The sequence below is a fragment of the Euleptes europaea genome, chromosome 13 (assembly GCF_029931775.1).
Source record: "Euleptes europaea isolate rEulEur1 chromosome 13, rEulEur1.hap1, whole genome shotgun sequence".
Taxonomy (NCBI): Eukaryota; Metazoa; Chordata; class Lepidosauria; order Squamata; family Sphaerodactylidae; genus Euleptes; species Euleptes europaea.
The window spans coordinates 20683984-20805018 of NC_079324.1; the positions used below are offsets into that span (position 1 = coordinate 20683984).

Consider the following 121035-nt stretch of genomic DNA (forward strand, 5'->3'; position numbering starts at 1 on the left):
TTTTGACGCTCGCTCAAAGCTGCTTTTTAAAATCCGCTCTTTAAAATGACTATTCACGGTCCCCATGCAAGAGGAGAAAATCAAATTCCACACACACACACCCCACTCTCCTTCTCCTTCATTTGCACAGCTATTCGCAATGTTTGTTTGCATAGCTAAGCCGGGGCTGTGATTCTTCATGCTTCCTTCAGTAAATGCTTCGATGCGGGGGTGGAGCAAATACAAAAGGCCGCATAAAGGGGCCGTTAAGAAATGCGAAGCAGGTATGCACCAGCTTCGCAGTGATGGCTGGAATGACAGTTCAGCATGAAGAAATAAAAAAATACGCGGGGCATTTCAGCCTGGAATGTGCTGCTAATTACCAAGCATAAATGGCCCTGGACTTGATGGACCTTGGTCTGATCCAGTATGGCCTTTCTTATGTTCTTGTAACTGTACAGTCCTATGCAGAGTTACTGTAATCTAAGCCCACTGATATCAGTGGGCTTGGTGGTGGTAGAAAGTGCTGTCAAGTCACAGCTGACTTATGGCGACCCCGTAGGGTTTTCAAGGCAAGAGACATCCGGAGATGGTTTGTCATTGCCTGCCTCCATGTGGACTGAGAGAGTTCTGAGAGAACTGTGACTGGCCCAAGGCCACCCAGCAGGCTTCATGTGGAGGAGTGGGGAATAGAACCGGGTTCTCCAAATTAGAGTCCGCTGCTGTTAACCACTACACCACACTAGCTCTCAATGGGCTTAGACTGGAATAATTGTGTTTAGAATTATCAGTCACTTCATCTAGCCAGTTAAAAAAAAATAATATTGTTCTTTCTTAAGTCCTTTCAAACCTTACCTACTTATTACAAATTTTAAAAAGCTGCAGTCAGGCAACAGCCATCTTGGAAGAAGCATCCCCTCGGTGCTTGCTGCACTCACTATACACACATCACCTGAAAGCCAAGTATGCTCTCTCTTTCATGTGTTCATATACCCATGTGCAGCTTTAAACAAATGAAAGCTCAGTCATGTAAGGTTTCTGTAATCGTCACTCTAGTACACATGGAAACAGCATCTTGTTGCCAGTCTAGCCACTCCTAGATACATTATTTGTATTCCCACGACAGTAGGGAGAACACATTCTGCAGCACCGCAAAATGGGTGCCATGGAGAACCATTTGGAGTCCAAGGACAGAGTACAACAGCCCGCCCTCCTTCCAGCATGCACCCCCCAATTCAGCATGTATGGAAGAAACAGGACATTAGCACTCAAAATCCCCACTGTACAGGGGACTGAGCCCAGCTCTAATCTGGAGAACCAGGTTTGATTTCTCCACTCCTCCACATGAGCGGTGGACGCTAATCTGGTGAACCGTGTTGGTTTCCCCCCTCCTACACATGAAGCCAGCTGGGTGACCTTGGGCTAGTCACAGCTGTCTTAGAGCTCTCTCAGCCCCACCTACCTCACAGGGTGTCTGTTGTGGGGAGGGGAAAGGAAGGTGATTGTAAGCCGATTTGATTCTTCCTTAAGTGGTAGAGAAAGTCAGCATATAAAAACCAACTCTTGTTCTTCTTCCCAATCTTGCCTATACCACAGGGTGCCACTGACAAGCGGTGTTGTTGCTGGAGGAACACTCCAAGACGGACCGACACATGAAGCTGCCTAATTCCCAGTGAGGCTCTTGTTCCATTCAGCTCTATCCCAGCTGGTAGTGTTGTATTCTTAGGCAGAGAAAGACCTCGCTCAATACCTGTTTTTCAGTGGTGGCTAGGATTGACAGCCAGCATGGCGTAGTGGTTAAGAGTGGCGGACTCTAATCTGGAGAATGGGGTTCAATTCCCCACTCCTCCACATGAAGCCAGCTGGGTGACCTTGGGCTAGTCAGTTTTCTGAACCCTCTCAGCCCCACCCCACAGGTGCCTGTTGTGGGGGGAGAGGAAGGGAAGAAGATTGTAAGCAGGTTTGATTCTCCTTAAAAGGTAGAGGAAGTTGGCATATAAAAACCAACTCTTCTTCTTCTCTGGGAGGCAGACCCTCCCACTAGGACTGAAAAAAGCACCAGCGACACCACCACAACTGGGAAGGCCTGGTCTCCACCTTTTCCATCACCTTTTCCATCACACAACTCCTCTTTTAATAAAACTCAGAAAAACAAAACACACGAAACCACCATTAAAACAACACTTACCAACCTGGGTTGTAAGCCACTCTAAGCCACAAAATCGGATATCCTATCTATTAAAAGAAACAGCTAAAATCCTCTTCTCAGTTACAGCATCCCTTAACCTATAACGTCCCACAACTACTTTCCACAAATTGGGTTTTCTTATGGGGAGGAGAGTAGGCAGAAGGTTGGGATGATGCTGAATCCCTTGGTAGAATCGGTTTATCCACTCCAAACCACACAAATAAATAGTTTAAGGTTTTTGTGTTAAGGCTTACTACTTGAGTCTGCCTTGTGCGCCTTCAGAGTCTACCCATGAACCGGCTAATTTCATCCGTTTACAAGTGCTAAAAGCAGGCAACGGAATCTGGCCTATACCTGTCATTTAAAGAATGCATGCAAAGAGTACACAAACTGAAAAACTGTAGCAGATGCCAACAGCTGGGCTCAAACCACTCTTTTTAATCTTGGTGCACAGCTTAGCAGGCTGTCTTCTAGCTTGAAAAGCTTTGTGGGACCATTTCCAAGGGAATTTTAGAAGAATGCCACTTGCGTGCCAACACCAACGAGCCCTTGCTAGGTAGGCAGAACAAACGAGTATACGAAGATGTGGGAGGGAAGCATACACCAAAGCAGAACCTTTAGGGAAACACGGACAGGAGGAGGCTATTTTATCTGCTCTGACCTGCCACCAAGACAAGAAACACAGCCCACTTTGTTCTTTTCTGGCTGTAAACATGTTTATGATTTTCTGTACCCACCCTTAGCCCCCAGCATTCATCAGTAGGATGAGGATCATAGGTGGGCTGATAAAAAATTTCAGTCAGACACAGAACATCCTGAAAAAGTATACCAAGTGACCTGGCATAGGAAAATGAAGCTGTCCCCTCATGGAGGGAACGGCACGGTCAGTGCACAAACCCTTCAGGATCAGAGCAGGTATTAAACAAAGGAAAATTTGTCAGGATTTCTGAGCTTACCTCCCTCCTTCATAATACTAGAATGCGGGATCACCTGCGAAATCTGGGTGAGAGATTTAAAACAGATAAAAGGAAGTATTTCTTCACACAACACATGTAGAACACCCTGCCCCAGGAGCCATCTTGGAAGGCTTTAAGAGGGGAGTGGACTTGTTCACGGAGGAGAGGGCTATTCATGGCTACTAGTAAAAATGGATACTAGTCATGATGCATACCTATTATCTCCCAGATCAGATGAGCATGCCTATGATATTAGGTGCTGTGAAACACAGGCAGGATAATGCTGCTGCGGTCGTTTTGCTTGTGGGTTTCCTAAAGGCACCTGGTTGGCCACTGTGTGAACAGACTGCTGGACTTGATGGGCCTTGATCTGATCCAGCATGGCCTTTCTTATGTACTTATGAGCAGGCAATTGGATCAAAATTCTTTCATCCCCAGCCCCAAGGTTGCATAGAAAAGCTTTGCCTTCAAGTCACCCTGAAATGCCTTGGACTCTCGTAGGGGACATCATACATTACATTGTAAAAGTTTGTTGCATTGCTGACCCTCTTGAAAACTGCCTTAAGGTTATGGCGTCAAGCTGTCACTCAATCTAGTCAAACTCCATCGTCCTGGAGGACAAAACTGGGATGTGACTGAGTGAGGTGCTTACAATTAGGAGATTCTGATGTGCTCTCACACAAGTGTGCAGATACACTTGAGAAAACAGAAGTAGATGTAAGCTTAGCTAAGTAAGTCAGGAAGTCATGTCTTGCGTTCAGCATCACCATGCAGTTCTCTGGAAAGAAACAGGGCAACTTTTCAGATGCTGTAACCAACTTCTCATGGTTTTACTTCCAAGGGGCTGGGAATGAATCCATTCTCAGGGACAGAGGTGACTACCCCAGATCTGGCATGAGCAATTAACAGCGGAAGCAGCATTTAGAATCAAGATTTTGACAAGGCCAGAAAGGCTGTTTCTCCTGGCTGGGGTGGCAGCACCAACATCTGACAAGAGTCCCTAATTAGGCTTGATAGGTTGCAGCTCCCCAACCATGCATGCATCTTCAAAATGCACTATAATGAAGGAGTCATGAGGTTCCTGCAGTCCTCCCTTGGCCTTTTCTCTATTCACCTCCGCAGCCCTCCTGGCAGGATTCCTCTTTGGCTCGCAGCAGGTGGGAGAGAAGACAGGATAAAAGGATCAGGTGAGAAATGGATGAAAGGTCCCTCACAGTTACTTCGCCCCCTGCTATCATCAGGGAATTGAAGGTATGCACACATTTTTGAGCTGCCAGCTGGGAATGGTCTCTTCAGCTGAGCAACTAAGGCCTACATCTCACAAAACCACAGAAGAAGCAATAAAGTCAGTTTCTGGGGCACACAGCAAGTAGGGATTCACATGATACAAAGAAAGCAGGACTCATCCATGCAAACCCCTCCCCCTGCTCACAGAAAGCTAGCATGTCAGGGAAAAGGGTAGCCCCATACATACAAGCTTTCTGCATGCAGGGATTTGTTTTATCAGGTGAGCCCCTACCTGCAGTCACACAGTTCAGATCAAGGTTTACTAACTCACCTTCTGTTTTGCCTGGCATGCCACGAATGCCCAGAGAACCTGCGCATTGCACAAGAAGTCCTTACAGAGCTGATAGCTCAAAGTGACTTAGAAAAGTCAAACAGGCACACGGGCTGCTGAGGCAGGAAACAAAACCCTACAGCCAAGCCACAAAGAACCATAGCCATCTGATCTGGGGGAGCATTCAAGTAGTGGGGCTTGAACGATTTCCCTTCTGTACTAGTTACAAGCAATTAGGAGACCTCAGCAAGCCACCCACTAGCAACCATCCCTTTTGGTACTTTGGTTTTCCAAGTGGCTCCAGCTGCACCCCCTTTCAAATCCTCAGCTCCTGATTTATTCATGGCATTAGGAATGCAAAACACAAGCACGAGGAAGTAGGCCAACATGAGAAGCAAGAGAACTGGAATGCACAGCAGTTCATTCCTTCCAGCAGGGAAAAGGAGCCCCCACCCCTGAAATGATTAACTCCTTTAACATCGAGGGAGCACATTGGAAAGGTAAGTGCAAACTAGAGGTAAAGCTCCCCAATAATTTAAAGTAAGATGACAGTGAAGCACCCTTTTCCTTCCCACAAAAATACTAATTAGCAGATGGGGAGAAGTTTGGCTTAATTCTGCCTGGAGGCATTTACACTTCCAGATGTATTATTGACACCTTGAACACAGGAAAAACCATCCTATAAGGCAGGGGTCCCCAATCTTTTTGAGCCTGCAGACATATTTGGAATTCTGGCACGGTACGGTGGGCGCAACAGAACGGCTGCAACAGGAGGTGGAGCAAGCCACAAAGTGATTGCCACAGCTTAACTTCAGCAACAGTGTAGATTGTGCTGTGGTGGCAGCTGCTGCCAAAGCAATATTTTAAAAAATCCGCACAGCCAGTGAAATAGCCAATAGTCAAACAGAAGCCTTGCCAGGCAAAAGCCCCACCCACTTCCTAAAAACACTTGGCAGCGCCAGAAAACATGTTGGCGGGCACCATGGCGCCCACCGGCCCCATGTTGGGGACCCCTGTTATAAGGGAAGGAGGAGTCCGACCCTACATCCACTGCTGCTTCACATCCTCTACAAAACCTGCCACAACAATAGGAAATACGCAACAGCAACGTTCGCTGGTATCCTCAGCCCCGTATCTTAGCCGCTACCTCCGAAATGACAGCCGTTTCAGGATCTAGTTATGCAATGACAAACTGGCCGATATATGGAGTAGCATCACTACACTATAAAAGCCTTCATGCTTTCCAGCAACAGAACGCGGTTTTGAAATGAACAGCTGCTGGTGCCTTTCCTGATTGCAGTATAATGAACCCCCCAAATTAAACACTAGGAGACGAGGAACGTTAACAAAAACAGCATCTGCGCACGGTTTCCAGCGATGCTCACTGGGCTGTCAGCGATTATGTGTGGGTGAAAGCTCAAGCTTTGATTATAGTGGTTCATGGTCCTCATCGATCCAGAACAGGCTGAAGCTTACCTTACGGCTTTGCTCAACTTTGCTGCTCCCTCTTGCCAAAATCCCAATCCAGGTGCCAAGGAAGACCAGAACATGCCATGTGCAATAATCCAAACCAACAGGCTGAGCAAATGTGACCATCAGAGGAAAGATAATGTTTCATTACTTTATTTTGAACCATCTATTGGAAATTAATAGAAATCAGAAAAAAGGAGGGAGGCAAGGTATGACAACATCCAGGAAAGGAGGGCGGGAAGAGAACATGGAGGGCAAGAGGGAGACAAACACTCCACTTCGACGAGTGCTGGGATCTTTGCAACACTGCCAGCAGTTTGAAGCATCTCCATCATGATAACTGAAAGCACATTTTTAACAGAAAGACAGTATTCTCTGCAATGTGAATTCTCTAGCAGACACCAGTTTTGTCCCTTTTGCATGTGCACAGTTCTGCAAAAACCACAGTACAGAAGACTCAGCTTCACAGAAAAATGGCAACATAAATATAAGAACAGGGTTCATTTAGGCAGCTGTAAATTTGAGACTGGAGCCCCATTCCTGTGTTTGATACCTGCCAGCCTGATCAGCGGACTGCTTCAGCCGTCACTGATGGCTACGGCAAATGAGGACCAGCACAAGCTATGAAATCCTCGTGGCCATTTCCGTCACTTACTACAGGGATGTTGCAGGAGCAGGAAATGCAACCGCATCAAGCCAAGGGTAGGAAAAGACAATGTCAGCACACAATTTCCAGTACCAGATTTCCAAGCCTTGTTCTTCAGCAGAAGAAGGAAATATGGTTCTTTCCAACAGTAACAAGGAAGGGTTCTGCAGGGGCCACGATAAGAAACAAACTGATAAGAAGGCTTTCCTCAGATCCCATTGCCAATCACACCCTGAAAGGAAAAGCTAGTTGGGAATAGATTAAAAGACACACAAAGAGAGAAGTAATCAGGTTTTGCAGGTATACTTTGCAGAGTATAACACACACACAAAAACTGCAATTCACCTCATCTGTCCAGTACAAAAGCAAGAGAACACATAAATTACTAAGTACACCGTGTTCTATAAATATCTGCTATACATTTATATACATAGCTATAAGCACAGAAGAAAAATGTCAGCCATCTTGACAGCCCCAGGGGGCTTTGTGACATCAATCAAGCGTGCATTTCAGCACTACTAAGGTGTTCCAGCTGGCCACCATGCCAGCCATGTTAGTGAGGTCAAACAGTTTCTCAACCCTGAGAATTCTTATGAATCTGCTGGCTTCCCCCTCACCCCTGTCTCAGTTCATTACTGAAAACCTTTTTCTTTCTCCCCCTTTGGGGAAAGAGAAAATCAGCGGTCATTGGACTGCCACGGCTTCCATCTTAAGTGCGAATGTTTTCATGTAGCCATTTCCCAGGAGATGGAAGGCTCAGCTTTGCCAGAACCTCTAAGACAGCCAGTCCGGCAACTACTGCTCTCCTATCCTCAGGTAGTTGATTAGGATGCCAGTACCTCTTCTCCAAAATAGTCCAATAGCATCCCATATTTGAGCTTGGGCAGCCATAAGCGTCTGTAAGAAAAACCAGTCAAGCAACCGTTCGCTCGCTCGTTTGTGTCTGCGAGGACTGGGAAGGGCGGTGAATGCTACTTTTGATGAAGAGTTTCAGGCCGTGTAATTCTTGGGCGTAGAGATATTCCTGGTACCACTCCCATCTCCTCCCCTGCAGATAAAAAAAAAATCAGTTGTATCATATACAGCACCTGAACTAAGCCCATCTACATTGCAAGGGTCTCAGTGCGCCCACTGAATTAGACTGCAGCACAAACCCGTCCGGGGGTGGGGTGGGGGGAGGAGGAGGAAGAAGAGTTGGTTTTTATATGCCGATTTTCTCTACCACTTAAGGGAGAATCAAACTGGCTTACAATCACCTTCCCTTCCCCACAACAGACACCCTGTGAGATAGGTGGGACTGAGAGAGCTCTAATAGAGCTGTGACTAGCCCAAGGTCACCCAGCTGGCTTCTTGTGTAGGAGTGGGGAAACAAATCCAGTTCACCAGATTAGCCTCCACCGTTCACGTGGAGGAGTGGAGAGTCAAACCTGGTTCTCCAGATCAGAGTCCACCGCTCCAAACCAGCGCTCTTAAGCACTACACCACACTGGCTCCTTTCCATGAGCTGCACTTAACCACTTCAATTGGTATTTAACAAGGTGCTTCTCTTTCTAGTGGAGGAAAGTTTGTACAAAGACAGCTCACACCTTCCACGAGTAACTGTGAAAAAGAACTCTTATCGCTACCGTGAAAAAGAAGGGAGGAGGGGAGCGCTGGGACTGCGAAGCTAGGGAGAAGCCCCGACACAAAGCTTTTACTGCAGGTTGGCAACATGCCCCCGCAAAGCATGCCAGCGTGCCAACTGGCTGACTTTGAAAGTTTACCATTCTAATCGATACTGGAAACCAAGCAGCAGGGACTTAATTAGGATTCTCTAGCAGCCAAGGGAATGACTGCATTTGTCTCAAGGCTGCGTTTGCCGGCCAAGAATGTCAGAAGTCTGGGCCAGTGGAGCCTGAACTTACGGCAGGCTGAATATCCCCCACCCCCAACAGTGCAGCACCAGCTGTTCTCCGTTACAGAGTTCTCTTAAGGAGAACACATGCTGTGGATGCTTCTCAGCAGGAGGGCACAGAGAAGATGCAGGTTCTTCGCCATCACAGCTGAACAACTCTGCCCTCTTCACACGCCATCACTCTTTTCGGGGACGCTAAGTTTCTCTCTTCTGGACGCAACAGGCTTCTTGACAAGCTAGCTCTGACTGAAAGTTAGCTTCCTTCCCGAGGAGGCTATTTTACCTGAATTAATTGGAAGTTTGGGGTTCTGTCTTCTGGTTCTGCCTGGAGTGGGAAGAATAATGAGCTGTTAGAAAGGAGGTTCTTCAAAGCCTTATCAAGATTGAATTTTGACCAAAGCCAGCAATTCAACAGATACATTAGAACTGGACGCTGGAAGTTAGGCTAGCTGGAGCTAGCATATCCCTACTGAAGTATCAAATCCCTTTGTGGACACCACTAAATGAAGCATTCTGGATTCTTATGGGGGGAAAACAGAGGGTTTCCTGTGTCTCAGAGGCACTGTGAAGACTGACTGATGTGATTGAGATTTTTTTTCCCCTAGCACCCCCACTCCCACCTACCCAAAACTAACATTTTGTGTCTGTGGTTGAATTAACTTGTGCTTTCAGAAACATAATTCAGTTCACTTTCGGCTCAACGTGTAAATTCATAGAAAAGAAACTAAGCCAGCAATGTGACCTGAGGAAAAATGGTTGACAGCCCTTTGGCAGTCTGCTATGCTTTTGCTGCAGGACAGCACCCTCTGGTGAACCGAGCTGCAAAATTCTAGCCTAGTATGTTTGCCAAAGGCAATCATCAAAAAAGGGTACAGCCTACAGGTGAGCCCTCCAGGACCAGAACATGTCTGCTTGCCACTGCAGCAACTCACATCACTGTCAGGTCCAGTTTCTTTGGGGGCTCCTGTGCCTTTAAAAGCCCCCAAAAGAAAGTGCTTCCCCTGGGTGCAATTTTTTCCTTCTATGCAATGTTTGGAGGTACAACCGCCCCCCTGGGATCTAGGCCTGGCATTCTTGATGTGGGCTTAAGTGCTATTTCATTTGCTGGGCAGTATTTCAGCAGCTGGATTCGCTGGTAAGAGATAACAATTTTACAAAAACTGGGTCAGAAATAAACCAAAGGCAGAAATTCTTGAACTGTACGCAGCAAACCCAAAGGGAAAAGGAGTGCATTATAGTGGCAATGAGACTGAACTATAAATCAGAAATCCCTGGTGTGAATCTCAGTTCTGCCACAAATTCACTAAGTGATCTCAGGACAAGCCGTTCTCTAACATTCTATTCCCTCCTACACTATACACAATTTCAGGAAGCCCACCCTGAGGCAGGGGCTCAAACACTGAAATATAAAAGGACATGAATAAGAAGAGTAGGTTTTTATATGCTGACATTCTCTACCACTTAAGAATCAAACTGGCTTACAATCCCCTTCCCCCTCCCCACAAGACACCCTGTGAGGTAAGTGGGGCTGAGAGCGTGTGACTAGCCCAAGGTCACCCAGCTGGCTTCTTGTGTAGGAGCGGGGAAACAAATCCAGTTCATCAGATTAGCCTCCATCGCTCATGTGGAAGTGGGGAATCAAACCCAGTTCTCCAGATCAGAGTCCACTGCTCCAAACCACCGCTCTTAACCATTGCACAACGCCTTTGAGTAGCATAGTATTTAAAAAATACCTTTGGGGTTACATGCTTGGAAAACCAGAAAGGGAAGTGGTTAAAGGCCATCCTCCTACAGCCATGAAGCTCCCTTGGACGACCTTGGGCCAATAACTTTCTCAGCCTAACCGACCTCACAGAGTTGGGAAGGTAAAATGGAGGTGGAAGAGCCATGTATGCCACCCCCTGAACACCTTAGTGGAAGAAGAATAGTTTGTTTTATATGCCGACTTTCTCTACCACTTAAGGGAGAATCAAACTGGCTTACAATCATCTTCCCTTCCCCACAACAGACACCCTGTGAGATAGGTGGGACTGAGAGAGCTCTAATAGAGCTGTGACTAGCCCAAGGTCACCCAGCTGGCTTTTTGTGTAGGAGTGGGGAAACAAATCCAGTTCACCAGATTAGCCTCCGCCGCTTATGTGGAGGAGTGGGGGAATCAAACCCAGTTCTCCAGTTCAGAGCCCACCATTCAAACCACTGCTCTTAACCACTATACCACGCTGGGTCTCTGGAAGGGCAAATAAAAATCAAGCAAATAGATAATGCTTCTCCTTACCTCCTGTAGAAAGAGCATAGCATAGCCCGTCAGGGCAGGGTGATACACAATGTTGAAGCTCTTCCTGTATCCTTTCACTCTGGTCCTCTGCAGCACTTCTGGGTCCATGCGAATACCCTGAGGGTGGAAGTCCTTCTGGAACACGTTCGAGGTCCACAGACACCCAACCATGGCCGTAATGTACTGGTTGTACGCTTTGCAAGTCTGGCTGCTGAACTCGAACTGTAACACTGTCTGATAGGACATGGCAAAACAGGATCTCATAAGCATTTCAGCCATGTCAGCTTCCTTTCATCCCTGGCTAGCTTAGTATTGCGCCAACACGGCCCTGCTATTTGCAGAATAGTGCAGCAGACCTCTGCATTGTCAAGCTTGCAGTAAGAGGCCAAGAAAGGGGAGCGGTGGATGAAGGTGAGCACGTTACGTCTGCACCTCAACCAGATACAGAAGCCTCTAAAACAAGTTCAATCACCAATCAGGATTAGAGAGGTGGAAGGGCCGTGGCTCAGTGGTAGAGCATCTGCTTGGCATGCAGAAGGTCCCAAGATCAATCCCTGGCATCTCCAGTTGAAAGGACCAGGCAAGTAGCCGATGTGAAAGACCTCTGCCTGAGACCCTGGAGAGCTGCTGCCGGACTGAGTAGACAATACTGACTTTGATGGGCCAAGGGTCTGATTCAGTATAAGGCAGCTTCATGTGTTCATGTGATCCTAACAACCCACAGGGGGCTCCTTCCCAGCAGCTCATCATCAGGTTGACACACAGCACCATCAGCTTTGCAGAGGTGCCTCCGTGTTGTCTGAGATGTGCATGGGGGCTCCTTAGGTTGCTTGCTGTTGATGAGAGCAACGAAACTGCTGGGAGAGGACAACATGAAGCTGGCAGCCAACCCCTAATATTATTTGTTCTCCCAACACACCAGAGCAGGGGTGGGGAACCTTTTTCCTGCCAAGGGACATTTGCACATTTATAATATCATTCGGGGGCCATACCAGGTGTAGATCTCCCGGTGTTGGGGGGAGAGGCTAGGGTTGCCAGGTCTCCGGCCACCACCTGGAGGTTGGCAACCCCAGGGGAGGCCACGCAGAGAAGTCCTGGAGGGCTCCTCCGGTCCTCCCCCCCCCCAGACTCCTGTGGTACTTTGGTTCAATTAAGAATAAAAGCAGACTTTTTTGGTTTGCCATCAAGTCATAGATGACTCATTGCAACCCCACAGGGTTTTGAAGGCAAGAGGCAAACAGAGGTGGTTTGCAATGGTCTGCCTCTGCATAGCGACTCTGGTATTCTTTAGCGACTCTGGTAATCCTTGGTGGTCTCCCATCTAAATACTAATCAAGGCTCATCCTGTTTAGCTTCTGAGATCTGGCGAGATCAGGCTAGCCTGGGGCTATCCAGATCAGAGTGGAACACAGATATGCAGCGCAAAATTGGATCTAAAAATGAAGTTTTTAGGAAGGCAAAATAAGACTGTTAGGCAACTCCAAACATAAACCAGTGAGGGTGGGGTGGGGGAAATAAATATTTGGGACTCTGAAGATAATGAAGCAGCCCCTTTACAGAGGGTGAGAATGTTTGAGAACATGACACACACGAAAATAATGTTTGAAAGATAGGCAGTGAAAAATCCACTGCTGAAAAGAAAGATTCTGGTCTCTACTGACAGACAGGAAACAATAGACATCTTTGCTCCAGTTCTAACATAGGGCATGAAGCGTCTCCTGACTTGTCGTACCTTTTTAGCCTGTTGATTTTGTTTTGCAGTTATCAAGTTGGTTCGGTACCTGAAGTGAGAATGAAAGAAGAAAGAGAATATCAGGTATGTTCTGAACTACAAAGCAGTGTGTGCTCAGACCAGTCATGGCTCTCCTAGAGTTGGCAGCTCTCTCTCACTCGTCTCCTGTTCTCAGAGTTATAAAGGGACCCCAAAGCAGCATCTATCTTCCCCCGTATTCTTTGGTATAATTCCTTACATTAACATTTAGAAAATCCCCATGTTTTCCTTCTCTGCTTTCTGGCAAAGCAGACCACAGGAGCTATGCAAGACAGCCCCAATCCTCCGATAGCAAATGTGCTATATTCTCTTTGGAATAAAAAGTGCATCAGCAGGAGTTCAAGAGGGTGACTTTTCACAACTCAGAAGCAGCTGTTGCTCAGGAGAAGGATGGCAGCACTTGAGAGAGTGCTTATTTTAGTCTGCAATTGTGCCTGAGCTCAAGGAGGCTGCCGCAACACAGGAGCCGTATGCATCTTGGACAGAGGTGGAACATGACCTTGAGCAGTGGCGGCAGCAGCCTCTCAGCCTTTAACTACAGAAAACGGAAGTCACCAGAAGTAATGGATCTCGACAGATGCTCAGCATAATAAAGCACTAGTTTCAGTGGATCTCTCAGAGTGCTCCTTTCCACATTACGGTAATTAGTTGCAGCTTCCTCAGAGAGAAAGCCACACAAAGCCCTATGCCAGCTGTCAGCAATTGGCGGTTTCTCCTATCAGATGCAATCACTAGAACCAACCAACTTTGCCAGGAAGAACAGCATTCCATTACATAACAGGCCCTGCAGAGAACTGACTACTGTTTGTAATCAAAACTGACCTCTAAGAGCTTAGACCTCTGTTGGCTACTGATGAGCAGAGCCACCCCAACTACAAACCATCAACAGAGCCTCTGGGCTAGACAGCCTGTTACTCCAGAAGCTCAAACGATTTGTAAGAATTCCCCCAGTGCAATACAGTGTTTATACTGTTGAAGAATTGAGCTTTAATGGCCAGGGATGCTTAACAGCCCAAATGGGAAACTCACAGTGCAAGAACTTTCTTCTCACCTCTATTACTCTTACCCTCATTGCATTTTTAATTTCTACATCAAGAATAATCCAATAAAAATTGTATAGTTATCCTGTTGGCCAAATTTAGCTCAAATCCCAGATTCATGTCTCAGTGATTTGGCTACAGCCCTTTGCCCCATGTGTGTCTGTGTGTGCATGCAGACAGGTTTAAAAGGAGTTCTCCTGTTTCCATGGTGCAAAGTAATGAATTTCCCAGCTTCTCAGAATTGCTCCCATGAGTTACTTTCTAACACAGATGCTCTGTTTTAAAATGAATACTTATAGCACTCTGGCATCAGTTTTCACTAGGCATTTACAGCGAGGAAGAGAAATCTGAATTCAAATTCTGAATCAGCAGTTCATGTAATGGTAAAAGTCCTCCTATGTGCGTGACTGGGAGAAATGCTTCCTCTAGCAAACAGAAATAACTCTGGACTAACATAACAAACCAAGGATCGTGGCTACAGGCACCCCCATTTCTACCTAGGCAAAGGGAATCCAGAGAATCAAAACACCATGAAAACCAGAGATTGCCTTGTCAGCCAGCAAGGGAAGGGGGGGTAAGAGGATGTTCCACCTGCAGACCTCAATTTGTAAACGGTGATTGATCTGGGAGGGTCAGAGAGAAATTCCCCTCAGCCCAGGATTCCACACTAGATCTGTAACTTAACATTGACCTCACCACAACAAATAGGCTATGTTCTGTACATGCATCAGTAGAAGCATGATCCCTTCCCAGAGGAACAAAACGCAAAGGGGGGGGGGGAAAGACTAGATGCTGCAGATTAGCGGCAGGGGAGGCTAAACTAACACTAGGTAATCCTGAAGAGGTCAAACAATTGTAATCCAGATGAGGCTTTGAAGGAAGAAAAAACAATATTCCCAGCACAAGGAGCATCAGGACAGAAAAGGGAACTGTCCCTTCTTTCCAATACCTGTACATAATGTAGCAGAGATGGTCCAGATTGACAGAATCCATGCTAAGCAGTGCTGTATAGAAGATTCCAGCTGGAGGCATCACAATCAAGGGGAAGTTATATGCCAGATACACGTCACTCACCTGTAAACAGGAAATACCATCAGATAAGCTTTTGGGTTCAGCACTCAGTCCTGAGAACCACAGCTACACAGGGGGGCTCATTTTTCTTTAGCCCCTGGTTAAAACTGGGTCCCGGAGTTCACTACTGTACTATGTCAATGGGCAATGTAAGATAAACTTGGCATTTCTCTTCTGCCTGTTCTGTGGCAGATTGGAGAAGAATTCTGCAGACACCTTGGAAGCCAGATATTCCCTAGCTACTACCCCAAGAATATATGAAGAGGGTGTAGGGAAAACTAAGGGAATGTCAGCAAGAAGTTCAACTGATAGAATATACTTTTGAAGACTTCCATATCTTAAAAAAGAGGGGGTGGTCTCTGCTATTCCAAGACCCCCCCCTCAGTCCCACATTTATTTGTATTTCAGCTAAAGTCTCAGAGCCTTTATAAGAAGAAGAAGAGTTGGTTTTTATATGCCAACTTTCTCTACCACTTAAGGAAGAATCAAACTGGCTTACAATCACCTTCCCTTCCCCTCCCCACAACCGACACCCTGTGAGGTAGGTGGGGCTGAGAGAGCTCTAAGGGAGCTGTGACTAGCCTAAGGTCACCCAGCTAGCTTCATGTGGAGGAGTGGGGAAACCAACCCGGTTCACCAGATTTAAGCAGAGGCTGAACAAGCACTTGTCAGGGATGCTCTAGGGTGATCCTGCATTGAGCAGGGGGTTGGACTAGATGGCCTGTATGGCCCGTTCCAACTCTGTGATTCTAAGATTAGCGTCCGCTGCTCACGTGGAGGAGTTGGGAATCAAACCCAGTTCTCCAGATTAGACTCCACAGCTCCAAACCACCGCTCTTAACCACTACCCCACGCTGGCCTTCTGCCAAGGACAGTGGACCTAGACATACAGAACCACCTTGCAGCATGAACAGCTTACATACTATCTCATAGAAATCCAGGATGAAGTGCATCAAGAAAGCGGAGTTGTTCTCCAAATGCAGGGCGACAGTCGAGATCCAGCCAACAAAATGGATGAGATCTGCCACGGAGCTAACCAAGTCAGAAAGGGTGGTGTTCCTGCGGTAGGGAAAGACACAGACAGACGTTAGTAGGAGAGGCCTGTATTGATACTGAGTATAACAGGTCTACCAGGGTGCCGGGGGGAGGAATCAACTTACAAAAGAATCAACTTACAAGAGATGTGACTTGGTTGCTGTGCCAGTCTGCCAGATGTGCCAATTCAGCCAGTTCAGTAACAGCTCCCTCAGGCTTTCAAGAACACTACACTATGGAAAGAGAGAGAAACGAAACGACCCATGGGTCAGCTTTTTTTTTTGCAGACCTGGCGAAGATGTCACTGTTTATATCATTAAGATGGCATCAAGAAGCTAGGGAAGAGTTTCTCCAAGCCCAGGATAGCAGCTGAGACAGCTATATGAACTCTACAGGGTACTTCATTAGACTGCAGTAGCAGCATAAGCCTCAGGAGGTAAAAGATAAAAAGATGACAGTCGTGGGAAACCTGAATTCCTTAATTCTGGCATAGTACAGCATATAAAATGTTGCCTATTTTATACAAACACAAAGAATTCCAATTAAGAGAGACGAAGCAACTGCGCTCCCTTTTTATGATCCTGCCAAGGCAAATAAGAGGATTTGTATATGCAATTTCCATGTCTCTAGCTGTGCACATAGTAAAAAGTAGACACTTCAAGTGATATTACTCTCTGTGCTCCACTTTTCAGACAGCATAAGGCAGGTTCGCCCACAAACAGCCAATTTACACACAGGAAAAGAAACCCATCTGTGAGTGTGATGTGCTTTGCAGTCTTTTTTAGCAATTCCCCACAACACATACCATGTTGTTTTGCACAAAGAGCAACCAGCAATCTAATACTGTTGCCCCCAGTGATCACTGGACTCTTCAGTATCTCGGGCAAGCATCTCTCTGAGCCATGAAGACCTTTGCACACATCTCCCCCCCCCCACCACCACATTCCAACTCCCAATGGACTGGGGATAAAATGGGGTGCCTTGTATGTGCCACATCACAGTCTCACTGGCTCCTCTCCCTCCATTACCTTAAAATAAAGGGACGATGTGAAAAAGAGCTGTGCCAGGGGCTTGAAGAGATAAGACTTCATTTCTGAAAAGAAGGACAAAAGAAACCGTGACTGTGAAGCAAGGCTGTCTAAACCGCAAAGAAAATCAGGATTAGCCCACGTCACATACCTGAGAAAGTGCTGAGAGGGATCCAGCTCACCAGCTGCAGGACCTGTGACCGACAGGAGCAGCCGTCCCAGAACGGGAGGCTCCTGTACAAGAATTCCTCGCAGGAGGAGAAGCCCTCCTGAAAGAGCAGAGTTGAGACTGTCAAGAGGTTTCTTGTAAGCCAGCCTCCTTTCGTGCCCCCACCCTCACACCACTTTCCCAGAGCTAAGATGACAGATGAGGTTTTGTGGCTCTCATTAAGCAACAGGATGAGTGGCAGCTCCATCAGGGCTGCTGCATATGCCGTGCTAAAGAGAGGCAAGGTTTTCGCCAGGGATTGGCAAGAGTTCCTAACCACCCAAGAGGTCACGTACTGAACCGATATTTCCAAAGTAAGCCCTGCAACAATAAAGACATTTGATGCCCAAGTTGGTAGCAATTTGCTACCATTCAATAGCACCCCTAACTATTTTCCCCTGTGGTGGTCTGCTGCACACGGCACTAAGTGGTAGGGCTGGCCCTGGGTTAAGCTGATCTTGAATAGCTTCTCCTGAGCCTGGGAGTGACACTTGAAAAGCAAGCCTACAAAACAGGGTTATTTTATTTCAATAATATGGATTATCAGAAAGTTCACTGTTTAGCCAAGGCCTGGAGAAGATACAGGGAAACTGGAAGAAGAAAACATTGAAACTCTCATCTTTGGTTGCTGGAAGCTCTACCCAAGACCCCTTCCCCCAAGACCCAAGTCTCCATTAGATGCCATATATACATTTCAACAGCTGGTCTTAAATCACATAGGATATCGTTTAAAAGGGAGCAGACAATGCGTAATGCTATATTTTTCTGTGGCATACTCATTATTGCTGGCCTTTGACAGAGAGCTTAGCTTACAAAGGGTGCTGATGGTAATAAAAGGTCCAAATACCACTCCACAAGGAGTGACAGTGAAATATACTTATGAGCATCACCTGCAAAAAACACTCTGCTTCCAAGATTTTCCTCAAGAAGTCCTTGAATTCCAGTTCAAACTGCTGGTTCTCAACTTTATGCCAAGGGCATTCTGAATCATAAGAAGAAATAAATAATGCTCAAATACCTTCTTTACAAATACTCCTTCCCCATTTCATTTACAAAAATTATTCTGCTGCCAAGAAGCTTGAACAAAACCTGGGCCCAGTTCTCAGAGATGGTAAGTCCATGTCCTGGCTGAGCCACAGACATTGGGGGCTCACATGACTGAATTCTTTCCTGTGGGACAGGAGGGGAAGATACCTACTTGTTGCATAATAGGGAGAAGGCTAAGCTAAAACCTCCAAGATGCCAGTTTTCTATGTGGAAGATTTTTCCCCCTATAGAGAAGCATTCCATCACGTTAGCCCTGTGCGAACACAGTGATCTCTCTCAGGAAAAGTCTCAAGCGTAGTTCCATCTTGGCAACAGAGGCACCTGTCCATAGACACATAGTCGAACAATCAGTTTCTGTACCTTCTCTGAGCGTCTGGCCCATCCAGTAGTACATCCTTCGATAGACAGAGTCATCAGAAACACAGTTAACGTAGTGGAGCAAAAGAGGGTTTGCCAGCACGGAGCCTATCCGGGAAGGAAGCTGCAACAGACACCGGGAAAACAAGCTGGTCAGAAAGACACATACGTGGCTGCTCCCGGAGAGCCAGCGTTACTGCATGTCTCTGTACCTCAACAAAGGAGCAATACGAGAGATTGTGGTTAGTGTCCTTTTGTTTGTATTTATGTTAGTGTGAGATTATATTTGTTTTGAAATTTGATGTCAGCTGCTTTGGGCCCCATTAAACAGAAGAGTGGGATACAAATATTTTGAATAAGTAAATAACAGGTTGGGACAATGCTTGTGTGTACAAGGCCAAGGTTTGACTAAAAGGACAAAGGCTGAAACACACCACTTCAAAAGCATACCTACTCACCAGATTTTTATTTATATAGAATGACAAAGCGGACATGTTCTGACAGAATGATTTTGCACAAGTACTGTAGAGTATATATTAGTGTATAGTATATAGGGTATAGTATATAGGGTATAGGGTATAGTATATAGGGTATAGTATATAGGGTATAGTATATAGGGTATAGTATATAGGGTATAGTGTTGTACAACAGGAATCTGGTAACCTTCCTGTTTCCAGGAGAACCCAACTGCTTCAGATAATTTCATTCAGCATGGCCAGCATACAAACTCAGAAATATCTTGAACTATCTCAAATCAGAGAAGTCCCCAAACTAATCCCCTGCAATTAAAAGCATAAAGATAACTACTATTTCACCAAAATACACAACAACTGGTTTCTGAATAAATTTGGAGTGAAACCTCCCTATGGGATCTATGACACACTCAAATGACTCTGAAGTTATTTGTTAAGAGTGCCCTGTCCTCATTGGGTAGTGAAATCAGATACCGTATATACTCGCGTATAAGCCGAGTTTTCCAGCCGAAAAAAAGGCTGAGAAAACCCAACTTGGCTTATACGCGGGTCGGTAGGTGGAGGGCGACGCCACCTGCCCGCGCGCCTTCTCTGCAGGCCAGGAGCGGCCCGCGGGGCCCCCTGGGTGCAGGGAGGGGGCCGCCACCACCTGCCCGCGGCCTTCTCTGCAGGTGGGAGGCGCAGATCTGTTCCCCCCCCCCCGCCTGGCTTCATGGAAGCCCCGTGAAGCCGGGCGGGGGTCTTTAAACAGATCTGTGCCTCCCACCAGGTGGGAGGCACAGATCTGTTTAAAGAGCCCCCTGCGTGCCTTCACGGGGCTTCCCTGAAGGTGCGTGGGGGGCTCTTTAAACAGATCTGCGCCTCCCAGCTGGGAGGCTGGGAGGCCCCGCGGGCCGCTCCTGGCCCGCAGGGAAGGCGACCAGGCAAGCGGCGGCGGCCCGGTAAGGTAAGCCTGCGGGGTGGGGGGAAGGGCCTCCTTTCCCACCCTCGGCTTATACGCGGGTGCCTAATTTCCCCCCATTTTTGGGGTGAAATTAGGCACCTCGGCTTATACTCGGGTCGGCTTATACCCGAGTATATACGGTACTTTTGTGCCATGTTATCATTTGTCATTCTATCAGAACCAGCAAACTATGGTTTGCTGCAAACCGGAAAATATGTAACTTGACCACACAGAGAGAAAAGGGGAGTGAGCAAGCACAAGGACCCCGCTGGTTTGTTTATGCAGTGGCAAACTACTGTTTTCCCAAATATAATTTCACATATCTTAAATGTTACATGGGAATCACTGACAAATATTTTTGATCATTTTACAAATAGGCCCTAGCTGAGTCATAAAAACAAAGAGATTTTTAAAAGCATAACTGGGGCTCAACGCACTGTTCTAATTTAATTGTGTTTACCCCTTGAAGATTTGTTTTGGATCACTTACTTCTAAACAGTGGATGTTTTCCAGAAGCTGGGGGAATGTCTGCAGCTGCTCCACGGGGAAGGTATCACCGTGGCCAATGAGATCAATAGGGCCGGTCCTTTGGTTCGCAGGCAAACAGTTGGAGTGGGAACTGCATGCAGGCACGACCAACTTGGTATTCCATTTCTGTAGAGAAAAGAGGAAGAGGCCAAAAGTAAGCCTTCCACAGCTACACCGGCAAGATTGTGCCTGCTCTACTTTGCAAGGAGGATCAGATATTGGATTGGGTCCAGTGGAAGAGTTCACGGAAAGGGCTGATGGAGTGACTCTTTCCCCGTCTTCCCTAAGCCGCCCAGGAGTCCTCTTTGAGGACTTGGAGACAAGCAAAATGCTAAACAGGATGGGGTATTGCAGCAATGGGTGGGAATTGGGTAAAATTGCCAGCTCTCATCCATCTGAGGCTTGCATCAATGGAGAAAAGTAGTTTTACCTTATTTCCCTGTTGTTGCTATAGCACCCCATCCTGTGGCACATTTTTCCTGTGAGGCTCTCCCACTCCTCAGAGGAGTTTCAGGACACATGGCAGGATGTTTGGGCAAGGCAGGGAAAGGTCTGCTCTGCTAACTGTTTCTACGTTTCCACCCCCATTCAACAGAATCTATTAGCATCACCTCACTCCAATCCCATTGCCATACTTTCCCACTCCTTTTCTAAAGAAGCTGTATCACAACTACGCAAACTTTTAAAAACAGTTCTTAGAGCTTTGTAATGTGTATTCCCTGGCAGAAGATTTGCAGAGTTTATATTTTGTCCTAGGGGTGTGTGTGTCTAAATAAGTAAAATGCAAACAAGAGTCCAGAGCAATTATCCCCGACTGATCCCAATGCTATAATTCAAAGCTAAGCAGGTGTGGATTTGATCAGTGAGGGGATAAAAAGACTCCATTGTAGGCTTCTCTGAGGTTTTCTACAAAGAATATAAGAAAGAGGTTTTCACAAGTTTACTACCTATCAGGACATGTTTTCAACACTCCACCAAAAGAATCCCCATCTATAGCAGTAATTTTTAAGGATATACTAGCATTTTTTGAGGCATCAGTTGTACTGGGCCTCACTATCACCTACACAATAGGAAGTGTCCCTCAAATATCTTTGAGCACGTGTCACTCTGAACTCCACTAAGCAGCCTTGGATAATTGTCCAAGGAATTCCAGGGTATCCAGGAGCACTTTGAAAATATGCCAAATAAGAATTCCTCCATCCATGGTAACTGTGGTGCTTTCTCCAGTTCAGCATCAAACTTGTCATCTCTTTTGCTCTCAGTCTGACCGCACACAGCTAGACGCACAACTTCTTTACATACTGTTAAATAGAGTGGAGATGTGCAAAAACCAAAAAGGGACAGAAGACTAGAACACTGGAGACAGAAACTCTGTACCCATTTAGCAAATAAAACATGCAAAACCAGTAAGACGTCCATGAGAGAAGGATAAACTGGGGGGCGGGAACAGAAGCATACACAGAACTAAATAAAAACCTGCCCCAAAGAGACAAGCGAGGATGGGAGGAGGTATGAACATCTGTCTCACATACTATTACTGGTGCTAAAACATAAGACAAGTAGTTTTAATAGGAAGTACTGGAAAGAGTGCAGACCAGACACAGTTTCTTGCTTTGTATCTGATATTGACTGTAAACAGGACATGAAGATTGGCAGATGCAGCCATAATCCAATAAATGGACTCAAGCAATCACCAGCAACTCACCCTCTTCCGGGACTGGGGACAAGCTGTGTCTATTAGATTTGGCGGGGATGCAAGTGGTGCCCCATGGAGTCGCCGCTTTATGTTGCCGATGGCCATTTTCCACAGGTTCTCCGAGTTCTTGAATTGCACCTAAAAAAACCCAAAAAGTGATAGAGGGTACCTTTACCCAAATGGGAGCTCCACTCTATAGTTTTTTCCTATCGTAACAGCAGGAGCCGCCAATGGACCCAGTGAGTGGGTTAACAGGACTTCCCATACATGGTTTGCAATGATTAAGATCTGGCGTCAGGCTGTAAGAATGCCCAGCAGAAAGGTGTGAGGAACAGTTGACCCACTCCAGTGCCTCTACTATGCACCACCACTTGCAGATTCCTGGTTTCATATCTAGCCGGAGTGGAAGAACGCCTGATGCTGCTCTAATTCACCCATGCAGCATCTCTACTATCACCACACCTTTTTGGCCCAGCAGTAACAAAGGCCACACCTGTCTGAGATAACAAAGGTGCACATAAAAAGGTTCACATGAGAGGATACACATTATGTAGAAGATTGCATGTTTGCCCTTTTCAAATAGAAGGAGGAGGAAGAGTTGGTTTTTATATGCCGACTTCCTCTACCACTTAAGAATCAAACTAGCTTACAATCACCTTCCCTTCCCCACAACAGGAACCCTATGAGGTAGGTGAGGGTGAGGAAGTGTGACTAGCCCAAGGTCACCCAGCTGGCTTCATGAGTAGGAATCCTTGGCAACATGGCCAGTCTGCATGTATGCTGGTTTAGTATAAGGAGCAATAAACGCTGGTGAACATCGATGCGTGCCATTTGATTTCAATGGTTTTAATTTGATCTGGACACATCCTCCTGGTAGGACCCCAGCTAGTCAACTTTTTAGATGCCTGGAGTTGGTTTTGTCTTATAATTCCTCAACTACGCCACTCTGTCTCATTCTAAGGATTCCAATTTGAATTCAGTTTTTCTTGTTTTTTTTAAAAAAAACCTCAGACTTTACTCAACCTACTGCAACAGAAAGCACTACCTGAATTTATTCACTTTGGGCACTTTTTAACTTCCCTCGGAACAGAGGAATGACTTAAAGTTTAAAGTATTCAGAGGCCACAAAGGAGGTATCTGGAGCAGCATGTAACATTAGCAAGCACCTGCTCAGCACAGACCAAGCAACTCTCAAACTAACTTATAATATGAGCCTCCTATATAAGCAGCCAATCATCCACACCTTCCTAAGGCTAACTCAAAACACAATTTTACAATCATATTTTAGGTAGATATTGCAATAATTAGATGACAACCTTGATTTTTTTTAAAAAAAATTGTTAATCTATAATATGCAAAAAAAAAAAAAATGCATATTGACAGCTACAAGCACCTAAGGTACACAAACACATTTCTTCCTACAGAAAAACAATCTAGCCATTGCTGAATTCTGATGCAGATCAAAAACCTTACCCCCAACTATCCCGTTCCTCACCTTTGTGTTTGTGGGCAAAGTCACAGAGACCATCTCAGGACAGAAGTTCTTGTACAACGATAGCAGAGCCTGCAGAGGTGGTTCTGCTCCCTGGTTGGAAACAGGAGAAGAATAAGATGTTGTACCCGGATCATGCCAAAACAGAACAGTCAACAAACTTCCTGAAAAACCACTTCATTTGGTGCTACAGATCTCTCTAAGTAGTACCCCACAGTGACCTCTCCAGAGGGAAACAACAGCATTACTTGCAAAAAAATTAAAAAAGAGGAGCAGCACTGAGATGAAAACTTGAGAGGCATCTCACTTCATCTCTTGCCTATATATATGCTGTACATTGCTACCTATGCAATGAAGGTGACACAATGTCTTAGGTGAATTCAGCCACTGGACAGCAACTAGACCAAGCTTCATGCCACACAAAAGTAGACAAAACTGGCCAGTAACACGGGTTGATCACAGGAATTATTAAAAGACCGTCCTCTCAAAATAAGTTTCAAGTCACTCACAATCTTGGCCTGCAGGTCTAGGAGTCTTCTCACACGAAAAGGCTTCACTGGGGAAGAAAAGAAAACCAGTGACCTTCTGCAGGCAGACTGGTAAAGAGAACTACAATACAAGGTAAAGCAGCAGATCAAACATAGGGATAACATGTGGAAGTAGGGCCACATTCTTTTGCCCTCTGTGTCACTGCGCCAAGCTGAAACAGCTAAACTAGGGGTGTCAAACATAAGACCTGCTGGCCTTGAGAGTTCTTATCTGGCCTGCGAGCCAGCCGAGGCAGCCACCCCCCACACACTTTCGATCTGGGCTGGCGAGGCATGGCCCGGCCAAGTAACATTTATATCTGTCCCTCGTAACAATTGAGTTTGACACCCCTGAGCTAAACACTCCTCAAAACTCATCTTTTCCATGAAGCACAACCCCTTATTTAGAAAACATCCATAATGCCTATCCAGACCTTTTGGAGGCGACTCACAACAATTAAACCAAACCAAGCAGACAATAAAAACATGGCAAATAATACCAATATAAACATAACAACACACAGGAATTTAAAAAACCATGCCAATAAAAGCCAGAGCATAAAAAACACATAACGGAGCAGTCTAAAACAATGTTGATGAAACAGTACTTTGGCTAGAAGCAGACCATAAAAGTAAAAAAAAAAAAAGGGGGGGGGAAATGGAATACCATAGTTTGAAGGCTGGGTAGAAAGAAATTTTTGTACTGGTGCCCAAAGTAAAGTAGGCACCAGGCGAGCCTCAAGGGGGAGAGAATTCCAAAGGTTCTCACCCCTTGAATAAACCAGAGCTCTTCAAAGTAGCCATTGAGTCAATGACTCAGGAATCTGGTTAGTGCCGTAAAGTCTAGCTATTTATTTATTTAATTTATATCCCACCCTCTATCCCGGTCAAGGCCGGGTAACACCACCAACACACACAGAAATACGATAAAAACATTCAAATCCATACAATATTAATTTTTAAAGCCAACCATTTTCAGTTAAAATCAGTTTAAAAACAAAACAGATGGTGCTCAGATTTGGCTCACAGGATCTTGGCCAACTCGGAAAGGGCAGCCAGGCTCCCCCACTTGAATGGCAAGAAGGTGTGTGTGGGGGGAGACAGGGAGGCGAGCTCTGATGGAAAACCGCTGCTGCCCTCAACCACAGACCTGGTGGAACATCTCAGTCATACAGGCCCTGCGGAACTGGGTAAGGTCCCGCAGTGCCCTGGTCTCATCTGAGAGAGAGTTCCACTAGGCCAGGGCCAAAAAAGCCCTGGCACTGGTTGAGGACAGCCGGACACTTCTCGAGCCAGGGATCACCAAGCTTTTGATCCAAGTACTCTTCCCACCCTGTCTATCGGGGGTGTGGGGGACGATGACAACACAGAAAATGGTGAAAGTGAGGATTTTGAAGCTGCACTAGGCCAATAGGCAGGAAAAAAAGCAAGAGCTCCAATATAACTGTGTGTGAGGGTCTCTGTCTTTGTGTCTCTGCTTTCCATCACCTGCGGTGTTATCAGTGAACTCGTAAAAGCAGTTCACACCTTCTGGTCTCAGGCGCCAGGCCTGATGGCCCATGTATCTTCCCCCCCGCTGTTCTTCCTGCCAGTACTCCCTCAGGCCGGTGCGGCCTTGGAAGTGTGATAGCCGCACCAGACTTCCTGGGATCCGTCTGATGTTTTGTATTATGCCAAGCTTGTAACTTCCCATAACAATAAGTGTGAACCCCAGTGCCCCAGTGCCCTGGAGTCAATATATTCTGTAAACCCGTATAGCCCCTCACTTGCAACTTTCTACCTGTGCCTGTCTCATCTCCTGAAGGCTTCAATAAATCTATTGTTTCTGTATCAACGTCTGAGCAACTGATTTGGAGAAGCAAACTCAGAGAGGGGGATCTCTCACATTAAGTTGCAAGTCCTTGCCTCTCGGACTGCAGCTGTACCGCTTTGGACAGAATGTCAGCCGACGAGGACACCACCCCTAACCCCGATGCCCCCAAGGAACCGGACGAGCCGGAGAAGCCGGACCCGAAGGAGGAGGGAGCCAAGCCAAAGAAACCGAAGGGTAGCGCACCCGACCAAGATCGGGACGGACGTCCCCGGGGGCTTACTTATTGGCTGGACTCTCCCAAGGGCTGGTCGCTCTCGCGGACTGCGGCGAAGGATCGCCGGTTGGCCTTCCCCAGCACGGGACTCGAAGGGGACCCGGCCCGCAAAGAGGCCCTCATGGAGGAAGAACGAAAGCAGTGGCAGGAAGACCGCCGGGCTGTGCAGGAGCAGATGGAGATCATGCAACGCGTAATGGGTGAGATGGCCACGACCCTAGATGCGCTGACGTTGCAACCTCCAGCCGGTGCTCCCCCAGACGGGGCGCCGGTAGTTCCGCCCGCAACCCCTGCCCCCCCCGCCCGTCGGGACCTGAAAGTCACGTATGACGGGTCGGGAGACCAGTTGACCTTTTTTATGGTCCAAGTAGACATTTTTATGCGGGAACAAGGCCGAACCTTCGTTTCTGAGGAGTCCCGGGTGCAGTACGTGGCTTCCTTACTGCAAGGGGAGGCGGCTGCCTGGATGGTGTTGCAGTATGAACTCCGCTCGCCGGTGCTGCGAACCCTGGACGAGTTCATGGTAGCACTCCGAAACCGTTTTGAGGACCCGACTCTGGGTGAGCGGGCTAAAGCCTCCCTGATGCAACTGCGCCAAGGGACTAAGTCGGTGGCGCAGTATGCAAGTGAGTTCCAGTCACTGGCTAGCCGAATTCTGGACTGGAGTGAAGCTACCTTGGTACAATGTTTCAGGGAGGGTCTCAACCCAGACCTCCAACATTGGGCCTTCATGCAAGGGAACCCCCCGGATGTGGAAGGTTGGGTTCGCCATGCTGCTGACATCGAGAATCGCAAACAACTCCTGAACTTGTCCAAGCAACGGCTTGGGCGAGACCCCAGGCCCCGAGGTGACCGTGGCCGGGAACTCCGGCAAGGGGGTGGCGGGGGTCTCTCGGCCGCGGAACGCCGCAAGCGGTTCGAGGCCGGCGTCTGCCTGATCTGCGGGGGAAAGGGTCACTTTGCATCGCAATGCCCCTCTCGCTCAGGCCGTCCGACCCCCCCCCGCCAAACCCAGGCCGAGCCGACGAAACCGGCCGCCGACAGCCAGCCTCGCCGCAGAAGTGGACCACTGAGCCGGCGCTCCGGCGCACCCTCCGCTCTCCACGCGCGCCCCCAGGATGGGGCATCCGACTCTACGGTCCCATCGGGGTCCCGGATTACAAATACCGTCTTTGATTCGGACGGCTCCCCGGAAGCCACCACCCCGTCCCCCTCTTCCAGCGAGGAGGAAGAGTGGGAACAGCCGGCAAAAAACGCCGTCGGTCTGCTGTAGAGGGGGCTCCGCAGCAGACCGTCCCTATCGTTGTGCAAGGAGCTCCACCGATGGTAAGCGCCCAAGAGGACAATGTATTTGTGCGTGTTCATCTGTCCCTACCCAAAGGGGGTCCCCCGTTAGAGGTCCCCGCGTTGGTCGACTCGGGGTGTGCCCGCACCATGATAAATGAGGAAACTGCCAAGAAGTTGGGTGTCCGGCGCAAGCGGCTTCCGGGACCCCTCCGTTTTTCCCAAATGGACGGGAGTGACTTTAAACGGGGCCCTGTGACCCACAGAACTGCAGCCGTGATTATGTCCGTGGGGGAACATTGGGAACGGTTGTATTTCACCATCGCCCCTATTGTAACCCCTGTGGTGTTAGGGATGAACTGGTTAAGGGGACACAATCCCTCCATTGATTGGGTTAAACGGGTGCTTTCCTTCCCCGAAAACCCCTGTGGGTTGCATGACAAGGAACGGGTACTCAGAACTCCAGCCGCCGCACTGGTAGGGTCCCCCGCCCCAGTCTCTCCTCAATTACCCTCTGAGTACTCGCAGTTTACTGATGTTTTCGATGTTAGAGAGTGCGACGAACTGCCTCCCCACAGAGAAACGGACTGTGCCATCGAGATTGTAGGGGAAGGCAAACTGTCTAAGGGAAAGGTTTACCCCATGAGCCCTAGTGAAAAGACTGTATTGCGAGATTATCTGGATGTCAATCTGGCGAGGGGTTTCATACGCCCCTCCAAGGCTCCTTATTCAGCCCCAGCTTTCTTTGTAAAGAAAAAGACGGGAGATTTAAGACTGTGTATTGACTTTCGCAGACTGAACGCAGTCACCCAGTCTAATGCTTACCCCCTCCCTCTTATTCCTGACCTTCTAGCACAATTAAAGGAGGGCCGAATTTTCACCAAACTGGACTTGGTAGAAGCCTACCACCGCATTCGCATCAAAGAAGGAGACGAACCCAAAACGGCCTTTTCCAGTTGTTTTGGGATGTTTGAGTACCTGGTCATGCCGTTCGGACTTTCGGGGGCTCCGAGTGTCTTTATGCAATTAATTAATGAAGTTTTGCATGATTTACTGTTTCGGGGGGTGGTGGTATTTCTCGATGACATTCTTATTTACTCTGAGACCATGGAAGAACATGTGCGCCTAGTGCGAGAAGTGCTCCAGCGGCTGCGGGAGCACAAACTGTATGCTAAGGTGTCCAAGTGTGAATTCCACCAACCTTCTATTACATTTCTGGGGTATGTGATTTCCCACCAAGGGTTGGAAATGGACCCCGCCAAGGTCCAGGCGGTGCGGGACTGGGAAACCCCCACTACCCGCCGCCAACTTCAACAGTTTTTGGGGTTTGCCAACTTTTACCGGAATTTCATTCCCAACTTTGCCCAAGTTGCGCTTCCCCTCACTGCCCTGTTGCGTACCAAGGACAGGGGGGCTAGCGCCGCACTCCCCTCAGCCCGTCTGCAATGGTCTCCCCAGTGCCAGCAAGCTTTTGAACGTTTAAAGCTACTTTTTTCATCCGAACCCGTTTTGGCTCACCCGGATTGCACCAAGCCCTTCGTGGTGCAGGTGGATGCCTCGGATGTAGCCATGGGCGGGGCCCTATTGCAGAGGGATGAGGGGGGACGGTTGAGGCCATGCGCCTACTTCTCCAAGAAGTTTTCCCAGTCCGAAATCAACTGGGCCATTTGGGAGAAGGAGGCAGCAGCGGTCAAACATGCCCTTACCATATGGAGACACTTCTTAGAGGGGGCCGAGCTGCCGTTCGAAGTGTGCACAGATCACAAGAATCTCGAGGCTCTCAAGGGAGCTAGAAAACTCAATGCCAAACAAATTCGGTGGGCCCAATTTTTTGCAAAATTCCGGTTCACCCTCAAACATGTCCCTGGCAAAGAAAATGCCCTAGCTGATGCTTTGTCACGACTTCCCCAGTATCGCAACGATTTCGATCGCCCCGTCGACTCCCTGTTCACTCCCGAACAGCGAGGGGAAGTCCCTGGCTTGGCCGTCACCACCCGATCCCAAGCCCGCCAACCGGAGACCCCCCCTACGCTCAAAGGTATCCCGGAAGCATTCCAACAGCGACTCCGGGACGCCTCCTTACAGGAGGAGGAGCACCATCTCCTCCCCACTGGCTTGGAACGAACCAACACTTGGTGGGTGCAAGGGGGGAAACTATATGTCCCATCTTCCCTTCGCAAAGAAGTATTGGGACTTGTACATGGGGCCAGGCTAGCGGGTCATTTTGGTTTCATAAAAACGCTTCACCTGGTTCGAAGGCAATTCTGGTGGCCCGGTATGAGATCTGATGTAGAGTTGTATGTGCGCAGCTGCCCCACCTGCGCCACAGCCAAGAAACGGATGGGAAAACCCCCGGGGCTTCTCAAACCGCTTGAGAACCCCTCCCGTCCCTGGGAAGTCATCGCCATGGATTTTATCACCGACCTACCTCCAAGTCGGGGGAAAACGGTTCTCTGGGTTATCACAGACCTCTTTTCCAAACAGGTTCATTTCGTTCCATGTGCAGGTCTTCCTTCAGCCCAGGGCTTAGCTAAACTGTTCATCACGCACGTCCTCAGGCTACACTCGATCCCGAGGAAGGTCCTCTCCGACCGGGGGGTCCAGTTTGTTGCCAAATTCTGGCGGGCTTTCCTAAAGTTAATGGGAGTGGAGGAACAGGGCCTTTCTTCCGCCTATCACCCCCAAACGGATGGTCAAACGGAACGAGTAAATGCGGTAGTAGAATGTTATTTGCGTTGCTATGTAAATTTCCACCAGGACGACTGGGTCGACCTGCTGCCATTTGCCGAATATGCGTACAACAATGCGCCTCATTCCTCTACCGGCTTTAGTCCCTTCCAAGTTATATACGGGACGGATTTTGGCCCTTTCGGTTCTGCCCCCGTCTCGCCAGAGCTCCAGTCTACCCCTGATCTTCAGGAGTGGATTCAGGTGGTTAAATCCACCTGGCCATGGTTGCTCAAAAATCTGGAAAGGGCAAAAAGCAAGTACAAGGAACAAGCAGACAAACACCGGTCTCCGGGATGGGAACTCAAGGTGGGGGAGCAAGTCTATCTGTCCACCAAAAACCTCCGCTCTCTTCGCCCCTGCAAAAAACTGAGCGACCGTTATGTTGGACCTTTCCCCATTACCAGAGTAATCAACGAGGTTACCGTGGAACTGAGTCTCCCTAAGACTCTCAAGGGGGTTCATCCAGTCTTCCATATAAGCCTCCTCAAACCTTATGTAGCAGCTCCCCAGTTCCACCCCCCTCCCGCTCATGAGATTCCTACCGTAGTAGGAGGGGATACCCATTTGGAAATATCCAAGGTTTTAGATTCCAAATGGAAGAAAGGGAAACTGTTTTACTTTGTTCGCTGGAAAAACCTTGGCTCCGCTCATGACGAATGGGTGGCCGCACCCCACATGGCAGCTCCTCGCTTGGTCCGAGAATTCCACCTCGCTTATCCCGATAAGCCTCGTCCTCTCGGAGGGGGGCCTTAAGGGGGGCAGAATGTGAGGGTCTCTGTCTTTGTGTCTCTGCTTTCCATCACCTGCGGTGTTATCAGTGAACTCGTAAAAGCAGTTCACACCTTCTGGTCTCAGGCGCCAGGCCTGATGGCCCATGTATCTTCCCCCCCGCTGTTCTTCCTGCCAGTACTCCCTCAGGCCGGTGCGGCCTTGGAAGTGTGATAGCCGCACCAGACTTCCTGGGATCCGTCTGATGTTTTGTATTATGCCAAGCTTGTAACTTCCCATAACAATAAGTGTGAACCCCAGTGCCCCAGTGCCCTGGAGTCAATATATTCTGTAAACCCGTATAGCCCCTCACTTGCAACTTTCTACCTGTGCCTGTCTCATCTCCTGAAGGCTTCAATAAATCTATTGTTTCTGTATCAACGTCTGAGCAACTGATTTGGAGAAGCAAACTCAGAGAGGGGGATCTCTCACACTGTGCTTTGTAGAACAGGTATGACAGTCAGAGAGGTCCTCCTGTGGCAGGGGATTTCAAGCTGCCTAATTTAAATAAGCTGTACTGTCCAAGGAGTAAACTGCTTCTGAGACACCCTCCTTTGACAGAGCATGAACACACTGCCACCACCTTTCCCCACATCTATTTCTCTCCCTGCCCCTTGTCTCCTGTGCTGCTTTTAAGCTGTCACTTGGTGAACAGCTGGTCTTACAATATAAAGCGCTGTGTGCATTGACAGAGCCACACATATCAAGGACAAATGCACCACTTCTGGGCAACCGAATGGACCTTTTGAAGGTAATCCAAGTCAACCAAATGGGTCCATAAATAACCACTAGCTTAATCAAACGATTAGTTCCTTCGACAGAAAGCTGATGGAGGAAGTAAAGAAACCCAAGATCATCCCTTTTATAAGCACGTAACGTGCCATGTGAATCCAGGAAAGATTTCTTACCATTCTTTTTTCTAGTCAGCAAATACAACACATGACAAGCAAAGGGAAACTGCAAACAATAAAAACATTAACAAAGTATTAATACAAAGAATGAGTTTAGCAAATGTAGTACTCCCCACCCCATACCATAAAGGTGTACTTTAATTCAGTTGTTCAGTTTGGGTTTTTAAAAACTGATTTATTAAAAGACAAATACATTTCCTGCAAAGATCTTACAGGGGTTTGAAAAACACATGGCCAGATTTCATCCTTATAATTCCAGATTATTATTTTTAAAGTCCATTGCTCAAGAAATGTGTCTGTTAAATTATTATGACATAAATATTGTTTATAATGTTAGCCTAAATAAATTATCTTTCACACCTTGTACAACTACTGTGAGACAATGGGAAATTGTGTACATTTCCAATAAGCATATCTATACCTCCTATAATTTATAAATTCAACATCATTTTCAAAGGCCGTACCCTGAACCAAATTCATAAGGTAACTTAATGACTTTGGGTCCTAGGGGTGGATTTCATATCCTATAATTTAGCACAATCATTTAAATACTTAATTTCTGGACATCTACTCACTCCCAGAAAACAGATTGCATTTTCAAGTTGGTCATCTCTGCATATTTGGATTGTAATCTTATACATAAATGATATAATGGAACTATTTAAGACCATCAAGACAGATACTACACCACTTATCAGAGTGCAGAAATTCTTTCAAAAACCACATACTGTCCATTTGTATCTTACCAGTTTCTCATCTTGTAGGAAGGTGAAGAAGAATCCATAGAGGGCATTAACCTGTTCCTTTTGATCAATGAAGTCAAACATTGCAATTAGCCATTTTAAAAAGAGCACCTATGGGTAGGGGCAAAAAAACAGCAGAGACAATACAATTAATCAGTTACAGATTGCAAACCCATGGCCAAATACATGTCTGTCTGACCAGGCTAGTGACCAGTCTGGGAGTCACTAGGTATTGAAGGCCACCTTGTCCAGTAGAAGAAGGGACCTTTGCTCTCAAACATCTAGACTGTGCTGAGACACTGTCTCTTGTGCAAAGAGGGAGAAGTGCAGAACACTAGGCCTGATGAATGAATAAACTCCACCTTGGATTATAGGTTGAGTGATACTGAGAACTGCAGAAGCAGGGACAAGTTGATGGACTGCAGCATAGAAGCAAGGAGGTGGACAGGGTTCAGCAGACAGCTGAGGGAGAAGAAGGGCCATGGCTCAGTGGCAGAGCATCTGCTTGGCATGCAGAAGGTCCCAGGTTCAGTCCCCAGCATCTCCAGTTAAAGGGACTAGGCAAGTAGGTGATGTGAAAGACCTCTACCTGAGACCATGGAGAGACGCTGTCGGTCTGAGTAGACAATACTGACTTTGATGGACCAAGGGTCTGATTTAGTATAAGGCAGCTTCGTGTGGCTATCCACAGTATCACTGCTAAAAGACAAGGTATCACCAACATGTTACCTGGGTGGCACGAGAACATTTGTCGACACAGAGCCAAGACACAGCTGAAATGACAGAATCTTCCATTATCGCTGATGTGGGAACCAAGTTCTTCAACAGTCGTGTGTTTACCACTTCAGCTGGAAAACATCAAGGCATGATGCTTAAAGCTCCAGAATCACCCTCACTACTGCTCATCTATCACAAGCTAATAAGGGCTTGGTAGGGACTTGTCAATGCCAATGTTCAAGCACTTTTCAATGCCAAAAGGTGGGAGAAAGATGAGATCAACAAACTATTATTTACCAAACTTGCCACTCAGAGCTATGTTCAACAATATGTCAAGTTCTTCTGGTGCCAAGCCTCTCTCTTGGGCAATCTTTTCCACAGTCTCCAAGTGTTTCTGCAGAACTTCATTTTTTGGAGGAATGCGATCTTTAGCTAGAAAGAAGTCAAGATATGCAGGGATTAAAATACACTTTAATAACCATCTTCACGAACAGTCTCTCGGAGCACATGCATGATGGCTCGCTTTACCTGCATTCTTCCAGTGTTTTCCAGTGTGTACCTGCAGCTTCTGATATAAAAATATCCCCCCACAAACCAGCCAGTCCATCAGCAAAGCAGCCATCCCAAGGTTCCATGGCATCTGTACTCATCCCCATTTCAGTCACCTTTTGTTCCTTATTATTTGTTTCAGGCATGTAGGTATGAATAATGTTTCCTTGGGAATGCAAAGGTTCACCAGAACTAGATCGTGCCACTCAAAAACACTATATAAAAAGATATTTGGAGAGCCAGCATGGTGTAGTGGTTAAGAGTGGTGGTTAAGAGTGAGCGGTGAACTCTGCTCTGGAGAACCAGGTTTGATTCCCCACTCCTCCACATGAGCGGCAGAGGCTAATCTGGTGAACTGGATTTTTTTCCACACTCTTACACATGGAGCCAGCTGGGTGACCTTGGGCAAGTCACAGCTTTTAGAGCTCTTTCAGCCCCACCTATCTCACAGGGTGTCTGTTGTGGGGAGGGGAAGGTGATTGTAAGCCAGTTTGATTCTTTCTTAAGTGGTAGAAAAAGTCGGCATATAAAAATCAACTCCTTGGCAAATTTCTGGTAATTTATTCAAACTTTTTCACAGTACTTTAAAGACATGCTTGTCTTGCTCTGTTTTTGGGGTGAATTTTGTTCTTCGCTATTGGATTTAACAGTTTAAATATTTGTAATAGGGCATAATATATAGCTAAAATATACTGGACCAAGGCTGCTTTGTAAGTAGCACTGCCTGCCTGACTACTCTCTATCTGTGCAACTTGCAAATGCTTCATCACATAAGGAACTACATCTCTCTCTTAATTAGGGCAACTTTACACGGTCAGCTTCCTTGTATAATATGCATCTTAGAGAAGTGGGTTGTATGAAGCAAGAGAAGGCTACAGAAAGACAGCTGGGAATGAAAAGGTTCACCAGAGATAGATCATCCACACAAAAACACTATATAAAATGATATTTGGAGTAGACAGCTTATTTCCTGGGCAAGAGTACTTCAGTGGATTAGATCTGATTGCTACAGTGTCCCGCAGAAAAACTAAAAGATGTGCAACAACATAGGTGCCATTAGCTGGGTATGAGCTGTATAAAAGGATTGTGCCAAAAAGCAACCTTTCAACTCTGTTTGAAAACTCAGCCATAAATATATTCAGCATTTGCAAAACACCCATCAATTGGAGAAGCAGGAAACAGACAGATTATATTGCAAGGACTTCTGAGGGGAGGATCTGATGTGTAAATTTCCCATGAAGTTCGTGGTGCAAAAGGCCAGACCGACCACTGAGTTTGGCCCCCATTGCAATGCTGTACAGCACTTTATATAATTTATTTATTTAAAACATTTTTATGCTGCCTTTCCACCCAATCAAAATTTACAAGGTGGCGAATATAAAAACATTTAAACAATTAAAATACAGTTAAGATAAAATTCAACTAAAACACATGAACAAACAACACTAGGAGGGCCAATAACCATTATTGGGGGAATAACATATGAAACAGAAAAGTCTTCACCTGCTGGTGAAAGACACCATTAAGAGGGAGAGAGACTAATCTCCCTGGGGAAGGAGTTCCAAAGTTTTGGTGACACAATCAAGAAGGCTCTTTCTTGGGTTGCCATCCATCTAGCTTCAGATGGTGGGGGAAACCAAAGCAGGGTCTCCGAGTAGGAATGGAGTGAGCGAACAGGTTTGTAAGGGAGAAAGTAGTCCTTAAGGTATGTCGGTCCCAGGCCTTACAAGGCTTTCAAGGCTCCCTTATGAGTCAGTGGGTGCCCCTGTCTGTACAGCCCTATCCTATGTTGTGTTCTCTGTCATGCCAAAGAATAAAGGAACATTAAGAAGTTATTGTCGAAGGCTTTCACGGTCAGAGTTCATTGGTTCTTGTAGGTTATCCGGGCTGTGTAACCGTGGTCTTGGAATTTTCTTTCCTGACGTTTCGCCAGCAACTGTGGCAGGCATCTTCAGAGTAGTAACACTGAAGGACAGTGTCTCTCAGTGTCAAGGGTGTAGGAAGAGTAATATATAGTCAGAAAGGGGTTGGGTTTGAGCTGAGTATTGTCCTGCAAAAGTATTGTCCTGTAAGTATCAAGATAATGTGCTAATGAGGGTATGGTATGTTAATATGGAACCATTGTATCCTGAAGTGATCTGTTAATGTGTGTAATCCAAAACTAATCTGTATGGCTATTGTTGAATGTTGTCTTTGTCTGGAGGTTTTTCAGGGCAGGAAGCCAAGCCTTATTCATTCTTAAACTCTCCTCTTTTCTGTTAAAGTTGTGCTGATGTTTATGAATTTCAATGGCTTCTCTGTGCAATCTGACAAAATAGTTGGTAGAATTGTCCAGTCTTTCAGTGTCTTGGAATAAGACCCTGTGTCCTGTTTGTGTCAGTCCATGTTCAGCCACTGCTGATTTCTCAGGTTGGCCAAGTCTGCAGTATCTTTCATGTTCTTTTATCCTTGTTTGTATGCTGCGTTTTGTGGTCCCGATGTAAAGTTTACATCGGGATGTAAAGTTTACATCGGGACCACAAAACGCAGCATACAAACAAGGATAAAAGAACATGAAAGATACTGCAGACTTGGCCAACCTGAGAAATCAGCAGTGGCTGAACATGGACTGACACAAACAGGACACAGGGTCTTATTCCAAGAGACTGAAAGACTGGACAATTCTACCAACTATTTTGTCAGATTGCACAGAGAAGCCATTGAAATTCATAAACATCAGCACAACTTTAACAGAAAAGAGGAGAGTTTAAGAATGAATAAGGCTTGGCTTCCTGCCCTGAAAAACCTCCAGACAAAGACAACATTCAACAATAGCCATACAGATTAGTTTTGGATTACACACATTAACAGATCACTTCAGGATACAATGGTTCCATATTAACATACCATACCCTCATTAGCACATTATCTTGATACTTACAGGACAATACTTTTGCAGGACAATACTCAGCTCAAACCCAACCCCTTTCTGACTATATATTACTCTTCCTACACCCTTGACACTGAGAGACACTGTCCTTCAGTGTTACTACTCTGAAGATGCCTGCCACAGTTGCTGGCGAAACGTCAGGAAAGAAAATTCCAAGACCACGGTTACACAGCCCGGATAACCTACAAGAATTAAGAAGTTATTTTGAATAGAGATGCAGACAAAGAAATTATTCACTTAGTGTCTTTGGTAAGGTAAGAGGGTGTATGTTCACAAAAACTACAAATAACCCTAAGTTCAGAGGTATTGTTAATAAATAAAGACTAGTCTTTAAAAGAGGGAAACAGAGAGAATGGGAATGAACTTCCAAGGAGCAAATAAAAATGAATGCCCCAGTCAAATTCCAGTCATCTAGTTCACATTTGACTAACTGAGGCAAATCATGGTTGAGGCTGCGCATTTTAAACACACATCCCACTGCAAACAGTACTGTGAAGTACAGTCCAAAAGGAGAGGTGTAATATTTTAATAAATTAATAATATAATACCACTACCTAGCACATTTGCAAACACATCAAATTTCCATTCAAAGCTCCTAGATCTAGCAGGCAATAAACATTATAGATCTTGTTTATAAATGTGGATCCCCTTTAGCCTGAGTGGGACATGAGTGCTTTACCCTATTTCTGGTCTTACCTTCCTTTAAATAGCTCAGAGCTTCCTCAAGCGGATCTTGCCTGTGATCAACATCTTCAGTGGCAGTTTGCTCTTCATCCCGGCTAGGTTTCCACCCATTTTTGTGACCAGTCGCCTGCACGGCATTTGCTTTCCATGCAGAAAGATCAGTTTGTTTGCGACAACTATGTGTCAAAGCTTGCTTGGGAGTCTTGGCAGTGACGCCTCTCTTCATCCCGTCTGATTCCAAACAAAGGGCAAGTCTAGTTATTCTCATAAGGCAGTGTTTCCCTTCTCACCAGTAAATCAAAGACTGGTTTCCAAAAGGACAGCTAAAAGCATCTGTAAGAGGAAAAAAATTTTTTGAGCAATTTGACAAATCCAATGATTTAGCAATACCATAACGCAGAACTCAAAGACAATAACAGAGTCACTGTATTATGGCACAGAGATTAAAAGAGATGGACAGCACAGGGAAATCCATGTTCAAATCCCTGCTTGCCATGAAACTCACCAAATGACCTTGGGCTAGTCATTTTCTTCCAGCCCAACCTAACTCGCAGAGTTGCTGCGAGGATAAAAGGAAGAGGAAAGAAGAAGAAAAGTTGGTTTTAATATACGCTGACTTTCTCTACCACTTAAGGGAGACTCAAACCGGCTTACAATCACCTTCCCTTCCCCTCCCCACAACAGACACCCTATGAGGTAGGTGGGTCTGAGAGAGAGTGACTAGCCCAAGGTCACCCAGCTAGCTTCGCGTGTAGGAATTGGGAAACAAATCCAGTTCACCAGATTAGCCTCCGCCGCTCATGTGGAGGAGTGGGGAATCAAACCCGGTTCTCCAGACTCCACCACTCCAAACCACTGCTCTTAACCACTACACCACGCTGGCTCACATATACCACCCTGAGCACCTTAGAAAGCTGGATTTAAAAAAGTAATAAATAGGACACCACCACCAATATTTTATAATTTTACTTGTAATTTAATTGCTTAAATGCTTTAATGTTTTTTGTTTGCTGTCTCCTTGTGGATCCTGGGCCTGTGAAAAGATGGCATGGAAGTGTTTTGAACTTAAATTTCCTACAGGAAAGTAAAAAAAAAACATCCCCCCCCCAAGTCGGGTACGTGTGAAACCTGAAGGATGGAGAAGGTGTTGTCTATCAGTCCAGAGAAAGGTACCATACGCAAGTTGCATCTGTACAAGTCGCTAACCCGTGAGATTGGTGATCTCCTCAGGAGATCAGGGCATCAGCTTTTCGGCCGGGGCTTTTGCTTTCCCTCAGGTCACACCTCGCCTTAAGGCGACACCCAACCTTGGGCTAGTCACAGTTCTCTCCGAACTCTCTCAGCCCCACCTACCTCACAAGCTATCTGTTGTGGGGAGGGGAAGGCGACTGTAAGCCGCTTTGGGACTCCTTAAAGGTAGAGAAAAGCGGGGTATAAAAACCCAACTTTTCTTCCTCGCCCTCACTAGCTTTTCCTTTCAACGCAGGCTGCCTTTTTCTCCCTCCCATTATCATTATTGAAAGCGTTTAAAACCCTCCCACCAACCTTCGGCTCCCCCTAGCCAGCAACAACAACAACGAAATAATAACAGTCCCTGTTATTATCGTTATTGACAGACCTACCTTTCTTTTCTCGCTATCAAAACAATCCTCCTCCAGCTCTCCTAACCGCTCTCAATTTCAAAATTTCTCGCGCGCAGGCGCAATGTTAAAAGCAGTCGCCAGAGCGGGGCGAAAGGGCCCTTGATTGGCTGGATCCTCTTGTCTCTAGCGTCACTGATTCAGGCTGCGCACGCGCAGAAATCTTACACCCCCGTCGCTTCGAAGCTAATGTAATGGGGCGCCGGTACTAGAAGTGGGCGGGGTTGTTACTATGGAGTCGTTCGGGTATAAGGCCGTAGCGGAAGGGGAGTCGAGCATGCGCACAGCGGGTAGGAGAAAGGGCCGGGGAGGGGGGAGAGGGTCCTTTCTCTCCGTCAGAGCAACGTCATTCATCAAAAGGCAAAATGTTAACATTATTGCATTATTAATAGAAATAATCACAAATGTGAATCACTCATAACCCACAGTGCATTTTTAAAGTCATTTATTTATTTATTTTTCAAATTTGTAGCCCGCCCTCATCCCCAGCAAGCCAGGTTCAGGGCGGGTAACAACCGCTAAAATACATAAAATCCTCAATATCATTGAAGCAGCAACAACCTCAAACTTCTCTGTGTGTGTGTTAAGTGCCGTCAAGTCGCTTCCGACTCATGGCGACCCTATGAATGAAAGTCCTCCAAAATGTCCTGTCTTTGACAGCCTTGCTCAGATCTTGCAAATTGAAGGCTGTGGCTTCCTTGATTGAGTCAGTCCATCTCTTGTTGGGTCTTCCTCTTTTCCTGCTGCCCTCAACTTTTCCTAGCATGACTGTCTTTTCCAGTGATTCTTGTCGTCTCATGACGTGACCAAAGTACAACAGCCTCAGTTTAGTCATTTTAGTTTCTAGGGTCAGTTCAGGCTTGATTTGATCTATAACCCACTGATTTGTTTTTTTGGCAGTCCATGGAATCTGTAACACTCTCCTCCAACACCACATTTCAAAGGAATCTATTTTCTTCCTATCAGCTTTCTTCACTGTCCAGCTTTCACACCCATACATAGTAATAGGGAATACGATGGCATGAATTAATCTAGTCTTGGTGGCCAGTGACACATCCTTACACTTCAAAATATTTTCTAGCTCCTTCATGGCTGCCCTTCCCAGTCTCAGTCTCCTTCTGATTTCTCAAACTTCTAAAACCTCAAAAACATCAGTAAAACATAATACAATCATAAAATAGGCGCCTTTCCTTCTTCCTTTATACCTGACAGCGATAACTCAAAACTGTCGAGGCTTTTGAGTGGTGCTTTATGGCTAAGGATGTAATACTGTGTATTTTTACATGGGAGTAAATCCTATTGCACACGGTGGGGCTTATCCTCCCCCCTCCAGGAGAGGCAATTTTCCTAGGACTGCACAGAAACAGATCTGAAGGAGGTCCCGAGTTAGCAATCTTGCCTCAGCCTTCAAGTATAGCCTCAGTCATACACACAACCAGCAACACACACCCTTTACATTAGTGCCATAACAATAGTGCTGTGCTTTACAGGCTGGTAGCAGCAAAAGCAACAAAAAACCTTTCAGCATCTTGAAAGCAAAATGCATTTATTGTGGCTTAAGCCATAACAAGCTACTTCGCAGGCCTGTTGTATGAATTATGAGATAATGAATTGTAAAGTGCTTTGGCCATGGTAAAATGAGCCAGCATGGTGTAGTGGTTAAGAGTGGTGGTTTGGAGAAGTGGACTCTGATCCGGAGAACCGGGTTTGCTTCCTCACTCCTCCACATGTGGCGGACACTAATCTGGTGAACTGGATTTGTTTCCCCACTCATACACACGAAGCCAGCTACGTGACCTTGAGCTAGTCACAGCTCTCTTAGAGCTCTCTCAGCCCCACCTACCTCACAGGGTGTCTGTTGTGGAGAGGGGAAGAGAAGGTGGTTGTAAGCCGGATTGAGTCTTCCTTAAATGGTAGAGAAAGTCAGCATATAAAAACTAATTCTTCTTCATTATTATATTGAGAAATATTTTTAAACCTTGCAGTGACAAGATGTTTGATAGAAACCGTTTTGTTCTTGGAGTCAGGTTCAGTGTTTTTTTCAGCCCATATACGCTCTTGTACTGGTTCCTCGGGAGTTTTGTAGCGGCACAAGTGGTTTTCGATTGGTTTTGTGACCCTGGTTTGAGTGATAACCAGTCGTCTGTACATGCACTGAGTCCCTTCAGTACACTGGACAGCAGTTAATCTAGCCGCGCTTCTGGAGAACTGTGCAATTCAGAACTTGGTCTGATGCCCAGACCTTCTATCTTAACGGAACTCTGACTGACAAGGAATTCCTGCATGATGAAGAAATGAAGCTGCCTTATATTAAATCAGAGCTTTGGTTCATTAAAATCACTACTGGCTCCTCATACTGGCAGCAGCTCTCCAGGGTCTCAGGGGAAGGTCTTTCACATCACCTACCCCCTCATCCTTTCAAGTGGAGGTGCCAGGGATTGAATCTGGGACTTTTTGCAGTGCCAGGCAGATGCTCTACCACTGAGCTCTGGCCCTTTCCCACATGTTGGCTCAGGAACCCCTGTATATTGAAGAGGGGTGTTCACAGAAGGCCCATAGCCAAGGATAAACTAAGACCGTGGTTCTCAACCTTTTTTTGTTCCATTCCCCCCTTTCACCATTGTTCTGAATAGAATTCCCCCTTCCCAAAATAGTCATAAACTTTATTGACTGTCGCAGATTAAATTGAAAACAAACTAGAATTTGACAGATTGTACATAATCTACAGGACATCACACTTTGCTGAATAGTGGTCCCAATTCCCTCCCCCCGATCCCTAAAGTTCCCCCTGGGTGGAATTTCCCCCTTGTTGAGAACCCATGAACTAAGAGCATATCCCCCTTATCAAAGTGTATCCCAGTGGAACGTGCTGTTGATCTCTCCCACCACCCATACACACATCTTCCTTTGTTAATCTGCTGAACACATGAAATTGTCTAACCCCATTGGTCCATATTTTTGGTTATGACAAGATGCGGCCCTTCTGGAGTTCAGGCAGAGAATGGTCTCTGGAGTTCTCTGGAAATGTCTGAAATCCATTGGACTAGATCAGAAGGTTGGAGCCTTTGATATAGGAGTTTTGGGTGCACAATAAGAGCCTCTTCATTTTCAGGAGCACACTGAAGGGGTTTTTTTAAGCACTCAACATGTAAATGTGAAGTACAGCAAGGAGACATTTTGAATACATTAGTATCACACAATTTCACTCATCAGAGAACTAGGACTGGAAGCAGCTCTGTCTCATACTACTAGAATGCAGGGTCATCTGCTGAAGCTGGAGGGTGAGAGATTCAAAACAGATAAAAGGAAGTATTTCTTCACATAACGCATAGTTAAATTGTGGAAGTCCCTGCCCCAGGATGTGGTGATGGCTGTCAACTTGGAAGGCTTTAAGAGGGGAGTAGTTATTTTCATGGAGGAGAGGGCTATACATGGCTACTAGTGAAAATGGAGACTAGTCATGATGCATATCTATTCTCTCCAGGATCAGAGGAGCATGCCCATTATATTAGGTGCTTTGGAACTCAGGCAGGACAACGCTGCCACAGTTGTCTTGTTTGTGGGCTTCCTAGAGGCACCTGGTTGGCCACTGTGTGAACAGACTGCTGGACTTGATGGACCTTGGTCTGATCCAGCATGGCTTTTGTTATGTTCTTAAGTGTACCCAGTAGAACACTGAGTTGTATAATGTCTGAAATGGCCCTTATGTACGTTGCCGATGAAACAGCGACAGATCCACTATACTCTTCTTAGGATTACACTGTTAGGCTCATTCAGTTGTATCCAACCAGCTTTTGTGGTCCCCTTAAGCCATCAAAAGACTGTGCTGTGGGATCATGAGACCAGCATTTACAAATACCATGTGTGACGGGAGCAGTAGTAAGGAGGTGCATTGGGTAGGATTAACTGAAAGAACTGGCAGGACCAACCCATTGTGCATAGAAACTCATACTTTTCCTTTCCAGAAGTGAAAGAAAATATAAGTTCTCGAATATTCTTGTCTGTGTGACCTCAAGAAGTTTGCTACTCCACAGCTCCACATAAATTACTATTGTTCACAGAGCCTCTTCTACCATTTTGATACACAGTCTTAAGCATTATACTCTAGATGTTTTCCAGCACACTGTACTCACCTTTATTTGGAAACTTGTACTTGGGCCTTGCCCTGACCTGGATGGTCCAGGCTAGCCTGATCTTGTAAGATCTCGGAAGCTAAGCAGGGTCAGCCTTGATTAGTCTTTGGATGGGAGACCACCATGGAAGTCCAGTGTGTTGGCACAGAGGCAGGCAATGGCAAACCACCTCTGAATGTCTCTTGCCTTGAAAACCCTACAGGATCACCATAAGTCGGCTACAACTTGATGGCACTTTCCACCCCCATTTGGGCCTGAGCCAGTTAGTTATTATGGATAACATCTGGATCTAGATAACATCTTAGCCAGAATTCACTTCAACCGTGGTGGCTTAAGGGACCAAACTATGGTTTGATGCTATATGAACAAATCCCCATGCTGTCAGGCTCCCCTTTTACCCTCTCCTTGTGTGCTCAAGGTCTGCCTTGACTTTCAGTCTAAAAGCCAGACTATAAACAAAGCAAATAAGTAAATAGTTAGTAGACACTATTTTAGTGCAAGCCCTAGTTGTCCATTACCGGTATATCTGAACTGGCAAACTATGGTTTCTATTTACCCTCCAGAACAGGATCATAAAACAGTTTCAAAACATGGTTTGAAATTCCAGTATGAAGGATTTCATACAGTATAAACTCTACCTTGCCAGCTCAGATGAAATGACAAACAAGAGACCCAGTGTGGCATCATGGTTGGAGTGTCAGACTAGGAGCTGGGAGACCCAGGTTCAAATCCCCACTCTGCCCTGGAAACTTGGTGGGATACCTTGGGCCAGTCACACACTCTCAGCCTAATCTACCTCACAGGATTGTTCTTGTAAAGATAAAATGGCAGAGGGGAAAATGTTGTAAGCCATTTTGAAAAAGAAGAAGAGTTGGTTTTTATATGCCAACTTTCTTTACCTTTTAAGGAGAATCAAACCAGCTTACAATCCCCTTCCCTTCCTCTCCCCACAACAGTCACCCTGTGAAGTAGGTAAAGCTGAAAGAGTTCGAAGAGAACTGTGACTAGCCCCAGGTCACCCAGCTGGCCTCATGTGTAGGAGTGAGGAAACCTACCCAGTTCATCAGATTAGAGTCCGCCTGTCATGTGGAGGAGTGGAGAATCAAACCCGGTTCACCAGATTAGAGTCCACCGCTCATGCGGAGGAGTGAGGAAACCAACCTGGTTCACCAGACTAGAGTCTGCCACTCATGCGGAGGAGTGGGGAATCAAACTCAGTTCTCCAGATGAGAGTCCACCTCTCTTAACCACTACACCAGGCTGGGTTTCCACTGGGGAGGAAAGCAAGGTATAAATAGCTAGATAAATGAGTTTGTGCAACAGAAATCACTGAGTGAAAGAAGGAGAAGGAGGAGAGGGAGCTGGCAACTGCTGGAGTCTTCACGTTGTACTAGGCCTTTGAACCGTCTTGGAGAATTCACAGTCCAGGTTTGAGGAGCTCCTCTCCTGGATCACTTTCTCTGTCATCCACGGATAAACAAACATGTCAATGACAGCAAACGGGACTTCGTAGACAGAATAACAGAACGTTTCACAAATATGACCCGCACCGTGACTCATACAACCCAACAATCTATAAGGCAGCTTTTCCTCCAAATTTCCAAAAGTTTATTGTTATAAATTAAAAAAGAGGGAGGGAGGGAGGATGTCGACCAGACAATACCAAGAAAGGCAAGACATTAAAAAAAGAAAAGAAAACATCCCCCCCCCCCCCGTGACTGTTTCCCCCTCTGCTTCTGTTCCCCTTCCAAGTGCAGCACTAAGAGAACTGAAGCAGCTTCTGAACAGGGACTTCATTCTGCTCAAGCTCATCAGATTGACAAGTGCAGTGGGAAAAGGAGGTTGTCCTTCGCTTCAAGCCCTCACCCACCTGGCCACGGTAGCCTGTCGCTCTTTCAAGTCTCAGCAACTGCATGGCAGAAAAACCCTTTTATTTGTAGGCAGGCAATTGAGCGGTCTCTGATCTTTTTGGCAGCAGCACAGACAGGTGTTTGGGGTAATCAACAGGGTTTATTATGGGGAGTACAGCATTTAGGGGGTGGGGAAATCTCTTGCTGAGAGAGGTGGGTGGGACACACCGCTTGGCTCATTGTGAAGCAGGACAGAAAGTTCGTTTGGGGGGGGGGGGAGAGTTCATCCCTCTAGCGCTAGATGCTTGGCAAAGAGGAGAGGAGGATCGGAGAAGTGAGCAAACCACAGGATTCAGGCCCCTGCACTCCTTTTTGCCCTTGAAGAATACAAGCTGACGCAGAGGTGGCACAGCTTAAGCAGTTTAGCCATCTGCCTCACGCACACGTACACACACACGCTCAACACAAGAAACACTGATTCTCTGGATTCAGATAGTTAAACCATGTCTACATGTGTAGGGGGGTACAGGAGAGAGCAGCTCTAGAGGGTTGGTGTGTAGAACCCAAGTTCCTGGTTAGCCTGCAAACTAAGTGTTCCCCCCCACCCCCATGCTCCAAATTGCAACCCTTTACAAAACCAAGAAAAAGAAAAGAAATGCCAATCTTTTTTTAGGTGTTTGGGGGAGAGAGAGCTGCTGGGAGGGTCCGTGTCCCTCGGAGGGCCCCCACTAGGACACCTTGATTTTGCCCTTCTCTGGAGCCGCCTCTGCAAGAAGGGGCTGCTCCTCGCCGTTCACCGAGAGGGTCCTCTTCTCCGGCAGCGGCTCCTCCGGCTGGCGGGCGATCAGCAGGCGGCAGGTCAGCAGGATTCCAAAGACCAGGGCGTGGGCGTAGCGTTTTAGAGGGTCGCCCACCAGCTGGTGGAAGAAGAGCACAGCCAGGACCAGCAGCAGCAGCACAAAGTTGGCCACGTCCTTGGGGCGCCCAGGAACCAGCGTCATGACGATGCCGCTGGCCACCTCCAGGGTGCCGATGCTCTTGCGGAGCATGATGGAGCTGACCCCCATCTTCTTCAGCATGGGCAGGGCACGGACGTAGCTCTTGTAGGCTCGTTTCTGCAATGAGAACAGCAACAGGAAAGGAAAGGTTGAAGGAGCTGGGTATGTTTAGTCTGAAGAGGAGAAGACTGAGAGGTGATATGATAACCATCTTCAAGTACTTGAAGAGCTGTCATATAGAGGATGGTGCCGAGTTGTTTTCTGTTGCCCCATAAGGTCGGACCAGAACCAACGGGTTGAAATTAAATCAAAAGAGTTTCCGTTAGGAAGAATTTTCTAACAGTTAGAGCAGTTCCTCAGTGGAATGGACTTCCTTGGGAGGTGGTAAGTGTTCCTTCCCTGGAGGTTTTTAAGCAGAGGCTAGATGGCCATCTGTCAGCATTGCTGATTCTGTGACCTTAGGCAGATCATGAGAGGGAGGGCATCTTGGCCATCTTCTGGGCATGGAGTAGGGGTCACTGGTGGTGTGTGTGGGAGGTAGTTGTGAATTTCCTGCAGGGTCCAGGGGGTTGGACTAGATGATCCTGGTGGTCCCTTCCAACTCTATGATTCTATGAACAGGAGGGCGTTCAGTGTCAGCAGGCGTCTGAGACCTAGTGCATTTCACACTCGAGTACCGCATGCCCTTGAAGGACGTGCTATGCTGGAAGTCAGTTTTGTTCATATTGAAATAAAATCACCTGGGTGGAGAGGAGCTATCAGTAACAGAGGTGATGTTGGGGAGGGGCTATGGCTCAGTGGTAGAGCATCTGCTTGGCATGCAGAAGGGCCCAGGTTCAATCCCCGGTATCTCCAGTTAAAGGGACTAGGCAAGTAGATGATGTGAAAGACCTCTGCATGAGACCCTGGAGAGCCACTGCCAGTCTGAGTAGACAATACTGACTTTGATGGACCAGGGATCTGATTCAGTATAAGGCAGCTTCATATGTTCATATGTTCTCCCACCTCGGATGCTATTTCCCACCATAAGGTTGAAAGGTCATCAGGTATACCATATACCGATACAGGGACTGTCATCACAGATTCGGCTGCTCCGCAACAGTCAGCCCTAGGGTATCCAACTCTGGGTTGGGAAATACCTGGAGATTTGGGGGATGGAGCCTGAGGAGGGTGGGGTTTGGGGAGGGGAGGCACCTTAACAATGTCATACACTCCACCCTCCAAAGCAGCCATTTTCTCCAAGGGAACTGATCTCTACTGTCTGTAAATCAGTTGTAATAGAGGGAGATCTCCAGGCCCCATCTGGAGGTTGGCAACCCTAGCCAGCCCCATGAACCCATGAATTCTGCCTTATGCTGGCCTCTTCCACACAGCAATGGGGCTCTTGTTGCTTCTGTGAACGAAGAGACATTTGCAGTGATAACAGGATATTCACGTGGTGGGTTTCCCTTTCTTTTGCCCCAGCCCCCAGTACCTGCCATTTCCCCTGTCAACAGAGGTCTTCTCCCCATTAATTTGTAACTGACATACCTTATAGTTACATGCTAATTGCCAATTAAGAACTCCTTCCCCCAAAAGCCCTCCTGCTTTAAGGGGGTGGTGACCACTGGGGGACTGGGGCAACAAAAATAGCACCATTGTTGGTTGGACCAGGGAAGATCTGCATTTTCCCATCCACACGGCCTCCACCCTGGCCTTACTGTAGTCTTTCCAAAAACACTGTGTAGTAAAGCGGATTTAGGAAAGATTGCAGCAAAGCTGGGGGAAAGTTGGAAGGTGCCTGAATGCAGCACATGCTTTGCAAAAAGCAGGGGAAGAAATGCTTCCCATTAACAGCCAAGGCAGACCAAACCATAGGTTGCCCAACAGACTTGGACCAATTTGTCCTGTCCCTTTAACAGAGGCTTAATGTATGGAAACGGGGCAACTGAAGCTTTTCACGGGCGGGCGTGGCAGTAAATAGCACCACTTGGTACATAACATCCCATTAAGCTTCTATTAATAGATGGGTTTTTTCCCCCTCCAGGCAGCTGGCAACTCTACCAAAACAGTGGTGTGGAAGTGACCACTGAGTCGCACCCTTCATCTATCAAGATCAGTACTGTCTCCTCTGATTGGTAGTGGCTGTCCAGGATCCTAGGTCCCTGACTATCTGATCCTTTTTTAAAAAGTGGAGATGCCAGGGATTGAACCTGGGATTTTCTGCACACAAAGCAGATTCTCTACTTCTGAGTTCCAGCCCACCTTGTCTTCTGATTGCTAAAATCACTGAATGCTGAGGAGCTACTAAGAAGTGTTCTGAATATTTAGGGAAATATTTGCTACAGTTTTTAAAACCCCACTCTTCCAATAAGGATCTCAGGTTGGCATATCTGGTCTCTCCTCATTTTGCCCTTGCAACAGCCTGTGAGGTAAGCTGAGCTAAATTGAAGAGACAGTAACTGGCCCCAGGTCACCCACAGTTCCATCATAAGTAGAGTCACACCCTTCTAACTCCATTAAACCCAATTAGCTTAGAAAGGTGTGACTGTACTTAGGATGGCACCACAGGTGAAGTTAATGGCTGGACAGGGGAAATTAAACCCGTGTTAGTCTTATTCCTAGACATTCTAACCATTACACTGTACTGCTCTCATTCTATAAATACTAAATCTGCAATCTCCTGAAATTACTTCTGAACACACAGATATAGGACTGAGTTGTGTTCTTATTAGAGTTATCCATCTATTTCGCATTTTAGTGGTAAATGCAATAGCACTAACAGATCATCAACAAAGTATTTGAACACAACTGTGACTTCCATTGTTCATTGGAATCCTTGGTTATTTTACCAAAAGCACACATCAGCTCTCCTGTTAAGGAACACAACATATACTCATTCTGTTTCTCATGTGTACAGGGTTGCCAACTGCCTGAAGAAAAAGTGTCCTGTCCCTTTAAGAGAGACTCATTAGGCTGTTATTTACCAGGCAAGCCTCTTTTAAAGGGACAGGACATTTTTCTCCAGACTTGCTAGCAAATCTAAGTGGTGGTGGACTGGCTTTGCTCCTTCTGCTTTGCAAAGTTTGTTTTGCCTTTCTTGATGAACTGCATCCCATTACTCTCAGCAGCAAATATTTAAAAAGTTGTCAGCAGCAAGTATTTAAAAAAGTTGTCAGCCTTCTGATGCCCAGGAAGCCATGCCCTTTGATTAGAAGTCCTGCCTGCTAGTTCCAGACATGAGGAGGACAGACTAGTTGTGCATCTTGCTGGACAGTCTGCTAATGGGTAGGGATGGCAAATTATTCCAATGAAAAAAAGCAATTTGGGGGTTGGAAGAAATACCAAGAGAGGAGTGGAGTAAAAGGAAAGAGAACAAAGCAAAATAAAGTTTATGTTACATGAATTAAGTTATTGAACGTATCTGCAAAGGGTCATTTAGAAGTAACTGAAAGCTGAGGGATGAAAGCTATGGTCCACTTTTTTGAGATAGTAATTTATTGTTACTGCCATTGGCCAGCATTTTTTTGCGATATTATTGAAACCAAAATCAAAGAGAAGCCCAACGGCACTTTTAAGACTAATAAGATTTCAGCATAAGCTTTCACAAGTCAGAGCCACATGTATGAACTAGCAGATATATTTATAGTTAATGTTACAAGCAACAGACAAGTGGGAGTGGAGAGATGTTGTAAAGAGAGGCCAGTTTGAAACAACAACCAATTTGAGAGAAATCAGTCCATCCAGAGTGGACGAGGACCACTCCCGACTATAGATAGCCAGGCAAATTAGGATAAACAAAAATCTAATCTAATCAAGGTAGATGCAGCATTCCCCTCTGGAATGTTTATTGAAACCAGACTTCTAGAATGCTGTAGAATAAGGCCATGAACAAGAGTGGGCTTGTTTCAAAAACACTACATCTTTAAAAAACGAGAACACAGGAAAATACCAAACCGTGGCATCCCAGAGAATCACCCCTGCTAGTAATAGAGCCCTGACCTGGATGGCCAGGCTAGCCTGATCTCGTCAGATCTCAGAAGCTAAGCAGGGTCAGCCCTGGTTAGTATTTGGATGGGAGACCACCAAGGAATACCAGGGTTGCTGTGCAGAGGAAGGCACTGGCAAACCACCTCTGTTAGTCTCTTGCCATGAAAACCCCAAAAAAGGGGTTGCCATAAGTCGGCTGTGACTTGACGGCACTTTACACACACACACACAGTAACACTGAGGCACATTGAAATAAAACTACAGTGGCAACAGAAAAGGGGCTTTGCTAGATGAGGATGTTAAAACCAGCCGAGGCTCTTTCGGTCAGCTGCGCTTTCTCTTTACACCTCCCAACCAGGCCTCCCGGCAGGCAGCTTACCAATGAACAGAACTACTACAATTCATTCATCTGCCATCCAAGGCTGCGGCGAGGAGAGTATATCAGGAGTAATACAGAACGTGCTGGAAACGTCCAGCCAGGGTTTAGCCTCAAACAACAATCCCCGCAAATCCAGAAAGAAAACCCTCAAATGGCCGAGGGGCTGTTGGGTTCCAGTTGCCCACGGAGCTCACCAGCAGATCTTGTGGGGCCAGGGCAGGAAAAGGTGCAAAACACCACGGCTACTGGGAGAGAGACTGCAGTTCCTCAGCCAGGAATCCCTGGCTGCCAGAGAGAATCCAAAGGTGTCATTTTTCCAGAATCTTCTCCGGCGGGGGCAGAGTACATATTACCCAATAGGGCCGGAGACATTTTTAGTGCTCCAAATGACCCTTTCCATAAAGATAATTAAATAATTAACAATAATTGGCTAATAGTATCTCCAAATTGGCTATCTGAGTCGGTCCACTTCGGAGAACCTGACACTGCTGGCCCTGCCCTCGGAAGGAGAGCCACCCTACATCATCTTTGAGGCATGCCTTTGGGGTCCTTGCTCCCCAATTGCGGAAAGAATGGAAGATATGGGGATCCTTGCTGTGGCCGGGGACATCTCGTCTAAAGCAAGGATTTCTTATGCTTGTGCACAGCTCTCTCCATCTCGTATTTTTCTCCTTCTTCCCTTCTTTTGCTTTCAATCATTGTGGTGGTGGGGGGGAGAGGCGATAGGGGGGAATAGAAAACCAGAGGGGTTTAACCATTGACGGACAGCAAAGAGGAGCTTAGCAGCAAGGGGGTGAGATTTGGGCTTCCCTGCCAACCCAAGATGCTGTCCGTGGTACCCACTCCCCCACGCCAGCCTTGGCACATGCACCGCTGCCGTCTCCGGCCTGGGCTGGTGCGGCTTGCGGAGAGAGACGCATCATGGAAGGTTTTGCATTGGATTTGTCACTCTATAGATGCACATTTCCCCCTCTGAATTCTCAAAACTCTGCATGGCGGCTTATTGTTGAGTTTGGAGGCTATGGATGGGGGGAAAGTGCATCTAAAGAGTGGCAAATCCAATGCAAAACCTTCCATGAATAAATGGCCGCAGGCAGCCCCGGGGAACGCCAAGTTCCAGCTCCAGCTGCCAAGATGTCTCCCACCCCGGCTGAGCCACTCACCATTTCGTTGTAAGCATCTTTGCTGAGCCGAGGGGTCAGTTTGATGGTCCCCATGAAGACAAAGAAGAGCCCCAGGGCGACCGAGAGGGCCACGATGGTGATTGTCCTGGGAGAGGCCATGGGGGTCACCGGGCTGCTCTGGCACCTGGGCTGGGCCGGCAGCGGTCAGTCACCATGGAAGGGGATCAGCAGAGGGAGGCTGCAGAAGCAGAGAAGATGTCAGAGCTGGAGCCTGCCTCCCCTGCTCCGCAGCAGCTGGGTCCTAACGTCCTTCTGGCTCACTGACAGTGAGATGCTAGCTGCAGAAGAGCAGAGGGAGAGAGAGAGAGGTTACAGAGGGAAAGGGAGGATTGATGGGGGGAGGGGACTCTTCCCAAAATTCATTTCTGCCCTTGACCTCAAGAGGAAAATTGTACAACCGTTATGCACACACATACACTGTCGCGCACACACTAAATAAAACAGAGGTTCAGTGGCACCTTAACGACTAACATTTGTTCCCAGTAGAAAAGAGTAGAGTCCAGCAGCACCTGAAAGACTAGCAACATTTCTGGCAGGGTAGGAGCTTTTGTGAGCCACAGCTCACTTCTTCAGAGAAAGGAAAGGAAAGGAAAGGAAAGGAAAGGAAAGGAAAGGAAAGGAAAGGAAAGGAAAGGAAAGGAAGAAAGAAAGAAAGAAAGAAAGAAAGAAAGAAAGAAAGAAAGAAAGAAAGAAAGAAAGAAAGAAAGAAAGAAAGGAAGGAAGGAAGGAAGGAAGGAAGGAAGGAAGGAAGGAAGGAAGGAAGGAAGGAAGGAAGGAAGGAAGGAAGGAAGGAGAAAAAGAAAGAAAGAAAGAAAGGAAGGAAGGAAGGAAGGAAGGAAGGAGAAAAAGAAAGAAAGAAAGAAAGAAAGAAAGAAAGAAAGAAAGAAAGAAAGAAAGAAAGAAAGAAAGAAAGAAAGAAAGCTCATGCCCTGCCAGAAATTTTGTTAGTCTTTAAGGTCCTAAGGTAGCCTCATGGAGCAGAGTGGTAAGTTGCAGTACTGCAGTCCAAGCTCTGCTCACCACCCAAGTTCGATCCCTACGGAAGTTGGTTTCAGGTAGCCGGCTCAAGGTTGACTCAGCCTTCCATCCTTCCGACCCCGCGTTCTAGTATTATGAGAGAAAAGCTTCTCCCTGTCCCCTCTCTCCAATGAGACACCGTTTAGGATAAGTATAGAGTTTAAGTTTTAGAGGACTGCACGTTTATGCCATTTCTTTTTATCCTTGCCCAGACTGATACTTGTTCAGATCACGTGTTATGTTTTGTGCTTATTAACGTTTATTACATTTGGTGTGCCTGAAGTCTGAACTCTGTACCCTGACTGAGCCTTGTTCAGTCCTGCTTACCAAAGAGTGGTTAAGGGGAGAGGGGCAGCAGTTGAGCTTGGCAACCCTCACTTGCAAAGGCATGAGAGTATTAGTATGAGCGCGGAATGGGGCATGCAGCAAACAGGCAGAGGATTTAAATGGCAATGTGGTAAAAAGTGCTAGAAGTACTAATCCTTTTAGCAAGAGATACTCTCCCAGACTAGTTGGTGGCAGCAGACAGTATATAGAGAGAAGTTGGCAACCTAGGAGTGGAAGGGAAGGCGTGCCTCGCTGGGCAGAGACCCAGACAGCAGAGGAACTTCTGAACACCTGAACAGGTCTTGCAAGCCGTTTTCTGACAAGAGGTAACAAAAATTTTTAAAGGAGACCTCAGGTTTCCTAGATGGGGCTTGAAGCAAGAGAGGGTGAGAGACCACTGATACTTGTACCCAACTCTTGGCTCAAAACACAAGGGTCACACAGGGAGCAGTCCTAAAACAGGTCTACTCAGAAGTAAATCCATTGATATTCAGTGGGGCTTACTCCCAGGACAATGTCCTCGGGATTGCAGCCACAATCGACTAAGAAGGCTGCCAAAAGGCCTAATGTCAGAATAAGTACGAATGGGTTATGTGTTTTAAATTAACAAAGCTTTAAAGCATAAGAAACTGTAAAACATTCTATTAAAGCCAAATGCATTTTGGCCACAAGGCCTTCCTCAGTGGTACAAATTATTAACATACACAATATAAAGTAGAACTATTTAAAATACAATGTTTCTGAAAGGGAGGGCATCTTGGCCATCTTCTGAGCCTAGAGTAGGGGTCACTGGGGGCGTGGGGGGGAGTTGTGAACTTCCTGCATTGTGCAGGGGGTTGGACTAGATGATGTAACCCACCCTGAGCCTGCTTCAGCCGGGTAGGGCGGACTATAAATCACAAAATAAATAAACAAATAAATAAATAAATGACCCTGGTGATCCCTTCCAACTCTATGATTCTATCACACTTCAGGAAACATTTGTTTAGATATTTGTAACCTGCTTTTCTCCCCAATGGGGACCCAAAGCAGCTTTGCAACTTTGGTCATCTATGCATGGGCACTTTCACTCACATTTGCCCCCGGTCTGTCTCGGTTGTTCCTTGAAGTTATGCATGAGTTTTCCGTCCATTAGAGGTGACCTCGCTGCCAGCCCTCACAAATCCCGGGACTTCCCGTTCCTCTGTTTACCCGACTGTTCCCTCTCCCGAGCTCAGCCCAGGTGAAATCCCCGTGCATAAGGCAAAGCGTGGACATGCAAGCTTGGTTTCTCTCACAGTCAGTTACAAAGCAGGATGTAAAGAGGCAGGGATTCAAATGCTTCCTGCTTCCTCGGAGCTCTTCCTGAGCAGAAGAAAGTCTTTTTACAAATGAGGCTTGGATTTCTACCCACCCTTCCTTTCAGATTGCTGTTTTTTGTTCTTAAAATGCTTTTTTATGTGGCAACTGGGTTTGGGGGGGGGATTTTCTCTCACAGTAAGCATTACAAAGTAAGCCAATTACAAAGCAGCATTTAAAGGGGCAGGGTCTTGATTTGAGCTTAGAGACTGCTGATGCAAAGATTCCCAACAGGAAAGTGTGGGTCCAGCAAGCAACGAACCTCAGGTACAACTCCCATGCATAAATTACCGTTGCTTTCCACTCCTCCTTTTTATCCTTGTAAGAACCAACCTGTGAGGGAGGAGAGGCTGAGAGTGACGGGCCCAAGGTCACCCAGCAAGCATCCATGGCAGAATGAGGATTTGAACCCGCTCTCCTGGATCCTAGCCCAGCATGCTGGCTGTCCAGACGTCCGTCATTTTCCCAGCCCCAGAAAGCCGTTTCACCTTTCAGTCCCTGCCATTCTGCTCGAGGTCATTCAGCCGCTAACACAAGGCACCCAAATCCCTCAGCAATAGAAGAAGAAGAGTTGGTTTTTACATGCCGATTTTCTCTACCAGGGAGACTCAAACCGGCTTACAATCGCCTTCCCTTCCTCTCCCCACAACACACACCCTGTGAGGTAGGTGGGGCTGAGAGCTGCAACTTGCCCAAGGTCACCCAGCTGGCTTCATTTTTATGGAGGAGTGGAGAAACAAATCCAGTTCACCAGATTAGCCTCCACCGCTCATGTGGAGGAGTGGGGAATCAAACCCGGTTCTCCAGATCAGACTCCAATAATCTGTCACACTGTGCAAGAGCTTGGAGAAGAAGGAAAAAGTCCCCTTTTTAAAGCAGCAATGGTAATGCCCTGACCTGGACAGTCTAGGCTGGCCCGATCTTGTCAGATCTCCAAAGCTAAGCAGGGTTGTCCCTGGCTAGCATTTGGATGGGAGTCCTCCAAGGAATACCAGAGTCATGATGAAGAAAAAGAGTTGGCTTTTATATGCCGGCTTTCTCTCCCTTTAAAGGAGCATCAAACCAGCTTACAATCGCCTTCTCTTCCTCTCCCCGCAACAGGCACCTTGTGAGGTAGGTGAGGCTGAGAGAGCTCTAAGAGAACTGTGACTAGCCCAAGGTCACCCAGCTGGCTTCATGTGGAGGAGTGGGGAAACAAATCCAGTTCACCAGATTAGAGCCCACTGCTCATGCGGAGGAGTGGGGAATCGAACTCATGTGGAGGAGTGGGGAATCTCCAGATTAGTCTGCCGCTCTTAACCACCACACCACGCTGATGCAGAGGCAGGGGATGGCAAACCGCCTCTGAATGTCTCTTGCCTTGAAAACTCGATGGGGTTGCCATGAGTCGGCTGTGACTTAACAGCACATTCCACCACCACCAAAGTTAATGATATAACCCAAGCACTGAGCCCCAGAATGCTTACAGCACAATTTGTGCAGACCTCAGAGACTTGCTCTAGGTGTATAATTGCAGAGGTAATGAATGCTCTAAAATGCCGTATAAACGCAAAACACTTATTATTATGGCAGAGTATTGTTACAACGAATCCCTAAGAGCGGTTGAAGAAAGCAATGACATTGACATACAGCCTAGCAACCCCGATCCTCCATAACCAATTAATCCTTGAAGGCCAAAAAACTGACACGTGTTTTTTTTTTAAACAAGATACTCTCCAATACATTGACTCATGTTCTGCACACAGCCTAGGGTTGCCAGCTCCAGCTTGGGAAATACCTGTAGATTTGGGGGGTGGAACCTGGGGAGGGCAGGGTTTGGAGAGGGGAGGGCCTTTAATGCCATAGAGTTAAATTGCCAAAGCTGCCATTTTCTCCAGGGGAACTGATCTCTGTCGCCGAGGTCAGTTGTAATAGCGGGAGATCTCCAGCTACCACCTGGAGGTTGGCAACCCCAACATAGCCCCAGCACATTTAGGCTCCCATCCAGATCACTGTGATCTGTACAGTCCCTTATATCTTTTACTTGGAACTAGGCCTGTTGATTTCAATGGGACTTATGAGTTAGTGTATTGGGAGTAAAGTGCGTATGATTAGGAAAATATAGAGCAGGAATCATTAAAACAAATTATCAATGTTTACAGCAAGTTCTGGAAAATTTGAAAACAAACTTTGCCCTCAGTTGGCAATATGGAACTCACGAAAGGTTGACTTAAAATACATACAAATCTGACCCACCCACTTCATTCTCAAGCCTCCCTATAAAAAGACGAATGGCACCTTTAAAAAGGGCAAAAGCTTGTGACAAACTATCCATGGTAGTGCAAAATAATATTTTTACACCTAAATATTTTTTACACCTGAATATTTATAAACATCCTTGGCCCAGATGCAGGACGTGCTCTGCCTTTTTAATCAGATCTGGAAGATTTTAATAACCAAATGTAGGCTTCTTTGATTTGCACATCAGGGCTTGATTCGCTTTGATTCGACAAGTGGTACGTTTACATTGGTCCAAAAGGACCAATCAAATGCGGGATGATTTCATCTGTAGATCATCATCTAAGCGGTTGGCATTGGATGGAAGCCGACAATCAGAAAGGCATGGCTGAGTAGCACAGAGCGTGTCCAAGCAACAGAAGCAAGCCTACCCCTGCGAAACGGACAGGAATGGATGTATAGGCAAAGCGGACAGACAAATTGCCTCCTGGTTATTCACATTGAAAACTGTGACACCATCTGAAGGAGAGACACGAGAATCATGCAGGCAGAAACATTCTAGCAGAAACAACTTAGTTTTATTTTTACAAAAAAGCGGATGGAAAATAAAATAAGTTCAACAGTTCAATATCTGTCCTAGCAATTTCATCAAGGGATGCAGCTTTTTCTCTCCAGCTGTTCCATGAATGCTGGAAGGGCAATCAACGGGCCAAAAGCAGGACCAGCTCACAATGGGATGTGTGAGGAAAGAGATCTACTGGAACAGCCAAGGCAGGTGCAAAGGCCTCTCCTCTCAGCTTCTTCCCAGAATCCGGTGGGCAACAAAACCTATGCAGACAACAAAGGCGACACTTAATACCAATATAGTGCAGAAACAGATGTTGTGCTGTTTATTAAAGAGCTCTTATATCCCTCTTTGCAATGCCTTACAGCTACACATGACAAACAGCATGGTATAATGCTGCTGCAGTTGTCTTGTTTGCGGGCTTCCTAGAGGCACCTGGTCAGCCACTGTGTGAACAGACTGCTGGACTTGATGGACCTTGGTCTTATCCAGCACGGATCTGATGCTACTTTCGGACTAGAATCTTTGAGACCCCCAGAATCCCCGCTCTGCCATGGAAGCTTGCAGGATGACCTTGGACAAGAAGAAAAACCATGCAATATTTTTTCTTAGGACAAAACAAATTGACGCAAAACATACTGCAAGCTTTCAAGCTCACCAGTCTCCCTGTCTCAGCATAACCTACCTCGCAGGGATGTTGTGTGGATAAAATGGAGAAGAATGTCATACACGTTGGGTCCTCATTGGCAAGGCAAGCATGGTACAAAAAAAGTAAACAATTCATCACATTTTTACCCTACCCTTTCTCCAAGGAGCTGAAGGTAGTTCTTGTTTTCTTATTTTATCTTTACAACAACCACCCTGCGAGGTAGGTTAGGCTGAAGGAGAGTGACTGGCTCAAGATCAACGTATGGGGATTTGAAACAGCGTCTTCCAAGGTCTAGTTGGATATTCTAACCGTTAACACCACACTGGGTCTCCTTAGGCACAGCTGTACCACTGAGAACCAATGTGACCCTCGGCGGAGGGTAAAAATAAAGAACCTGGAGGCATCTTAAAGACATATAGTGGTATGGAATTTATTGGTCCACAGAAGCTTATATCACATAAATCTGTTATTCTTTAGAGTGCCACAAGGCTCTGTTTGTGGTGTGATAGATTAATGTACGTACCACTCTAGAACTGGTACCAGATTTATACATGAGAGAGATGAAGTCCCAGAGCAAATTCTCTGAATTGCTCCCCTCAAGCTTATTTCCCATTGTCAAAAACAAAGACTGGACAGCCAGAAGGCCATGTTAAGTATTGTACAATGTCTGGCATGCTAAATTTTCCTTTTTAATACCTTATTCGTGGCTTTTAATTAAGATGATGTTACTATTAAGGAATATTTCCTATTTTGCTGGCTATTCTGGATTGAAAACAGAATACATGGGATATTGTGTTGAATGAGAAAGTTCAGTCAGGAGGATCTGTGAGGGAAAGTGGTACAAAGGTGGCAACCTGAGAAATGGTCTGCTTGGTGGTGGCACCAAAACTTTGGAACTCCCTCTTCGGGAAGATTTGCCGGTCTTCCTCTACCGTTGTCTTCCGCCAGCAGGTGAAGAACGTTTGGCATTCCTTTAATAACTTTTATTAGCCCTCCTCCCCGTTTGTGTGTTTACATGTTAATGTGTCTATATTTTATTTGTTTAAAATATTAAATGTTTTTAATGGTTGGAGACCCTGAATTGGGTGGAAAGCTGGCACAGGAATGTATATATTTATAGAGAGAGCAAGACTACTTTTTCGTAAACAATAGGCGTGCTAGAATTTAGACAGGGAAAAGGAGAAATTCAACAGCAACTGCAGTCATTTTTCATCCTTTTAGACCTGCTATGGAAGAAACTCAGCCCATCAAAATAAACTAATGGGGGACGGGGGACAGAACACCCTGGGAATTCTGACATAACTGAAAGTATGCACTAGAACAGATAATCTTTCACAGATTTTTCACAGACTGGGTCTGGGTTACCAGATCCAACTTTCAGACCATCAACCTCAGCTACTGGGAACTAATATCCCATGCATGCAAGGCCCCGACTCGGATAGGGGCCACGGCATAGGTGAAGAAAGGGCTTAAGCCTTCACTATGCACCATTTTCCTGACCTGAAATGGCCTGGGGGGGTGTCGTTTGTCTTATTGGGGGACTGTACGCCTATTGATGGGCTACCCATGCAGCTCCTCCAAATGTACAAATAGCACCCCTTAGGGACCTTTTGGAGAGCCCCGTGGTGCAGAGTGGTAAACTGAAGTACTGCAATCAAAAGCTCTGCTCACCACCTGAGTTCGATCCCCACAGAAGTCGGTTTCAGGTAGCCGGCTCAAGGTTGACTCAGCCTTCCATACTTCCAAGGTCGGTCAAATGAGTACCCAGCTTGCTGGGGGTAAAGTGTAGACGACTGGAGAAGGCCATGGCAAACCACCCCGTAAACATAGTCTGTCTAGTAAATGTTGGGATGTGACGTCACCCCATGGGTCAGGAATGACCTGGTGCTTGCACAGGGAACTACAGTACCTTTATCTTTAGGGTCCTTTGGGGTAGGGAAAAGGGTCCAGAGGAAGGCTGACGCCCCTTCACTCTGCCGCAATACAATCCTGATCCAAATTGGGGCTCGCACACTTGGGAAATAAGTTCCCCCAGTAGCAAGATGAATGGTCATGGAAAGTTGGGTTGGGGATCCTAGACCCAACACGTGAAAAATCGTCCTGTCTAGTTTGGCCTTAAGGAAGCCGCGCTTGGGAAAGGTAGGATGGATGCCTGTGTCAACAACCTATCCAGCAAGGGAATATTGGGAGGAACATCAGAGTTGTGATTTTTTTTTTCACTTCCTGTGTGAGCTCTTGGCTCTTACCCTTGTGGCCTTAGACGAGCTATCCCACTGGATCCCAAACCAGCCCCTAACGATGAATCCAAGATATAGTTGGTTTATTTTTCAAATCTAAATTGTATTTCTTGCTATTATTGTAAGCTGTTTTGGGTCCCTTTGGGTAGAAAACCGGGGAATAAATATTTGTCAGTAAAAAAAATATCCTAAGCATATTCCATAGATTTGCTGAGCAATTTCCCTGTAGGCATTAGCACATGTGCTTGCATTTACAGAAAGACAATCCAAGGGCCTCACTCAAGGAAATTTCTCGTGGCTTCTCCTTCAGGCTTGCAAGAAACATACACCAGTCTTCGGATGGCCTCACAGTTTCGAATGGCTCTCACCACGCGGTAATCTGGAAAAGGAAGGACAAAAAAACCATACACACACTCTAGATGTTTACAAGAGGAGACCTACAAGACTTGCAGGGAAGTCCCCTCCTCCCCTCCCCAGGGACCTGCTATATTCTCAGGGGAGGGGGAATCTCATCTGCCCTCTCCTCCCTGCTCTGCCTGCCCCCATCCTGCTGCTCTGCCCATACACCTGGCACTCCACCGTGGTGTAGTGGTTAAGAGCGGTGGTTTGGAGTGGTGGACTCAGATCTGGAGAACCGGGTTTGATTCCCCACTCCTCCCCATGAGCGGAGGAGGCTGATCTGGTGAACTGGATTTGTTTCCCCACTCCTCCACATGAAACCAGCTCTCTCAGCCCCACCTACCTCACAGGGTGTTTGTTGTGGGGAGAGGAGGGGAAGGTAAGGTGAATGGAAGCCTGTTTGATTCTTCCTTAAGTGGTAGAGAAAACTGGCATATAAAAACCAGCTCTTCTTCCTCCTCCCCACTGCTTGACAGGGAGTGACAGCGGGAAGGGTGGCGGTTCCCAGCCTCCCTCCTTCAGTGGTGGTCTGAAGATCAATTGTAATTATGGGAAAACACTCCAGGTTCCACCTGGAAATTGGCAACCTTATAGGTGGGCCTGAGAGGAACCATTGTCTCAGCCCAGCCCAGCACAGCTGTAGCTGTGACACTTCCCTCGCTGAAGCACTGGGGGGGTGTCCCTTTCTTGCTTACAGACAGCCGGCTAACCTAAAACAACTTCTCACCCATGATGATAAACTACTTAACAAGAACATGGACTCTGGCACCAAGGCCTGCAACAAACCAAGGTGCCAACTTTGCCCTCATATAGATTCTAGGAACACCATCTCTGGACCCACCAATGTCAGCCATACTATCTCAGGTTCATATTCCTGCTCATCTTCTAATGTGATTTATGCCATCACATGCCAGCAATGCCCTTCCACAATCTACATTGGACGAACAGGTCAGTCTCTTAGACAAAGATTAAATGGACATAAGTCTGACATCAGAAACCACAATATTCAAAAACCAGTGGGTGAACATTTCAACCTTACAGGACATTCTGTTGCAGATTTAAGAGTAGCAGTTCTCTTACAAAGGAATTTTAAAGGGAGATTGGAAAGAGAAACTGCTGAATTACAGTTGATATTCAAACTAAAGTCAATGCATTTACCTGGGCTGAATAAAGACCTTGCATTCATGGCCCATTACCAATGCTAATTTCTCCACACCCATCTCTCCCCTGGACATCACAGACTCTTCTGCATATCACACCTAATCCCATCAAGCCTGCTATTCACATTTACATACTGTTCCTCTACTTAAAGACCGATGGATTCACATTCTAGCTGTATCTGAAGAAGTGAGCTGTGGCTCACGAAAGCTCATACCCTACCAGAAAATATTTTTGTTAGTCTTTAAGGTGCTACTGGACTCTTGCCCTTTTTGACTACTGCAAACAGACTAACACGGCTACCCACTGTGACATAACGTAGACTGGGTGATATTTTCAGCCCACACTGCCGGAATTCCAGCCTGTGCAGCTCCAAAGGAGTTTTCAGCGTGCCCCATACCTGAGAACCAATTGCTGCCACATCAGACTGACACACAGGGGGAAACCCCTAAATCCTAGAGATATTCTGCAATTTTGCACCAGACATGATCTGAAAAAGAAAGGGATGTCTTACGGAGCCCAGCTCGGGACGGGTTCACCACGGCAGTGAGAGGTCGGGTCTTTGGCCAAGACAACAGCAACTGGGGCAACACAACCTCTGCCTTCCCACTGTGAAACTCACAGTTGGATACCTGTGCAAAGAGAGTGGTCGGCCAATGAAAGAGTCATGTATAAAAACATTCTTCCAGCCCCACTGAGAACATAAGAAAAGCCATGCTGGATCAGACCCAGACCCACACCAAAGCCCATCAAGTCTAGCAGTCTGTTCACACAGTGGCCAACCAGGTGCCTCTAGGAAGCCCACAAACAAGACCACTGCAGTAGCATTATCCTGCCTATGTTCCACAGCACCTGATATAGTAGGCATGCTCCTCTGATCATGGAGAGAATAGGTATGCATCATGACTAGTATCCATTTTTACTAGTAGCCATGAATAGCCCTCTCCTCCATGAACATGTTCACTCCCCTCTTAAAGCCTTCGAAGTTGGCAGCCAAGTTGGCAGCCATCACCACATCCTGGGGCAGGGAATTCCTCAGTTTAACTATGCATTGTGTGAAGAAATCCTTCCTTTTATCTTGTCGAAGGCTTTCACGGTCAGAGTTCATTGGTTCTTGTAGGTTATCCGGGCTGTGTAACCGTGGTCTTGGAATTTTCTTTCCTGACGTTTCGCCAGCAACTGTGGCAGGCATCTTCAGAGGAGTAACACTGAAGGACAGTGTCTCTCAGTGTCAAGGGTGTAGGAAGAGGAATATATAGTCAGAAAGGGGTGGGTTTGAGCTGAGTATTGTCCTGCAAAAGTAATGTGCTAATCATTGTCCTGTAAGTATCAAGATAATGTGCTAATGAGGGTATGGTATGTTAATATGGAACCATTGTATCCTGAAGTGATCTGTTAATGTGTGTAATCCAAAGCTAATCTGCATGGCTATTGTTGAATGTTGTCTTTGTTAGTCTGGAGGTTTTTTAGAACAGGAAGCCAAGCCTTATTCATTCTTAAACTCTCCTCTTTTCTGTTAAAGTTGTGCTGATGTTTATGAATTTCAATGGCTTCTCTGTGCAATCTGACAAAATAGTTGGTAGAATTGTCCAGTCTTTCAGTCTCTTGGAATAAGACCCTGTGTCCTGTTTGTGTCAGTCCATGTTCAGCCACTGCTGATTTCTCAGGTTGGCCAAGTCTGCAGTATCTTTCATGTTCTTTTATCCTTGTTTGTATGCTGCGTTTTGTGGTCCCGATGTAAACTTTACATCGGGACCACAAAACGCAGCATACAAACAAGGATAAAAGAACATGAAAGATACTGCAGACTTGGCCAACCTGAGAAATCAGCAGTGGCTGAACATGGACTGACACAAACAGGACACAGGGTCTTATTCCAAGAGACTGAAAGACTGGACAATTCTACCAACTATTTTGTCAGATTGCACAGAGAAGCCATTGAAATTCATAAACATCAGCACAACTTTAACAGAAAAGAGGAGAGTTTAAGAATGAATAAGGCTTGGCTTCCTGTTCTAAAAAACCTCCAGACTAACAAAGACAACATTCAACAATAGCCATGCAGATTAGCTTTGGATTACACACATTAACAGATCACTTCAGGATACAATGGTTCCATATTAACATACCATACCCTCATTAGCACATTATCTTGATACTTACAGGACAATGATTAGCACATTACTTTTGCAGGACAATACTCAGCTCAAACCCACCCCTTTCTGACTATATATTCCTCTTCCTACACCCTTGACACTGAGAGACACTGTCCTTCAGTGTTACTCCTCTGAAGATGCCTGCCACAGTTGCTGGCGAAACGTCAGGAAAGAAAATTCCAAGACCACGGTTACACAGCCCGGATAACCTACAAGAACCAACTTCCTTTTATCTGTTTTGAATCTGTCACTCTCCAGCTTCAGCAGAGAACCCTGTGTTCTAGTATTATGAGAGAGGGAGAAAATCTGAAAGACCTGACATTGAGATTTTTTGTCTCAAAGACAAAAAAGCTTGCCAATAAGCATTGCTCTTGTTGTACAACTCTGACTGAAAAACTAAGTGCGAAACTCAGAAATAAACCCATACTCAATTAATACTCCCCTCAGCCAAACTGTACAATTCAGAGATCTACATTTGCTCCCAATACAATATACTTTGTACGAGGAGAGAGAAATAAGGAAATCCTGCTCTCTGCAGTGGCAGGACTGAACGTGTGTCATGGATGGGGAAGATCAAATAAAGCCCATCTTAGGTCTACAATAAATGTTCATGCAAATCGCTGATGGTCACAGCAGTTGTATTTGGTAGATTCCACTCCTAAAGAAAAAAACAGTGTCTAAGCAGCACCAGAACTTGGGTGGCATAGTGGTTAACGAATTGGACTAGGATTTGGGAAACCCAGGTTCAAATCCCTGCTCTGCCATGGAAACTTGCTGAGTGACCTTGGGCCAGACGCACACTCTCAGCCTCGACCCTGGCAAGTATTTGGATGGGAGATCCCCAAGGAATACCAGGGGCGTGAGGCAGAGGCAGGCAGCAGCAAACCACCTTTGATTGTCCCTTGCCTTGAAAACCCTACAGTGTTGCCATAAGTCACCTGTGACTTGACAGATTAGGTGTTCTTTCCCTCCTGCGTGGATGTAACTTCTGTTCTACATGCAGCCACTTAGTCAAATGTATGAAACTCACGCCATTAAATGCCGCATTCCACCTGGCATCTTCTACCGCCTGCTCCACCACCTCAACGCCAACGACTCTGGAGACATGGTCAGCCAGAGAGAGACCAATTGCACCTAGAAAAAGATGGATCGATGATTGCAGACACTGAGAGCTACTAACGAAAAGGAGAGTTCTTAGGGGAAACCCAGAACCCAGCCTTGACTTGTACCAGTTGAGTATTCCTTATCCGGACTGCTTGGGACCAGAAGTGGTCCGTATTTTGGATCTTTCCATATATTGGAATATTTTGGAATTTTTGCATATACACCATGCGGTATCTTGGGGATGGGACCCAAATTCATTTATGTTTCATGTACACTTTATAAGATAGCCTGAATGTAATTTTAAACAATATTTTTAATAATTTTGTGTACATGGAACCATCAGAAAGCAAAGGTGTAACTATATCACCAAAAGATCTGTATCAGCTGTTAAACAAGAGCAACAGCAAACAATAAACAAACTAAGAAGAAGAGTTGGTTTTTATATGCTGATTTTCTCTACCTTTTAAGGAGTATCAAATTGGCTTACAACCTCCTTCCTCTCCCCACAACAGACACCTTGTTTGGTAGGTGAGCTTGAGAGAGTTTGAAGAGAACTGTAACTAGCCCAAGGTCACCCAGGAGGCTTCGTGTGGAGGAGTGGGCTAATCAAACCCGGTTCTCCAGATTAGAGTCCACCGCTCTTAACCACTACACCACGCTGGCTCTCTAACAATGGCAGGCTTTCAGTCTCCATCTACAATGCAGTGTACAATGTAGTGTGCACTGTATTTTATTTGTTTAGGTGGGAGGAAACAGTGAAAGCAGGCAGCGTGCTCAAAGTCCAGTTTTCAAATCAGTCCGTGTATGGGATCCCCGGATAAGAGATACTCTACCTGTACTCAATCTAGATGCCAGTCAAGCCACAAGAGTGTACTAAGCTGCCCCTCCATCCCACTGCCCTGCCAACACGCACCAGTTCCACAGCAGATATCCAGCAGAACAGTGTCCTTGTCAGCTCTGCTCATTTCCCTAATGGTCTGGTACAGAACCTCCGCCCCAGCTGTATTGACTTGGAAGAAGGCGTCCGGGGAGATGCGAAACTTCAGGCCCAGCAGCTCTTCAAAAATATGGGGTTCTCCAGAGAGGAGCTGGTAGGGAGACTGCTCATGGGAGCAGTAAGTCATGGTGCTTCAAGGAAACAGAAGGGATGGAAATATTAAACCAGGGCTGAATGTACCACTCAGGCACAAAACTGGTATTGAAGGTAAAATTCAGCCACCAAATCTCAGCTCTTGCAGGTTTGTTTACTCCAAGCAAGTTTCCAGCTCTTATGGATCCGGAGGAAAATTTGAAAGTGTGGAGTTATTGCTTGACTCAATATATGGTTGCTGGGAAAATTTCAGCTAGCATGACTGTCGCTATGTAAAGCACTGCCTACAATACAGCATCAAAAGAACCAAGGGCATGACAGTCGGTCACAACCTCAACCTCCCCCTTTCTAAACTGGCTGGCCCAAAACGTCTATTGTCACAGATATTGCTTTCGTTTTTAAACCGGCAGTTTTGTGTGTGTGGAATTCAAAGTCCTCAGTGATCCAGGGACCTCCAGGTGATGATTTGCTAAGCATGTTTTGAATGCACTAAATGTTTTGAATGTGCGAAAAGGATCTTGGGGTCTTAGTAGACCAAACAGTGAACATGAGTCAGCAGTGTGATGTGGTAGCTAAAAAGGCAAATGCGATCTTGGGCTGCATCAACAGAGGTATAGTGTCCAGATCACGCGAAATAACGATATCGCTTTACTCTGCTCTGGTTAGACCTCACCTAGAATACTGTGTTCAGTTTTGGGCACCACAATTTAAGAAGGATGTAGACAAGCTGGAACGTGTCCAGAGGAGGGCAGCAAAGATGGTGAAGCGTCTGGAGACCAAGTCCTATGAGGAAAGGTTGAAGGAGCTGGGTATGTTTAGCCTGAAGATGAGAAGACTGAGAGGGGATATGATAGCCATGTTCAAGTACTTGAAGGGCTGTCATATGGAGGATGGTGCTGGGTTGTTTTCTGTTGCCCAAGAAAGTCGGACCAGAACTAACAGGTTGAAATTAAATCAAAAGAGTTTCCGTCTAGACATTAGGAAGAACTCTCTAACAGTTAGAGCGGTTCCTCAGTGGAACGGGCTTCCTTGGGAGGTGGTAAGCTCTCCTTCCCTGGAGTTTTTTAAGCAGAGGCTAGGTGGCCATCTGTCAGCAATGCTGATTCTATGACCTTGGGCAGTTCATGGGAGGGTATCTTGGCCATCTTCTAGGTGTGTGGGGGAGGTAGTTGTGAGTTTCCTGCATTGTGCTGGGGGTTGGACTAGATGACCCTGGTGGTCCCTTCCAACTCTATGATTCTATGCCTCGTTTAGAAGACTCAAGCCATAGCCCTCAGCTGCTCGCACTGAAACAAGTTCCCAGTCAAAGGGACTTACTTCCAAATATGTATTTTTATGATTAAGATGCAAATCCTTTTATTTCCACAGGATTAAAGAAGCTTAAATCCGAACAGTCTCTGAATGAGAGCTTCAATTTGGGGCTGCTGTGAAAAGAGCAGATTGTGTCGGGTTGCAGACAGCGCAAAAATGGAAGGGGGGCAGCTACGGGTTCATTTCTGCCACCCTCACATTTCATTCACGTTTCATGCTCTAGTATACACTGCAATTCTTTCCAAGGCAAAAGCATTTACCTTTCCTGGAAATAAAGGGAAGCCAGACCACAGACTGCTCCAGGCCCATGAATGAAAAAATCCCTGACCAATTCTTTCTGAAGGCTGAGTTCCTCCTGTTATGAGCAAAGAAATTAAAGAGAGTCAGGAAAACATATTATTATTTGGCACACATTCTATCAGGGATCTGGCTACCATTGCCCCAATTTTTGTTTTCAATTTGTCTCAACCTTGCACATTTACACAGAACTGGAAAGCCCAAGAGAAATTAAAAAGCGTTGACAAACATCTAGTTTGTGATGCAACGATCATTTTTGCAAGCTTTTGCAAGCACTGGACGAGGGAAACCAAGACGATTTAAGAGATTGGAGCACCCTCCCTAAGAGGAAACGATAAAAGCTTAGAGAAAAATCAACTGGGCGGGAGGGGAGGAAAGATGATAGAGGTTATACATGAGGCAGAGAATGTGGATGGGGGGGGGGTTTCTTCTCCTCCTTTCCCAAAACACTAGAATTTGGGGGCACCCAAGGAAGTTGATTGGCAATAGATTCCGAACACACGAAAATCCATCACTCAAGGAGTGAGAATTCAAGGTCAGTGGAGGCACCAATAAGCACTAGTATAAGTGTCTTGAGAAAGGGATGAGGCAGATTAATGGAAGAGTGGCTGCTAGCCATGATAAGTAAAGGGAAGCTTCCAGGGTTAGTAAACATCTGAATCCAAGAGCTATAAGGCAGCAGCAGAGGTAGGCCTAGGCCTCTATGCCTTTTTTTTTTTTGCCTCCATGGCAACTGGCTAGCCCCTCTGATACAGGATGCTGGACTTGATGGATCACTAGTCTGATCCAGAAGTGCTCTTCTTATGTGCTAAATCAAGACCAAAAAAGTAGCCACAAGCCAAATGGGCAAGCACCAGGATAACCAGCAACAGTCGGTAGGGTGAGTTGTGTCTTAGAATCGTAGAATCATAGTTGGAAGGGGCCACACAGGCCATCCAGTTCAGCCCCCCGCTCAATGCAGGATCAGCCTAGAGCATTCCCGACAAGTGCTTGTCCAGCCTCTGCTTAAAGACTGCCGGTGAGGGGGAGCTCACCACCTCCCTAGGTAGCCGATTCCACTGTCAAACAACTCTTACTGTAAAAAACCTTTCCCTAATATCCAGCCGGTACCTTTCTGCCTGCAATTTAAACCCATTATTGTGAGTTCTATCCTCTGCTGTCTACAGGAACAGCTCCCTGCCCTCCTCCAAGTGACAACCCTTCAAATACTTAAAGAGAGAAATCATGTCCCCCCTCAACCTCCTCTTCTCCTGACTAAACATTCCCAACTCCCTCTTCACGCTAACTGGTCTTTGCCCATACGAGTACTCCTGGAGTTAACACAAGAGCTTTGTCCATAGTACAGTAAAAAAAGACTCCTCTCCTGCTCGGACTGGGATTTGGAAGGGCCCCATGGATTCTCATGTCAACGCTGCTGGTCAGGTGGCCATTTGACATTAATGCCCAGCAAAGCACCACAGTAGGCCAACACAGGCCTATTACGGCTTTACAGCCCTGCCCCAATTCCTCATCTGCAATCCCTCCACCCTAAAAACTACTCACAGGCTTTAAATGCTGGGGATGGAAGATAACAATAGCCATTGTGTCTCCTTTCCGATTAGTCCGTATGATGAGCTCGCGCCAGTGTCCACCCGTGTGAAAGAGAAGGCACGGATCCAGAGGGGATTGACGGAGAAATTCCTCATAGCACTACATTAAAAATAAGGCTGGTTCAGTGGTATCATCTGTGCTGTTTAATCACAGCTTTCTGCAGTGATTTACTTCTTTGCTTTTACAATACTGTGTGTGTGCATCATAGAATCATAAAGCTGGAAGGGACCACCAGGGTCATCTAGTCCTACTCCCTGCCCAATGCAGGAATTTCACAACTACCTCTCCCCCCACACACACAGTGACCCCTACTCCATGCCCAGAAGATGGCCAAGATGCCCTCCCTCTCATGAACTGCCTAAGTTCATAGAATCAGCATTGCTGACAGATGGCCATCTAGTCTCTGCTTGAAAACCTCCAGGGAAGGAGTACTTACCACCTCCCAAGGAAGCCGGTTCCACTGAGGAACTGCTCTAACAGAAATTTCTTCCTAATGTCTAGATGGAAACTCTTCTGATTTAATTTCAGCCCGTTGGTTCTGGTTCGACCTTCTGGGGCAACAGAAAACAACTTGGCACCCTCCTCTATATGACAGCCCTTCAAGTACTTGAAGATGGTTATCATATCACCTCTCAGTCTTCTCCTCTTCAGGCTAAACATACCCAGCTCCTTCAACCTTTCCTTCAACCAATCCCACTGTCCCATTCATTAAGGCAGTTTTCAAAGTGCTGCACGAAAAGACATTCGTATTACAAAACTAAAGATCGCTTATAAATACACACAGCATTTATAACAAGGCAAGACGTAGACTGTATCCCGAAGAAGCAGCCAATGTTAGTCTGCTGTGGCAGACAGCAGCTCTAAATTAACAATCAAAAACAAATAATCGTTTCAACCATCAGTTACGGGCAGAATGAAAATGTCTCTACTTGGCATCACACAACTCACTGCCTTGGGTGAAAGTGTTTCACAAGCAGGGTGCCCCTGTCTCAGATTACCACTCCTCACAAAAATCTCAAGAAGCGGGCAGGGGCAAGCCAGCGGCTGTTCCCTTACCCTAAAAGCTGATTAGGGTTCCCAAAGGTTAAAACTAACACTTGGAAAGATGTGTGTGTTGGGTCTTCCTCTTTTCCTGCTGCCCCCAACTTTTCCTAGCATGACTGTCTTTTCCAGTGACTCTTGCCTTCTCATAATGTGACCAAAGTAAGACAGCCTCAGTTTAGTCATTTTAGCTTCTAGGGCAGGGGTGGGGAACCTTTTTCCTGCCAAGGGCCATTTGCACATTTATGACATCATTCAGGGGCCATACCAGGTGTAGATCTCCTGGTGGGGGGGGGAAGAGGCTAGGGTTGCCAGGATTCCAGCCACCACCTGGAGGTTGGCAACCCCAGGGGAGGCCACACAGAGAAGGCCTGCAGGGTGCCCCCACTCCCCCCTCCCAGGCGGAAGGGCAGCCAGCAGTGGGCCCGAGCAAACGAGGTGCCAGGGGGGCGCAGCCCACAGTCGATCGGCAAAGGAGGAAGGAAAACAGAGAAAGAGGAAGAGGGAGGGAGAAAGGGAGAAAGAAATGGAGAGAGAGGGAGACAGAAAGAAAAGGACAGATGGAGACAAAGAAAAGGATGGAGGGAGACAAAGAAAGAGACAGAAAAAGAGGGGGAAAGAGAGGGAGATAAAAGGAGAGTGACAGAAAAAGAGGAAGAAAAGAGAGAAAAGCCTCTCCCCCCCCACACACACACACTTGCGCACGCTGGCCCCACGCGACCGGGCCCCAGCCTCCCCTGCCCACACACACACACACACACACACACACACACACACACACACGGTGGTGCACAGAGCCCCACATGACCGGGCCCCAGTCTCCATGCCCTCTCCTCCCCAGAGTCCACAAAAGGGCCCCCCTGAAGCCCGATCGGCTCCTGCATGCATGCTCTGCCGCCGGGAGCCACCAGCCTCTTTCCCCCTCCCTCTCGCTGCTCAACAGCCGACAGTCGGCGAGAGGAGGTCCAAAGGGCACCGCAGCGCCGCTATAAGCCGTGGCGCCAGGAACACCCTCTGGGATGGCCGCCCTGCGCCCCGCCTCTGCAGCAGGGCCCCGAAGCTCCCGAGGGCCACAAAAAAAGGCCTCGGGGGCCGCATACGGCCCCCGGGCCTGAGGTTCCCCACCCCTGTTCTAGGGTCAGTTCAGGCTTGATTTGATCTATAACCCACTGATTTATTTTTTTGGCAGCCCATGGTATCCGTAACACCCTCCTCCAACACCACATTTCAAAGGAATCTACTTTCTTCCTATCAGCTTTCTTCAATGTCCAGCTTTCACACTCATATATAGTAATAGGGAATATGATGTCATGAATTAAGTTGATCTTGGTGGCCAGTGACACACCCTTACACTTCAGAATCTTTTCTAGCTCCTTCATGGCTGCCCTTCCCAGCCTCAATCTCCTTCTGATTTCTTGGCTGCAGTCTCCCTTTTGGTTGATGATGGAGCCAAGGAATAGGAAGTGTTAAACAATTTCTATTTACTTGGAAAGATGACCAAAAGTAAACCCCAAGTAATTAAGACTGGTAAAAGGCATTCCTTTTGCTGACAGGGATTTGCCACCCTAGCTGTTCTACACCAATTTTCAAATAGTCTTCAAAGGCAACCCTATCAACAATGCATGGCTGTAGTTTAATCTTGGGGGTGGGCTAACATTGGCCTTTTACGCAGGGACGTTTCCCTGCGATAACCCATGCCGACTACTTTGAGGCTTCCTTTTGATCTTGCATGCCGTATCTGCCCATCAGAGGTCAACTTGCTCTTCCCGCGCATTTTGCCTGCATTTTCCAGATTCTGGCTAAAACAGCATATGGAAAACATGGGCAAAAAGCGCAGGGAGAGCGAGGCAACCTCTGATGGGCAGAAAAGGCATGCATAAACAAAAGGAAGCCCCGAAGCAGTCGGCGGGGAGGACCGTAGGGAAAATGTCCCTGCATAAAAGGCCATTTAGTTGTAATGATAGCCTCAGTAGGATTTCACCCAGACATTTATTCCTTGAAAACATTTTCATTCTCAACATTCTGCCCCCAAAGCGGCTTACAAGTTCCAAGTAAAAACAAGATAACCAGACCTTTGCAACTCAAGCTACCATCAAAGAAATACTCAGACAGAAGCACCAATTTAAAAAATAGCAGCCATTAAAGTCACATACAAGAGAAGAACTGAAACAATTTAAAACTAGCCGAAAGAAACTAAGACAATACTAAAACATCCTGGATAGCTCAGAAGGATTAAAAGGCCACATCGGCAGCAACTAGCATTGAAGGAAGGACAACAGAAAACTAGCAAAAAGTCTGGGTAGGCAAAAGTTTCTTTAAGTGGCACTGAAAATCCGTGGTAAAAGACTTCCACAATTGAGGTGCCACAACAGAGAAGGCTCTGTCTCCAGTGGCTACCCACTCTCCTTGGGAGGTAGGAACACCCAGAGCAGTCTCCAAAAACCTTAGAGCAATGTTTGCTCTGTCTTTTTATTTATTTATTTACTTCATAGACTGCCTTTCTTACTGAGACTCTAGGCCGATTGTAATAAATGCAAACATCGACTGTCCTTTCCAATAGTCATGAGGCTTCCATTCTTACCTGGGCTACTTGGAGGTGGGTTCGAGGCATGTTCAACAGGTGATTGGCTCGTACACAGACAATGTTTCGACCTACAGAAGGGAGAAAAAAAGAGGATCTTTTAGTACCATCGCCTCCATCAACCAGAGAACAATTAACAATGCAAGGATACTAGAAAAGAGCAAGAGTCCAGTAGGACCTTAAAGACTAACAAAATTTCTGGCAGGGTATTAGCTTTCGTGAGCCACAGCTCACTTCTTCAGGTATCTGAGCTTTCATGCGTCACAGCTCGCTTCTTCAGATATCTGAAGAAGTGAGCTGTGACTCACGATAGTTCATACCCTGCCAGAAATTGTGTTAGTCTTTAAGGTGCTACCGGACTCTTGCTTTTTCCTAGAGCAAGGTTAGAACTGTTGATGTGCAACATTCCAAAATACTCCCTGATGGAATAACCAACCTGAATAGCCTAGACTAGCCTGATCTCATCAGATCTTGGAAGCTAAGTAAGGTGGGCCCTGATTAGTCATAAGGACATAGGAAAGGCCATGCTGGAACAGACCAAGGTCTATCAAGTCCAGCAGGCTGTTCACACAGTGGCCAACCAGGTGCCTCTAGGAAGCCCCCAAACAAGATGACTGCAGCAGCACTATCCTGCCTGTGTTCCAAAGCACCTCATATAATAGTTCACCAGTTAAAGCAGGGTCGGCCCTGGTTAGGACTTGGATGGCAGACAACCAAGAAAGCCCAGCGTCACGATGTGGAGGCAGGCAGTGGCAAACCACCTGAGTTTGTCTCTTGCCATGGAAACCCTATGAGGGTCACTGTAAGTCGGCTGCGACTTGACAGCACTGTTCACCAACAATGTTATGCTGGCCATTGGCTGGAACAACAATGAACACCAACAATGTGTCCTGAGGAAGCTTAAAATGCCACTCTCAGATGCTGCTCTTATATGCCCTACGCACATAAATAAGGGTGATGCCAGTCCGAGCCAGAGGAAATCATTCTAAACAGCAGCACCAAACTGAACATGCAGCAATAAAATTAGCCACAGGACTCTAGAGGCTGCTGCTTCTATTGTGTTGGGCGTTTCTCTGTTTAGTATATTCAGAGGCTGCTATTTCAGGCATCGTGGGCCTTCAGTAGACATACAGTAGTCTTTTTTGTTACGGACTTGGCTGCAGCCCAGCTGAAAAGGGGCAGCTTTTAGTCTTGTGACGCACCCTTCATAATTCACCTTTGCCAGTTCCTACGTACATCCCCACCGTTTTCGGGTTCCCGTCGGGGCCACGGTTTACTGAGAATGTGGACTTGTTTCTGTAGCCGTTGACGACGGGCTGCGAAAAGAGGAAGGAAAGGGAAAGAACGTCAGGTGCTAGACGAACAGCAAAGCCTTTCTGGCAGGTCAATACAGGTGTTGACGAGAGAAGCCAGCAGTGACCAGGCCAGACATAAGCAGGTGAGCTGCAGGACCCTGAGGGAGAAGGGGTGTGAGGAAGCCTTGCCTGGCAAATAGTTCCAGGATCTAATGGGAGCCAGGTTTTGATATTACTGAGACATATTGGCGTCAGAAACAGATTATGACACAAGGCCCAATACGATCAAAATACTTCATTATCCTCACAAATCCTCCTGCTGGTTCTCTCTCTCAGCTGCCCAATGAGTTGGTGGTATAGGCAGTTAAGAGTCTGGGAGGAATAGGGTGGGAATGATTTAACTGTTTTAAAAATAAATTGAAGGTCTCCCTCATATTGTGAAGCCTTAAGGTGTGGCTTTTCACCCTATACAGGTTGAGTATCTCTTACCCAAACTGCTTGGGACCAGAAGTTTTCTGTATTTCAGATCTTTCCATGTACTGGAATATTTTGGAATTTTTGCATAAACATAATGAGATATCTTGGGGATGGGACCAAAATTCATTTATCTTTTACATACATTTTCTACACAAAGCCTGCATGTAATTTTAAACAATATTTTTTAATAATTTTGTGTACATTGAACCATCAAGAGGAGGAGGAAGAAGAAAAAGATGAAGAGGAAGAAGAGGAGGAAGAAGAAGAGGAAGAGTTGGTTTTTATATGCCTACTTTCTCTGCCACTTAAGGGAGAATCAAACCTTCCCTTCCCCTCCCCACAACAGACACCCTGTGAGGTGGGTGGGGCTGAGAGGGTGTGACTAGCCCAAGGTCACCCAGCTGGCTTCGCGTGTAGGAGTGGGGAAACAAATCCAGTTCACCAGATTAGCCTCCACTGCTCATGGGGAGGAGTGGGGAATCACACCCAGTTCAGCTCCACTGCGGGGAAGGTGATTGTAAGCTGGTTTGATTCTCCTTTAAGTGGCAGAGAAAGTCAGCATATAAGAACCAACTCTTCTTCTTCTCCAGGCTTCTTGGCAACCCTAAGCAAGTATAATACACCCCCTCCCGACTCATCCCAGGTCTGCGCCTTACACACTTGCTAAGCATTCTACAGTCTTTATTGGGAGACCACAACTCCAGGCAAGTCACCATAATTGCCTGGGATGAGAAATCAAAGCTGGGAGGCTGCAATTGTACCAGGGCCACCCAATAAAGACTGCAGCAGACAGGAAAGGCTTCCAGCTGTCGCAGATCCAAGACCAACTGTGTAACTTTATTGGGGTACAGGATTTACCTCATTTTCTGCTACCCTTCTGCCAAGGAGTGAAGGGCTATGCACACAGAGTTCTATCCCCATTTTATGCTCACAATAACCCAGTTAGCGAGGTTAAGTCGAGAACAACTGGCCTGAGGTTACTCTTCAAACATGGTTGAGCAGAGATTTGAATTTGGTCTCTCCAATCAGAGTTAACCACCACGGCCCCTTTTCCTAGAGGCCTCCAGACTGTTCTTGCTCACTTATTTGTAAAGCTGAATCTTTTATAGTTAATTAACTGAGTTAGATTTAACGAAAATTATTCTGATTCATTAAATAGGACACCTTTCTTATAGACGGGGAGCAGATATTTCAAAATCATTTGTATCCCTGCAAGCACTTAGAAATGTGTGGCAGAAATCTTAGAAGAGGCATTACTCTCTTGCTCACAGAGGAGGGAATGCCTCTTCTGCTGTGCCACATGTATTCCTCACCTGCGATCGAAGAAATGTTTCTCGTTTCCATTCCATTGTTTATTTAGATGCAAATATGTGCAGATTTCAGTTACTCACTTAAAACTCATACCATTAACGTGATGCGATTTTGTCAATTGAGTGACAGACCTATTTATTTCACTGGTGATACCACAGCAGTTGAAAAGCCCATCTTGACGGTGTCAGCACAGGACAATGGGAAGGGGCTGTGGTTCAGGGGTAGAACAGCTGCTTTTGAATGCTGAAGGTCCCAGGTTCAATCCTTAGCATCTTCAGTTAAAAGAGCTCATGTACCAGGCATCAGTTAAGATCTTCCTCTGCCTGAGTCCCTTGAGAGTTGCTGCCAGCATGGAGATAGCATGGTGTAGTGGTTTTTTACGTTTATGTAGACGCTATTGTTTGTATAACTAATGCCAATAAAGGCTTCTTATTCATAAAACCCTTAAGGGGTTTTCAAGGCAAGAGTCTAAGAGTAGTGGTTAAGAGTGGTGGACTCTACAATCTGGAGAACTGGGGTGGTTTCCCACTCCTACTTATGAAGCCAGCTGGGTGACCTTGGGCTAGTCACAGTTCTCTTAGAGCTCTCTCAGCCTCACCTACCTCACAAGGTGTCTGTTGTGGGGAGAAGAAGGGAAGGAGATTGTAAGCTGGTTTGGTTCTCCTTAAAAGGTAGAGAAAATCAACATATAAAAACCAACTCCTCCTCCTCTCAGACTACACCACACAGAGCTAGGTAGATCAAGGGCCAAGTGAGGTATGAGGCGGCCTGTCAGCTGGTCCTTCCATCACTAGAGACACATGGTCCAAACAAGAGCTCTGTATTACTCACCGAGGGAATTACAGGCTTCAGTGGGCAGCAGATCCCATCTGGCACCTGAGTGATCTTCGAGTGATCTGCACCAAGCTCTTTAAGATGAGCTGTTAGAGTCTGCAAGATAGACTTTAGTCTCTCATATTTCACCTAGTGTGTGCGCACAGTAAAAAAAAGAGGCAAGTTATTTTAGAAACAAATATGGCCCCATTGGTCCATTAGGCCCTGCGTTGTCTTCTCTGACAGGCATCATTTCAGGAATGGTTCTTTCCTAGCCTCACTACACAGAACACCTCCCTTGTAAACATGTCTTACCTTCAGTTGTTCCTCATACGGAAGTCGACAGAGAGGGGTAGCCACACTGGACAGTCTGCCAGACACAAGATACCAGTTAGAAATGGATGTAGGTCCCCATGGTAAAACTTGGGGAGACCCAGGTTCGAATCCCAACTCTGCCATGGAGGCTCAGTGAATGACCCCGGGGCAGTCACCCTCTCTTAGACTAACCAACCTTAAGGGTGGTTGTTGTAAAGATAAAAACAGAGGAGAGGAGAACAGAGGAGAGGAGAACAATGTCGTAAGCTGCTTTGTATTTGGCTCTTCCATTGGGGAGGAAAGTGGGGTACGGCCCACAGGAACTACATCACCACCAAAAGACAATCTTCTACCTCTCTTCCCAAGAAGAATCCAAGTCAAGGGAGTTGCATTGGTCCTTCCATTTCTTTTCCTTCCATCTTTTCTTCCTTGGTTCATCCCTTCCAAGTACTTGTTTGCCGTCCTCGGGGGCAGATGTGAGAAATGCTCGTCTAAGACGTGCTGGCTGGCAAGCTTGTAAACGCGACAGCAATCTCAGTCCATAGAAAGCGCCCATCCTTGGAAACCAGCACTGGAATCATCCAGGCAGCAAAAAGTACTTTGAGCTCCCACGGTTACACCACCTTGAATTTAGCACAGCTTCCACTCGACACAAAAAGCATCAAATGAAAAAACTTCCAGGAGCCTCTTTACATGTTGTTTTTAAAGCGATCAAGTACTCCAAAGTTTCTAGTCCTCAAGGGGTTACTAGCATATTCATGATCCTGGATGTATTAATCAGCCTTCTTTGTAGCCCTCAAGAAAAGAAAAAAGAAAAAAAAGAAAAGAAGAAGCAAGTATGACTTCCCACCCTGCTGAACAAATATTTAGGAACAATAATTATACACTTTTAGTATGTCCAAAATGCACAGTATGCATGATATCAGAAATCCTGCCCTGCAAGGTTGGTTGGTATTAATATTGCCATACGGGTGGGGGGGGGGAGGATTTGCCTAAGGGTATCTAGCAAGTTTATGGCGGAGGTGAGATCTCAGCTGGGCACTTCCTGCTTCACATGACTTAGGCCTGGATTTCATAAGGAGTAGGTGAAGTGGTAACCCTGTGTCTGGACTGTCCCACTTCACACTGCAGGTGGGGATCCCCCTGGCTGAACATTCTTCCATACAGAAAGTTCCTTACATAAAGAAAACTAATGTTTAGAAAAAGTGTTCTAGACTAGCCTCCTCCCTGACAAAACAGGGTTTTTACTTGTGTGTGGTGTTAGACTGCCTCTCTGCAAAATAAATAAAACTATCATCTGAGTTCCCACTCCACAATTTGAAAAGATATGAGTCCAGTCACAGGTTTACCACCTCATCTGCAAGGATTCTGCCTCTGACAAAGTAGGTTCTAGTCCCCCAAAAGTATATGCCACAATCAGTCTCTAGGCCAGTGGTTCCCAACGTGGGCAGTACCACCCCCTCGGGGGCAGTGGTATTACCTAGGGGGGCACTAAGAGGCAAGGGGGCAGCGGGGGGGCGGTAGAGGTGGGCCCCTTCAACTGTGTTGTTCACTAATTTACAGTAGATCAAGTTATGGCACCATGCTGGCAAATTTGGAGGAAACTATCAGAATTTTTTTCCAGACTTTGAAGAGCTGGTACCACTGGATCAAGTCCATCAGTTTGGTTGAATACATTTCAACTAAAAAGTTGTAATTTGATTTTTAATAGATGTGCAATTAATTGTTACCGTTTTGAAATGTTATTGTTATTATCTTCTTCAGTGAGTCACGCAAACCCCTATTTTGAACAATGCTTTTCATAGGATATGGTAGCGGGCGCTGGTGTTCAGTTTGTGGAACCAAGGGGGCGGTAGTCCAAGAAGTTTGGGAACCACTGCTCTAGGCCATGGGTGTTGAACATAAGGCCAGCCCCCTGAGGACTCCAGTACCAATACCAAAACCTTTAATGGCATAGAAAAACCCTTAAATTATGCAATAAAATATTACATGTAACTCAAATAATGTTACAACCGCAAACAATATTCATCTCTGAGTTTTGTCATGTCATACTTTTATGACACTCTGAAAGAATTTGGCCAATTTCTCAAACATAAGGCCCAGAGGCTGGATCCAGCCCTTTGAGGGCTCTTATCCAGCCTGTGAGCCACCTGAGGCAGCCACTTCCCCAGTCCCGAGGTGTTAATTATCAAAGACAGTTAAATAAAAGAAAATACTGTAAGAGGTCTCTCAAGTCCAGCAGTCTGTTCACACAGTGGCCAACCAGGTGCCTCTAGGAAGCCCCCAAACAAGACGACTTCAGCACCACCATCCTGCCTGTGTTCCACAGCACCTAATATCATAGGCATGCTCATCTGATCCTGGAGAGAATAGGCATGCATCATGACTAGTATCCATTTTGACTAGTAGCCATGAATAGCCCTCTCCTTAGGGTTGCCAGGTCCCTCTTCGCCACCGGTGGGAGATTTCTGGGGCGGAGCCTGAGGAGGGCGGGATTTTGGGAGGGGAGGGACTTCAATCCCATAGAGTCCAGTTGCCAAAGCGGCCATTTCTCTCCAGGTGAACTGATCTCTATCGGCTGGAGATCAGTTGTAATAGCAGGAGATCGCCAGCTAGTACCTGGAGGAGATCTCCTGCTACTACCTGCCAGCTACAATACAAAATAGGCACCTCCGTGCCAATACCAATGGTTAGAAAATCTGCAACGGAGTCTCCAGTACAAAAGTAGCAAAAAATTCTTATTGGTGCTTACACATATGACATCAACAATACAAGAGTGAAAGATACATATAAGAACAATCAAAGTTATATACAGTATGTACAATCTAAGTAAGGTGCAGTCTCTGTGCACCAATTGCCATGTTCTTTCAAGTAAATGTTGTATTTTCTTCAAAAAGTCCAATAGTAGGTACTGTCCCAAAAGCACATTTTTTGGGAAAAGGTACTCGGCTTCACTTTAGAGTATCCCTCTGGGAACTGAGAACAAAGTGAAAGATTTTACTATTGGGTACCATTTGGATATGTTTACTGTTTGGGGCTGAAGAAAAGATTTGAAACGGCCGTCCCCCACCTTTTCCCAAAAAGTGTGCTTTTGGGACAGTCCCTACTATTGGACTTTTTTGAAGAAAATACATTTACTTGAAAGAACATGGCAATTGGTGCATTGAGACTGCACCTTACTTAGATTGTACATACTGTATATAACTTTGATTGTTCTTATATGTATCTTTCACTCTTGTATTGTTGATGTTATATGTGTAAGCACCAATAAGAATTTTTTGCTACTTTTGTACTGGAGACTCCGTTGCAGATTTTCTAACCACTACCTGCCAGTTGGCAATCCTACCTCTCCTCCATGAACATGTCCCCTCCCCTCTTAAAGCCTTCCAAGTTGGCAGCCATCACCATGTCCTGGGGCAGGGAGTTCCACAGTTTAACTATGCGTTAACCTCTGGCCCCAAGCAGTCCGGACAAGGGATACTCAACCTGTACCAAAAAAAATAAAAATAAAAAATGTTCTCGTTCTCCAAGGTGCAACTGGACGCGGCTCCAGCCGTTCTACCGCAGACCAACACGGCCACCCTCTGAAACAAGCTGAGACAGCAGGCCTTTGAAAAACCAGTAGGCCTCTGGAAAAACAAGGGCAGAAAGGTGGGGGAAATAGGGAAAGAGTGGAGCCAAGAATAGCAAAAATGAGAAAGAGGAGGTCTGTTGAATAAAGCTAACTAGACAAGGGAGGAAGGGAGTTGATATCTTCCAAGGTTTGGATGGACCAGAGCTGGGAAGATACCAGAACTGGCGTCTGTAATCTTAAGGAAAGAACAATAGTCAATGGTAGTCACCAGGGGCAGGAAAGAACTTCAAACAGGACCAATCGCGTTCCTGTATTCTGTATTATAATGAAGCCAATCATAAATAAGCTGAATATGATAATCAACCAGTAAGCTATTAGCTAAGACTTTGCATATTTTATAAGAACTTTTCATTGGATGCATAGATAATGTATTTGAGAATGTATAATGAGCTCATAAAAGATGTTGCATGCCTTTGTTAAAACGCGCAAATTCTTTTGATGCTCTCAAGAGCAAGGCTGAGCCCAGGAGCTCCTGAATAAACACTGGCTTTTTTCTAATTCTGGTCCGAGGTCTCTCTGGGTGAAAGCGCACGGTCACTTTCTCCTCCTTTAATCCCTGTTTTAGCCAGGATCGGACGCACATTAGGCGAAACGCATGCGTTCGATCCTGGCTGAATCCTGGCTGAAACAGGGATTAAAGGAGGATAAAGGCCATTTATTCATGGAAGGTTTTGCATTGGATTTGCCACTCTTTAGATGCACTTTCCCCCCATCCATATTCTCAAAACTCAACAATAAGCCGCCGTGCAGAGTTTTGAGAATTCAGATGGGGAAAATGTGCATCTATAGAGTGACAAATCCAATGCAAAACCTTCCATGAATAAATGGCCAAAAGCGACCATGCGTTTTCACCCTGTCTCCCTTTCCTGCTTTTGATTTATTATTTTCCCCACTACAAAGCCGATTGACGGTTTACTGCAAATATTTTCTGACCCCCGACTTTCAACTACAACGAGCCGAGGCGGCATCGCAAGAGGCAAACCGAGGAAGCGGGTGGGGGAGAGAAGGGAGGGGATGAGCGAGAGAGTCTCGGAAGCTCGCGCGCCTGCGCATTGACGCACGCTGGGGCCGTGGGGACCTGTCCCTGGGACCCGGGCAAGGTTCCATGCTGACCTGTCTCTCACCTGGCTGCTTGCTGCTGCTGCTGCTTGCAAGCCGACCTCGTTGCTTCCTCGCGCTTCCTGCTTCCCAGAGGCGCTTGAACCTCAGACCACCACCCCCTCCTGTGATCCGTCCTTTTTTGTTTTAAAGAGATATTAACCTTGCAGCTAGCTAACCTTGCGCCGGATGAAGGGGCGGCTGCGCCAGCCTTCCCCAGGAGCAAGAGGGATTGTCTGATGACCGGCAACTGCGGGGTGGGACGGCGGGGATTGCATGCAGGCCGGCCTCGTCGGGGGAGGGCGGGAGAGAAAAATGACAAGAAATAAAATACAATAAAACCTTACGCAGTGATGCTGGGTTTCTCAACGGTTGTTAGCCGCTCTGGGCCCACCCAGCCTTGGCTGGGAAAGAGCCGGGTATGAATCTAATAAAATGAAATCAATGCACCCGTTATACAATGTAAACTACATTTGTTCCAAGGAAAAAGGAAGAATCTTGCTCGGAGGCCCAAAATAACCCATGCCTTAATATCCATCTATCCATCCATCCATCCATCTCAGTCCATAATTCATTAGTAGAAAACGGCAAGAGTCCAGTAGCACCTTAAAGACTAACAAAAATATTTTCTAGTAGGGTATGAGCTTTCGTGAGCTCAGCTGTGGCTCACGAAAGCTCCTACCCTGCCAGAAAATATTTTTGCTAGTCTTGAAGGTGCTACTGGACTCTTGCCCTTTTCTACTACTGCAGACAGACTAACACGGCGACCCACTGTGAATTATCTTCATAATTCAGAAGTTATGCTCGTTCTGGTTTACCTTTTCCCATTTGTCTTCTAGTTAGTGCCTGAGAAGACATTCCTCTGCTTGTGCGCTGGCCAGATGAAGGAGATATGCGGCCAGATGGCCCCACCATTTCTTTCCCCTCCGTTTCTTTCCCTTCCTTTGCTCACGCCAGTGAAGGCGACAAGGACTTTCCCCACACAGGTTTGGCCCAGCTTGGATGCTAATGGGAAGCAGGATTCTCCTCCCGTCCCCCCTCCCCCTCTTCCCGACAGGATTGGGGTGCTTGCATGCATCTCCTCTTTTCTTCCTGCAGCCTTTCAAAACCTCCTTTACTATGATCTTTTTGGAAAGACTGTAGCAAAGCCAGGATGACTGCTATACGGATGGGAAAGTCTGGTTCTTCCCAGTTCCCCCCACATCAGCACCATTTCCCACACCCCAGGGTGCTGTGGTAGCAACCTCCCCCACATCCGCTGAGGAACTTTTGCTTTTTAAATCGGTAATTGATGATATGTGGCACAGAGCGGTCAGCTGCAGTGCTGCAGTCAAAGCTCTGCTCACAACTTGAGTTCAATCCCAAAGGAAGTTGGTTTCAGGTAGGCCTTTTATGCAGGGACATTTCCCCGTGGCCACCCCACCAACTACTTCGGGGCTTCCTTTTGACTATACATGCCTTTCCCGCCCTTCAGAGGTCGCCTCGCTCTCCCCATGCATTTTGTCCACATTTTCCAGGTTCTGGCTAAAACAGCGTGTAGAAAACATGGGCAAAACACCGGGGGGGGGGGACGGGACGAGGCGACCTCTGACAGGTGGAAAAGGCATGCCCCGAAGCAGTCGGCGGGGGTGACCACGGGGAACAGTCCCTGCATAAAAGGCTGTTGCCGGCTCAAGATTGACTCAGCCTTCCATCCTTTCGAGGTTGGTAAAATGAGTAGCCAGCTTGCTGGGGGTAAAGTGTCGACAACTGGGGAAGGCAATGGCAAACCACCTAGGGTTGCTAGGTCCCTCTTCAACACCGGCAGGAGGTTTTTGGGGTGGAGCCTGAGGAGGGTGGGGTTTGGAGAGGGGAGGGACTTCAATGCCATAGAATCCAATTGCAAGAGCAGCCATTTTCTCCAGGTGAACTGATCTCTATCGGCTGGAGATCAGTTGTAATAGCAGGAGATCTCCAGCTAGTACCTGGAGGTTGGCAACCCTAAAACCACCCCATAAACACAGTCTGCCTAGTAAACGTTGTGATGAAACATCACCCCTTGGGTCAGTAATGACCCAGTGCTTGCACAGGGGACTACCTTTCCGTACCTTTTAATTGTTATGTCAACTACTGATTCCGCCCCCCACACACAAACACACCAGTGATGTGGGGGAAATAGGATAGGAAATGGAAAACACAGGGAAACCTGTCACGTGGAACCCTATTGCTGCTGTGCTGAATCAGCGGCTGCAGTGGCAACAAGGAAACCACTGAAAATCTTTGCCCTGTGAAAGAGGTCAAGGGATATGAAGAAATTACATCAGTGAATTTGACAAGGCCCCAACCCTGCCCATGTCACTAGAGAGCAGAGAAGTGTGTATCTGGGGAGGACTGAAGAAAATGTGCGTTAGCAAAACTGCATCGCTTGTAATCTATTGGAAGCCAAGTTTCACCAAGTTCTTTGACAGCCGACAGGTTGGGGATAGACCACAGCTTAGAGACAGGCATGGAGGCAGAGAGGAAATTCACGTGTCACAGATATGGGGCAATACGTTTATTTATATCCTAGAGAGCTCCGGGAAGTGTATATGAGAGCTGCCCAGATGGTACCAGCAACCCTGCAAGGTAGGCTCAGCTGTTTGAGTGACTGGCCCAAGGTCACTAAGTGAGCTTCACACCAAGTGGGGATTTGAACCCAGGTCACATCCAGCTACACCACCCTGGTTTTATCATCTGATGCAAACTTCTGTTCTCGGTGTGTTGTTTTTTTTTTTAAAAAAAACAGACTTTATTTGAAAACAAAAATAAAAATATTTACATTATAGTTCAGTCTAACAAATATTTAGCCGTTCTAGATTTACGGTGTATTTGGAAATTGTACAGCCTCAGACTTGGGTGTCTCTCCCAGTGTACAAAGCTCCAAAGGTGTGGAGGCAGCCTCTGAGAAGTCCCCTCAGTATACATCTTCCCATTTGGGCACGACGTGAAGGTAGGGCTGCTAAAAGGGTGCCTACCTGGTCAGTGCCACTGGGATTCAAAGGAGAAAATTGTTTCTAAGCATCCAAACCGCTGGTCCTTTTTTCAAGCAAATCCCCCCCCCCAAAAAAAAACACCTCTCCTGAGGATGAGGCTGCAAATCTTCCCTGAATTCTGGTGGTGCGGAAGGAGAATCCTCTGTCCTCTTTTAGAGATCTCTGTCCCTCTTTTAGAGATTTGCTTCGAGGCATCCTCCTGCCTGCTGTACACCAACATCTCCCTTCGGAATGCCACGCGACGTTTTGGTACACCTTGGTATCAGGTGCTCGGTCTCCACTGCAGTTCCTTCAGCTCTGCTGGTACCAGTTTGAGACTTCTGCCCTCGGGTGATTGACTGGATCAGGCAACGGTCGTCGAGCGTTTCTTCTGTTCTTCCTGTTGCATTTTCAGAGCCAGCATGGCTCTCCGATATAATTCTGGGGAACACAAGCACACAGCTGATGTCTGTGCTGTCATAGGTACAATGGGAAAAATATAAACCCTTGCATAGTCATCTCTAAGGAAGCAATATGGTTTCACTGAATAAATTAATGTCCACTTAGAAGAACAAAAAGAAGGAGAGTGGGTTTTTATATGCTGACTTTCTCCACCACTTAAGGAAGACTCAGACTGGCTTGCAATCACCTTCCCCTCCCCACAACAGATACCCTGTGAGGTAGGTGGGGTTGAGAGAGCTCTAAGAGAACTGTGACTGGCCCAAGCTCACCCTGCTGGCTTTGTGTGTAGGAGTGAGGAAACAAATCCAGTTCACCAGATTAGCCTCTGCCGCTCATGTGGAGGAGTGGGGAATCAAACCTGGCTCTCCAGATCAGAGTCCACTGCTCCAAACCACCGCTCTTAACCACTATACCACGCTGGCTCATTTAAAGGGGTGGGGACTTGATTTGAGCTTGGAGACCACTGGTGCATAGATTCCCAACATGACAGTGTGGGTCCAGCAAGCAACAAACCTCAGGTAAAACTCTCATGCATACATTATCCATGTGTGAGCAAGACTTTCGGACGGTAAGCTTCTGGAAGGGCTTCCATAGATATATGCTTGCCTTTTTTTGGTCTTTGTGCAGGAAGAGGAAAGAACAACGGCACCCAGCTGGCTTCGTGTGCAGGAGTGGGGAAACAAATCCAGTTCACCAGATTAGCCTCCACTACTCGTGTGGAGGAGTGGGGAATCAAACCCAGTTCTCCAGTTCAGAGTCCACTGCTCCAAACTGCCGCTCTTAACCTCTACACCACACTGGCACTACACTACTTACTGCATATTCCTGATAGCCTTGCCTGTTTCTTTTCTGGAAGAGATTAGCGTTGCTGTTGGCTTGAGGAAGGAGGCATGGTTGCATGAAAAGGAACTAAACAGATGCAGCTTTCCCCATTCTGAGGATGTCACAATGAGGAAACGGCTCTTGCCTGCTGTTACAGAGCATGTGAGTGCATGCACACACACCCGTGTTCTTAAAGTGGCAATGCTACTGTCTCATCGTGGTGGCAAAATCACTGGGCTTGATGTATGTTTGTATTTGGCTCAATAAAAGCCATACAATATGAAGGTTTTTGTGTTCTACAAAACCCTAATGCAGGATCAAAAACAACAGCCCTGCCAGATTAGACTACAGTCCCATCTCATACGTCATCCAGCCTGCTGCTTCAAAGAAGTGCAGAAGCAGGGCATGAAGGCAACAGCTCTCCCTGGCTCTCCAGCAACTGATACTCAGTGATATACTGCCTCTAAAAATGGAGGTTCCATTTAGCTACTAGGGTTCACAGGTATAGATCTGTTACATTTTAATCCCTCCCTTCCTCCGAGGAGTTCTGTGCTGCATATGTGGTTCCTCTGTTTTATCCTCAAAATAATTGGGTTAGGTAGGTTCCACTGAGAGAGAGTGGCTGGCCCAAAGTTATCCCATAAGTGTCCTTCCTCAATGGGGATTTGAACTCAGGTCTCCTACTCTATGTGTATATGTGTGTTAAGTGCCATCGAATCGCTTCCGACTTAAGGCGACCCTATGAATTAATGTCCTCCAAAATGTCCTATCGTTAACAGCCTTGCTCAGGTCTTGCAGACTGAGGATTGTGGCTTCCTTTATAGTGTCAATCCATATCATGTTGGGTCTTCCTCTTTTTCAGCACTCTATACTGCACATATAATATTCTTTATGTATTTGTCTACCCCACCCCCCGCAAGCCATCCAACTACATCTTATGGTAGCCAATTATCTAAGTAAACAATGTGTTGAATGAAATAGTCCTGTATCTATCATCAATAGATTTCATGGGGCGACCCTCAATTTTAGCATTATGGGGGAGATGGAACAAGCCCTCTCTATTCCTTTTTGTCCATACCATGTGTAATTTATAAACCTCTCACAATAAGGATGTAGGAAATTATTGGTATACAGAGTATCATGCAAAGATTGCAGCGCCCCAACCACCTTTCCTACCAAAAGTGGTCGACAGGGGCTCATTTGGTCGTGTCTCTGTTCGCTCTTGGATTTTGATTTTATTTTTCAGTATTTTATTTTTCTTCTTTGTGTTCTGTCCTGAAAGAACAGAAATGAACAAAGTAAGGTTTCATCATGTGGCTAGTTAGGACATTTTCAAAATTAAAAAAAAATTAAAATCCGAGAAACAATTTATTGTATTTATAAAATTTATACCCCACCTTTCTGCCCTCATCAGGGCCACTAAGGCAGCGAACAGATTAAAAACGCAGTGAAATCACAAAACATTCAAATCAACCCAAAGAAACCCCACATCACTGACACAATGAAAAGCAGAGCTAAAATACACATACAAAAACATGTGTGCATGTAAAATGCCGTCAAGTCACAGCCGGTTTATGTCAACCCACTAGAGTTTTCAAGGCAAGAGACCAACAGATGTGGTTTGCCATTGCCTGCCTCTGCATTGGACCCTGGTATTCCTTGGAGGTCTCCCATCCAAGTACTAGCCAGGACCAACCCTGCTTAGCCTCTGAGATGATATCTGATGAGATCGGCTAGCCTGGGCCATCCAGGTCAGTGCATACAAAAACATAACAACAATTAAAACATAGGACAGGAAGGTGGGATCACCGAGGGAATGCCAAACTAAACAAAAAAGAGTTCACGCACTGACGGAAGATGGCAACAGAAGAGGACAGATGAGTCTCCTTGGGGAGAGAGTTTCAGATTGGGAGCCAGCATAGATGGGCCAAGACTGGAGTGATTATCGACCCTACGACCCACTCCAGTCAACATCCTGGCTGCAGCATTCTATTTTATATTTTCGACTTATATCCCGCCCCTGCCCCCCGCTTAAGCGAAGCTCTGGGCAGCTAACAACAATCAATTAAAACAGAATATATACTATAAAATCCCAATATACAATTTAAAACCAGACAGCAATCAACAATAGAAGGTGCACTAAGGCAAGGGGAGTATAGAGGGGCAGCATCTGTCTGGTGGCCGGTATACTTGGCAGAGCGTACGCCCCCAAGTCCTCAACCATATGCCCGGCAGAACAACTCCATCTTGCAGCTCCTGCAGAACTGGGAGAGTTCCCGCAGGGCCCTTGTCTCCTCCAACAGAATTCCACCAGGCTGAGGCCACGACTGAAAAGGCCCTGGCCAAGGATAATGGACTGCTCTTGGACCAGGGACCTCCAGTAGATTTCGGGAGTTAGAGCACAGCATCCTTGGGGGGACACAGTGGGAGAGGCGGTCCTGTAGGTATGAGGGGAGGGTTGTCAGTGCCAGGTGGGGAAATACCTGGAGATTTTGGGGGACGGAGCCTGATGGGGAGGGGTTTGGGGAGGGGGAGGGACTTCAATTCCGTAGAGTCCAATTGCCAAAGCGGCCATTTTCTCCAGGTGAACTGATTTCTATCGGCTGGAGATCAGTTATAATAGCAGGAGATCGCCAGCTAGTACCTGGAGGTTGCAATCAAAAAGCAGCATGTAGACTCAATTAAATGCAGTAAATTTTTACTATAATCACAAGTGAGGCAAGGCAAAAAAATCCTACTATCTAAATCCTATAATCTAAATCCTAACTCTAAAGATCAATGCACAAACTCGAACTGTACAGTAATGCAATGACAAAATCCGAAAGTACCCTCATAGGGACAATCACAATGTACAGAGACTGCAAAGTCCTTTAAGAGTGTCTAATGTCGGGTCTGATATTGCCCAAGATAGGTCGTCTCTCGTATCCTGTGGAAAGAAGATACCAACAAGGAAAGGCGTAGCCCAGAAGTCACGGCAAGGCGCAGCCCAGCAAAGGACGCCACCTCCGGATCAGTGAGCGTTTCGCCAAATTCGGCTTCTTCAGCAAATATTATTTCTTTGATTGTGTCTAAGCGAATTTGCTTGTTCTTTATGTGTTCGTGGGTATAACAACCTCTGTAAATAAACATATACAGCTAACTAGTATTGTCCTAAGTACAAAAATATCTCCTTTCAACAACAGTCTATTTTTTATTTTTTACAAAATAAATGGAATCTCATGCGCACCACAATGACGGAAGACCATCACACTTCTCTGAGTTTCTGGTTCTTTAGTGAAACACTTACATAACTGAATTGATGATATCCCTTCTGTTTTAACCATGATTAGAAAGTGGCCAGCTGTGTCTTATTAGTACATGGCTAGAGTCATGAGGGATAGGAGTAAATGGCTAAGGCACTATCTATGAAAGAAAAAACTGTTCTCAAACAAATTAACCCAAGAAACAAGAAAAATCAAAATCAGTATTTAAATCAGCGGGTGCTAACGTCTTAAAGAGAAAGATGTATTTCATTTCCTGCCTCAGAAGTATTTTTCTGATGTCTTGATGAAAATAAGAACGAGGTTTGTATTGCCAAATGACAAAAAAGAGTACGTCATTATCCATATGTCATTTTTTAAGGAAGTGCTCCGTGAGAGGCGCTTCTAAGACTTTAGCGCGTATCCGAGCTCTATGTTCACCAATAGGCAATTTAATTTGTCTGCTGGTAGAGCCGATGTATATCAAAGAATACGGGCAAATAATTGCGTAAACAACATTTTGAGAAGAACAATTAGTAAAATTTCTTAGTTGGAATTTGAAATTGAATGAAGGTGAACTTACTTCCTTAACCTGCAAGCTAAACGGATACATTGCGCATGCGCCGCATTTGTAATGGCCGGGTGCATTAACTCCTTGTTAAGTCAGTTTTTACTAACTGACTTTACTTTCTCCAATAAGTCAGTTTTTACTAAAGAATTCCTCAAGGAGTCTGTTTTTCTCAGACCGAACATAGAAAAATTTTCACATCCAGGCACATTCCTCAGTATGTGCCAGTGGAGGTATATAATCCGCTTAATGTCATGAGTAAGATGACTAAATTGTAAGGATCCAAAGATCCGAGATTGTGAGTGGTGTGTGTTTGTTCTGGTCTATAGGAGAGTAGCCCGGTCTCTTTCGGCAAATCTGTTAAATGCCTGTTGTACCACTGTTATGATTGTCCCTATGACAAAACTTTCGGATTTTGTCATTGCATTACTGTACAGTTAGAGTTTGTGCATTGATATTTAGAGTTAGGATTTAGATTGTAGGATTTAGATAGTAGGATTTTTTGCCTTGCCTCACTTGTGATTATAGTAACAATTTACTGCATTTAATTGAGCCTACACACTGTATTTTGATTGCAGGTTATTGTTGTTATCTAGTATCTGGAGGTTGGCAACCCTAAATGAGGGTCCCAGACCATTCTGAGCTTTAAAGGTTAAAACCAGCACTTTGAACCTAATCCAGAAGCCAACCTGCAGCCAGTGCAGCTGCCGGAGTACAGGTTGAAAGGCTCTCCAAGGGGTCCTAGTTAGGACCCGCACAGCAGCATTCTACCCTGACACTTCCGAAGCAGTCCCAAGGGCAGCCCTATGTACAGCGGGTTACAATAATCCAGTCTAGAGGTGACTGTTGCATGGATCACTGTGGCCAAGTCAGCACAAGACAGGTAGGGAGACAGTTGTCAAGCACAGCAGAGATGGTAAAATGCCATTTTAATTACTAACAAAATCTGCTTCTCCATGGTTGGTGAGGCATCTAAAAACGACACCCAAACTCCTGACGGAAGCAGAAGGTGTTAATTGCAACCCATCAAGAGGTGGGAGTTGAAGTCCCTGTCCTAGTCTGGACTGAGGTGGTGTAGTGGTTAAGGAGTCAGACTAGGATCTAGGGGAACTCAGGTTCAGATCTCCGCTCTGCCATGGAAACTTGCTGGGTGACCTTGGGCCAGTTACACACTCTCAGCCTCGAACCTGGCAAGTATTTGAATGGGAGAACTCCAAGGAATAAGAACATAAGAAAAGCCATGCCGGATCAGACCAAAGTGATCAAGTCCAGCAGTCTGTTCACACAGTGGCCAACCAGGTGCCTCCAGGAAGTCCACAAACAAGATAACTGCAGCAGCAGCATCCTGCCTGTGTTCCACAGCACCTCATATAACAGGCATGCTCCTCTGATCCTGGAGAGAAGAGGTACGCATCATGACTAGTATTCATTTTGACTAGTAGCCATGGACTGCCCTCTCCTCCATGAACATATCCACTCCCCTCTTAAAGCCTTCCAAGGTGACAGCCATCACCACATCCTGGGGCAGGGAGTTCCACAATTTAACTATGCGCTGTGTGAAGAAATCCTTTTATCAGTGTTGAATCTGTCACCCTCCAGCTTCAGCAGATGACCACGTGTTCTGGTATTATGAGGGGGGAATTCTGGGATTCTCTTGGAGGCAGGCAATGGCAAAGCTCCTCTGAACGTCTCTTGCCTTGAAAACCCTACAGGGTTGTCATAAGTTGGCTGTGAATTAATGTAAAAAAAAACACAACCTTAACAAACAGGATGCTGGACTAAGCTCTGCTTCGGCAGGGCTCTTCTTATGTCCTAGTACTGCTGCCTTCACTTTTGAACAAAGTTGTGGCTCCTTACAAATGGCTGCAGCACATGTAGAAAAGACCTTGGAGTAAGAATCCTGTTCCCCTCAGTATCACTGCTGCTATATATGCTTTCATAGAGTCATAGAATCATAGAGTTGGACCACCAGGGTCATCTAGTCCAACCCCCTGCACAATGCAGGAATTTCATAACTACCTCCCACACACACCCCCAGTGACTCCTACTCCATGCCCAGAAGATGGCCAAGATGCCCTCCCTCTCATGAACAACCTCTCATGAACTGCCTAAGGTCATAGAATCAGCATTGCTGACAGATGGCCATCTAGTCTGTTCCACTGAGTAACCGCTCAAACTGTTAAAAAATTCTTCCTAATGTCTAGATGGAAATTCTTCTGATTTAATTTTAACCCATTGGTTTTGGTCCGTCCTTCTGGGGCAACAGAAAACAACTCAGCACCCTCCTCTACTTGAAGATGGTTATCATGTCCCCTCTCAGCCTTCTCCTCTTCAGGCTAAATACACCCAGCTCCTTCAACCTTTCCTCATAGGACTTGGTCTCCAGACGCCTCACCATCTTTGTTGCCCTCCTCTGGACACGTTCCAGCTTGTCTACATCCTTCTTAAATTGTGGTGCCCAAAACTGAACACAATACGGTTTGTTAACATTGGTTCATATTTACCTGCTGTTGGAGATGTTTCCCGGATTCTGGGATTCTCTTGGGCAACCCTGTTGTTCTGGATGAGGCCGCCGATGGCTCCACCTTTGCTCCCACTTGCTGCTATTTTCCCCTTGTCGTCTCTGGCCAACGTGCTGCTCGACTGCACTGAAACTTTCTTCTTCATCTTGAGCTTTACTTTCTTCTTCTTCTTCGGTGCCGTTGTTATGTCCTCCTCCTGCACATAGACCAAGGAAGGGCAAGCATATATCTATGGAAGCCCTTTCAGAAGCTTACTGTCCTAAAGATCTTGCTCACACTTGGTTCCTGCAGTAATATCCCACAATATACCAGGTGGCCCTCTTGAGCATCACCAACAACAAAGGGAAAAAACATAACCCTAAAAACAACAGAATTAAGTACCCAAAGGTCAAGAAAAAAATCAGCATTCAAGGCCAAAGATTATACAATATTATATCAGTACAAAATATGTATATATTTATTACAGGCTAAAATCAATAACATATATAAGGCCCTGCAATAGCCTGCCAAACCAACATATTCCTGTAAACATACAATACAAATGGACATACGATCACAGAATTAGACTTTGACCAAAGTCTAATTTGGTGTTTTGGCCAAATGGCCTTCTTCAGTGGTCAAAACAATCACAGTTCCAGACTACACGTGCATGTGACTTTCTAAAAATCTTTATGACGGTAGGTACACAATGTTATTGATATATATGTTATTGATTTTAGCCTGTAATAAATATATACATTTTTTTTACTGATATAATTTTTACATTGTATAATCTCTGGCCTTGAATGTTGATTTTTTTCTTGACCTTTGGGTACTTAATTTGGCCCTCTTGAACATGCCTGGACAACAGCTTCCTATACTTTGGGCTGGGCACTACCTCCTTCCAGGAAAAGATGGCCAACCCAGGACACTTTTACTTACTCCATTTATACCCCACTTTTCTCCCCAATGGGGACCCAAAGTGGCTTACATCATTCCCCACTCCTCCGCGGAGGAGGGTCGAGGAAATGAAGCGTCTTCAACAAGTTTGCACCTCGGAAAAGCTGTCAATGAAATGGTGATTTCTAATAATTCACCCCAAAAGTGTTTGCAGATAACACGTCGATTAAACTTTTGCAAAATGGTTCCGGCATCAAACGGAGGGGAAATGGTGCAGACACAAGGGAATGAAACGTTTCACTAAGCGTTGTAAAAACTTGGTGCGGTAACGGCCTGAGCTTGGCCCCATAATTCTAGCAGGTTCTGACCAAAAGACCTTCCCTAAATTACTCCCCGTTTCACGTCGATGGTCACTCCTGTTACTGGACATGTGACATGACCAGTGCAACCCACGAGACACCCAGAGAGCCCTGTTAGTGGGCTTTTGCCCTGCAACTCACAACCATTACAACACCAATAGGCAAGCGTTCTGCAGAAAGGAGCAGGTTACCTGTGAAACAATGTTCTGGGAGTTCTTTGTTGGTTTGCTTTCCTCTGTCCTGGCATTTTGTGCTTGGGAGCTCTCCCTTTTGGCTGGTGGCTCCCTAAAGAATAGGAGGCAGATGTAAGAAATTAGCTATAACTGCAAGACATCGTAAATACTAGCTCTCCTCCTCCCACAGCCTGGGACTTAGGTTAGGTTAGCAACGGTGCTAAGCTCAAGCTCTGCTGTCCTCTACAGTGTCTTGGGAGTCATGAATGCAAAGTATCAATGCGGGGAAAGAACTAGTTCTGAGAGCACTAGGCTGAGGGACGTGATATATACATTGTGCTGGAGCTAAGCTGGCAGGGGCCTGGTCCATACAGTTCTATGGGGTCCATGATGGAAGAAAGGCAGGAAATAAGTGTAATAGCAAAACCTGTCCTCAAATCCCCACTCACTCAAGTAGCCTCTAGGGCAACTCCTTCTCAGCCTCAGTTGACCGCCTATAAAATAAGTTTTGCAGGAGTGTGAAGAAGACGAGAATCACAACACCCATGCTGCAATGTAGCAATAAAGCATTGTTAGGATGTTAACTCCCCTAGGGTTGCCAGGCCATGGCAAGTGGCAATGGGGGGAGGGATGTGGAGGAGGGGTCATTGTGCATTGTGACATCACTTCCAGGGAAAAACCAAGAAGTGATGTAGGGTAGGGTAACTAGGAATATCCAGCGATTCCTAGAGCTACCATACATCACTGCTGGGTCCCCTCTGGAAATTATATTACATATACAACACCAATGTATTTTTTAAAAAATCTTTTTTCTCAGTGTTGGGCAACATGGGCTTCTGGCAGAAGGTCTTCCACCATAGCGGGCCCTACTTCCTTCTCTGCCTAATTCCTACTCAACCAAGCTACACGCTTGTTTGTGGCTAATGAAGCCATTCCAAAGTCAAGGAAGCAGGAGGAAGGAGAACCTGTCTTCCCGGGTCTTGCTCCGGGGTCTCCGTGCCTTCCGGGATATGTCCCGCTCCATTAACGCTTGTGGTTCAAGGCCGTCTTCCTGGATGCGGTCACACAGGGCCCCATAGTTGAGGGCAATGGTGCGCAAGAGCCAGTGAAGCCCTTGAACGATGGTCCAGGACTGAGACTTGTGAAGCCTTTTAGTGGCTGAACAGGGTTCCTGCAAGATGATACAGATGACAGCTTGGATTAAAACCCACAGGATCAAGATAAAAACAAGCCCAAAAAAAAAAGAGTTTGGGACATAGAATGGAGGCTTTAAGGGCCAATGCTTCTTGGCCATTTTTGTTGGGGATTTTAAAAGATAAGGAAAAGGAAAAAACTAGGGAAATGAAAGAGTGAACAAGAGAGCAGACGAAAGCTACGCTGAAGGCCAACCCACATATGATGGTGGGGATCACGCTGGCTCTCCAATTTCATTTGGCATGGGTGGAAAGAATTAGAATGGGGCAGGCAATTGGATTAGCAGCAGGAAAGCAGAAGAAACATTGCCATAAAGCCACATGATAATGACCGAAAGGATGGCAGCGATTCAGAGGAGACTGTCTCTGTTCCTTCTGAACAGCCAGTATGGTTTAGTGGTTAGAGTGCTGAATCGCCCCTCTGCCAAGGAAACGTACTGGGTGACCATGGGTCAGTCACTCACTCACTCTTTGCTTAATCTGCCAATCAGGGTTTTTGTTGTGAAGATAAAAATGGAGGACGGGAGAATGACGCAAACCATTTTGGGACCCCATTGGGGAGAAAGGTGGGGCATAAAGGAAGTAACGAAGGAGAACTTGGAGAGGCATTGCCAATACGATCGAAGAGGGTTGTCCCATGCTTACAATGCGACACAGCGACTTGCTTTCGTTCACAAGCTTCTCCAGAGACAGGCACTCGATGATCTCGCAGGGCAAGAGAGCGTCCAACTTGTCCTGTTTGTTTGCAAGCCTTGAAACACCCACACAGAAACACCACACAGAAATCAAAAGACATTAGCAAACAACACCATTAGCAAACAACTCAAATACTGGTGTCTATTCACTCTCTGGCCACACAATATGGAGAAGGCAACAGATCTTCAAGGAGCCCCTTGTCCCATATGTGCTTCCCAGAAAAACAGCACCCTCCTGGGGCAATTCTGGGTCAGGAAGATGGTGTCAGGGAATGATGCAGAGCCCTTCTCCCCCAATGCCAGGGTTAGGGTTGTTAGCTCTTAGTTGGGAAATTATCACACACACACAAATAATCTCATGATCAAATCTCAGAATCTAAGCAGGGTTGGTTCTTAGATGGGAGACCAGACCACCATAGAAGACTCTGCAGGGGAAGACAATGGTAATCCACCTCTGCTTCTCACTTGCCTTGAAAATCTAGGGTTACCAGCTCCAGGTTGGGAAATACCTGAATATTTTGGGGGTAGAGCCTGAGGAGGGCGGGGTTTGGAGAGGGGAGGGACTTCAATGCCATAGAGTCCAATTGCCAAAGCGGCCATTTTCTCCAGGTGAACTGATCTCTATCAGCTGGAGATCAGTTGTAATAGCAGGAGATCTCCAGCTAGTATCTGGAGGTGGGCAACCCTAGCCAGGGTCCTGATCTGAATAGGGTCCTGAAGTGTTTGGGAAAGTTAAGTTCCCTATGCTGCTGTGTGGCTGTGGGGAATATGAGTTGGAGTGGTGTGGAGGAGAACCCCAACCTAGTTTGTGGAGCGACATCTCATGGAGTTCACGTCTCAGTGCTTATCTTACCAAGGCCTGTCTCCAAGTACTAAGAGCAGGGTCCTCTCTCTCTTAGAAGGGAACCCATTCTTTGGAACCCCATGCCTAAAAGTCAGTCCTCGGCCCTGTCATTCAGGCCTGTAGTTAAACCCATTTGTTTGGAAAGAAATTCCAGAGGGGACAGCTGTACTAATCTATTGCAGCAGAAAAACAAACAGGAGTCTTCGGACACCTTAAAGCCTCACAATTTTTTATTGGAACCTAAGAATTCACGGTCTGTTGCATCCAAGGAATAGGTCTCTAGTACACTAATGCTTATCCTAGAATAAAGTGTCACAAGTCTTTTTTGTTTGGTAAGAATTTTGGTTAGGTATTTAATGTTGCTGACTTCTTGATACCGAGTTTGATGTCGGTGCTGCTCAAGATCACCTTTTTTGGTGATTTCAGTTTTGATTTTTGTTATTTTTTGACAATACAATGTTTTACTGTAAATTGGCTTTGTGGGGCAGGTCTAGATGGGAAAGAGGGGTGAAAATTGAGCAAGTGTAGAAATACATCATAGAATATCTATCTATGGAAGACAATGGGCTTAGCAGGGACACTTTTCCTGCTCCAGAAGGGCTGCTGTTTTAAGTCCCGATTGTGATGCCCTTGTGCATGACAGCCCATCCATGATCCAGTGAAACGGGTCTACTCTGAGCAACTCTGCTACCTCTCGATTGAGGACACAAAGAGATGTAAACAAGGTGAAAGTGAGCAGATACAGGAGGGGCTTGGAGCTACTGGTAAGAAAGTGGCCCTTCCCCTATCTTCTGCTTCGATCACCCTAACAGAGAGAGTACCAGTGAAACGTAAATTACTTTCAGCTCTGGATGTGATGAAGATCCCAGATCACTGTCAGTCTGTTAAAGGTAAATTGTACAGCCACAATTCAGATCCAGGATCATACACGAAGAAAAGGAGGGGATTAAATTTTATAACACTTACTTTCACTAATTAAAAGCAGGCTACCAACATCTTTATTAGCATTTTAAAGGGTATGTGTGAGTTTTTAAAGCCTGGTGAGAGCCCGCGTTGTGTAGTGTAGAGTGGCAGACTCTAATTTGGAGAACCGGGTTTGATACCCCTCTTCTCCACATGAATCTAATCTGGAGAACTGGGTCTGATTCCACATGAAGCCTGCTAGGTGATCTTGGGCTAGTCACAGTTCTCTCAGGACTCTCTTAGCCCCACCTACCTCACAAGGTGTCTGCTGAGGGGAGGGGAAGGGAAGGCGATTGTAAGCTGCGTTGAGACTCCTTAAAGGTAGAGAAAAGTGGGGTATAAAAAAGCCAAATTTTCTTCTCTTCTTCTAAAGAATAGGTCTCCCCACTCCCCAAATAAAACACAATTAACAGGGTAAGGAGAATGGTTTTCATTAGCAAAACTGAGCAGGGGTTGAAGGGTTAATAAATCCACACTCCCCTTTTTGCACGATTACAATCAGATCAGAGGTGGGCCTGCGTACACAATTTATTTTGTAGGGACTGATGGAGATCCATGATCTCCAACATGTTCCTTTGTGGCCTGAATATCAAACTGCATATCACATGGGAGGTCTACGATTCAAACCACCAAACATTTTTTTTTCTTAAATATTAAAAAGCAACCAGGGTGGAGGTGGGAATTCAGACCAGGGCTGTAGAACAGAGGACAAGGGGCTTAAATATCCCCTCCTGCCACACTGTTTCCCCAAGAGGTCCTTGAAAAGAAGAGAATCCTCTGCTTTAGGCCCTTCTTCCCAATTTCTCCATTTACACCCCCAACGTTCATCCAAAGGGGACACAGGGAGAAATTAAGATGCAAAGAGACTCACAATAGCAGGGGCTTTCCTGAAACCTTAGGGTGCCCCAAGACACGGACGAGGGTCTTCTTGACCTCATCCATCTGTGCCACGTCGCCCGAGTCGAGCACAAAGATTATCCCATGAGCTTTGCTGTAGTGGTTCCTCCAGGTTCGCTGCCCCCCAGCGGGGTCGACGAGAGATACCTCAAACCTGCCCACTCTGAGCTCTGTCTGGTTGGGCTTCGAGGTGGGGAGAACTTCACAGGAGAGTACTGCACAGGGAAGATGGAAAGACCAGATGCAAACCAGTCATCAGTCCCACCTACATAGACAGGGACTGCACATCAGAAGTTTCCCCCTAATTTCTTGCAGGCTTGTAGCAGAGAGCGTTGTAAAGCTTGTTTCATAAACTGTGGCTGGTATGTCAGATTTAGGCCTTTTATGCATGGCTGTTTAATCGTGGTCTCACACATATACACGCCCAATGCTACAGGGCTTTGCTTGGATTATGCATGCCTTTTTCGACCGTCAGAGGTTGCCTTGCTCTCCCCGTGCATTTCCACACGTTTTGCCTGCGTTTTCTGAATGCTGGCTGAAACAGCATCTAGAAAACATGGGCAAAATGCACGGGGAGAGTGAGGCGACCACTGACGGTCAGAAAAGGCATGCATAATCCAAGCAAAGCCCCGAAGCAGTCAAGCGGGTGACCGCAAGAGAAACAGTCTTGAATAGCAGGGCTTTAATGGCAGAAAGATCCGAATCCCAAAACTAGTAATGCAAACCTTCTTTGTAGTGGCCCCAAACATACAGAACTCTTTCCCTAGGAAAGGTTAACCTTGCCTCTGTCTTGCTGACTTCTGAATATCAATTTAAGACAATTCTCTTCCAGGGGGATTTTGATGTCAACAACATTTTCCAAATGAGGTTATTTTGCCAGCTATTACTTTTTTTAAAAATGGCTGTTTTTATATGAAATTTGGTGCATTTGTTCTCTGCATTTTTGTTACTCTGCTTTACTGCTGTTGTTAGCTTTGGGCATAGATTACTGACAGAGCACCTGCCTTGCACCCCTTCTCAGGTTCAATTCCCACCATCTCCAGTGAAAAGATCAGGGAGTAGGTAACAGGAAAGATCTCTGCCTGAGACCCTGGAGAACTGCTGCCAGTCAGAATAGACCAGACTGTCCTTGATAGACTAAGGGTCTGGCTTAGTATGTGTAATCTTCACACGCTTGAACTAGGGTTGCCAGGCCCCTCTTTGGCACCGGTGGGAGATTTCTGGGGTGGAGACTGAGGAGGGTGGGGTTTGGGGAGGGACTTCAATGCCATAGATAGGGTTGCCAGGTCCCTCTTCGTAACCAGCGGGAGGCTTTTGGGGCGGAGCCTAAGGAGGGCAGGGTTTGGGGATGGGAGGGGCCTCAATGCCATAGAGTCCAATTGCCAAAGCGGTTATTTTCTCCAGGGGAACTGATCCCTATCGGCTGGAGATCAGTTGTAATAGCAGGAGATCTCCAGCTAGTACCTGGAGGTTGGCAACCCTAGCCATAGAGTTCAATTGCCAAACAGCCATTTTTCTCCAGGTGATCTGATCTTTATCGGCTGGAGATCAGTTGAATTAGCAGGAGATCTCCTGCTACTACCTGGCAGTTGGCAACCTTAGCTTGAACATAGATCAGAAAGACAGCCTATAAATTTATGAGCTACTTACCTCTCTGGATTTCTCTGACTAGGGAACTTTTCCCTGCTCCGTCTAGGCCAAGGACAAGGAGAGTCACTTTTCTGGTGAGGAGAAAGAAGAACATAACATTGCATTATGGTGCAGTCTGGAGCCGTGCTTTCTGCCCTACACAGCCTCCAGCATTGACAAGACAAAGACTGAAACACTAGGGAATAGAGTTATTACAAACAAATTCCCACACCAAAGATCACCACCTATGTCCTGCCCCGCCACTAAACATTGCTGAAGACTTTACTCCTATATAGGGTTGCCAGGTCCGTCTTTGCCACCGGCGGGAGGTTTTTGGGGCGAAGCCTGTGAAGGGCAGGGTTTGGGGAAGGGAAGGCACTTCAATACCATAGAGTCCAATTGCCAACGCAGCCATTTTCTCCAGGTGAACTGATCTCTTATCAGCTGGAGATCAGTTGTAACAGCAGGTAAACTCCAGCTAGTACAGAAAAGCTAGTCCCAAAGTGGCCATTTTCTCCAGGTGAACTGATCTCTATCGGCTGGAGAGAAGTTGTAATAGCAGGAGATCTCCAGCTAGTACCTGGTGGTTGGCAACCCTAGCCCCTGAACTACTTTTCCTTATGTTCTGACTGGTCAAAAAGAATGCATGTAGGGAGGAGAGAGAGGGATAACAGTGACAAGCTCAGTTAGGGTTGCCAGCTTCCAGGTGATGGCAGGAGATCTCCCGCTATTACAATTGACCTCCAGGTGACAGAGATCAATTCCCCTGGAGAAAATGGCCACTTTGGCAATTGGACTCTATGGCATTGAAGTCCCCCCCTCCAAACCCCACCCTCCTTAGGCCCCACCCCCAAAATCTCCAGGTATTTCCCAACCTGGAGCAGGCAACCCTAAGTTCAGTCCTGATAGAGACCCTATAAACTTTCCATGTGTAAACTGGGATAGAGTTTTTCACTGGGTGCACAGAAGTGTTAAAAACAAGAAAGAAGATGAAGAAGAACAAGAAGAAAGAAGAAGAAGGGCTCCCAATCAGGTAAAGAGCACTTGCTGTCATAATCCCCCCCCCCGACATGTTCACTCCACTCAGCTGGAACATCTGAAGAGAACAATGAGCTAGAACCCACCCCCTCAGATTTCTTTGTGCAAAGAGGAAGCACTAAAATTACTCCTCACTGTCTGTTTGCACAAAGTGAAATCGACTGTACCCCCCACGATCTCTTCCCACATTTTATTTGACTATGCACCATCATATGGACTTACTTGAGAATATACACTAAGAAGATTGCATATTGCTTATTGTTGTTGCTTAGAGACTGCATCAAAATTGTTTGTAAATTCATGTATATAGTTCCTTAATGTTCTTGTTACGTTTTTCACACTTGTCTGTCACTTATATGTAAGCACCTAATAATAATTTGCTACCTTTGTACGCTCTTGTTTCTGTGCTAACCTCCAGGTGGTGGCTGGAGATCTCCCACTATTACAACTGATCTCCAGACAACAGAGATCAGTTCCCCTGGAGAAAGTGGCCGCTTTGGCAATTGGACTCTATGGCATTGAAGTCCCTCCCCTCTCCAAACCCCGCCCTCCTCAGGCTCTACCCCCAAAATATTCAGGTATTTCCCAACCTGGAGCTGGTAACCCTAGGTTTTCAAGGCAAGTGAGAAGCAGAGGTGGATTACCATTGTCTCCCCCTGCAGTCTTCTATGGTGGTCTGGTCTCCCACCTAAGAACCAACCCTGCTTAGATTCTGAGATCTGATCATGAGATTATTTGTGTGTGTGTGATACCTGCCATAAAATGTCAGCAATGCCCTTCCACTCTGTACATCGGACAACTAGGTCAGTCCTTATACAAAAGAATAAATGAAATCTGATATTAAAAACTGCAACACTCAGAAACCAGCAGGAGAATATTTTAATCTTCCAGGTCATTCCAATGCTGTCCTAAGAGTGGCGCAAAACATAGTGTATGGTATATCTTTCAATACCATTTCAAAACTAAATCAAAGGAACCATCTGTTATACATTCCATTGGTCCATATGCACTCTGCGATACTGTTAAAATCAAACTTCTATGCGCTGCTGCAGCCCTTGCGCTACGGCTTGTGCAAGCAGAGCTAAGTACCTTTTCTGTTCACACATGGCCTGTGGTCCCACCCAGCTCTTCCATTGTGACCAGCTGCTGGAAGCAATCTACTCCATGGTTTAAATTAATTAAAAAGACCATCTCAGAACCAAATATCTAGTTAACATCTCAATCCAAAAGCTAAGAATGGCTTTCACATCTCTACGCTATCAAACAATGCAAACTGCAATATTGGATGGACGATGTAATAAAGTACCACTAGCACAATGTATTTGCATTTGTGGTTCTGCTGTAGAGGATTTATCCCATTATATTTTAGCTTGTCCTCTTTATGCAATACCTAGGGGAAAATCCCTTCGTACCATATTAACAGGATTAAACTTGTTTCCTGATTCCAATAAATTAGTATTTTATTGTCAGATTCCGACTCATTTATCACTTACAGGCTGTCACTTTTCGCTCTAGCAGATAAGATAAGATCGAAACTAGGGCCAAAGAATGTAACAAGCCAGAACTGATGGCCAGCTAGGATATATTTTAATTATACTGTATTTTATCATAATTTATATGGCATCTTGTATTTTATCCTTTATCGTATAATTTTCTTGTTTTATAGTTTAATTTACTTTGTAACGGCCTTTGGCTATCTACAAATAAAAATGTTTACTTTACTAACTGCTGGAAGCTCATCTCTGCCTGCAGTACGTCTGGCTGCCAACTGTGAAGCATCCCTTTACTGCTGCTCCTGTAACATATATCAACCGCAGCACAGACATGCTATTGCTGCAGATCACAGATCAGAGGCGTAACCCCAGAGGCCGGTTGAAAAGCTGGCTACCCCCTAGCTGGAGGGATTCCTTTGCTCTGCAATAGCCTGTTGCACACTGCTGCCTGAAGAAAGGTGCGTTAGCAAAAGGATTGTCACAGGAAGGATTGTGGCGCGCTTCCTAAAACACAGCAAAAGGAAAGCAGGCACACCCTGCCATTTTTGAAAAAGCATCCTCCAAAGACGAGATAGGGACAATGTGTGAAGGAGGACGGGTATCAGAAAACAGGGGCAGCCCTTAGTGTATAAGGACAGCTGGTGAGTATGACAGAGAAGCTGCTATGTTGCCAAGGTGATTTTTGCGGGGCACAAGCCTGGCTAAAAGGGCACAATATACTGGAAACAGAAAGGAGGGAGGAGAGGAGGAGATTGCTTGGCAACAAACAGCCCGCTTCGGTTTGTAGTCTTAGCAACCTTTGTTCTGCAGCAAGCAAATAAAACCACAACTCAGTGGTCAGATAAGGCTGGGAGATGTGTACGGAGCCTCTCATTGCCCGCAGTGCTCCAAGTTCGCCAGGCTCTAAAAGCAGCCATTTTAAAACAGGTGTTGCAGGGTCTATCGGTGGCCTGAAAGCCCACATTCTCCAACCTTAGGGTTGCCAACTGCCAGGTAGTGCAGGATTCCTGCACTACCTTCCTTACCTTGGTACCGGCGCAGAGGTGTTTATTTTGGCTTGCTCAACTGCCAGGTAGTAGCAGGAGATCTCCTGCTAATTCAACTGATCTCCAGCCGATAGAGATCAGATCACCTGGAGAAAAATGGCCCCTTTGGCCATTGGACTCTATGGCATTGAAGTCCCTCCTCTCCCCAAACCCCGCCCTCCTCAGGCTCCGCCCCAGAAATCTCCCGCCGGTTGCGAAGAGGGACCTGGCAACCCTATCCAACCTCGAAACCTCACCTCCTGTTTCTCAAATTGCTGAGGGCTGGCTGTGGTTTAGTCTGCAGGGAGGAGGAGAATACTCCACACCGCTAGAGTTGCCAACAGGCCTGGAGAAACATGGCCTGCCCCTCCCGTAGAGGCGTAGTGTGTAGAAACATGAAGCTGAAGCTTTTCAATACAAAGAAGTAAATATCTCAGCAAACATCTTCTAATAAAGAGCCAGGATGGGTTTTTCCATCCAGCTAGGGTTGCCAACCTCCAGGTATTGCAAAAATAACAACCGCACTGTGGCTAAACTAAATTCTATGCAAATAATATATCAATCCTATATAGTACTATCATGAAGACTCTTAAGGACTCAGATATTAAATATACATTCCACAAATATGCAGATGTATTCACTTTTTATAACATATCACAATCCTAAGAAATAACCAGATCTCAAGGCATGAAATCACAAATAAAGAAAACACCACCAACATAGGGTGAATGTAACACACAATAAACCAGCGAAGATGTTAATAGTGATCAATTCCAGCACTTGTTAAAGTTGCAAAAAGGGAAGTCCGGCGTCTGTCCCTTTTCAAAGGAACTTTCTTCAGTCGCATGTAAGCACGTGATTTGGTGAAATTGACCAATTTTGGTGCCTCTCAATCTTCTGTTGAAATCCTGAACAAAATCTTCTTTGGCGCTTAATGCCCCAGTCATTTAAATGGAGATGCCTCCTAGCAGCCTTCTGTGCGTCAGCTATGCCTGAGCCCATTATGCTCTGCTGAGGTCCCTCCTTTCCTCAAACCCCACCTCCCAGGCTCCACCCCCAAATCTCCAGGAATTTCCCAATGCATAGTTGGCAACCCTAGATCCAGCACAGTACTCTAGGAGGACGGAATTCTTTCTAAAGACAGAAAGTGAACCTGTCTCATGCTCATCTGGATAATGCCGTTTTCAAGGAATGAGGGAAGGGACTCGGCAAAGGCATAGAATCAGCTTCTGCTGACATCTTCCAAATGGTGAAAGCTTCTAGAGCTGCCACCACCCAAAGTCACCTGGCTTCTAGATAACCACACAGCACTAGCCAGAAAATGTGCCTCTTCTTGGTTGCAGGGAACCAAAAGCTCTACCTTAGGGATTCTCATTAGTTGAGTTGTACTAGGGAGGGACAATCCTAACACAGTCACTGTAGTTAGTTCTAGTGTAAAACAGAACTGGTTTTTGAACTGTTTTCCCAATGCAAGGGATTTTTAACTAGCCAACTGTACAATTTTCAGTTCTGGTTTTGTGCAACACTGGCTTTTTTCTCTTTCTTGGAGCAGTTTTTCCACAGCTTTTCCCATCCCTGTTCTACCAGCCTTGGTTAAGAACTAATAGGGAGGTCCCGCTGTACAGGCAACAGAAACATTGTACTTAAACTTGCTTTTAGTGTGCAGCTGGTGCAGTTTTCACTGTATTTTTATGAGGATCTCAGAGGGGTTGCCAGGTCCCCCCTGGCCACTGGTGGGGGATGGGGGGCAGGTTTGCCATATCCAGACTGAGGAACTCCTGGAGATTTGGGGAGGGAGCCTGGGGAGGACAGGGACCTCAGAGGGGTACAATGCCATAGAGTCCACCCACCAAAGCATCCATTTTCTCCAGGGAACGTGATCTCTGTGTGTGTGTGTAAAGTGCCATCAAGTCGCAGCCGACTTATGGCGACCCCTTTTGGGGTTTTCATGGCAAGAGACTACCAGAGGTGGTTTGCCAGTGCCTTCCTCTGAATAGCAACCCTGGTGTTCCTTGGTGGTCTCCCATCCAAATACTAACCAGGGCTGACCCTGCTTAGCTTCTGAGATCTGAGAGATCAGGCTAGCCTGGGCCATCTCTGTAGTCTGGAGATAAATTGTTATTCCAGGGGATCATCAGGTTCCACTTGGAGGCTGGCATCCCTATAAGGTCTCCATAGGCAATGCAAGGCTTCACATGCCCTTAGAGGTTGTCCAGTGTGTTGCACGGGTCAGTGGGGGAGAAGGAGAGGGCTTGGAAGCCTCGGAAAATCTTTAAAAATCAAAATAAGGGTCCTCGAGTTGCTAACATTTGAGAACTGCTGCTTTAGCTGTATGTTACGCAGGGAATGTCAAAAGAAAAGGCATGGAGAAAAAACATAACACCTCCATGGAGTTTACCTCAGCGGCTCTTGAATTGCCTGCAGCCAAGACCAGCAGTAGGTGAGGAGGTGAAACATACTCTGGAAAACCACAGAACTTGGCTGTGTCTCGGTGCCTGAAGAAACATGAAAAGAAACAAGAAATCTGTGGTGGGTTTTTTTTTTTAATTAAAATTTCATTGGAGAACAACAATAACCATCAACAATAACAGCAACTAAAAGAAGCAGAAGAAAAAAAGGGGGACAATCGTCATGATTTAAAATACAACGTATCTAGAGCCACAATAAAATAACAACAGGATTCCTATGCTACAGCTTATTTCTTCGTCTTCATATTCATCCTTCCACCCTGACCGAGCACAGCGCAGTCCCCTTTCGCGCCCTTATTCACGTGGGATTTTATTTCAAAAAGGCAAGATAAAATCATAAAGTATTAATAATCATCAATACGTTTTCTCTGGCATCCGTAAGTGAGGAACACCGATTTCACCCTCGACTTTACAACTGCTAGCTTCGGTTTGCCACCAAGGATTCAGACTTGTTGTTTGGCAGGCGTAAGAGGTCTGAGAAGAGACAGAGGCTGTATTCAGACATCCACGAACAAACCACATTTTGTTTGTGAGTGAGCCGCAAATCCTCAGGCCCCCGGTGCTCCCTTCCATCTCCCCATCATGCCTGGAGCCCCATTTGAAAATCCCTGGCCATCGAAAACCACAAACTGAATCCTGGCTTTAGTAGAATCCCAGTTACAGAAGGGGAGATAAAATCAAAGCAAAACAAACCCACTTTTAGAAGATGATAGATGGAGGGGAGGACATCCCACTCGGGGGGAAAAATAGTTTGAAACACAGCAGGACAGAAATATGAAGAGATTTATTTTAAACAAGAGGTTTTTGTTTTCATTTGATGGCCAAATGCTATGCAAAGTGGTCTCCGTGATACAGGAAGCTGTTTTATGCAGGAAAAACAACGGAAGACAAAGGGGAACAAAGAAACTCAACCTAAAAGTCCGTGGAAACCAAAGGGGTTGAACTAAACACTATCTAATATAACAGCCAATAAATCTATTTTTATTATATATTGTGCACAATTACATTTAAAAACGCAGGGCCTAATATACGGACTTCCTAAAAACCACAAACAGTCTGGTGTAGTGGTTAGAGTATCAAACCAGGACCTGGGTTCAAATGTGTGCACTGCCATGGATGCTTGCTGGGTCCCCTCGGGCCAACCTCCAGGTGGTGGCTGGAGATCTCCCGCTATTACAACTGATCTCCAGGTGACAGAGATCTGTTCCCCTGAAGACATGGTTGCCAAACTCCAGGTACTAGCTGGAGATCTCCTGCTATTACAACTGATCTCCAGCTGATAGAGATCAGTTCACCTGGAGAAAATGACTGCTTTGGCTATTGGACACTATGGCATTGAAGACCCTCCCCAAACCCCACCCTCCTCAGGCTCTGCCCTAAAAACCTCCCGCAGGTAGCAAGAGGGACCTGGCAACCCTACTTTAAGGTTGCCAACTGCCAGGTAGTAGCAGATCTCCTGCTATTACAACTGATCTCCAGCCGACAGAGATCAGTTCGCCTGGAGAAAATGGCCGCTTGGGCAATTGAACTCTATGGCTTTGAAGCCCATCCCTCTCCCAACCCCACCCTCTTCAGGCTCCACCCCCAAAATCTCCAGGTATTTCCCAACCCGGAGCTGGCAACCCTACCCAGGAAAGAAACTCTCTTGTGTTTTGAACTTCAACTGCAGTACACTTGCTTAGGTGGCTGGCTACCACTATCCCTGCTGAATTTCATTTGCAGGGAAGGTTCATACAGCAGAAGCTGTTCCTACAAAAGTGACAAGTTCTTAGGATGGTATCCTTCAGTCTATCAAGACAGCATCTTAAAAGAGATGTTTGAACAACAACTGGAGTAAGAGGACTTGGAAGAGGGCGTTCCACATCATCACTCCCCAGTGTCTTTCATCTTTCACTATGGCCTTTTAAAAGTCTTGTTATTCTGATTTTATCTTAATTAGAGGCCTGTTGTCAGGCACAAAGGCAGAGAATTAAGGGCTTCCAATCTAAACAATCTATCCAACTTTGGAGGGCATGTAGCACCTATTTAAACAAAGTGATGCCAGGCCCAATACCAATGCCAGGAAGTCAAATTTCCCATCCTTTTCTTCTGCCTGCTGTAAAGAAGAACTAAAGTGCCTTTTGTTAACAGCACTGTCAGCTGGTGCAGGAGTCATCTTTCCTGCATACTGTCTCACTGTCCTAGAAAATGTTAAAGCAACACAGCACTCCAATGTTGCACAGATGTAAACAGAGACACTTTAATGTATATAGAGTACCGGCCTGAACCCTCACCTTCCCACTGTTGAACACTGCTAAATATTCTTTGCTGTCAGATGTTCCTTAACTCTGCCATAGGCAGATCTGCACTAAGCTTTGAACTGGGGAATGTTAACAAAATGATTCAAATAATTCTCCTATTTTCTTCTTTTTTAAAGGAAAGTCTAATCTCCCAAAGGACCTGGCTACACTTTTCAGAAAATCTGCAACTCAGTTCCAGTTTGGGACACTGGAGTTCAGTGATTGGTTCCCCCAAAACATCTTTTGGCTTTAAAAGGCAGCTGGGGTGGGGGAATGGAGGCCATGGGGCTGAGGAAGGGGATGAGTGTTCCCCCCTGTGCCGTTCCCTTGATTTAAGCTTTCCCCCCTGGACTAGACTGTTTCTTCCCATGCCAGGGCTAAAAAGCACAGGCACTGAACACATTACATCCACATTATGTTTGTAGCAGAAGCACTAGCAGGCTACTTTTTAGGATCAAAAAAGCGTGCTAAGAGAACCCATCATGGAACTCTAACATCAAATTCAGTTGCACACCCTCCCCACATCAGTGCTATCCTAAAAACACTTTTCTTGGAGTAAGCCTCATTGAATAGACTTGGGTAGGATTCTGAGTAGACCTGTTTAGGACTGCTCTCTCACACATTCGGCATCATTTAGTAACTTGATAGGTATTCCAGAGAAGGATGGAAGGAAAAAACATGCACTTGCCACATTGTGGCTATGTTGGTGCATTTACACACATGTTTACCAGGGCCATGATGAATCCCTCCACCCCACCCCTGGATTTAATAACTAGAGATTTAAAGAAGGAGATCATACATGCAATCCTAATCAGTTTAAGATTGCACTATAAAATTCTAATGCATGCTCACAAAAAATTTAACCCCCAACATCTCTCTAAAAGAAGAAATAGGTCTGTCCTCCCAGTGCAGGCCCAAGTGCCATCTCTAGATCAGGATCTGACAACTCTGGTTTTGTACAGTCCTACTCTTCATTGCACTGCTGATCTGGGATTTGGTCCTGGAAGAGATGCATGCTTCCTTAAGCCAGAATTCCTACCTCCCCCCACCCCAGGATTGTCCCCTTTCTTTTGGAGCAATGAAAACATTCCTACTGCAAACCATCAGGATTAATAGAAAGGCCCTCGGACTTTTCAGGTAATTTTGGGCGGCAGTTTTTCTGTCCAGGGAACTAGATGAGCCCCATTTATTAAGAAGGATAAATTAAATAGAGAATCTCACCAGTTTCTTGCTATCGCATTCTTCTTCCTGCCATCAGTATTCTGCTTCATTCAACTAAAACTAATCTGGATTTAAAGTACTCAGTACCTTCAGTTTCCTTAATCCCAGAGTAGGTTCAAGCCAGGAAAAGAGTCAACTGTCGTTTTGTAGATTCTGCAGTTCCAGCCATAAATGTCAAGGTATGCAAGAGCCACATTTCTGTAAAGGTGATCTCTCAGGTGTCTGAGGACAAGTAGCAATCAGATCCGTCACTGATTTTAAACGGCTTTAAAAAGAAAGAATATGCCAATTGGACTGCGTAGTAAATCTCTCGTAATGAATCACCTCATGGTGCAGTCATGTGTCGGCATAATCTTGGGACTGACTGAACTGCACTGGCTGAAAAGCACAACCACTCGCCGCCATTATTTTGCAGACAAGCAGCAAACTGAAATCCAGCTACAGAACAAGTGGGAGAATTAGATGGGGGAAGGCCTGGGTTCCAATTCCTAAGAAGCACTTTAACAGTGCAGTCCTAAACAGAGTTACAACCTTCTAAGCACGCTGACTTCAATGTACTTACAAGGGAGTGACCCTGCTTAGGTCACCAGAAGTGACCTCGAATCAGGCAAGAGCTCTCAGCCCACCTTATCTTACAGAATTGTGTAGGCTAAATAGGGTAGCTCTATATTATTATCATTTATAATACCATTAATAATATCGGAGGAAGTCTTCATGGGGTAAGGTTAAGGTTTTAAGATGTGGTGAGTTACCAAATAATTACTATGAACTGCTGCAAGAGTTATTGTAATAAGCATGATAACCTGAGAGATTTTTCAAACCTCCAATAATAGGGTTGCCTGCTCTGGGTTGGGAAATACCTGGGGATTTTAGGGGTGGACCCTGAAGAGGGTGGGGTTTGGGGAGGGACCTCAGCAGGGTACAAATGCCTTAGAGTCCACCTTCCAAAGCAGCCATTTTCTCTACGGGAACCGATCTCTATTGTCTGCAGATCAGTTGCAATAGCAGGAGATCTCCAGGCCCCACCTGGAGGTTGGCAACACTATCCAATAAGTTTGTTAAAAGCTGATAACTAGTCTATCAAACTGTTATCCTACCCTTCTTCCCAGGAGTGCGGGGCGGCTCACATGGTTCTTTCAAATGTTTTTATAACACCACAAAATAGGTTATGCTAAAAGACAGAATAGCTAGACCCGGGTTTATTGGGGTGGGTATGGAGATTTGAACTCAGGTCCCAAAACCTGGCTATCCCTGTTTCTAGTTCACCACAACACCACACAGGCTTGCATAGCTCCATAAATGGCTTCTTGGAATAAGAACAAGGATGAAAATACTATAAGACAATAATGTAAAAGGACATTGCTGTTCATTCTTGATGATCACTGTGGTTTCACAGGCCTAGCAAGCAGAAGGTCTTCATGTACAATTGCTCAAAGCTGACTCCAGCTGCATTTTAACTTTTGCACAATCCAAGAAAGCAATGCAAAAGACCTCACTCTTTTTGTAGCTGTTCTGGGTGGAACGCCGCACAAATGTTAAACAATGACAAACACAGTTGATGAATTGACCAGCAAAAGGAGGGTGGGTGAGAAAATGAGACTCACGTTCCCCCCCCCCCAATCAGGAAAAAAGGGGGCAGTGTAGTCTTTAACTACTGCATGACGTCACACTTCCCAGTTCCGGCCACATGAGAGAGTCATGCTCCACAGAGCAGACTGAGTGTCAATCTTAGGCGGACACGCAGTGAGCCAACTGCATCGAAAAAGGAGACGCTGAGACTGAGAGTCAGACATTCATTTTTAAAGCACTCTTAACTAACAATTAGGAACCAACTCCTGTTTCAGTTTGTGCATTATCACCACTCAAGTGTTCCGCTTTTCCTAGTAAAAATATCACCATACCACCTCCAGCTGGTTCAAAGTGGGTAGCCGTGTTAGTCTGTCTGCAGTAATAGAAAAGGGCAAGAGTCCAGTAGCACCTTAAAGACTAACAAAAATCTTTTCTGGTAGGGTATGAGCTTTCGTGAGCCACAGCTCACTTCTTCAGATACAGCTAGAATGTGAATCCATGTGTCTTTAATTCACAGTGGGTAGCCGCGTTAGTCTGTCTGCAGTAGTAGAAAAGGGCAAGAGTCCAGGAGCACCTTCAAGACTAACAAAAATCTTTTCTGGTAGGGTAGGAGCTTTCGTGAGCCACATGTGGCTCATGAAAGCTCATACCCTACCAGAAAATATTTTTGTTAGTCTTTAAGGTGCTACTGGACTCTTGCCCTTTTCTATTACCTCCAGCTGGTGTGAGAGAAAACTCACTTGTCTGACTCAGATATTGGCCCATAAAGCCCGGAAACTAGACTCCAGTGCAATTAGGGTACAGAGCCTGCATTACTCGCCTGCCCCCCATATATGAAGCTGCTTCATATAAAGTCAGATCCCTGAATAATCTAGCTCACTATTGTCTGTCTGCTCTAACCGGCAGCAACTCTGGGTTCAGGTACAGAAAGGTCTCTTCACCAACACCTGCTGCTAGATTAGGGTTGCCAAGTCTCTCTTCGCCACCAGTGAGTGGTTTTTGGGGTGGAGCCTGAGGAGGGCGGAGTTTGGGGAGGGGAGGGAATCTAATGCCATAGAGTCCAATTGCCAAAGTGGCCATTTTCTCCAGGTGAACGGATCTCTATCAGCTGGAGATCAGTTATAATAGCAGGCTATCTCCAGCTACCTGGAGGTTGGCAATCCTATGCTAGATTCTTTAAGGGGTTGAACCTGCAAGCCTTTATATGCACAGCAGTGTATCCGGGGAGGCAAAGCCAACGCCAGGGCATGTGGTAGCTCCTGCGTTGCTCTCTTGCTGAACCCTTTCTTCCTGTTTTCCAACTCTGGTTGGGAAATTCCTGGAGATGTGGGGGTGGAGCCTGGAGAGGGCATACCTGGAGATTTTTGGGGGTGGAGTCTGAGAAGGGCAAGGTTTGCGGGAGGGAGGGACTTCAGTGGGTATAGTGCCACAGCGCCCACTGTCCAAAGCTGCCATTTTCTCCAGGTTAACTGGTCTCTGTCGCCTGGAGTTCAGCTGTAATAGTGGGAAATCTCCAGCCCCCACCTGGAGGTTGGCATCCCTAAGAAAGCAGGGACCTCTGTGGGGTATAATACCATAGAGGCCACCCTCCAAAGAAGCCATTTTCTCCAGGGGAACTGATCTCTGTAGTCTGGAGATCAGTAATAATTCTGGGAGCTCTCCAGGCCCCGCCTAGAGGTTGGCAACCCTACCTGAGCCAGTCAATTTAAAAACTTGATGCAAGCACATTTAATGCTGCCTTTTGGTCTGTCACGCATACACACCAACAGCAGCAGGGAGGCCCAAAAGCGCTCAAACCGGCATGTATGAAATTGGGTCTGCTACTCTACCGGAGCGACAAGACAGACAAAACACATGGGAACCGTTCCGACTGCCACTTGTTCTTTGGGCAGGGCTCCTGTGCCGGGGACTTTCTGCTCTGCCACTGAGCTCTGGCCCCTCCTGCTGAAAATGGCAGATAACGGCAGAAGCGATTGAGGGGAAGGATCAAGATGATACCTTTAAGAGGTTTAAGGCTAGGCTATTTTAGTCAGAGGAGATCAGGTGGGGAAGGGGGAGAGGAAGTACGGGAAGCACTCGGCACACAGGATGTACATTGCGAGCACTGAGCAGCGCAATTTAAATTTCTTGCTGTACATACAAAGACTGATTAAGGCGACTCACAGACCACAACAGATTGAGGCAGCAACGTGCTGCTGGCACCGTTGTTCATGTTAATGCATTGACATCGATATGCAATGGGGTGAAGATGCATCTGTCACCTACCCCGGCCAGAAATACCCACTCTCAGGATCCATGATTGGTTCTCCAGATCTGTACTTTACCCTTAAAAAGCAGCTTTGGGAGGTGGGTGGGGTTGAAGTGGTGAGGACAGGGTTGCCAGGTCCCTCTTCACCACCGGCAGGTGGGTTTTGAGATGGAGCCTGAGGAGGGTGCGGTTTAGGGAGGAGAGGGACTTCAATGGCATAGCGTCCAATTGCCAAAGCAGCCATTTTCTCCAGGTGAACTGATATCTATCAGCTGGAGATCAGTTGTAATAGCGGGAGATCTCCAGCTAGTACTTGGAGGTTGGCAGCCCTGAGGATGAACCCCCCCCCCACACACACACACAACTTTCCTGATAGAAATCACTTACCCCTCTGAACTGGAAAAATTGGAAGAAGAAAAAAAGAGAAAAGTACAATTTTTAAAAGGCACAGATAAAAGGTAAAATAGTACTAAAAGGTAAAATAGGGATGAAACAGGGATGAGTGGTGGAAAACAAAGACTGTCCGTAGTAAACAGGAGCCTTTAGAGTGTATGAAACATTTTTCGTTATTCCTAGAATTCTGGTTTCAAGGAGTAAGGTGGCTCACGTGAAATGGAAAAGTTTGGCAGAGCTGCCCTTGGGGACAAATCTCACACTGCCCTTCACAGGAAACAAGCAAAATTTAAAAACGACAGCACAATACTGCTATTATTTTAAATCTGCTGGGGAATGCAAGAGGCAAAGACTGACCTCTGCCGCTTGCACATTGGATACACTCCGGATCGAAATCAGAAGCTGATAATGGGTCTTTTAGGAGTGGGCACTGAACTCTCCTCTGTAGATTAGGAGTAAACCTGCACTTCAGTGTGACATAGGGTTGCCAGCCTCCAGGTGGTATACCAAACTGCAAAAAAGGCTGGGTACTGTAGGGATAATTACTAAAGAAGAAACCAGTACCCAAAGACAAATTGCAAACAAGTAGTGCTATATTACAAGAAGTGATATGACAAATAAAGACAAACATACACCAATATATGGACATTACACCTACATGGTATAGAGACCAAAATATCAAAACCTGGTATGAATTTCAATACAAGAAGTCACCAAGCAATATATATATACACAATTCATAAGGCAAAGCCTTTGGTAAGTTCAAATGGGCAAAAAGCCCTCCAAGAAAGTAGTAAAGGCTTGGGTCCAGGACTGATGACGGGAAGATCTTCAGGACGTGTTATCCAGATCAATTTGACACGTTTCGCTTTTGGCTTCGTCAACCCAATGCACAATGCAAACAATTACAAAACCATAGTAGGAGAGAAATTTCGAGGACCAAACAGGTTCCAAGCAGATCTCTGAAGCAGAGATCTGTAATGTAATGTACCTATATTGGTGTATGTTTGTCTTTATATGTAATATACATATATTGGTGTATGTTTGTCTTTATTTGTCATATCACTTCTTGTAATATAGCACTACTTGTTTGCAATTTGTCTTTGGGTACTGGTTTCTTCTTTAGTAAGCCTCCAGGTGGTGGCTGGAGATCTCTCGCTATTACAACTGATCTCCAGGCTACAGAGATCAGTTCCTCTGGAGAAAATGGCCGCTTTGGCCACTGGACTCTATGGCATTGAAGTCCCTCCCCTCTCCAAACTCCGCCTTCCTCAGGCTCTGCACCCAAAATCTCCAGGTATTTCCCAACCCGGAGTTGGCAACAGGTCTATTAATGCTGGGTTTCTATGCTATGACTGACAGGGCAACTTTATGCAGATTTACTGAAATCAACAAACTTAGACTGGAAGAAGTCTCTAAAGGATTGCACAGTGAGCATGTCAGGAATACCCAATGTGTTAAAAAGTTTCTCCAGTCAAATCGTTTGATTTCATTTGAGCCACCTTTCCCCATTCCCTGTGTGTGTGTGTGTGTGTGTGTGTGTGTGTGTGTTTGTGTGCGTGGAGGGGGGGTAGAATTTTATTAAACAAGAAGAACATTTCTTACACTTCAATTGCCCCCATTTATCTGGAACTTTAAGGAAGTTTCTACACAATACAGGGAGCTCTGTAACACTTATGCTTGGATTTTGTTTAAATAAGCTTCTAGCAGAGTGGCAAAACTCAAAGCTCAAGAGCAATGTGACATTATTTTTGCTATTGTAATTTGCACAAATTTGAAATATGGCCAGATGTTGAAAACTGGATTAGAAATTTGAGATTCTGAAATCTCATTCTTAAAATCTGCTTTCACAGAAGACATTGATGTTGTTGATAATTTTTAAGAAACTAAAGTACTAGGATACATTTCAGAAATAAGTTTTTTAAAATCCTTTTAATTAGGTATGTTACTTTGGTAATCCTCTTGGTGAAAGCTTAGCTAAGATTCTGGGATAGATATGTTTTTTAAAAATATGTAAATAAAATTATAATTCGAGTATATGCGACGCATGGCCAGTAGGGGACAAAGCAGGTCTCTACAGGGAGTTCTGTGTCAGCCACGCCCTGGAATTTTTAAATTCACTTATCAGGTGCATGGGGGAGAAAACACCTGGAGAAAATGGCTGATTTGGCAATTGGACTCCATGGCATTGAAGTCCCTCCCCTCCCCAAACCCCACCCTCCTCAGGCCCAAAAATCTCCAAGTATTTCCCAACCCGGAGCTGGCAACCCTACTCCAGGTGGTTGCTGGAGCTCTCCTGGGATAAAAACTGATCTCCATGGAATAGAGATCAGTTCACCTGGAGAAAATGGCTGCTTTGGAAGGTTGACTCTAAGGCATTATTATTATACCCCATTGAAAACGCCTTGTTTTACTTTTCCATTACTACCCCAAATTCAAACTGTAAAAGCATTCAGAGGGCGACTCCTACCAGGCCCTTCTGAATTCCTGCTCTGGTCCGCTACGAAGCCCGCTCTCTCATCCTTATCTACCTCGGCTCCCAGGGTTGTTGCAAAAATAAAAATTGGAAAGAGAAAACCATCTATGCCACCCTAAACCTGTTTGAAGACCAGGATAAAAATGCTCTAAACGGAGGGAACTCTAGACTCACCATCCAGCTGCATCCAGCCCTTCTAGACACAAAGCTCCCCTTTAATTCCCAGAAAGCAACATAGGAGCCAATGAATTTAAGCAGGTGACATGAAATAACATGCCATCAGAATCACATGTTAGGAAGGGGAGGAGCCCTGGCTGTACTAAAGAAGAATCTTCTCCATTACTGAAAGATAGTATCTTATCATCTTGTTGCTTTTTTTTTTAAAAAAGCAGGCATGTAAAGAGAGGTGATGGTGGAGTATGGTGTTAAGGTTGCCAGGTCCCTCTTCGGCACCTACGGGAGGTTTTTGGGGTGGAGCCTGAGGATGGTGGGGTTTGGGGAGGGACTTCATTGCTATAGAGTCCAATGGCCAAAGCGGCCATTTTCTCCAGGTGAACTGATCTCTATCTGCTGGACATCAGTTGTAATAGCAGATCTCCAGCTAGTATCTGGAGGTGGGCAACCCTAGCCAGGGTCCTGATTTGAATAGGGTCCTGAAGTGTTTGGGAAAGTTAAGGCTGCATCAAACATGGATTGTATATTTTGTATATATTTGTAATGTGTTACTGTCTTTGTATTCCACCTTGCTTGTTTATTACTGCCTTTTGAAACACAATATAACATTTGTTACCTTTGTACTAGTTTTCTCCAGTGCTGTTTTCCAAACCTCACGGTATTGGCACGGAAGTTCTTTGTTTTTTGGAGTACCTGGAGGTTGGCAACCCATGGTGTTCTTGTACCAGGTTCCTCCAAAAAAACATTTAGACAAATGATGCTTCCTCCATGAGACCCACAAGCTGAATTCCTCTGCCCTAGAGGTCTATCAAAGCTTTATTTACAGAAGCAGGCAAAGACCTTCTTGTTTAGCCTGGCTTTTAACAGGCAGGTAAATTTCACTGTTTTATATACAAATGCAAGAGAAAGAGCCACATTTGGTTATCCTTTTTTTTAAAAATGCTATTTTTATTATTATTTTTACTGCTCCCAACCCAATGAGACCCCCTTTGTGCGTCTGAGCTTCCAGCCCACTGATGTTTATGGCACAATGTAGGGTTTTTCCTTATGGTGCCACCTGACCTGTCTTTTGGCTCCTGCTGCGGTCAAGACTGCCCAGCACTTAGCAAATTAAAATTGATATGATTAGCAAAAGTAGAGACAGTTTTGCTTGTGACCCTAATTTGGACTGTGGGCGGAGTATGCATCAAATTACGCAGCTGAACCTCTTAGCCAGGAACAACAAGATACCCATCTCAGTTCAGCTCTGGTTTCCCCGGTGGACCGCTATAATCCAGGCTCAGCTTTGCTCATAGCAAACCTCTGGAAGAGCCTCATAAAAGCCAGCCTGGTTAATTTCCTATTTACACTGGAATTAAGTTGGATCAGGCCCGTGGCCTCCAGAAAAACGATTCTGGCCCTTCCAACTAGCCATGTTGCAGGATCAGTTCCAGGTTTCTATGGGAACTGTTGCCCAGGGAGACGCTCCACGGTAGAATTTATTCCCATGGTTGATAACAGAAGGTTAGATGAAATGGAGAATCTCTCTTGTGTTCCCCGAGGCATCCTGGCCAGGAGATTACCTGCTATGAGATGATTCACAGAAGAGGGTACTGTATTAGAGTAGTTCTCTAGTGTTATGCAATGACCCTTTTAAGATTGTGCGGAACCAGTTAAGAATGTCATGGCGCCTCTGAGCCTCAGTCGAGGCTTCTTCTCCTGGTCCCAGCCACTGAGGACAGAAGGATGACTGATGCGGATGGGAGAGTTTTGACAATTTGTTCCGGTGCCAATGTCTCGGGATAGTGAAAATAAATTGTGTGTGTACCGTGCCATCAAGTCACAGCTGACTTACGGCAACCCAGTAGGGTTTTCTAGGCAAGAAACTAACAGAGATTGCCTTCCTCTGCATCACAACTCTGGTATTCCTTGGTGGTCTCCAACCAAGTACTAGCCAGGACTGACCCGGCTTAGCTTTTGAGATCTGACGAGATCAGGCTAGCCTGGGCCATCCAGGTAAGGGAAATAAACTAGAACCTCTCAGATACCTTGGAATTAACCAGAACTGTTTAGAATTACTTTAAAGGTAGCCCCACTCATTTTGGGAGGGGGTGTTTGCAAGGGATTGGGGTTTGCAAGGGATAAAAATTGACTTGCTATGATTAATCTGGTTGATGGGTTGCCAGCGCTTTTATAAATTCTGCTACTATGCCTCTGAGAGCAGCCCGACACAAAGCAATTCACAAGACTGAACTTTCCCCAGCAATTCATCTTCATTCTAGAAAAGTGTCACCTGCTCTCTAGACAAGTGTCACCTGTATGGCTCGTGGTAACCCCGCCTTTGGGGCTTTGCCTTGATTAGGCATGCATTTCCCCACTGTCATGGGTCACCTCACTCTCCCCTTGCGTTTCTGCGCATTTTGCCCACATTTTTAGCCAGCATCCAGAAAACCCACACGAAACACATGGGGAGAGCAAGGCGACCTCTAACAGTCGGAAAATGCATGCATAATCATGGCAAACCCCCAAAGTAGTCGGTGGGGGTGACTGCAAGGAAACAGCCATGCATAAATGGCCTTTCTTTGTGTTGGGCTGTTATGAAAGGCACAGGGCAAGGGTCAGTAAAAAAACGTTGACAATCCTAGCTGTGGCCCTCTTTGGGAATTAAGGCTTACAGGGAAGTAAAGTCCCATTGATTATGGTGGGAATTGCTTCCTCCAAAACATGTTTTAAGTTCAAGTTACAAAAGTACTTTTTCATATGGAATGTTTATGCATGTCTTTAATGTGGAGTACAGAGAGAGCAACTTTTATAGCTGAATGCATATTTTAGCCAAGGTAGGTTTTTCATTCACATAATCCTTTGTGTGTGTGTGTGTGTGCTGTCAGGTCACAGCTGACTTTTGGCCACCCAGAAGGGTTTCTAATGCAAGAGATGTTCAGAGGTGGTTTGCCACTGCCTGCCTCCACGTGGACTGAGAGAGTTCTGAGAGAACTGTGACTGGCCCAAGGTCACCCAGCAGGTTTCATGTGGAGGAGTGGGGAATCAAACCCATGTAGTGGAGTGGGGAATATTTTACAAATAGGCAAATGCAAACGCTGTTTTTTTTTGTTTTTTTAACCCTATGGGAAGTGGACCAGGTCTCTCTCTAACTGCTTTTTTTCCTTAAAAATTGTATATACCTCTAGCTTTCAACCAAAGCTTCCAAGTTGACTTCCGTAAATAAAAAGAACAATCTTTACAGTCAGATCAAAATAAAACAGTACAGGTACTGTACAGACAAAAAAAATAAAACAATCTAGGACTAGAGGGACCAGGAAAGTTTCGACCAGGTGCCGAAGTGTGGCATAGTGGTTAAGAGCGGTGGTTTGGAGCAGTGGACTCTAATCTGGTGAGCCAGGTTGGTTTCCCCACTCCTACACATAAAGCCACCTGGGTGACCTTGGGCTAGTCACAGCTCTCTTAGAGCTCTCTCAGCCTTGCCAACCTCACAGGGTGTCTGTTGTGGGGAGGGGAAGCCGATTTGATTGTAAGCTGATTTGATTCTTCCTTAAGTGGTAGAGAAAGTCGGCATATAAAAACCAACTCTTCTTCTTCTAAGCACCAGGCAAGCAGCTGTAGGAGGAAGTTCTGTGGAGAAGGCCTTCTAAGTAAAAGATCTTAACTACTTTTCTGCCACATGGTGCCAGTTTGTTCAAACCAAGTGCCCTCTCAACCATGTGACTGATTGGGTGACCATGGGTCAGTCATTTTCTCTCAGTCCAGCCTCACACAGGGCTGTTATGGGGGTAATAAGGAATATCACCTTGAGCTCCTTGGAAAAAGTGGGGGGAAATTAATAGATATTGTTCTGCATCCAGAACAGCCTTTCACAGCTTTGTTTCCCAAGCCACCTCCTTCCCCTCCTTTCAGTCCTTCTTCAAAACCTAGTTTTTAAAGTAAAACCTTCTCTGAACAACACTGGCTTTGTCTTATCTCTTTCCTCTCCTCTGTTTCCTATTCTTCTTGTGACTTTCTCCACCCATCCCTATCTCATGCAGCTAGGGTTGCTAGGTCCCTCTTCGCCACCGGCAGGAGGTTTTTGGGGCGGAGCCTGAGGAGGGTGGGGTTTGGGGAGGGGAGGGACTTCAATGCCATAGAGTCCAATTGCCAAAGCAGCCATTTTCTCCAGGGGAACTGATCTCTATCAGCTGGAGATCAGTTGTAATAGCAGGAGATCTCCAGCTAGTACCTGGAGGTTGGCAACCCTACATGCAGCTAACATAAGGAAGGTGCAAATTGGCCAGAAATACTACTACTACTACTACTAATAGTCATAATAATAAATCCCACCAATGGTCTGCCTTTCTGTTTTTAACAGAGATCTGATAGACTGAAATCAGGATGTGAAGGTTTTCCTGGGCGTGGAGCGAAATCAGACAAAGCTGATATAGCTGCAGAGAAGAGGAAGCCGCAGGAGCAGGTTAGGGATCAAAATCTGAGAGCTACCACAGACCCAGAAGACAACTGGTTTCCTTTGGCTCCTCCATCAAGATCCAACCCAAATATCATATGAAAGCAAATCACATGACTTAATCTGGGGGTTCTAGACTGACCCAGGCCCTAGGAATTCTGCCCCTGCAGTCCTCTCTTTGGGGGAGCCACATTGGAAAGGTTGGAATGTGATAGTAAATCAGTCTT

The 121035-nt window shown here is 46.1% G+C and overlaps 4 protein-coding genes across 4 annotated transcripts; all 4 read right to left on the minus strand.

Moving 5' to 3' along the window:
• Positions 1-7710: 7710 nt before the first annotated feature.
• On the minus strand, positions 7711-37810 carry CENPI (centromere protein I). The gene is made up of 20 exons (XM_056858984.1): positions 37597-37810; positions 33720-33854; positions 33435-33553; positions 32709-32816; positions 31960-32008; positions 24165-24211; positions 23659-23748; positions 22173-22301; positions 20429-20593; positions 18527-18647; positions 18010-18101; positions 17063-17180; positions 16912-16976; positions 16025-16116; positions 15772-15907; positions 14727-14851; positions 12699-12747; positions 10967-11200; positions 8975-9016; positions 7711-7845 (listed from the first exon to the last, which is right to left on the minus strand). The coding sequence occupies exons 1-20, from the start codon at positions 37808-37810 to the stop codon at positions 7711-7713; spliced, it is 2265 nt and encodes a 754-aa protein (XP_056714962.1).
• Positions 37811-45817: 8007 nt separating this feature from the next.
• On the minus strand, positions 45818-51849 carry TMEM35A (transmembrane protein 35A). Its single transcript, XM_056859636.1, has 2 exons — positions 51717-51849; positions 45818-46322 (listed from the first exon to the last, which is right to left on the minus strand). Exons 1-2 carry the CDS (start codon positions 51834-51836, stop codon positions 45936-45938), a joined length of 507 nt encoding a protein of 168 aa, XP_056715614.1. The 5' UTR covers positions 51837-51849; the 3' UTR covers positions 45818-45935.
• Positions 51850-57321: 5472 nt separating this feature from the next.
• On the minus strand, positions 57322-77625 carry TRMT2B (tRNA methyltransferase 2 homolog B). The gene is made up of 12 exons (XM_056859589.1): positions 77379-77625; positions 77026-77080; positions 76729-76860; positions 74031-74130; positions 72815-72885; positions 69145-69291; positions 67566-67660; positions 65818-66032; positions 64831-64934; positions 62159-62276; positions 60367-60466; positions 57322-57464 (listed from the first exon to the last, which is right to left on the minus strand). The coding sequence occupies exons 1-12, from the start codon at positions 77579-77581 to the stop codon at positions 57338-57340; spliced, it is 1467 nt and encodes a 488-aa protein (XP_056715567.1). The 5' UTR covers positions 77582-77625; the 3' UTR covers positions 57322-57337.
• Positions 77626-85111: 7486 nt separating this feature from the next.
• On the minus strand, positions 85112-106026 carry ARL13A (ADP ribosylation factor like GTPase 13A). Its single transcript, XM_056859789.1, has 9 exons — positions 105947-106026; positions 100014-100084; positions 98338-98578; positions 95610-95715; positions 94737-94942; positions 93790-93883; positions 92343-92556; positions 87208-87306; positions 85112-85188 (listed from the first exon to the last, which is right to left on the minus strand). The coding sequence occupies exons 1-9, from the start codon at positions 106003-106005 to the stop codon at positions 85112-85114; spliced, it is 1167 nt and encodes a 388-aa protein (XP_056715767.1). The 5' UTR covers positions 106006-106026.
• Positions 106027-121035: the final 15009 nt, after the last annotated feature.

Bases quoted from the DNA above. Each gene is read 5' to 3' on its own strand.
- CENPI (XM_056858984.1), bottom strand. From the start codon at position 37,810: ATGAAGAGAGGCGTCACTGCCAAGACTCCCAAGCAAGCTTTGACACAT. The intron at 16,117-16,911 runs GTAATGGAGGGA...CTCTTTCCATAG, and splicing joins CATCGTCCCTTTATTTTAAG to TGTAGTGTTCTTGAAAGCCT. The intron at 11,201-12,698 runs GTACGACAAGTC...ATGTCCTATCAG, and splicing joins AAAATCAACAGGCTAAAAAG to ACAGTGTTACAGTTCGAGTT.
- TMEM35A (XM_056859636.1), bottom strand. From the start codon at position 51,836: ATGGCCTCTCCCAGGACAATCACCATCGTGGCCCTCTCGGTCGCCCTG. The intron at 46,323-51,716 runs GTGAGTGGCTCA...TTCTCATTGCAG, and splicing joins AAGATGCTTACAACGAAATG to AAACGAGCCTACAAGAGCTA.
- TRMT2B (XM_056859589.1), bottom strand. From the start codon at position 77,581: ATGGGCGCTTTCTATGGACTGAGATTGCTGTCGCGTTTACAAGCTTGC. The intron at 67,661-69,144 runs GTGAGTAGTTTT...TGCTCATAACAG, and splicing joins ATCCCCAGCATTTAAAGCCT to GAGGAACTCAGCCTTCAGAA. The intron at 60,467-62,158 runs GTAAGACATCCC...TTCCTTTTCCAG, and splicing joins CCCGTCCCGAGCTGGGCTCC to ATTACCGCGTGGTGAGAGCC.
- ARL13A (XM_056859789.1), bottom strand. From the start codon at position 106,005: ATGTTTCACCTCCTCACCTACTGCTGGTCTTGGCTGCAGGCAATTCAA. The intron at 94,943-95,609 runs GTAAGCATGGGA...ATCATCTTGCAG, and splicing joins GCAAGTCGCTGTGTCGCATT to GAACCCTGTTCAGCCACTAA. The intron at 92,557-93,789 runs GTAACCTGCTCC...GTCTATGTGCAG, and splicing joins CCCAGAACATTGTTTCACAG to GAGGAGGACATAACAACGGC.